This window comes from Capricornis sumatraensis, chromosome 18 (genome assembly GCF_032405125.1).
Source record: "Capricornis sumatraensis isolate serow.1 chromosome 18, serow.2, whole genome shotgun sequence".
NCBI lineage: Eukaryota > Metazoa > Chordata > Mammalia > Artiodactyla > Bovidae > Capricornis > Capricornis sumatraensis.
The window spans coordinates 44,520,678-44,664,856 of record NC_091086.1 but is presented as its reverse complement, the minus strand read 5'-3'; the positions used below and the strand labels follow the sequence as shown (position 1 = coordinate 44,664,856).

General features: G+C 40.0%; 2 protein-coding genes across 8 annotated transcripts in view; both read right to left on the bottom strand.

Moving 5' to 3' along the window:
- NADK2 (NAD kinase 2, mitochondrial) overlaps positions 1-17,109 on the bottom strand; it is a 46,018-nt gene extending 28,909 nt beyond the window's left edge. For 2 of the 4 annotated variants that reach the window (XM_068990404.1, XM_068990406.1), the window contains exons 1-4: positions 16,810-17,109; positions 3,463-3,551; positions 2,491-2,579; positions 1,516-1,597 (exon numbers count right to left, since the gene is read on the bottom strand). In XM_068990404.1, coding sequence (XP_068846505.1) covers positions 1,516-1,597; positions 2,491-2,579; positions 3,463-3,551; positions 16,810-17,109 — 560 coding nt within the window. Of the gene's footprint in view, positions 1-1,515; positions 1,598-2,490; positions 2,580-3,462; positions 3,552-6,075; positions 6,106-16,809 lie in introns of those variants that run through there. The other 2 variants (XM_068990405.1, XM_068990407.1) reach the window with 2 other exon arrangements.
- Positions 17,110-24,321: 7,212 nt separating this feature from the next.
- Positions 24,322-79,106, bottom strand: RANBP3L (RAN binding protein 3 like). 4 transcript variants are annotated; one of them, XM_068990653.1, is made up of 14 exons: positions 79,016-79,106; positions 52,662-52,720; positions 51,918-51,957; positions 51,340-51,417; positions 45,190-45,261; positions 44,307-44,446; positions 39,552-39,655; positions 38,377-38,461; positions 35,596-35,698; positions 35,108-35,238; positions 33,176-33,296; positions 31,214-31,356; positions 27,565-27,754; positions 24,322-24,395 (listed from the first exon to the last, which is right to left on the bottom strand). In XM_068990653.1, exons 1-14 carry the CDS (start codon positions 79,104-79,106, stop codon positions 24,322-24,324), a joined length of 1,431 nt encoding a protein of 476 aa, XP_068846754.1. The 4 variants fall into 4 exon arrangements, with proteins under 4 accessions (XP_068846754.1, XP_068846755.1, XP_068846756.1 ...); XM_068990654.1 differs by lacking the exon at positions 24,322-24,395 and adding an exon at positions 25,338-25,381; XM_068990655.1 differs by lacking the exon at positions 24,322-24,395 and adding an exon at positions 25,338-25,381 and having other exon boundaries at positions 51,340-51,357.
- Positions 79,107-144,179: the final 65,073 nt, after the last annotated feature.

The following is a 144,179-nucleotide window of genomic DNA, read 5'->3' as shown; positions in this document are numbered from 1 at the left end:
TGAAACTAGAAAATCTGATAAGCAACAGGTGGAGAATCATCATATACATTATGCTAAGGAATTTGCAAGGCATCCTGAAGATCAAAAGGAAACCCTGAAAGACTTTAACTAAAGAGTGGATACAATCAAATTTGCACTTTAGAAAAAATACTAAGGCAAAGTATGAAGGATGAGTTGGAAAGAGCAAGAATGGAGATTATTGCAGCAATTTAACTCACACACTACAAAGGCCTCAGCTATGATTAGTAACAGTGAGGAGGGCAAGAGAAGGACTCAAAGGTAGGATCCCTAAAACTTCACACTAAATACCCGACCCTGAAGGGAGGGGGTGAGGATGAGTCGCCACAGCTTTAGCACCCATTACAATTCCATTCATCAAGTATGGCATCGGGGAAAGGAGACAAGTCCATTTGTAAATGCATTACTTTTAACTGCCACCAGATACATTCAAGTGGAAGCCAGTATGGCTACAACAGCATGAAGAAAGAGAAAATACCAGGACATAAGCATACAGAATAGTCAGAGGCCAAATAATGTAGAGTCTTGAATGTCACAGTGAAGGTGATCAACCATCTCCATTTGCCCGAAACAGACAATTTTCCCAGGACGAAGGACTTCCGGTGCTAAAACTGAGAAATTTCCAAGCAAACCAGGATGAAAAGGAACTGGTCATCCTAGTCACTGTAAAATTAATTTTATTCCGAGTTAGATGGAGAGCCACAGTAAGACTTTGAGCAGAGAAGTCTACCTAATATTACCAAACTTTTATAAAACAGTCACTGTGGCTGCAGTGGACAGAAGAGACTTAAATAAGACAAGAGTAGAAGCAAGATCACTGTTGGATATGATCATGGTTGTGAGTGGCTAGAACAGAATAAGGTTATATGTCAGAGAAGCTGAGGAAAGGGGGAAAAAGTGCTAACAGGGTTTAATTTATTTATTAAGTCTATGAAGTCACACAGGAAATCAGTGGAGGCATACTTAGGGATGTAGATAAGAGCCTAAGTAAGGGTAGAAGCTGCAACATCATTAACTCATCCGTCACCAGCAACACCAAAGGTCACCAGTACTCACTTCAGTCAAGGGCTCAGGTATCTTCAGCTACAGACACTACTCCCAACCTACCTGGGATATCAGATGTGAGAACCTGTCCATCCCGTATCATAATTTTCTACCACCAGTGCCAGCGCAATGCATATGTATTTCTCATGCCTAAGCTAAAAAAAGAGAGCTAAGACTTTGAGAATAACTACAAAGAAGAGAAATCTGCTAAAGGTAGAGATCAATTCTACATGCCTAGATTTCATCACCAAAATGGTTCTGGTACATAGTTCTAACATTCATGATAGGCAGGAAGGGTGATGCTTCCACTCACACAGCATGCACCATGGCAGACACCCTGTAGCAAGAGGATAAAGAGCTTCCAAACTTTAAGATTTATCATAAATATATACTATGCAAAGCAAAGGATAAATGTCTGTATGTATAACAGGTAAAAAAATTCTTTTTCCTTACCGTTCTGGGTCGGTGTTTACACCAATAACTGGTTTAAGTCTGTCCAAGACTTTACTTGCTGCCAAAAGCATTGTGCCATCCCCTAAAGGACATAAAGCATTAAACTCTAGCTCTGTAACAAGTCTGATCAACAACACTGTGAACATTAGTTCTTTTAGCAATCACACCCCACCCCATCCTGCTGGCTGCCACAGTCTCCTCCACTTCCTTTCTACCCACTATTCTTTGTATTATCTCTCCAACTCTAACCCAGAATTTCTCAACAGTGGCAAGAGTGACACTTTAGGCCAGGTAATTTTTCTGTTTAGGGGGTTGTCCTGAGCCTGTAGGGTGATGGGCAGTATCCCTGGCCTCTACCCATTAGATGCCGATAGTAGCCCCCAGGTGGGAGCCACTATTCTAACCCTATCACTTCTTTTAACCATTCCTCTTTCCCTCTCTCATACCATCAGTCCAAATTCACAAATTATTTTAATGAGAATACATCCAAAGTGTCCAATTTTGCATTTTTCTCCCCACCAAAAAGAAAACCCATAAAGGTTTATAAAGAATGGTCACTAATGTAATAATACAGCTCAGAGAAAAAAAAAAAAGCATAAGTATACTGGGACCAAAGAGGGATGGAACTTATCTAATCTCATTAAACTCTTAAACTCAACTATTTTTTAAAGCCTGGCATAACTGAACCAAAGGACAATTATAAACAATACTTTGAATCATATTTAAAGTTAAAGGCACACCTTAAATATACACACAGGAATACACACACACAGAACATTACAGTAACGTCATCCACTAAAAAATTAAAATGCTGTATAAAGCACACCTTTTAAAATCTGATTCTAAAAACCTAAAAATTTGTCTTACGGTAGGACTCTGAAAGCTTCATTACAGCTAGCTCACAGGATATTTGGAAATATGACTTTTAAAGAGCATTTCCATATTCCAACACCTTTACCTCCGCAAAACTATTACCTCCTGCAGCTATGACAGCATCTGCCCATCGAACAGTTTCCTCATCATATTCTCTCCTCTTTACGAGACGAACCTCAATTCCCTCATTCCTAAGATAAAAAAAGTAAAAGGTATATAAAATTTCCACTAACATAAAGGAATATGTTTTTTGAGAGGCAGATTATTACAACGGAGCTGTAAAATAAACAACTTTGTTTTACAAACAAATTTATGTTTAGCTTTGGAAGGTCAGCTTCATTTTCATTTAACCACAACAACCAATCAACTACAGGAAGCACATGAATAAACTATCCCAAGTCTCCAATGTGCTTTAAAAACATCTTTTAAAGCCCTTGACGAATAGCAATATTAACTAGAATTTCCTTTTATTTTCTCTACTCTTTCTGACGCTAAAATTCATTAATACAAAATGGTCCAAAAGACTAACACCTTGAGAGACAATTTTTTAAAATAAGAGCGAATAGCTATTATTTTAAATTCAACAAATATTGACTGCCAGATAAAAACAGTGACTAAAACATTTCATAATTTGCATGTCCTCACATTGATTCTCTTGCATACACACACTTATTCACTGACTCATTTAGCCTTTAATTAATGGACGTTTCTATAATCATAATTTTTAGACATTCAAAAACTATTATAATGAACACCTATATAATCTACTATTCTGTTTAAGAAATAAAACATTATCCTACAGTTGAAGCCTGCTGTGTACAAAATTAACTGTTTAGAAAAGGCACTTCTTGGGCAGACCAAATAATAACTGACAATCTGAAAATTTCAGAGTACAGTAAAAATTTCCTTAAAAATACTCTAATACCAACTCCATTAGCCACAGTATAATTTTCTTAAAATGATTCTATAATGGCCATCTCTCCTAAAAATCTAAGTATTAGCTGCTAGTAAAAATTTAAAAATTGAAAGTCCTCAATACAGAAGCCCACTTAACACCTGATCCCACAGACTTACCGTAAACTATCAAGAATGTGCTCTACATTTTTCGTGTGAATATGATGTCGCTCAAGCAATCCACTGTAGCTAGAGCCTTTCAGCGCGAGCTATATCAAAATAAAACAAATTTTGCCTTATTACATAATATGCTTTACATATTATATTTCTTTAAAAAGCCCTATATAAGACAGACTGGGTTGTTTTGGGGGGTTTTTTGAACATACATTTTAATGGTTATCTGTGAAATCCACAAGTATAAACTTAATTAGAAAGTCTGGTTCCAGAAAATCATAATGTGGTTCTAATACCAAATACAGCATTAAGTTTCCTGAATCAGTATATCCTGAATCCTGAATGTAGTCAACAGGATTTCAAAAGTCCATGTTTTACAGCTTGAGTGTCTTTTTTTTTTCCTAAATGGACTTTTTAACATGCCGAATTTGGCTACTGAAGACCAAAGATGAACTATTATTTTAGAAAGCAGTCATCTAAAGGTCATCTAATGACCTCTGTTCTACTTGGACTTGCAGCTCTCTTGTATTCCAATTTCTGAACTCTATCTGAAATTTACACAGTCCAAACAAAGGGCTTGCTGGCTGCTTGAGAGTGGATAACTTCTAGATGTAAGGACATATAGTCTTCAATAACTGTTTTTGCTAGTTGTTTAGAATATTTTATAATGTCACTATCTTATCATTAATATTCTTTTAAAGTATATGTCTTCTAGAATCATCCACAAAGTAAAATGTTGAGGGAAGTTTTGAAACATTCATTTAATCATCAAGTAGGAAATATGTTCACTAGAGTGAATGCTAGAATCAAAAAGCATGTTATTTGGGAGGAACAACAAAATTAAAACTACTTATAGAAAAACTATTAAAGAAAAAGAAACAAAACAGAAGACCAGCAGAAAAGATCTTCTACAACTAAACATACGAGGGAACCACAGCAAGACAGATAAGAGGTATGAGATGCAGTGCAGTCAAGGCCCACACCCCTGGGTGGACAACCCCCAAATGGGGGGAAGGAATAATTTACAACTGCAGAGCTGCTTCCCAAGGAGCAAGGGGCCAGAGCCCCACACTGACTCCCCAGCCCAGAGGCCCTGCACTGGGAAGACAAGTCCCCAAACATATGGCTGTGAAGGCCAGCAGGACTTACTTTTAGGAGAACCAGGGCTGTGGGAAATAAAGAGCACACACAAATCTCCACACACTCCAGGACCCAGGGCAGAAGCAGCCATTTGAAAAAATCCTGGGTCAGACCCATCTGCTGATCTTGGAGAGGTTCCTGAGGAGGCAGGAGGCAACTAGAGCTCACCCTGACGACATGGGACACTGGTGATGGCCACTGTGGGACGCTTGTTCCACCATGAGGACACTGGCACTGGCCAACGCCACTGTGGAATTCCCTCTCCAGCTTATTACTGCTGGGATGTAAACCCCAGGCCTGCCACCTAAAGACCCCGTGAGCCCATAGGTAACCCCGGACCTAGCCCTGTCCACCTGAGAACCCAAGACCCAGCCCACACTCCAGCACGCTCACAGTAGGCCCAGGATCCCCAGTACCCGGCTCCGCATATCAGTGGACCTGTAACAGCCTGGGGGCCGGCTTCACTCATTGGGGAGTGGGGAGGCACCAGTCCAAGGCCCCCTGGGCCCTGGCCACCAGTGGGCTGACCCCAACTCCAGGACCTCCAGGGCCCTGCAACCAGAGACTCCAGGCCTGTCTCCACCCACCAGTGGGATGGTGCTAACCCAGGACCCAGTTCTCCCACCAGAGGGCAGGCACCAGCCTGGGGATCCTGTTGACCCACCAGTGGGCCAACAGCAGCTCTGGAGCAGCTTGTGGTCTCAACCAGCTGCCAGGATCTGGCCCCACCCACCATTAGGCTGACACCAGCTTTGCGACATCCCTGACCCCACAGCCAATCATGTCAAGAGCCAGCCCTGCCCATCAGCAGGCCAATACTAGATGTGGAACCGCTATGTGCAACCACCTATTCCAGAACTCAGCTCCACCCACGAGTGGGCCAGCACCAGGTCAAGGGACCCCAAGGCCACACAGCCCGCAGGCTTGTGACCCAACCCCACCCCACAGCAGCCAGCACACCAGGTGGGGCCTGGCAACCAACCAGACGCCCCACAGTAGTCAGCTGGCACAGGAGGGCCCATGCAGCCCACATAAGAAGCATCCCTAGAGCATGTAAGTCTGGTGACCAGAAAAAGTGTGTTGCTGACATGCAAAGGAGATCTAAAAAAGGCTGCTTCTCCAAGGCTGGAAAACACAACTAGCCTACCAAATATACGGAAACAAAAACAGCAAATCAGGAATAATGGAGCAGGAAGGAATAAGTTCCAAATAAGTGAACAAGATAAAATCACAGACGAATTAACTGAAATGGAGACAGGAAATCTAAACCTGATAAAGAGTTCAAGGTAATCATCAAAGAACTCTGGAGAAGATTAAACGATAAGAGTGAGAAGTTAAAAGGTTTAAAAAAAAAAGAGTTAGAAAATATAAGGGGCTTACCTGGTGGCTCAGACACTAAAGAATTTGCCTGCAATGCAGGAGACCCAGGTTCAATCCTTGGGTCTGGAAGATCCCCTGGAGAACGGAAAGGCTACTCACTCCAGTATTCTTGCCTGGAGAATTCCATGGACAGAGAAGCTTGACGGTCATGGGGTCGCGGAGAGTTGGACATGACTGAGCGACTAAAACTTTCACTTCAAAAATATAAAGATGACCAAGCAGAGATGAAGAACAATAACTGAAATGAAAAATACACTAGAAGGACTCAGCATTACATTAGATGATATAAAGGGATGGATCAGTGAGATGAAAGATATAGTAGTGGAAATCACTGAAGATGAACAGAAAAAGGAAGAAAAGAATAGAAAGAAATAAGGAGTTTAAGAGACCTCTGGGACAACAGCTGCAAAATAAATGAGTCACAGTATGAAATGATTATGTGGTGATCATTCTGAAATGTTAGAAACACCAATCACCATGTTCTATAACAAGAACTAACATAGTGCTGTAGGTCAATTATACTTCAAAAACAAACTCACTCATAGAAAAAGAGATAAGATTTGTGGTTACTAGAAGGAACAGAGAGTTGGATGAAAGTAGTCAAAATGTACAAACTCCCAGTTTTAAGATAAATATTAGAGATGTACAACATGATAATTATAATTAACACTGCAGTATGTTACATATAAAAGCTGTTGAGAGTAAATCCTGAGAGATCTCATCACAAGAAAAAAAAATTTCTATTTCTTTAATTTTATATCTATATGAGATGACAGATGTTTACTAAACTTACTGTGATAATCATTTCATGACGTATAAATGTCAAATCATTATGCTGTACACCTTAAACTTACATGGTGCTGTGTAAAAATTACATCTCAAGAGTAGAATTTCTTCTTGTGAATTACTGTAATTCTTTAATAACTCATGCTTAATACATTTATTTAGGGAATACAAGTTCTTTCATTAATTATTTTCATAAACAATGTAGCTGGTTGGCCTACTAAGTTGTATTAACAGACTAGCTAACTAGGCAACTAAGAGATAAGACATTTTTAAAAATCACTAATAAAAAGCATCAATTAGAAAGTCTTATATCACTATTCAACTTGCTCTTATATTAAAAAACAATTTTATTTAATACTCAAAGGATAGTAAGAATTTCTAGCTACCCGTTTGGAAAATAACAACACTTCAAAGATTTAAAAACATACTTCAATTGGACAAAAACAAGAACCCAGGAATTCTCTGTAAAACATCTTAAAATTAAGAAACTAAAGAAATTACTGAAATTTAGAATACATTCTCAACTCTGCAATGCTACACTTAATGTATCAGTATTAGCGACAAAGTTCTTAGTGTTTTTTCTTTTTTCTCCAAAAGCTTGTTAATTCTCATCAGCATTAACAAAAAGTTTTTTTTCAAAGATTATCCACTAAAATGGAAAAACTGGTGTGAACCTAAAAGTTCTACAGCAGACACACTTAACATAACAGAACTGCCCCTATAAAATCTGCCAAAGCCAACAACACTTCTCCCCACGTGCTTGAGGTTAAGACAAAACACAACACAACATGAAAGGGGGGCAGGGGGAAGGATTCTGAAAGGACAGAAATCAACCACACCCTAAGGCCAGAGGTGATAGTCATGCTATTTTCTAAATGGCCCAAACACTTCTATTAAAGTATCACAGACATCTTTACTTGCCAAAACTGAATTAAAATTTTTAACTTGTTTTACTAGTCAGATGAGTGTTTACTATTTTGTACTCCAGTAAGGGAAGGAAATGTGTCTTTTCAAATTTAACGTGTGAGAAATGCACAAACTTGTGAGACAATGACAGCTGCTATGTAAACTCACTAGGCATAATTTAAGCACTCTTAGAATACACTTAACTAAATGGTACACCAAGCACCACTCAAAACTGCCTTAAAAGGATTAGTGGCACCTAACTAACAGCTAGAGAAAGTAAACTATTTATCCGAGCCAGATCAAGCCAGCCACAGGAAACTCTAACCATTTCTTCAGCTGTATTTAGTATTTATCTTCAATTATTTCTATTCCATTTACTCTTTATCTCAGGCTCTCACCTTTATTTTCCTCATTGTTTTATCCCTGCTTCTGCATTCTCCTTAATTCTGTTACCTACTCCCTTATACAATGGGATGGCACCAGGTTCCATCTTCGGCATGCTTATCTGTTTCCATTTCACTTTCATTATCTCCCCACTCCAGGGACTTGATCTACCCAGTATACACCAGCACCTAAGAAGTTAACTGCTAGTTCAAGCCTGTTTCTTGAGTTACAGGCTCCAATTTTTAAATGTCTACCTTTATATCCACCCAGTAGGTCAAGTACTTCTCCCCAAAACCATCTAAATCTGATTATATATTCCTCCTAATTTGCTTTTCTGAATCCCATATAGTAGTTAATAACACTTCCATTTACCTAGTCAACAGAATAAATCCCGGGTGTCAGCTTTAATTCTCCCTCCACAATGAATCTCCACAGCCAGCCAGTGGTAAAGTCCAGTAATTATACCTGTGAACTATTTCTCCAATCTGTCCTTTACATTCATGCTGCCACTGCTTGAGTTCTGGACAACATCAACTCTTATCTGGTCTCTTGTAATAGCTTGCCTCTTGAGATTCTAAAGGAGTTTCTTCCTTAAAAATCCTTCCCATTCCCCTCATCATCTAACCACTCCCACCAGAAGCCTGCTTTCATACTAGTCCCAGAATAGTAACATCTCAGAAAAACTGAGCCATCCCTCCACTCCTGCGGGGAAGAGAGCAGGGCTGAGCAAGGGTTGTGTTCTGCTGTTAAAAGACGTAAAACCACTACGAGCTAAAACCATGGCATCTAACAACTTTATAAGGCCCTCTTGAGTTTTCCTTGTGGCTCAGCTGGTGAAGAATCCGCCTGCAATGTGGGAGACCTGGGTTCCATCCCTGGGTTGGGAAGATCCCCTGGAGAAGGGAACAGCTACTCACTTCAGTATTCTGGCCTGGAGAATTCCATGGACATGGTCACAAAGAGTCGGACAAGGACTGAGCGACTTTCACTTAAAGCCGACTTATCTGTTTAGAGAAAAGGGAACCCTCTTACACTGTTGGTGGGAATGCAAACTAGTACAGCCATTATGGAGAACAGTGTGGAGATTCCTTAAAAAATTGCAAATAGAACTTCCTTATGACCCAGCAATCCCACTGCTGGGCATACACACCAAGGAAACCAGAACTGAAAGAGACACATGTACCCCAATGTTCATCGCAGCACTGTTTATAATAGCCAGGACATGGAAACAACCTAGATGTCCATCAGCAGACAAATGGATAAAAAAGCTGTGGTACATATACACAATGGAGTATTACTCAGCCATTAAAAAGAATACATTTGAATCAGTTCTAATGAGATGGATGAAACTGGAGCCGATTATACAGAGTGAAGCAAGCCAGAAAGAAAAACACCAATACAGTATACTAACACATATATATGGAATTTAGAAAGATGGTAATGATGACCCTGTATGCAAGACAGCAAGAGACACAGATGTGTAGAGCAGACTTTTGGACTCTGAGGGAGAGGGAGAGGGCGGGATGATTTGGGAGAATGGCATTGAAACATGTATACTACCATGTAAGAAACGAATCGCCAGTCTATGTTTGATGCAGGATACAGGATGCTTGGGGCTGGTGCATGGGGATGATCCAGAGAGATGATATGGGGTGGGAGGTGGGAGGGGGGTTCATGTTTGGGAACTCATGTACACCCGTGGTGGATTCATGTCAATGTATGGCAAAACCAATACAGTATTGTAAAGTAAAATAAAGTAAAAATTAAAATTAAAAAAAATAATAATAATACTCCCTCTTGAGCCATGATTTTCAAATTGCCCTTAGAATGGCTGCCACATTAATCTGGTGGTCACAATCAGAATTAATAGTCAAGAAAAAATAAACTATACTGCATGTGACAAGAGTAAACTGCTTCATGTTATCTTCTGTACCAAATATGAGTACATCATGATATGAGATTTTTCTGATTGTGAATTAGTCACCAAGTTTGAGGTTTTATTACTGGCAAAAAGATGACCTTTCCCACTGCCTTGCTAGTACTGTTCCCTTTCCTTCACATATAAACTCTTCCTCATTCTTTAATATTTAAGTAGCTTAAAATTAAAAGATACAATTTTCACCCTCGTCACACTGGCAAAAATGTTAAAGTCTACCAAGTGCTGATGAGAACATTGGAATCAGGGAGTCATTCGATGCTTATGGAAAAATTACTTGTATTTTTATTTGAAGCATTTTTTTTAATAGTGGAAAAACTGAAAATAACCTAATTATTCAAATAATGGAATACTATACAGCAGTTAAAATAACTTAACGTGTCAACATAAAATATATAACCAATAGTGAATAAAAAAAGCAAATTTCTAAAAAAAGACACATTTTAAAGAATATATTACTGATGTAAATTTTTAAAGACAAAAAAAGGCTAAAACACAGTCAACTTACACTTTATTAGTTGAGAAGTTATTAATGTGCATCAATAAATACCTTTCTATATTCAAAGTTTACGTCATATAAATATATAGAAAAAGTGATCATAGTAAAAAAAAATTAAGTTATTTACAATTTCATGACTGGCTACAGGCTTCTCCAAGTAAGCCTAATACACAGGGCAGGTTGAAAACCAGGGCTCTAAAGCATACTGATCAATAATTCTGATAATGGAATTTTAGCTACTGTGATATTCAATCCTTTTACACCTTTATGAATCTCTTATTTAACTGTAAATACTTGTATACTTATATATCGTATGCCTCTATTTTCCAAGCTGTGTTCCCCAGAATTAAAAAATTTTCTGCCTCCACCCAAAATTTCATGGTCAAATAAAAGCATCGTCTGTTTAGGCTTACGGTTCTCAAACATATTTAACTGTGGAGCCTCTTTCAGGGAACTCACATCAGTAATCTCTACCTTAGTGAAGTGAAGTCGCTTAGTTGTATCTGACTCTTTGTGACCCCACAGACTGCAGCCTGCCAGGCTCCTCTGTCCATGGGATTTTCCAGGCAACAGTATTGGAGTGGATTGCCATTTCCTTCTCCAGGGGATCTTCCCAACCCAGGGCTCAAACCCGGGTCTCCCGCATTGTAGACAGACGCTTTACAGTCTTGAGCCACCAGGGAAGTCCAATCTCTACCTTAGGTTTTCAGCAACTAACATCTCTCCTAAGAGTGACACTGGAAATAAGACTCTGGACTGGCAGCCTCAGGGTAAAAAGAACTAAAAAAGAAAAAAAAAAATTTTTTTTAATTCAGAAACATTTCCCTACCTTTATTTAGTGGAGATGGAAAGGCAAAGAGTATGAGGAGTAAACTAAAGCTCTTGACCTCAACTCCAGAGGAAAAAATAACCACAGATCATATGCTAAAGAGGAAAACTCAAAAAGATATGTATTATGAAAACACAGTGAAGAATACCTAACACAACCTTGATGGCTCGAGATGGGCCCAGCAAGGTTATCAAGGATGGCTTCCTGTGAGAGTAATGTGTAAGCTTCACCCTTCGGCAAGAACAGAACTAGGCTAAAGCAGTGGTCCCCAACCTTTTTGGCATCAGGGATATTTCACGGAAGACAATTTTTCCACAGATGAGGGCAAGGCGTGATGGTTTCAGAATGATGCAAGCACATTACATTTACTGAGTTCCTTGAGCAGGAGGCAGAGACCAGTCAGTAATGAGAGCGATAGGGAGGGCTGTAAATAACAGATCAAGCTTCTCTCCCTCGCCTGCTGCTTACCTCCCACTGTGAGGCCGCGTTTCTAACAGACCACAAGCCAGCAGAGATCCTTGGCCCGGGGGGTTGGATGGGGTGGTGGGGTTAGGGACCCCTGGGCTAAAGGATGAAGGAGGATTCGAAGCAAAAGGGGCTACAAAGGTAAAGACACTGGTGGACACAAATCAAACTACCCTGAAATACCATTTTTCACCTACAGGTTAACAAAGACCCCAAAATGTGCTATACACTGGTAGAGCCTCTAAGGGAAGCAATTCGGCAATACTTATTAAAATTTCAAATTTTTCTCACTTGGCAATTTCACTTTTAAGTATTTAGAGTTTGATTCATTAACACAAATTATTATTTGTGTTATTCATAACACAAATTACTACTATTCCTTACATAGTATATTTTAAAAAACTAAGGCATTTGCATACAAAGTACTATGTACATACTAAAAGGAATAAGGGGCAGAATAACTTAAATAATGTTAGCATTGAGTAAAAGGGGATGGGATAAAGAAAAAGAACATTTCACTCTGTGGGTTTGTATGTATAGATTATTTCTGGAAAGAAACACAAGAAATTAACATTGGTTACTTTCAGGGACAAAAACTAAGTGTCCATTGACAAGAATAAGAGAGTTTTCACTGTATACTCTTCTGTATCTTTTACATTTTGAACCATTTTAATGTGCTGCTGATACATAGAGAAATGAATTAGATAAGCACAGCATCTAATGAAAATTAAAGCAGTTTGAAAGCAATGGAAAGTGAAGTTCTAGACAAGAACTGATTAGAAATGAAGCGTTAAGAGATGGACCTGAGTCAGTTCCTAGAAAACCTTGTTTTTAGCACACAAAGGATAAAAAAGTTTCATCTACAATAACGCTTCTCAAAGTGTGATCTGGGGACCAACTGCAAACCTGGAGAGTTTGTTAAAAATGTGAATCCCTAAAGCATCAGCAGTTTTAAGGGTATGATTCAGAGCCCAAAGTCTGGGAGTTCTCCACAAACTGAATCTTTACATCTGAGGGGGAGAAAGATAAGGTTCAGGTACCTTCATTCTAACAAATTCCCTGGGTGACTCTATAGGTTACAGGGAGCTTTTGAGGCATTCTAAGCAGAGGAGTAAAGTGGACAGATGTTCATTTTGGATAGACTACTCAGGTTCCTGTGTCTAGAAGATGTGAAAGGAGTGAGGTTCCGTTAGAAGGCTCTGGCAGGACTCCAGATCATGTTCGTTCATTTGATAAATACTCATGGTGCATACACTACACTCACTGTACGTATGGCAGAAATGTTATCTGCCCAAGAACTAAAAGTTACACCACTGTTTTCAGAGTAAGGAGAACAAAATCCAAGGTGCTGCATCTCCCAAATCTGCGAAGAAGGCAGAAACTAGGAAGAACTTAAGCCAGTGACAGAGGGACTGCTAAATGAAATAATGCTATCCCATTAGGACACTAATTCTAAAAGAAATTAAAACTGGAAACCATTAAAAGGAGTTGCTTCTGGGGTTGTATGACTTGGGGTGGAGCCAGAGAAAGGTGGAAACGGTTCATTTGTTATTTGGCATATATTAAAATATTCTGAAATAAAACATTCTCTTTGACCGAGAGGTGTGTTTATGATGGCAAAATCCTTTCCAATCAGTTTTGATTCATCCAAAGGTTTAGTTTGTGAGTGGCATCAACCCTGATAATATAAGCTCCACATCCACTGACAGCTACATCACTTATGAGGCAAGTGTAATAAAATAGTTTAATTAGTCCTTGCAAAGTTGTGAGCCAGGAAAGGTAAACTCACTGACGAAAAATTTATTCACAAGAAAAGTCACTGATAGCTAGGGGGAAAGGAAGTGCAAGAATTGAAAATAAACCAAAGGAAAACCAATATGAATGAGCAATTAAAAGTCAAACTTTGACCCAGTCTGTTTATGCTTTATCAACTAAGAAATATATCCTTTAATTGTTTATGTTTCTACAAGGTTACAGAACCATGAAGCTTCAGAGTATGAAATTATACTTGCACTCTATCCCTCGTCTTCCATTTTCATTTTAACAAGTACCCTAATAGAGATCTATTTTGCCACAGAACAATCACCACCACCACCACAAAAGAGAACCATCTCCCCTAAAACTTCAGGTTACCAAGACACCATAGACACAGCCAGCCACAGTGCCAGAACACTCAAGGAAGCACTTGGTGACTGTCTTTTATACCCAATTCACATGATTCATATCCCTCAGTATTTTTTGCCCCAGCAAAATAGCAAACAATATTAACCATATCATTCCTATCACAGAATCCCATTTTAAAACAATTTCACACAGTCCAGTGTTGTTTGGCCTGTCCCTGAACTCTGGTACGGGCTCCACCTAATACTATTCCATTCCAAATTTGTTGTTGTTTAGTCGCTAAGACCTGTCCCATCTTTGTGACCCCAGGGACTGTAGCCTGCCAGGTTCCTCTGTCCATAAGATCTCCCAGGCAAGGATACTTGAGCAGGTTGCCATTTCCTTCTCCAGGACATCTTCTCAACCCAGGGTTCGAGTCCATGTCTCTTGCTTGGCAGCTAGATTCTTTACCACTCAGTCACCCAGGGAAGCCCTTCATTCTGAATACTGGCCTTAACATAAATACCTCAAATCAGTTACAGACAAATCCAATAAAATTTAGTTGAAATGATACCAACAGTAGCTATTTCAAAACTCTGTTCCACAGTCCAAAAGTGTTACTTCAAAAGTTTTCTTATTCCAAACAGCATACTCAAGCAATAGGCAAATATTTACCCATTACAGATTTCTCTTCAGATACTCAGAGTAGGTATGCCAGGTAGTTCAATTTTGAAAGACTTGATTTGTCTTACATTTAAAAAGTTTTGATAAGTGGTAATCCAGTTTAGAGACCCAAGAATTAATCTAATTCAGATGTCACTTATATCATGAGGCCTTATACAAGTTATTCAGAGTTTTAAAGTATCAGAAAGGGCCTTGGAGGCTCTCTAGTCCAATCCTAGTATTTCACACAATGAACTAGATAGATGCACCCTGAAAACTGGCAGCACCACACCAAAAGTACCACTGTCACCAAGGAGCCCCAGAGAAGCTAAAAAGCAGCAGAGGAATTTGACCACACAGGACTTGGGCCTGGCTCCAAGCTCCTGACCCTCAGTCCCACACTCTGATCATGCAAACCAAGTATACTGTTTTTAACTGTTGTGGGAGGCTTTCATAAAATTGTTATGAAGAACATATTTATGCGTATACAGCACTTGACAGCTTCTAAAATGTATAACAGATCTGCAGAATTAGAAGCAGGACCCAAAGAGCATCACCTCTTTCCCAAATCAGAAACAGTTGCTGCTCACCTTTTTATTTCCTGTCTCACTCTCAGCCCTTTAACACAAACTCAACTACTCCAACCTCCTGCTCAAACTGTTTGACTTACTCTTTAAATGATGCAAATGTTTTCTATAAACTGCTACCATCAAACACTTTAGGAAAAGGAGAGAAATGAGCACCTAGCATTGCTATCAGATGAATACAGAGGCCCTCCTCAATTAACTCATTAAACAATGAAGCTAAATGTTGAAAATAGTCAGTACTTCTGGCTGGGGCTACAGTCCATGGGGTGGCAAGGAGTCCACAGGCCTGAGCAACTAACACTTTCACTTTCTGGAGCAGGTTGCCATTTCCTTCTCCAGGGGATCTTCTCCCCCCAGGGAATCAACTTGGGTCTCTGGCATTGCAGGAGGATTCTATACCAGCTGAGCCACCAGGGAAGCCCTTCATTTTGATAACTTTACAAAATATTACCAAAAAATTGCTGATGATTGCCAACCACAAGTTCAGGACCAGAGTGTCTACTCTGGTACAGAATGCTACAGGATTACGGTTATAGGCAATTAATTCCAAAGTCTTTTGGGGTGGTGTCAACAATTAAGAGATTTCCAATGGAGATTTTTCCAGATATACTGTTCATCATAGAAAACATCATTCTCCTTTTCCTGAAGTGGGGGTGGGCATGAGATCAGATGCTTCAAAAATAAGAGTGAAAGTAGGTAATATTCACCACCTTAGTGAAGTCGCTCAGTCGTGTCCGACCCCATGGACTATAGTCCACCAGGCTCCTCCATCCATGGGATTATCCAGGCAAGAATACTGGAGTGGGTTGCCATTTCCTTCTCCAGGGGATCTTCCGGACCCAGGGGTCGAACCCAGGTCTCCCGCATTGCAGGCAAATGCTTTAACCTCTGAGCCACCAAGGAAACTCCCATTCACCACCTTAGGTGTATTTATATACTTTGCAAAGATATTTTAAACACCTATACCAAACATAGTCTGTTATGGAGGCATTACTACATTATAGACATTTACCTGCCTTCGTTTGGACCTTTCTATTTAATAACATACATTCAAAGTCAAATTTCTCCCTTGCTCTTCCTAGCACTGGAGACACGTGAGCTTTTAAAGCAAACTCCTAGAACCTTGTCTGAGGACCACGCTCCAGCAAGGAAAAGGCTCAAGCCGACTGGCTCTCCGGAGTGACCCAGGCCTGGCAGTCGTGCCCCGTAAAAGGGGGTGTGTCCGCGGTACCAGAGCCCTCTTTTCCGCTGCCGGGGGAGAGATTCCCAGAGCATCCAAGCTTCAGACCTACCTCACTCCGGGTTGTTTAAAGGGGGTGTGGGTGGCGAGGGCGCAAATGAATCCCCAAACCTCTCCCACAGTGGGAGTCCTTCTCCCACCCAAGGTTCCTAGAGACGCCCCGGCTTGGGGGCGGGGGTCTTCGCACCAACAGTGAACCTGCCCCCGGCTCTCCCTCTCTAAACACACACACACGCTCGCGCGCGCACGCAGGAGAGGGGAGCCTACAAGCGAAGCCGGAGGGAGTGGAGGATAGCGTGTAGGGCAGGCCTGGCATCTAGGATGCCCTGGGAAGAAGGGTTGTCCCGAGAGGTCTCGCCCGAGGGGGCACGGCCGGCCCCCAAAAGTCGCGGCCCGGGGCCCGGCCGAGACACAAGAGCGGGGGCCGCCGGGACCCACCAGCTGCTTCAGGTCCTCCTCCGAGAGCTCCGCGTAACGGTATCGCTGCTGCTCGAACTCGTACCGGGTGGTTTTGGCCACCACCACCACCCGGGACGGGCGGAAGCCGCCGTCGGGGCGGCTACCACAGCCCGCCAGCTCGCGCGGCTGCCCCTGCCCCAGGTGCCGCCGGCCGCCGCCTTCACCACCAAGCCACGGCCGCGCGGCGGGGCCTCCCGCGCCCGGCCCCCTGAGCGCCGCTGCCCGGCCCCCAGCCACGCGACAACAGCTGCCCAGCAGGAAGCCTCGGTAACAAGTCATCGTCGGCCCGGCAGCGGCTGCAGGCCTCGGCTCCCCGCCGGCAGCACTGCGTGCCGTCCGCGCCGCCCCTGCCTCCGGGTTCCCGCCAGACTGGCAGAGGTTAAGTGCACAGCAGTGCGTGGCCCGCGCCGCGCAGGGGACGTGCCCAGACGTTGACGGGGGCGGGGAAAGCCGGGTGATTGGGAGTCCGGAGAGCCCACGAAAAAGGTGGGCGGGGAAAAGCGGGAGGCCTCCCAGTGGTAAGGGTGTGTTTGTTTGGGTATCCTTCAGCATCCACGCCTGCGCAGTGGCCACTTCCCCGCCCGGGGACCGACCTCCAGCTCCACCCCTTTCCCCCGCGTCTGCACCCGCCCCCCACCAGGCCAACTCTGTGAGGCAATCAGAACCCTCAGCGGTTTTGGAGGCCGAGGAGCTTCGGGGATTGGCTGCGGCCGGGGGAAGGGCTGGAATTCTATTTGGTGTAGGAGCTGCACCCTGCTGGAACTGATCTGAGGTGGCGCTGGGCTTGCGAATGCGGTTTTAAGCGCCTGGCGGGAAAGCCATGTGCAGCCGCAACTCCTTGCTCTGGATTCTGTTTCGTTATTGCAGATAGACCCTTTGTTCCTTCCTGCAGTATTGCGTGGCTAATTTAGTGTCCGGCTCCGGGCTAGGGTTTGAAGAGACCGACTCAGGAATCGCTCCCCTTATTTGCGGGGCCTACTGCAGAATGAAAACGCAGAGTCCCTTGTTCAGAAATTGTTAAGAATTGCAAGGGAGAAAGAGAGCAGTAAGCCGAGTACCAGGCTCGGCTAAGCATGGGACCCTGTGGGGCTGCGCAGGTGGCAGCTACTGCTGCTGCTAAGTCGCTTCAGCCGTGTCCGACTCTGTGCGACCCCATAGACGGCAGCCCACCAGGCTCCCCCGTCCCTAGGATTCTCCAACTGCTGCTGCTGCTGCTAAGTCGCTTCAGTCATGTCCGACTCTGTGCGACCCCATAGACGGCAGCCCACCAGGCTTCCCTGTCCCTGGGATTCTCCAGGCAAGAACACTGGAGTGGGTTGCCATTTCCTTCTCCAGTGCATGAAGGTGAAAAGAAAAAGTGAAGTCGCTCAGTCGTGTCTGACTCTTAGCGACCCCATGGACTATAGCCTACCAGGCTCCTCTGTCCATGGGATTTTCCAGGCAAGAGTACTGGAGTGGGATGCCATTGCCTTCTTCTCTCCAACTGCTAACCAACAAAAAAAAACTATAACCTCTTCCTACCCTCCCCACGCCGCGCTGGGGGCGGGGGCGGGGTTAGCCTTTGAGAAAAAGGTTGATGGATAGACGAGTCTGGCCAAGTGGAACATTTCTAGATGGGGAGATACGGTTTTAAAAGTAGATAGGGAAAGAGTGAAGGGTTAAGAATGTTAATAATTTGGATCTTACTCTGTAAGCTGTGAAGGGAAAGTCGCTCAGTCATGTCCGACTCTTTGAGACCCCATGGAATAGTCCATGGAATTCTCCAGGTTAGAATATTGGAGTGGGTAGTTCCCTTCTCCAGGGTATCTTCCCAACCCAGAGATGGAACCCAGGTCTCCCGCATTGCGGCGGATTCTTTACCAGCTGAGGCACCAGGAAAGCCTAGTAGGCAGTAGTTGACCTTTTGGAGGCTTTTAACTGAAAAGAAGTGAGTTCTGAGAGCAATGTTTGATGATTACTGATCTGGCTTTGGAATGTGGAACAAACTAGGAGGCAAGAGAAGGAAGCGCGACTTGGGCACTGTTGGCATAGTTACACTTAGATCCGAGCCATAGAGTAAAAGCAATGAAAATGGAAGAAAATGCCCCTGTTACAAGAGGGGAATCAAGTGGCAGTGCAGACCCTAGTTTTCGTCCCTCCTGCTCTTCAGATCTATTTGTTTTGGCACCCTCTTTGCTTCTTTATAGTCCTAGCGCTACCGGTAACTAGCTCCTGGACTTTGAGCAGGTTGCTTCATCTTTCTGGGCCTCAGATTCCTCTTAAAATGAGGGAGTTGAGCTCGAGTGATTCCAAGATTCTGCCAAGCACAAATTGATTCCAAATCTGTGACTTTTAGTTTTCAGCTAGCCACTACTGCCAGCATTCATTCATGGGTTCACCGAATACTGAGTCCCTACTATGTGCCACGTAGTATATTAGACTGAAAAATACACAATGGAGTCTGATAGATGTTTGCTTTCAGCAGGTCACTTACCCCTTCTGACCAGAAGCTTTGCCTCACAGCAGCTGCTAATAGTGATTTGCAGGGCACACTTAAGCATATGTCTTAACTTCTGTAGGATGTGTTACTCATTTGTAACTGAACATTCTCAAGGTCCTTTCTAGTCATACTATTTCAATACTTTACCATTCCTTAGCTATCAGGAAGAAAGAAAAGGGAGAGGTCACAGATGACACTGTAGTTTGAAGCTTGGGTGACTAGCAGAAAGTCAGTTGATCCATTTGATAGAAAAAAATGAATCTAGAAAACCTCTTTTGGACCAAAATCTATGAGTTTTGTTATGCATATGCAAAATTTCAGACCCCGTCTCTTCTGATTTCACCATTAAGTACTCAAATTTTTAGATATTCCCCATTTCCAGCTACAAACTTGTCTACACTGACATCTTCTCATTTGATATATCTGTCCTTTTGTCCATTGTTATTTTTGGATCCCATCTTCTTCCACCTGCTCAAAAATAATACCTCATCAAGTTATCACCTTTATTATACCTTTAATTATCCTTCTCTATTGGACTTTCCTCTTCACTATTTAAACATACTCATGTCTCAGACATCTTTAAATTAAAAAAACAAACAAACAACAAAAAACCAGCCATCTAAGCCCTAGCTCTTTATATATTGCTGGTGGCTCAGGTGGTAAAGAACCTGTCTGCAGTGCAGGAAACCTGAGTTTGATCCCCAGGTTGGGAAGATCCCCTGGAGAAGGGAATGGCAACCCACTCCAGTACCCTTGCCTGGACAATCCCCATGGACAGAGGATCCTGGTGTATTACAGTCCATGGAGTCACAAAGAGTCAAACACGATTGAGTGACTTTCACACACATGTCTTCTCTTTATAGCTAAGATTCTTGAACAAGTCACTGGTTCATTATTGGTCAGCATCCCTGCCTCCTACTCATCCATCATTCTGTTGTAATCTGGTTTCTCCCAACCACTTTACTAATTACTGCTATTTCCAAGGTGACCAAATATCTGTTTGTAAACTTGGAAGACATTTATCAGCCCTTAAATGACTTGGTCCTTCTCCATTTGAAATGGTTATCACTTCCTTTAGAAATTTTCACTCTGGTTCACAATGCACCAATCCCTAATGGTGTTCTGCCCGTCCCTCTGTCCTCTTTCTGAGTTCTTCCCAAGCTCATCTTTAGGATCTATCCTTCCCTTTCCTTTCCTTCCATTGTGTCTCTGTCTCTCTCTCCCTCTCCTCTCTTCTGCATGAGCTTATTTACTCTTGTGTAATGAAAAGAGCCTGGGTTTGGGATTTTAAAAGACCTTGGTTCAAATCACAGCTTTACTATTTATTACTTTTGTCAACCTTGAACTATTCCCTTAAGCTTTGTGAGCCTACTTCTTCATTTACAAAATATAACACCTTCCTTGTAAAGTTATAAATAATATGTACAAATGCCTAGCCACATGCCCATTATGAGGTATACACTTGGCAAATATTAGCCCTCTTCACCTTCCATGACTTCAGCTACTGACTTTAGCCCAGCCTATCTCCAGAGCTTTAGATCCTTATTTCTAGCTTCCTGTTGGATAACACCTCTTGAGTCTTATATATACAACACATGTTAATGGCGATCAAATTATATTTGATTACCTGCTATAGGTGAGACACTCTGCTAAGTGCTAATGATAAATAAAAGATAGTCTCTCCCCTTGAAGAACATACAGTCTGTACAATGGTAAAATTATACACAGGGTGTTATAGAAATTTGGAGGAACACATCTTTTCTTAGCCTAAGTGGAGTTAGGGAAAGCTTTCTGGGAATGTCTCAAGCTAAGTCATGAAGAATGAGTTAGGTATTAGGCAGAATCAGCAAGAGTAAGAAAGGAATTCCACAGAGTAAACAGTGTGTGCAAAGGTATGAAGTAATAAAATAACAATTCTGAAAACCTAGAACATTTAGACGGAGGCAGGCAATGGTGGGAGGTGAGACCAGAGATTTAAGACAGAGGAAAGACATGAAATGTTTATATCCGTGCTTAGGAACTTGACATTTATCTTCTGTATGCTAGGAAGCCATTGCAAAGATTATGAACAAATTTATTAGAAGAAATACAAGCAGTGAGTACATATCTAAAGGTCCTCAGCCTTATTAGAAATCAGAAAAATGCAAATTAATAGTGAAATAGTGAAATCGTCTTTTATGTCCATCAGATTAGCAGATAGCAAGAAATTTTGGTGATCCACTGTTTGAAATTATTATATTATCAAGTATTTATTAGGCTAAACATTTGCCAGTTATTTCAGTAACTCCTCCAAGGCTGTAGTTTCCAAATATCATCTTAGAAATTTCAACTACATTCAAGTATTCACATCTCTGAATTCCACATATGATGTCAAAAATTACCATTGTGAATTCCACGTATGATGTAAAAAGTTACCAGTACTGTGGGTATAATCTGGCCATGCAAAACAAACTAAAGTGCTGGCATTTGTGGATTTAATATCAATTTCAGCTACCCTCAAACAACTAAAATAATCTGTTTGAGTTTCGTCCTCAGACCCCATCTATGACAAGGCTGGTGTTCTTTTCTAGTGAATAAACATACCCAGTTAGCCACATCTCAAGCAAGCTTTATTGTTCTCAACATTTTATGGGGAAGAAATTATAATTGTGGTGTTCACAACTTGAAGGTTTACAAAAGTTAAGATTTATCCTTCCCAATCATTACAACCCCTCCAGCTCACTTCATGTACATTCCAATTCTGAAAGATATATACCACCACCCTCTGGCTTTTTGAAACATGACATCCACATACTCTAATATAGGATATTAGTCCCTGACAACTAAGGGTTCCTGGCTTTGGCAGTAATGGATGTAAAATATTTGAGAATATTTTGCTGGTTTATAATTAAGCTGAATAACTTGGTATAAAATTACTCTTGAGGGGCTTCCCTGGTGGCTCAGTGATAAAGAATTCATCTGCCAATGCAGGAGACATGAGTTCTAGCTCTGGTTCAGAAAGATCCCACACACCGTGGCCCATGAGCCTGTCCTCTAGAGCCCGGTAGCCACAACTGCTGAGCCACACACCTACAGCCCATGCTCCCAACAAGAGAAGCCACTGCAATGAGAAGCCCATGCACCTCAGCTAGAGAGTAGCCCCTGCTCACCTCAGCTAGAGAAAACCTAAGACCTAGCACAGCCAAAAAATTAAATAATTAAACAGTACTATTGATAGAAAAGAATGTTTTCTATCAGAATGCTTAGATTAAAAGAAAAGAATTTGGATTTAGAAATCTAAATTTAGAAAATTTAGAAAAGAATGTTTAAATATATAATTAGATTTCATATTACATATATCTAGAATATATTTAGAATAATAATATTCTAAAATATATTTATCTAAGTAACTTTTAATAAAAGCCAGTTCTATGAAAGAAGATGTGTGCTTTGAAGTCTCCTAATAACTTAAAAATAAATATCATTATATGATTGATCTCTTCACATTAAAGAGGAGGACGACAAAGGATACAGAAAAGTCAAAAAGAAGGCTAGATGAAGATATCAGGAAGATCCCCCGGAGAAGGGAATGGCAACCCACTCCAGTATTCTTGTCTGAAGAATTCCATGGACAGAGGAGCCTGATGGGCTACAGTCCATGAGGTGGCAAAGAGTCAGACACCACTGAGTGACTAACACTTTCACAGAGCAGAGATGAAGATCTAGAGCAAGGAGAAACTATAAGATGTTCCTATTTCTATTATCACCCCAAAATATTCCTACATATATGCATAGAGAGTATAAGGAGGAATAGCAGAGTGGAAATGGGAAGATAAAGGAAATCTGTTTCTCTGCTTTACTTTAACAATTTAGTATAATCCTAGTGAATCCATACCAGCTAAGATCTTAGAACCAGTTCTTTAATATCTTCTCAGATGTCTCCCAATTTATGTTACACTTCTAAAGAAAAATTTCGTCTGAATTTGTTCTGCATCAGAGTCACTCTTTTAGAATTAAAAAAAAAAAAAAAACTTAAAATTCCTGATTTTCCATTCTTTTGACTCTTCCTTCAGATTAGAGCTCTTCTTTATTGTTTTTTTCCTTCTCTAGACATTTTCTCTCTTCCTCTCTCACATTAACTTCTCTTCAGTTCCTGAGTCATTGCTTAATTTAGAAGTAAAGGATTTTATTTACTGTATTTCTTCTATAGTCACTGGAAGAATAAATGAAAGTTAGATACTCTTAGTAGTTACAGAGTTACAGGGAAAGAGTAAAACTTGCAACAGTTGTAACATACTACCTAAATTATAGTCTAAAAGAGTAATTCAACTTTCATATGCTAAGCTTTCGAGCCTGAGTTCAGATTTGACAATAAATGCACATACATAATTGCTTTTACTATTATATATGGTACTATAATAAAATAATGTCACTTTTTTTTTGAAAAAAGTATATTCAAATGTATATTTCCAAATGAATATTATTCTCCAACAAAGAAATGAAGCTGTAATGTTATTCCAAATATGTTTGTTTAGAACATTTTAAGAAATAATTTTGTAAGTGTGAATTATTCCTTATTATGGACTAAATGTTTGTGTTCTTTCAAAATTCATCTGTTGAAGGCTACTTACAATGTGGTGATATTTGGAGATAGGGCTTTAGGAGGTAATTAGGGTTAGAAGAGATTATGAGGGTGGGGCCCTGGTCTAACGTGATTGGTGTTCTTATAAAAAGAGACACCAAAGAACTTGCTCTCTTTTTCTCCCCACTCACTCCCTGTACTCCCACAAGAAAGAGGTCATGTGAGGTGGTAGACCCTACAAGCCAAGAGAAGAGGTCTCAGGATGAAACCAACTTGTCAGCATCTTGATTTTGGACTTCCCCAGCCTCTAAAACAGTGAAAAATAAATTTCTGTTGTCTAAGTCACCCAATTTGTGGTATTTTGTTATGGCAGCCTGAGTAGATTAAGATGCCCTTTAAAGAGTATTGTTTAAGTGAGATAATCAGAAGTCATTTTGACGCCATGGGGTGATCATACTGGATTGAAAAGTGACATGTGGCCATAAGTAGTGATACGGATTTTCTTGTGTAACTCCTGAAGTGTCTCTGAAGCACATCTCAAAGGAGAAGCATCAAAATTCTGTTGTGTATAATTATTGAAATTACTGTGGCTTACCTTAATAATGGCATTTAAGAAAAAAAAATTAATTTGGCTACATATGATATATTTGTTTTTTAAAAAGTCTTTGTACAGCCACACCTACTAGAATATTAACAGAAATTCAATTATATAAGTAAAGCAAAGAACACATTAACATATTTCTTTTTTTGTATACTTACTATTTTAATACATAGGTAATGTATTTTGCTCATTCCTTCAACAAAAATTGGATACTGACCTTGAGTCAAGCATATGTTAAAGTGCAATAGACATAAATGCAAGAATAGATATTCTCTTTAAAAGAATTTATACCATGAATATATAATCTTATAGAATTAGGGAATCCAAAGGTTAAATGAAAACATACATTTCCTAGAAGGAAAAACATGATAGAATAACATGTTATCATGCAGTTATAATGTTTTTCAAAGAAATGACTCTGGAACTTTTATAAAATATGTTTTATGGCCAGACAATATATGACCAAAAAATAAATACCTTAGTGAGATATTTATCAAATCCAGCAATTTACAGTATCAACTATTGTATCCATCAATGTGATGCATAGTCCAAATTAGTAATCAAATCTCATTCTAAATTAACTTCTTTTAAAATAATAAATTTTGAACTTTCATAGGCCATGTTTTTCTTAAAGTCTGTCATTTTCTTCACAATAATCAAAATATAAAACCTCAGAATTCTTATACTACATCAGAGAAACACTTTAATTGCAAAAAATTATATTTCTTAAATTTTTCTGTTAAATTGTTCAAGGAATGAATAGGATCTTCTCAATTAGTTATTAGGATGGTTTAGTTTTTTTCAGTAAGGTGATTTTTTTCAATGAGGTGTTTTCTTTGTAGATGTTGTCATGTTCATAGCAGTACTCATGAACAGGCAACCGACTGTCTGTGGGTCCACCTATAAGAATCTGTGATATAAATTTAAGATTGAATACAACTGAACATGAATATTCATAAACATGCATGCTATCAAGGAAATGAAACATATAGAATCTGTATTTTTTAAGTAATATTTGAAAATGGTCCTAATTATAAACATAATATTTTCATATAATTAAACCTTTCCTTGATTCATGGGCAACAAAGTTTAAAAAGTCAGACGTTTTATTGTTTCCGTTACATTTAGCATTTGTGTGCAACACTCCTGGAGAAAGTGCTAGAAAAGTTAGCAAGAAAAGATGGGTTCATATGATTGACATTTACTTTCCCTTATTCCCAGTGTTTCTCATTTTGTTTGAAGATAGTCACATATCACCCCTTTCCTGAAATGAAATATTATAGAATATAGGATCTATTCATAAACATGACCTTTGTTGATGAAATAATTTTGCCACTTAATCTTAATTGCAAGTTAACATTTTTAATGGATCAGTTCAATCGTTCAGCCATGTCCAACTCTTTGCAACCCCATGGACTACAACATGCTGGGCTCTGTCCATCACCAGTCCCCAAATCCTGCCCAAACTCATGTCCATCAAGTTTGTGATGCCATCCAACCATCTCACCCTCTGTCATCCCCTTCTCCTGCCTTCAGTCTTTCCCAGCATCAGGGTCTTTTCATATGTGTCAGTTCTTTGCATCAGGTGGCCAAAGTTTTGGAGTTTAGCTTCAGCATCAGTCCTTCCAGTGAATATTTAGCACTGATTTCCTTTAGGATGGGCTTCCCTGGTAGCTCACCTGGTAAAGAATCTGCCTGCAATGCAGGAGACCCCAGTTCAGTTCCTGAGTCGGGAAGATCCCCTGGAGAAGTAAATAGCTACCCACTCCATTATTCTTGCCTGGAGAATTCCATGGACAGAGGAGCATGGCAGGTTACAATCCATGAGATCACAATCGGATATGACTGAGTGATTTTCACTTTCACTTTTAATGGCTACCAACTCATTTTCTAATAGACCTCATTCTATTGTTGACAATATAAATGTTATAATAATTTTAATTTATAAATTTCATTCAGTTAAAAATAATTAAACCTTTTATTTGATAGTAACCAGAAAAGTCATATTCACTCAGGTTTCTGGCTCACGAAGTCTAGCAGTTTATGATCCTGCTCTGCGTATTTCGTATATTCTTCCTCGTGATTACATTTTTAGTACTAGGCCAAGGAAGCTATTTCATCAAGTTTTGCACATGTTCTTTGATAGATTCTTAAATTATGTATGACTAAAATAGCTTTAAGATTTAAATGATCAAAAATTGGGGAAATGCCTGCTAATACACTATTTTTTTTTTTTGTAAGTCCTTTGTCAGGCCTCCTTAAAGCAAAATTCAGGGCTAAATGAAACTATTACTGAAAATACTTGGATGACTTTATTGGAATAGCTATATCTGTATAATAAAGCTGGGCTTATTGTTTCCTTGACGAGGTTTTTCTCCAAATATAATGATGGATTTTAGTTTTAAATTCGCTCATCAGGACAAGCACTAAAACCTAAAAATCCATTAACCAGTGGTTCCACTGCTTGTTCAATTTACCAAGCCTGATGTAATAAAAGAAACAGCACTTTTTGCTCTAAGTAAAGAAGGTCTTTGAAAATAAAGCAGTCACCCGTGGTGGATTCATGCCAAGTATGGCAAAACCAATACAGTATTGTAAAGTAAAATAAAGTAAAAAAAAAAAATTTTTTTTTTTAAAAAAGAAAAAATAAAGCAGTCAAATTCTGAAAAGGGAATAAACAGGGTTTATCAGTGTTTCAAACCAGATTTGACTGTTGGCTCCATTACCAGTATTTATAATTTCTCTTATTATGGCCAATAATAGGAGAATGAGAACAAGTGAAGAGAATGAATATATAATTGGTTTCAGTGTAGCAATGAATACTTTACATTGTAAATATGGGTTTTTTTAATGAGATGTATATACAGACGATATGCAGGTATTTCGATAAGACTGACTTTTAGTGAAATCCCAATACAGGCCACTGTAGAAGTCTGATTTTCAGACCTGCTTCTCAGATCCAAACATCTAAGGCTCTAACCCCCACCCACTTTGAACAGACAAGTTCCACTGTCTAAAAATCTGTTTCCTATAAAGGGTTGTGAATAAGATCTCCTTCTTAAACCTCAAACCAGCAGAAGAAAAGTCCTTTACCTGATCTAGCTTTAGTAGCTTGGATGAGATCCTCTTCATCCTCATCACAGCTATCATAGTTAAACTGTTGGAGGACTGTCTCTGACTGGCTTTCAGTTTGATTTGCATCTGTCTGCTTGTCAGAGCTTCGAAGTGCAACAAGACGGTGATGGATGGCTGCGTGCATACGTCCTGTGTCTTTGGCACTGGCCTACAAGAGGTAAATTAAATTTGTTGAGAATATAAGTAACTCTGATAGCCACACTTTACAAATTTGTAATCTTTCACTTTTAATAAGGAAAGAATTATATGGCATAAATCTAGAATGTAAATAACCCTAGAAACAAAAGGGTAAAGAGCCAATTCATCTCAAACCAAATTGAATCCTAACATAGATAATTTGATAAGAGGTCCCAATCTGTGCCTTTTAAACTGAGAAAATGAAATTTTGTGATTTGAAGTTTATATTTGAATTTGTTTGTTAAGACCATTCTTCCTCCAAATTATGTTACAGTGTAGAAAATTAGAGAGTTAGAGAGGGAAAAAAAAGACTTTCATTTCCTTTACATCATTTGCTTAGACAGCCCTGAAAGCTGCATTTGGTGGTTTAGTCACTAAGTTGCCCACCAGGCTTTTCTGTCCATGGGATTTTCCAGTCAAGAATACTGGAGTGGGTTGCCATTTTCTTCTCCAGGGATCTTCCTGACCCAGGGTTGGGACCAGAGTCTCCTGCATCGCAGGCAGATTCTTTATTGACTGACCAGGGAAGCAAGCTGCATAGCTCCGCAGAAAGCTCATTCAAATGGTTTATGATGTTGTACCATAAATACATCAGAGGTCGTTGCTTTTATACTTTTCTATTTTTCCTTTTCAATACTTTTTCTATTTTTCTTTTTACTATTAATACAAAAATAACAGTGAGAATAACATTGGTATAACATTTGCTGTTGTTATATTCTTTTATTTTTTTTCAATCCTTATAATAAAACTGTAGGTTAATTATTTAACAATAATTTATTTGCTAATTTTTATATTAATGAAAGCATATAGTACAGATATTAAATAAATACTTGTTTTGCTTTCCCTTTACAGATAAGAAAATTATGGCTCAGAAAAGCACAGCTTGTCTGAGTCTACCCAGCTAGTTGACGGATTGGCTGGGACTTGGTTTTCGTCATCAAAGTCAGCACTCCTTAAGGTAACATGTCAGTGGCTTACACTTTTGGATCTTTACACAGTTTCAAAGAAAATCTGAGAAAAGTTTTCTCTTCGCTAACCCTTCAAAGGGCTACCAAATATTTCAAAGCCAAGAACTGAGGAGTGAACCAACTACATGCCAACTTTTTGGGAGAAGAGTCTTAAATATAGTTTTTTGTTAGTATGTTACTAAGCTGCCTTAATTATTTTTAGGGAAAAAGTACAAATGAAATAAAATATTTTGTGTCTCATATTGTATTAGATATATAGCAGGTGCTGAGTAAATATTTGTTGACTTTTCACTAATTTAATTTTTTATATTATGTGAAGTGAAAGTCACTTAGTCGTGTCCAACTCTTTGCAAGCCCATGGACTATACAGTTCATGGAATTCTTTAGGCCAGAATACTGGAGTGGGTAGCCTTTCCCTTCTCCAGGGCATCTTCCCAACCCAGGGATCAAACCCAGGTCTGCTGCACTGCAGGTGGCTTCTTTACCAGCTGAGCCACAAGGGAAGTCAAAGGTATAATTTTTCTTCAGTAAGTTAATTAACAAAAAATATTGAGAGAGTATTTGTAATTGAAACATAAATACTGTTCTGCTGCCTTGATTTTTTTTTACATTAAAATTTAAATATGTCTTTCACTGGTGTAGAGTGTATATATACATATATATGCATATTGCCAAATTCATTCATGTATTTTCATTCAAGAAATTCAGAACAAGAAGTAAACACACAATGATATATACTTTTTGAACAACAGATTTCCAAAGCCTAAAAAAAATTTCCAGGAAGTACCATAAGAAAATGCTAGTGATTGGTTCAGTCTTATAGAGATAAATTTGTCAAGACAGTCAAAACATTTTCCCAAGAAAAATAACATGTATGTACATAAAGGATTCTTTGCAGAATTTATAATAATGAACACATTGAATTACCTAAGTATTTAACAAAATGGAATTAGTGGAAATAATTATGGCATATAATAGAACAAATTATTTTCACCTATAAAAGAATTCTTGAAGAATGGGCTACAATTTAATAACAGAAAACACTCATTTTCATTGATAAGTGAAAAGGTTACATATGTGTATTTCACAATCAAATGTTAGCTATTTAATCTTCTCCATCAGTTTATTAAGTACATTATTATTGTCTTCCATTGGCAGATGAGTAAAATCAGGTTGAGGAAGGCTAAATTACTTGTCTGAAAGTCATACAGTATGTACAATATGGTACGTACATATATAAACATACCCACACATATATATATTATAATATAAATATATATTATAAAACTAAAATATAAGACCAAAATGTTAATAATGACCATCTCTAGAAGTGGAATTTTGGGTGATTTTTATTGCATTTTGTTTGCTAATATCTAAAAATTACCCCACAGTTTAAAAAGTCAGAATGAGCCAGATATTGAGCAGCAGAATCTAGTCATAGTTTAATCTAATCTACTCATAGTCTCAATATCAGACTTGGTCTCAGGCAGGGTGCTTTACCCACTCAAAGCCAGGGGCGTCTGGTCTAGCAGAGTATCCAGTATTATCTGCCTAAATGGTAAACAGGGTTTAGGCATTTTACTATAATATTTTAATACTCGACATCACTTATGCCTAACAGTGCACTAAAATCTTTGATTTTTCACCAGTGGCCTCTTGCCAACTTTTTTTTACCGTTATTATGTGGAAACCAGTTTACTTATATTATCTTCTTCTACCTGAGTCACTTGGATGCTCGGACTTCTCACATCTCCTGATCCTCAGCATGTGGGGTTATCCAGCCTTTTTTCTCACCTGACTCATGTCAGCTTTGTCTCTTTTGCCTGGATCTTATATTTGAGGTCAAGCATTCCTGCTGCCAGAATAGCTAAAACTGTTGCAAACCTGTTACCTTGGAGATTGACTCAAGTCCGGAATGGGAAATTGCTACTGGACTGGTTCTTTTAACTTGCTAGCCCTGTGTTTTTCCATTTCTCACGGGTTCCTTTCCAGTGATCTCAAAGCTTCAATTTCAGCACACAGTGTAAACATCGGGGTGTGGATTGTGCTGGCCTCCTAGGAGCCAATCCTGACAGTAGTATCTCTGGTAATTTAGTAAGACTGCTGACGTAATTTTAACAGTAAAGAAAAATGGAGACATTTGACAGCATATACCAATACAGCTGTCTTAAGAATAGTACCAATGGACTACTTTAAATTGGTGTTAATCTCTAAACTTCATATCAAATTTAGGTCTGGTATAGACTGGCGTGCTACAGTGCATGGGGTCGCGAAGAGTCGGACACGACTGAGCAACTGAACTGAACTGAATTTAACTGATTGGACTATAAACAACCATGATAAATGGCTGATTTTTTGCCAGCGGTACAGGTTAATACAATAAAATGGAAAAAAAAATTAGTGACTGCAGAAGTCTATAAATATAGTAGGATAATCCTCTATCACTGAAATTTGTCACTTACCTGAATTAAAAACACTTTGACGTTATAGTCTTCTAAATCGGTAGCTGTTATTTGTAAATTTTTGTGATTTGCTCTTTGAATCTCCATCTGAGCCCAGAGTTTGCTGTTGAGAATCAGCCTCAGGCTGCCTTGATTGCGCATAACTAAAATAGGAAGGTGAATTTATCAGGCTTTAGAACAGTTGATTCCTTAGCCTTTCAGAGGAATTTGCCATTATGAAAGCAAATAAATCTGGTAGTTGTTTTTCAGACTCTTTTTTTCACTACTAAATTGCAATGTAATTGACTAGATTATAATTTGGTTTCCAAACTGAGCTTTATTTTGTTGGAGGACTCTTTAGCTTAAGTGCTAAAAATGCTATATTCTTTCACTGTAATATTTTTAAATGGTTAAATTTTAGAATTCCATTGAGGATCTAATGGCGAGAATATTTACCCAAGAATTACTCACAATGGAGAAAACTAAAACAAAAACTTGAAGCATTCAAAAAATGAAATTACTTAAATGATGGTACAGCTACTGAAGATATTATGACCTCATTAAGAATACTGAAAAAAGGTAATTATTAATGTGGAAAGAAGACCATGGCATACTATACAAAAGAAAAAAACAGATTAGGGAGGAATATAAACACCATGTATCACAAATTTTTCAATGCTTTGTATACATTAGTAGTAGTGTTAGTCACTCAGTTGTGTCTAACTCTTTGCGATTCCATGGACTGTAGCCCGCCAGGCTCCTCTGTCCCTGGAATTCTCCAGGAAAAAATACTGGAGTGGATTGCCATGCCCTTCTCCAGAGGATCTTCCCAACCCAGGGATCAAACCCAGGTCCCCTGCATTGCAGGCAGATTTTTTTTACTGTTTGAGCTACCCAGGGAGCCCCACATTCATTGTATACAAAGTCTTTAAGAATATGTTTTTTTAACAGAGGCTAGCTACTACAGGAAGACAGGCCTATGAGTAATTTAATTTTTTTTTTCTTTTTGTCAGTCTATGTTTTCTGACTTCTGTAATGGACATGTATTACCTGTATAGTTTTTTTTTTTTAAGTTGTTTTTGGCAGGTAGTAGAAAGAGAGAAATTAAACCAGAGTAGAAAATAACTAATACCTGCCTTGGGAATTATACTTAGGTCATTTAGAAACCCGTTTCCCCATGATCCTACTCTCTTAGTCTAAATTCTATTCCTTACTCCCTTCTTGAGCTTGATATCTGAAACTCAACAAATATCCATTTACCAGCTTCTACTTGTAGTCTCCCCAACAAGCTTTGACTGTTTAATATTGACCAGTAAACCCTCCCTGCCCAGATCTCTGCCTGTGCTCACTTTCAGTTTGGACCTCTGAACAATGCCCAGTGTGTCTCCTGGATGCCAGAAACCTCCTCAACCTTGCAGTTTGGCTGACCAGATTCTGACCAACACTCTGCCTACAGGATTCGATAACCACACACCTTTATTTACTTGGAAATTGACCTTTCATCCCAATCCACATTCTGCACTTAGAATGCCAAGAATAAATTACAGGACAAATACTCTCTTTAGAAAAACTATTCCACTTCAAAACTAAATCCGTAATATTCCTTTAAATAACAATGAGATCACTATTTAGGTGTGTGCTGGGCTGGTCAAAGGTGCTTTATGTGCATTTTCTCACTGAATTCTCACACTCACTAATTCATGGACTTCTGTTATCTGCATTTGTAACTGATGCAACTAGAGTAGAAGGAGATTAAGTAATTTATCCAAGGTCACTAGTTAGTGATGGAGCCAGACCTGGAACCTGTGTGGTCTGACGTCAGAACCTACTTTAAACAGGAAGCTCCCATAGAACCTTAAAAATAATATTGTGTTCAGCAGTCTACTCTATTGACACATAACACACCTGCAGAAAATGATGTGTATCTATATTGGAAAATCTTCCCTGAAAATTAGTGACTTGCTTTACAAAATGATTCCTTACTTAATCTTGACTGGAATGTTCCGCAATCACTGCTTGCTGTGTCATTCAGTCTCAAAGCTCCTCTGCCCCTTTCAGTCCAGGACTGTGTTGTTTTGTTGAATATAAAAAGCTTGCAGTTGATCTAAAGGAAATTTTTTTTTTTAATGTCAAAATATGAAACATTTTTCAAAGTGATTTTTTTCCTATGCTATAACACTTTTGTCTGATATCTTATCAGAATAGCCTTTGTTAATGATTTCTAAACCAGCTTTAAAATTTTATTTAGTTTCTAAACCAATACAATTTTTGAATAGTTCAAACATTAAAAAGCAAAAAGATGTACAAAGTGAAAAATAGCTCCACCGATACTTGTTCCCATCTACCAATTTTCACCCCCTACAACAGTTGATCACTGTTGCTAAATATTTTGTTTGTCCTTCTAGAGATATGTGTATGTATATACATGTCAATATGTATATATTTTCCTGTTTTTTTCTATAAATGGTAGAATACATAGGTCTGCATCTTGCTTTTTCACTTAACGACTTATCTCCGTATACCAACTTTTAAATAGTGTTATTTGAATCAGGTAATTTATCTGAAAATTAAGAAATCATGGAACTATTTGTGTGCTTTAAAAATTTTAATAAATATAGCATCAGAACTAGGATGTGATACCACAGAGTACCATACTATAATTTAATGCTTACCAGTGGCTCTCAAATACTACTGCGTACAAGAATCCCCTAGATGACTTGTTAAAAATATAACACATCAGGGCCTCACCCCTAGTGACTACTTCAGTGAATCTAGGATTAATCTGATCTGAGAGTTATGCTGTGAGATACACCATACAGTAAATGTATCAGTGGATCAAGGGAGAAGAAAACAGGAATGAAGAAAGTTTGGGGTAAAGCAGATGGAGAAAGCCTAAGGGAAATCTGTGCTTTGTTGAACATGATTGAGGTGTAGTAATTACATTTCATATGCCAAGACTGATAGCTACACCACTCATCGTTCAAATCCTGTGCTGCTGCTACTAAGTCGCTTCAGTCGTGTCCAACTCTGTGCAACCCATAGATGGCTCCAGGCTCCCCCGTCCCTGGGATTCTCCCGGCAAGAACACTGGAGTGGGTTGCCATTTCCTTCTCCAATGCATGAAAGTGAAAAGTGAAAGTGAAGTCACTCAGTTGTGTCTGACTCTTAGCAACCCCCTGGACTGCAGCCTACTAGGCTCCTCCATCAATGGGATTCTCCAGGTAAGAGTACCGGCATGGATTGCCATTGCCATCTCCTGTGTTTGATACTATATACCACATCCTTGAAATTCTTGATTCATGTGCAATTCAAAACTTACTTAAAAGAACTTTTAGGATAAACAAGTTCCTACTATATAGCACAGAAAGAACTATAGTCAATATCCTGAGATAAACCATAATAGAAAAGAATATAAAAAAGAGAGTGCATATATGTATGAGTCACTTTTCTATACAGCAGAAATTACCTCAACATCGTAAATCAACTTTACTTCAATTTAAAAAAAGAGTTTTTAAAGGAGAAAGAAAAATTTTATTATCTTGAACTGAAATCAGTTTATCTCTCTGCATTTTTAACTTTCAGTGTAAATAGAATTTTAAACCATGTGATAATAACTGATAATAAAGCTAACATGAAAAGTATAAAATATAGGTCTGGAGTTACTTTAAGACTGGGTCCTTGGCTGTCTTCTTTCTAAGGGACAAATATGAATGTGAAACCAGTAATCCATTTTCCTGCAAATCACACACACAAATGTAAGAATACAACAACATGTTGGTTTAATATTTGAAAGCCTCAAACATTTTAATTTAAACAGCCAGGTCTTTATGAAAACTATACTTCTGCCTCTATCTTTAAAGATGTCTCTGTTGAGCGTAACTTTATTCCAGAAAGAGCAATACACAATATACAGACCTCTAACACATTGTGTTCTGCCTCCTCCCCTGTTCTCACATCAATTTTCTCCAGCAAACATTTTGGTGATGGTTTAAAAGAGAAAGCAGTAGCTGATTCAATTAGGGATATATTTTCAATAGTGTCTGTTCCTAAGAGAAAATAGAGGGAAAGAACACATAAAATGTCCCATTTTATCCACTGTGAATTTTTTTTTTTTTGCCCCTGTTAACATGCACATCTCCTTAGCTTTTTATATCACTAAGTGTTTCCAAAAAATCAAACTGCTCGTCTTTAGGCATATCTCTTTAATGATCCCCCATATCATGAAGTCCAAAAATTATGAAGGCTTTAATATCATGTAACCAAATGTATATGCTTTAATCTTCACCAAAAATTTTAAACAATGGATTTTGCTTTTTGTATTTTACAGTTATTAAACAAATGACATGGAAAAACAGGAAATATACTAGCTGAATGAGATGTTTTGCAAATGAAATAATTCTTACTTGAGTTTGGAGAGTTGATAGGAATTTTTAGAGTGAATTTGAATGGTTTTTCCTTGATGTATGAATCACTTTCGAGTTGAGGCTGAGTGAGTTTTTGAGTACCCTAGGTAGAAGAAAAAGATGTCTTGCTTAATTTTATCTCCATATATTCGCAGTAACCCAAGAGATACTTTTGTTCTTCTGTCTCAATGTGGCAAACAAACCCAAGAGCTCTGTTTTTGTTTTGGGATCCTCTTGTGCTGAATAGGAATTCCTCCCCATTGTTAGAAAACCTTGGTTCTGATCTAAGGAAACAATCTAGTTACCACCAGCCTACTTCAGGTGGCATCTAGTTCCAGGGACAATGGGAAACCTTTCAGAGACCCACAAAGAGGTGGCAGCTGTTCCAACCTACCACTACAACAACCTGATACCTTGAAGGAAGTGCAACTGATGTCACTTTTTCAAATTATTTCAGTATTCCCAACAGTCCATTCTTTCTATCCATTTAATATAAAAAATTAGAACGTTGTCCAAAGAACCTACTAGCTGTGTCATCAGATCATCATCACAGAATGAATCCTAACTTATCCTCTGACAGCAATCGCTTTTAAGGCTGCACACCTGGGGCTTTTGCACATGTGCTGTAATTGACACCTGTGTGAAAAAAAGACCAAGTAATTGCCAGGACATTCACAACCTCCCACACAGTGCTTGTATAGCTCCCTGCAGAACAGGGAGAATTGAAGGATACTTCAGAGCTTAGTTTTATATCTCTTCCCTTATGAATTCAAGATTCTTTCATTTTATTTAACTGGGCCTCAGGATAATCTGTTAAAATTGGTAGAGATGGGTATAAATTATTTCCATTTTAAGAAAACAGAAACTAAAGCACAGAAAGTCTGATGACTCACTCTAAAAGCACATAACCAGCAAACAAATCAGGAGGCATCATGGCCTTCAAATCATAGGGCCACAGGATTAGGGAATTAACTAAAGGACAAACACAGGTGATCTCTTATAGCTCCTGCCATCCTAGAATGTTATCCATTTAAGAAGACAGGAAGCTCAGGTTCCTTTGTAAGTCAGTCTTGAAGTCCTCGTAGGAAATGCACACAGGTACCTACCTCCTCATGCCTCTCTCTCCATTCTAGACTGTAGACAACTCTAGAGGACAAGGTCTTCTTTAGCTTTGTGTAACCGGGTGGTTTTCAATCCTGGCTGTATGTTCAAATCACCTGACATCTGACCTCACACATAGAGATCCTGATCTAATCAGTTTGGGGAGATGACCAGGCATAAAAAGTCCTCTGAAGGCTCACCAGGTGATTGTAATATGCCACCAAACTTGAGACCAGTGCCAATGTTTATGTATCATAAAAACACAGTCAGTGTGTTAACCATGTGTTAAGTGAGTCAAATATTAAAGTTGATCCCATGAGGTTTGAAGAGTATTGTATTTATGTCTGTGACATCTTACAGAAGCTATGACTAATCTAGAATAAATGTGCTTAAATATACTGCCTGCAACTTCGCTTTGGAAGTTGGTCCATTCTGGCTCAAATCCAAAGATGTGGGTCAACAGCTCTAGGACTGCTGGAGCCAACCTTCATCTTGGGAGCGACAGAAAGGCATTGCTAATTGGGGTTGAGCCTGAGGCAGGTGTAGAATAAGCGAGATCTTAAAAGTGACTGGTTTGATTAAAATCTTAGAATAAACAGACCTCATGAGTTGGTCCTTTTGTTATTCTGAATCATAGCACAGGTTTTAAAATCTGTGCATCTTCCATGGGATTCTTCATGTAGCTAATAGCCCTAAGACAAGATAGCATCCTTGTCTTATCTTAGCTAAGATTCTGGTCTAGATGAAAGTGCAAAGAGTATTAAGATGTGTTGGGCCAAGTAAAACCATGGGCATACTTGCTCCACAGCTTCCATTTGACTATATAATTCCCCACTGTAGATCACGCTCTGTTTTAGAAACATACCCTGTGGAGGACAGAGCAGCAGCTGCCTCACACAGGAGGACTGTTGTTTAGTCACTCAGTCATGTCTGACTCTGCTGTCAGACTGCTGACCCCATGTACTGCACCCTGCCAGGCTCCTCTGTCCTTGGAAATTTCCAGGCAAGAATACTGGAGTAGGTTGCCATTTCCTCCTCCAGGGGATCTTCCTGTCCCAGGGATCAAACTCATGTCTCCTGCATTGGCAAGTGGACTCTTTACCATATGAGATGCCCCATGTAGGAGGATGCTTAAGGAAGATGGCAATAATAGTCAGGTGGTTCCACTTGGCAAGTATATTCCCATAGGTAAGTAAAATACTATGACTCCCTCCTACAGCTAGCAAGAAAAAAATATGTCAGTGTAACAACTTGAAGGGGAATGTTGTGATTAATGAGAAAAAATGCAAATAATTTTAAATTTATCTTGTTATGAAAATGCTATTGAAAAACTATATTAAAATATCATGACCAGTTGAGCTTACTTAACTATTGCAGATAATTCTAGGATTTCCTTGGGTACCTTTGAGTCAATGCAAATCAAATAAATATTTAATATTTCTTATCAGTAATAATGTTATAATTAGACAATTCCTTTCCTCTGTGGGCTCTTGTCTATTATTCTAACAACTAGAACTTGCTTCCCAGGAGAATCTTTCTAGTTAAAGATAGGAAAATGTGCCTTTGAACTCAGTAGTTAAAAAGTATGCTCCAGTTTAACATTGTTTTAATTAATTTGGCTTTAGAAATTAGAAGTGACAGCTCTCTATACAGTAATAGAAACATTTGCCAAAATCTTACCAAAACTCTTTCTACCATGTTTTCTCCAAAAACAAAATCAGAACTGCAGCTTTTCATAGAATATTTATCTTCATTTGGTTGACATCTATGGAAAAGAAATAAGCATTTGCTATTTTAAATGTAGTAGCAATGGATATAGCCATACTAAACCTTCATGAAATAATCAGATGATTTAATAGATTTATGTAAAGCATAAAAACATCTTCTAACTTTTGTTTATCTGAAGTTAAAGAGAAATGAAGGAAAAAACGAGATAGGTGCTTCTGATGATGAAAGTCAAAATATCTGACAGCTGCTACAACACTGGCCAAGACCAGTGCAGAGAGGCTTTGTGATCAGCCAGGGAGCTGCCCAGTCATTATCTTTGTGCTTGGCCAGCACTGACTCTCTGGTCTCCAGTCTCCACTCTCCTCTTCCCCAGCTGGCTGGTGCTTTTAGTGATGCAAGATCTAAGGGCAACAGCAAAGCCAATCTCTCTTCTCAGTTACACTTGAGTGTGCAGTGGTTTAGTTTAATTTTTACCTCTGAGAAACTTGAATGTTTGAAGTGTTTTGCATAACGACAGACCCAAAGACATGCAGCCCTCTGTTGGCCGACATGCTTCAGGATCCCTAGGGCATCCACAGCATGCACAGTAGGTAAGTGCTGAGGTACCTGTATGGGCTCCGATCATGAGACCAGTATGTCCACAGCTAGTTGCATTCCTCTCTCAGATCAAACATGCCCCCATCACTGGCAATGCTAATAAATATTCACTTTCACTTTGCATATTTCTACTGCTTTCTTTGTTGTCTGTCCAATTTATGTTAATACATAATAATGCCAGAAATAATTTGAAAGAGGGAAAGAGAAAATACCAGGGGAAGAGGAGGAAAGGCTAATTGAGTAGCCAGATATTTAATGCCTAATTAAATAAAAAGTTTAGCTCTACCTAATTGAAACATTCTTACCCAAGTCAATGAAACAGTAGGGACAATCCAATACCAGGATGATTATATATAAATATTAGAGACATTTTTAAAAGCATTTTAAACTGGTATTTTATAAAATCTCCTCTCAAGCAGAAATCTTAGCAATTTGTCTGTACAGTGTCAGAAAATTATTTTCCATAAATAATTTTATTGACAAAAGAAAGAAAATGAAAGAACATTTCTGTTTCCTCGTCGTTAACTTACCGTGGTGATGTAGTATCTAAAGCATTCTGATTAGTAGACACCTGGATTGAAATTCTGGCGCTTGGTAAGTTTTCACTTAGCAAATAAGAGTTCCCCTCATAAATCTGAAAGAAAAAAAGTCCATCAAAAAGTTCATTTAAACTGCCTTACTATATATAAGAGCATTAGACAAAGAAACAATAGCTATAGTTAAATGAATAGAAAACTTATTATGTTCAAGCACAGTCCTAAACATTTTCTATACACTATCTCATATACTCCTCAAAACAACTCTCTACACTTTGTACTTCCATTATTCACACTTCAGACTGACCTAATAAGCTTAAATAACGACCAGAACTGGGCAATCAGAAGAGGGCTGACATTCCAACACTGGTCTACCTAAAACCAAGGATTGTGCATTAGCATTCAGAAATCCCACCTTCTTTTGTTACTTTTACCTTTTTAGACAGTGGACTTAAATCTCATTTCTAGACTAGTAAATATGTATTTCAGGACTATTTAGCCCGTGGAAACCCCTAAGAGCTTCACCGTCATTGCCACCCAATGTGAGGGGAAATTCCATCTCTTCCTCTAGAAACTTTTGGTAATTTAATCAGTTTTTCCATCTGCTGTGTATATACATATGCAGCTTATCTGCATTAATGTGTAAATGGAGGAGTGTGCAGCTTTAGAACTGGAAGGAACCCAGTTATCTGCTCTGGTGTCCTCAATGTTTGTGGACATATCCCTTCCTCCACCAGGAATTTTCAAAGATGTTGCAAGGACGTCTAGTCTTTAAATAGGGTTGTTTCCACTTTAATTTTATATCAATCAAAAATAATTTTGAGTAGTTTTCCATATATAACAGAATTTGAGAGCTGAGCAATGTGTGTCAAGAGAGTATGCGTCATCAGTTAACAAAGAGCAAAGTACATGCTTATGACTCCGTCACTCAGATGATTTATCTGTCAACCAAAATGGTAGTTTTAAACTCTTTAGGTTGCTTGGAATAGTTTATTAGGAATTTGTTATCTACAACAAGTAACCACTGATTAATGACAGAATGAAAGAAAATTGCTCTAATTTTGATATACAAATTTAAAAGGAACATAAAAATAAGGATTCTCTAAAATTTACCTGGAGATCATTTTCACTGTATCTATACATTATATCATTGTGTCAGAATTCTGACATAGTGTCTTATACACAGCTTACCTTTAGATCTTCAAAAATCATTATTAAACAGAGAAAATTCAATGATGGGCATATCCAGTTAGACTTTTCACCAATTAGGAATAAATTCTATTCATGCCCTTAATAAGTTATTTGAGAAGAAATTTTTGCAAATGATAGGCTAGAAATTTCTCTTATGTTTTATTACTGAGGAAGAAAACACAGGAAATATATTAATAAATTTTATTTTAAAACCATGTAATGCAAGATCTTAAAAAATCATCCCAAGGAATAAATATTAATCAGCTTTTGATATAATGTGTAAGTAAAAATTTTTGTCTATAATTCATAGAACATGCTATTCCGAAATCAAATGCAATATAACATTTCAGAAATTAGTCAACATATCATAGTTTTTCTTATACACTTTAAAACAAATTAAACAACATGTATCACTTTTAGAATAGGTAAATAATTTATATAATATGGTGATTATTATACTTATATGAAAATAATAATATACTGATTTGAAATTTTTTAATATTTTAACTTAAAATCACATATATAACATAAATGATGAAATGATTTTTATTTTTATTTTTTATTAATTAATTTATTTTAATTGGAGGCTAATTACAGTATTGTAGTGGTTTTTGCCATACATTGACATGAATCAGCCATGGGTTTACGTGTGTTCCCATCCTGAACTCCTCTCCCACCTCCCTCCCCATCCTATCCTCTGGGTCATCCCAGTGCACCAGCCCTGAGCACCCTGTCTCATGCATCGAACCTGGACTGGTGATCTGTTTCACATTTGATAATATACATGTTTCAGATCATCCCACCCTTGCCTTCTCTCACAGAGTCCAAAAGACTATTCTTTACATCTGTGTCTCTTTTGCTGTTTCACATATAGGGTTATCGTTACCATCTTTCTAAATTTCATATATATGTGTTAGTATACTTTATTGGTGTTTTTCTTTCTGGCTTACTTCCCTCTGTATAATAGGCTCCAGTTTCGTCCACCTCATTAGAACTGATTCAAATATATTCTTTTTAATGGCTGAGTAATATTCCATTGTGTGTATGTACCACAGCTTTCTTATCCATCTGTCTGCTGATGGACATCTAGGTTGCTTCCATGTCCTGGCTATTATAAACAGTGCTGTGATGAACATTGGGGTACACGTATCTCTTTCAATTCTGGTTTCCTCAGTGTGTATGCCCAGCAGTGGGATTGCTGGGTCATATGGCAGTTGTATTTCCAGTTTTTTAAGGAATCTCCACACTGTTCTCCATAGTGGCTGTACTAGTTTGCATTCCCACCAACAGTGTAAGAGGATTCCCTTTTCTCCACACCCTCTCCAGCACTTATTGTTTGTAGATTTTTGGATAGCAGCCATTCTGACCCGCGTAAGATGGTACCTCATTGTGGTTTTGATTTGAATTTCTCTGATAATGAGTGATGTTGAGCATCTTTTCATGTGTTTGTTAGTCATCTGTATGTCTTCTTTGAAGAACTGTCTGTTTAGTTCTTTGGCCCACTTTTTTGATTGGGTCATTTATTTTTCTGGAATTGAGCTGTAGGAGCTGCTTGTATATTTTTTAGATTAATTCTTTGTCAGTTGCTTCATTTGTTATCATTTTCTCCCATTCTGAAGGCTGTCTTTTCACTTTGCTTATAGTTTCCTTCATTGTGCAAAAGCTTTTAATTTTAATTAGGTCCCATTTGTTTATTTTTGCTTTTATTTCCAATATTCTGGGAGGTGGGTCATAGAGGATCCTGCTGTGATTTATGTCAGAGAGTGTTTTGCCTGTTTTCCTGTAGGAGTTTTATAGTTTCTGGCCTTATGTTTAGATCTTTAATCCATTTTGAGTTTATTTTTGTGTATGGTGTTAGAAAGTGTTCTAGTTTCATTCTTTTACAAGTGGTTGACCAGTTTTCCCAGCACCACTTGTTAAAGAGATTATCTTTTCTCCATTGTATATTCTTGCCTCCTTTGCCAAAGATAAGGTGTCCATAGGTGAAATGACTTTTAAAATTCACAATGAGTCTCATGAAATCGTAGCTTACAAATAAAAAGAACTGGAAATATAAAAATGTTCACAAATGCTGACCAGATTCAATTCCCTCACTTCACTGATGAAAAACAGAAGGTTGGGAGCTTTGTCTAAGAATGTAAACACAGTAGATAGTGGTAGAAGTAGAATTAGTACTGATCTGATTTTTTTCAATGACTTGACTAAATGATTGGTATTTTAACACTTCCAGGTTAAAATGAGAACACTCTTCTCATGTTCAGTCCAGGAAAACAAAACCAAACTTGATCAACCCTCAATAGTTTAGCTGGAAACAACTGACAGGTGGAATAACTCAAATTCCAATCTATCGATCTGGCATCCCCTTCCTCTTAAGTATCTGCTTCTGGAAGACACAGAACTATAGCAACAGAATATCCCCATACCCTTATCTGTATGATGTTAGTAAAATGAGTATCTCCTTGGAAAGACCCACGAGGAGTGATTCAGTTGGAAAATAAATTGGTTTCTGTCTCCAGGAGCTTCCCAAGATCTCCCAGTTATACTGTGGAGAAAGTTCCTTGCTTCTGTTATCCGTGAAGATGGGCTGGAGTGGGTCCATGGTGTGAGCTAAACTGGCAAGGCCACACCAGCAAGTCTACCAGTTGGGGATACAAAAAAAAAAAATCCTTTTCCCTTTTAATGGTTTCTGACTTCTGGCCCCTGACACCTCAGTTCGGTTCAGGTCAGTCACTCAGTAGTGTCCGACTCTTTGCGACCCCATGAATCATAGCACACCAAGCCTCCCTGTCCATCACCAACTCCCGGAGTTCACTCAAGCTCACATCCATCGAGTCGGTGATGCCATCCAGCCATCTCATCCTCTGTCATCCCCTTCTCCTCCTGCCCCTAATTCCTCCCAGCATCAGAGTCTTTTCCAATGAGTCAACTCTTCGCATGAGGTGGCCAGAGTACTGGAGTTTCAGCTTTAGCATCAGTTCTTCCAGTGAACACCCAGGACTGATCTCCTCTAGAATGGACTGGTTGGACCTCCTTGCAGTCCAAAGGACTCACAGAGTTTTCTCCAACACCACAGTTGAAAAGCATCAATTTTTCACTGCTCAGCTTTCTTCACAGTCCAACTCTCATATCCATACATGACCACTGGAGAAACCATAGCCTTGACTAGATGGACCTTTGTTGGCAAAGTAATGCCTCTGCTTTTGAACATGCTGTCTAGCTAGGTGTAGGTCTAGGTCTAGCCTGACACCTCACTGCCCCCCTATTCTCCTGTGGGGTCAGTGCACCAGATCAAGACCCCAAGGGTCCCTACCACACAGAACTCAGCTTTACAGCTTAGGAGAGACCGCAAGACTTGCTCCTGGGAACAACCCTCCAATTTAGGAGGACAAGTTTAGTACAGTCACTGAGGGCTCTTTGCTATCTTGTCCAGCTTTTTTTCCAGCCTGGTAGCTGCTTCAGCATGAGGTAGCCCCAAATTCTGGATGTGGGGACCCACAACAATCTATCAAAAGAAGGATGGGAAATTGAGATCAGTCCTACGGTAGGAGGTTTTCTTACCTTACTTTTGTTTTTTTCTTTAACCTTACAGGATTCCAATACATTGTGTCCAAATGATTTTCTCACTTTTATATACCCTTGAGCTTGAGGTGGCTGCAAAATAGCAGGTCTTAGTACAAGCTCAGAATGTTTCAGGGGACCTTAAAAGAACAGAATTAAAGGGTCAATATATCTTTAGTGAAATAATTTTCCTCTCAATTTCTTACTAATTTAATGCTTACTTTCTAAAGTCATGATTAAATGAAGGGTTAATGTCAACTGCCACTGCTGCTGCTAAGTTGCTTTAGTTGTGTCCGACTCTTGCAACCCCACAGACAGCAGACCACCGGGCTCCCCTGTCCCTGGGATTCTCCAGGCAAGAATACTGGAGTGGGTTGCCATTTCCTTCTCCAATGCATGGATACATGCTAAGTCACTTCAGTCGTGTCCGACTCTGTGTGACCCTATGGACAGCAGCCCACCAGGCTCCTCTGTCCATGGGATTCTCCAGGCAAGAATACCGGAGTGGGTTGCCATTTCCTTCCCCATGTCAACTAATCAAAGTCAAAATAGCCGGTGAGTTGCTTAATAATGTCTTCCTGCCCAGCTTTTACCCAATAGACCTGCGTTCAATCCCTGGGTTGGGAAGATCCCCTGGAGAAGGGAAAGTCTACCCACTCCAGTATTCTGGCCTGGAGAATTCCATGGACCACAGTCCATAGGGTGGCAAAGAGTCAGACACGACAGAGCAACATTTACGTTCACTTTCAATTTGATCATGGGACTTTGCTTACTAAATATATTCCTTCATGTTTTGTCACTCAACCCTACCACCATGCACGCACATACATGGATGGTAAAACATAAAATTTCTTTGTTTCACGTAATAAAGGAAGCTACAAACCTTGTTCCGCACTGTTCAGATCAGCATTCCTTTGCACAGAGTTTGATGCCATAAAAACATTGTTTTTCTTCACTGTAAAAAATATTTAGAAAATTTTAAACCTATGAACGAACACGTCGGTTTCTACTGTTTTCACAGTATTGTACTGAACTCACCAGTAGATGTCGCTGTTGGCACTAATCATGCAAGCGCTGATTCTACTAAAAAGTGTAAAAGCAAAATGAGTTTTGCTTCAGTCTTTTTACTCTCAGAAAATAAGTTCAAATTAAATCACTAATGAAATAGACAGTTTTCTTCAGAATCATGAAATCTAGTATCGAGAGAAATTCTACAGATAATAAAATCTGAATTGATAGTGAACCATCTATGTGCATTAATATATATTTCTTATAGAATGTTACAAAACTGTTAATAAATTCTGTCCCTTCTCCATTCTTTAATGATACCTGAAGAGAGAAGTAAAGATGACCATTATGCTAGGTTATCAACGTGAACTGATGGGTTAAGACTGTGGTCTTGGCTGCAATAGAATTATAGGCATACCAAAGAGATGTTGCTGATTGTGTTCCAGACCACTGTGATAAAGTGACTGTCACAGTAAATTTAGTCACACACTGACTTCATTGGTTTCCCAGTGCATATAAAAGTTACATTTACACTATACCATAGTCTATTAAGTGTGCAATAGCAATATATGTAATTTAATTTAAATACTTAATTGCTATGAAAAACAATATACCTACATTTAAAAATGCTTTATCACTGAAAAATGCTAAACGTCATCTGAGCCTGCAGCAAGTCATAATGTTTCTGCTGGTGGAGTCTTGCTTCCATGTCAATGGCTGCTGATTGATCTGGGTGGTGATTGCTGAAAGCTGGGGTGGCTGTGACAGCTTCTTAAAATAACAATGAAGTTTTCATCATCAATTGACTTTTCCTTTCATGAATGATTTCACTGTAGCATGCAGTGTTGGTTGATAACATTTTACCCACAGAACTTCTTTCAAAATTAGAGTCAATCCTCTCAAGCCCTCCTGCTTTATGAATATTACATTTATGTAACATTCTAAAGCCCTTGTCATTTCAACAGGCTTTACAGCACGTCCACCAGGAGTAGATTCTGTAACTTTCTTTACTCATCCATAAGAAGCAAATCCTCATCTGTCAGGTTTCCTCCTGAGATAGCAGCAATTCAGTCACATATTCAGGCTCCGCTTCTAATTCTAGTTCTCTTTCCATTTCCACATCTGCAGTTGCTTCCTCCACTAAAGTCCCGAACACCTCAAAGTCATCTGTAAGGACTGTAATCAACTTCTTTTAAATTCCTGTTAATGTTGATATTTTGACCTCTTTCCATGAATTGTAAATGTTCTTAGTGGTGTTGAGAATGGTGAATCCTTTCCAGGTCAAAGCTTTGAAGCTCCAGTACTTTGGCCACCTCATGCGAAGAGTTGACTCATTGGAAAAGACTCTGATGCTGGGAGGGATTGAGGGCAGGAGGCGAAGGGGATGACCGAGGATGAGATGGCTGGATGGCATCACGGACTCGATGGACATGAGTCTGAGTGAACTCCGGGAGTTGGTGATGGACAGGGAGGCCTGGCGTGCTGCGATTCATGGGGTCGCAAAGAGTTGGACACGACTGAGCAACTGAACTGAACTGAACTGAACTTGTCCAGGTCCATCAGAGGAATCACTCTCTATGGCAGCTAAAAGCTTACAAAATGTACTTATTAAATAATTAGACTTGAAAGTCGAAATGAATCCTTGATCCATGGGCTGCAGAATAAATGTGTTCTGTCTCTGTCTGTGCTCAGTAGATCAGACAGGTCCACTCTTAGGGACCCCATGGACTATAGCTTGCCAGGTTTCTCTGTCCGTGGGATTTCCCAGGCAAGAATACTGGGGTGGGTTGCCATTTCCTCCTCCAGGAGATCTTCCAATCCAGGGACTGAACCTGCATCTCCTATGTCTCCTGTATTGGCAGGTAGATTCTTTACTGACCACTGAGCTACCTGGGAAAGTCAAATGTTGTGTTAGCAGGCATGAAAACCACATTAATCTCACTGTACATCTCCATCAGAACTCTTGGGTGACCAGATACATTGTCAATGAACAGTAATATTTTGAAAGGAATCTTTTTCTGAGCAGTGGGTTGCAACGGTGGGCTTAAAGTACACATCAAATCATGTTGTAAACAAATGTGCTAACATCCATGCTTTGTAGTTCCATTTATAGAGCACACAGTGTAGATTTATCATAATTCTTAGAGGCCCTAGATTTTCAGAATGGTAAATAAGCACTGGCTTCTATTCAGTCTCCAGCCACATTAGTCCCTAACAGGAGAGTCAGTGTATCCTTTGAAACTTTGAAGTCAGGCATTGACTTCTCCTCTCTAGCTATGAAAGTGCTAGATAGCATCTTCTTCCAGTATAAGGTCGTTCCATTTACATTGAAAATCTGTGGTTTAGCTTAGCCACCTTCTTTGGTGATCTTAGCTAGATCACCTGGATAACTTGCTGCAGCTTCTACATCAGCACTTGCTGCTTCACCTTGTGCTATGATGTCATAGAGACAGCTTCTTCCCTTAAACTGCATGAACCAGCTGCTGCTAGCTTCAGACTTTTCTTCTGCAGCTTCATCACCTCTCTCAGCCTATATGGACCTGAAAAGAGTCAAGGCTTTGCTCTGGATTAGGCTTTGGCTTGAGGAAATATTGTGGCTGGTTTGATCTTCTGTCCAGACCACTAGATCTTCCTTCATATCAGCAATAAGCCTGTTTCACCTTCTTATCATTCATGTGTTCAGTGGAGTAGCATTTTCAATTTCCTTCGGGGAGTTTTCCTTGGCATTTACATGTTTGCTAACCATTTGCTGCAGGAGCCCTGGCTTTTGACCTATCTTGGCTTTAGACATTCTTTCCTCACTAAACTTAATCATTTCTAACTTTTGATTTAAGTGCTGCTGCTGCTGCTAAGGCACTTCAGTCCTGTCCGACTCTATGACCCCATAGACGGCAGCCCACCAGGCTCCCCCGTCCCTGGGATTCTCCAGGCAAGAACACTGGAGTGGGTTGCCAGTTCCTTCTCCAATGCATGAAAGTGAAAAGTGAAAGTGAAGTCGCTCGGTCATGTCCGACCCTCAGCAACCCCATGGACTGCAGCCTTCCAGGCTCCTCCGTCCATGGGATTCTCCAGGCAAGAGTACTGGAGTGAGAGACATGCAACTCTTTCTTTCACTTGAATACTTAGAGGCCACTGTAAGGCTATTGATTGGCCTAATTTCAATATTGTTTTATCTCATAGAATAGAGAGGCCTGAAGACAGTGAGAGAGATGGGGGAAGGGGCTAGCTGGCAGAGCAGTCAGAACACACACATTTATTAAATTTACCATCTTACATGAGAGTAGTTTAAAGTGCCCCCCCCTGCCAAATTACTATTACAATAGTAACATCTAAGATCACTAATCACAGATCACCATAAAAAGTATAATAATACTGAAAATTTTGAAATATTGCAAGAATTACCAAAATGTGACAGAGACACAAGGTGAGCAAATGCTTTTAGAAAACGAAGCCTATAGACTTGCTTGAGGTGTGGTTGCCACAAACTTTCAATTTGTAAAAAATGTAATATCTGTGAAGCTCAATAAAATGAGGTACGCCTGTACTACAAATCTCAAAGAGATCACCTCTTGATGGCAAATTGCAAAGAGAGCAGCCTTTGAGAATTGGATTAATAAAAGAATAAGAATTGCTTTTTTTGACGTGTTATAACATTATATATGTTGGGGTGCAATTGCCTCTCTAATTCAAAGTTCAGTTACATGGTTTTTATGATCTTTATTGCTTCCCAGATGGCTCAGTAGTAAAGAATCCGCCTACCAGTGCAGGAGATCCAGGAGACATGAGTTTAATCTCTGGGTCAGAAAGATCCCCTGGAGAACGAAATGGCAACCCACTCCAGCATTCTTCCCTGAAAAATCCCAATGAACAGAGGAGCCTGGGGGGCTACAGTCTATGGGGTCACAAAGAATTGGACATAACTGAGCGACTGAGTGCACACACACACATGCATGATCTTTATAATTGAAAAATAACACTGGATGAACCATTTAATTGTACTATTTGTCTCCTTCCAACACCACCAACATTCTGCACAACATAGAATATGATGGTGCTTGGTAATATTTTATTCCTTTTCATATGTGCGTCTGATCTTTAGAAAATGAATTGAAGCAATTATCTAGATAATTTAAAGGCATCTCTTTGCTTTATGCACAAATAACACCAAAACAAATCCTCTGATATTAGAACCCCTATTCCTCTTAATGTCTATAACTTGTCAGGCAGGTATAGATGGGGCTTATTGAACTAGAACCTATCTCTTCTGTATCTGAAAGGTGTCTGACATTGATGCCCAGTCACACTTGGCATTGTTAATACGAATATAAATTCATTAGTTTCATGCGATTCCTGGGTAGAATCCATTAAAAGAAAGTGAATAGTTTGTATTTTCTATTTCTTGTGGGTAAGCTTAACTTGGAAAAAGCAGTTTGTTGTTGAGTAAAAACAAAAATATACAAGACTACAAATCATATTTCTTTTGGAACTAATGACAAAGAGACTTTAATTTTTCATTTTATACCTTCAGGTGCTACTTGAATTTGTTACTAAGGGTGGTTTTTTTTAAATGTAAAGATTAAACAGGTTTTACAACAATGTAAATATACTTAATGCTTCTGAACTGCATACTTTCAAAAAAAGATTTAAAAAAATCATAATCTTGACATAGAACATGTTTCAATCATTTCAAATATTTTATTATGATAAAATAGTTTTACTTAGCAAAGCATTACAAATTTAAATAAAAAGAAGTAATATTTTAATTAATGAAAAATTCAAAAGGAATGATATCCTAAACTTTAGAATATAAATTTAAAGCATAAAATTTAGAATGAGAATCTAAGCATCATTATATATTTGAGTACTACAAATATTATAAACCATATAGATGGACAATAATAAGAAAAATAAAGCAAGTTATTTTACAGAGCTGCATTATATAAAAGAAAGCTATCATAAACATGAAATCCTAAAGAACATTATCAAGTTTAAATTTTCTACCAAAAATAAAGAGATATACTGTGTGGGTTTGTGGGACTAGAATTCAGATGGTATTCATCCATGCATACTTTGCTAAGACCCCTATTTTATTTGCCATTAAAATGTCAGTGTTTAACAGTAGCTGAAAAAGAAAGCCTATTATGAATGAGAATGGATCTTGAAAAGTCAGTGTCAGATTTGAGGTTCTAAGAAGTTCTTTATTATCTGGCCCAGAAAGAGGGAAGGCTGGGAGGTCCATGAAGGATGACAATGTTAGTCACTTCTGGGACAAGGATAATGCTGAAAACAGATTGCAACCTGAAGTCAATAGGGTTTTGTTTATCTTTTCATTTGGATTTTTGCTGTTTTGGAAAATTTTCTTTGTCACCAGTTTAGAAAAATCTTTGCATTTTTATTGATTAAAAATAGTGTGCCTCTGGTGAGAATGATATCAATTCAGTAAATATTTGCATGCTCATCATGTATGAGACCCTCTGTCAGGCATGAAGATGACCTCAAGGAGCTCTCAGTGGAGGAGACAGACATGCATATAAACAGGTGCATGGCAAGAAGAGGATAAACGGAGTCACCAGAATGCTTGGAGTGTGGAAGAGAGGCAAACTATGTTACTAATTTATTCAAAACACAGCATATGATAAAGCTCTTAGAAAGAAGGAAATAGCAGTTTGGCCTAATTGTAAAGCTAAAGCTAATTCTGTAGCTAGTTTCTGTAATGCAGAAACTTTGGGAACACAGCAAAACAGAAAGGGAGGGGGTGTTCAAATAACTTGTAATCCCATTTTATCTAAGATAACCATTGTTAACATTGTGGCTTATGTCCTTTTGGTCTTTTTTCCGACGTTGATAAGTTAAATTTTAAATAATAACTCACTGTATTCTATAGACTGCTGTTTTCACATAACAATATATTAGAGACACCATCCAATGGGTATATTTTAAACATTACCTGTCTGAAAATTTCCTAGTAGTATCACACTCAGAGTACATATAGCAGTGAACACTCAAGAGCCCGGGCTATACCTACCTCCTTGGTTCTGAGAATCTGTAGTATGCCAAGTAAAAGATGAAGCCCTGGCACGCTTTCTTGAAAACTCATTGCATTCTGTAAGAAATTCAATGTGAAGGGTAAAATTGATTGCAATAACAAATTAGTTCCAATCCATGATATGAGAGGAAAAATATAATTTCCTTTTCTCCAGATATATCATTGTTTGACAACATGTTAATTCCTGAAACTCAGTTTTAAATATTAGGGTTAATAGCTTGGTCGTTATAAACTGACAGGCATATCATCCTACTGTGAAACAGAAACAGGTGGCTTTGACAAAAAATTATATACAAATTCTGAAATTGTACAGAGAATGTTTTTGGAAGGTTGGAGGACAAGCAGTGGAGAGTCATAGGCAATATGTTAGTATTGCTAACATAATATTCTCAGGGACCTATATGTCATCTTTCAAAACAAAGGCCAGTCTATCTGTGTGCTTAAAAACAAGAAAGAATGATTAGATTTTATATATTCTGTGCCACATGCCAAATGTTTTTGCCTACTTGTTTCTTGATAAAAAGATTGCTTTTGAAACATAGGATACAAATCATTACCACGTTCTGCTGCTTCACATAGGATGTCTTCTGCAGGTCTCTGGAAGGAAACAAAGCTGCCAATGAGAGCTGAGTGTTTGCTATTTTCAAATCACATTTCCACCCTGTCACTTCATAAGAAAGTTCTCAGAAGCCAGGTCTTTTCAGCTCGGCTAGGAAAAGCGGCTCACTAGGGGTTGGGTTTTTCTTTAGTTTTGGGGGTAGCAGGGTAAATTGTCTCCATAAGCAATAATGAGTAACAACAAAATACTAGTTAAGCTGAAGTTAGAATGCTACTAATACACTTATGTCTTTCAAAGCAAGTGCTTTTAGTATGAGGCTGAAAAAAGCAAATGGAGTCCTTAAGATTTCTTTTGAATCATACATTGCAGTTTAGAACTTATATCCATTTTAAGCTAGGTCAGTGGTCAGGACCCATCATGAGCCTTAACTCTTTCTAAGCTCTTTCAGTCCCTCCCCCTTCCCAGTCACTCCGAAAAAAAAACAACAACAACAAAAAAAACCCAGATAATTTTGGTAAAAATTATGTTATCCATAGTTTCAGGATAAGGTCTCTGGCTTCCCATTTCAGCCAAATTGCTATCAGTAAATCCCTACTATGTAAATATTCTGAGTTACAACTCTTGCTATGTGAAAAAGAATAAGTTTATGCAGCAGTGATATAATTTAGTACAGCTAGCTTCTCAAAATACAGTCTCTTTTGTCAGAGTAAAAATCAAACAAAGAAAAGTAACTTGACCTTACCTTAAAAGTTTGTTCTCTCTTTTCAAAAACAAATATTGGTTGAGCAATGATAGATTTTTCTGTAAAAGAAAAAGAACATGCAAGAAATCAAACAACACACTTACATTTCTAACACCAACTAAAAATACTTGAAGATATTTTGGTTTTGTATTTTTCCCTGCCTTTGGGTAAACTCCAAACTGTTTTATATGAATGGTTTAATTGGCATATTTACAAATGATTTTAACAGCTAATTATGGAAAGAAATACTTGGGGAAAGTAATATGTTTCCACAAATAGAGAGATTACTCCATTAAAAGAACATCCTTTAAGTGTTTAAGGAAAACAAAATATAATTACCTGCATTTAGAAACTCATGACACAGTGACTAACACTTTTAAAATAAAAAATAAAATAAAAAATTATTTAAACTTTTTAAATAAAAAATTTCAAAGGATGAAAAATCACATCTGAAAATAGTACTTCCACTTGGGTTGGATCTCAAATATAAATGGTGTAGATATACTTAAATGATCCAGAATTAATATTCATATTTCCTCAACTAGAATAGATATATACTAAGTCATGTTTTCAATATTTAGACTAAGAATCAGTTTTAAACAGTGTTGTAAAGTAAGTAATTTGTCTTCAGCCCTTCCAACCTTATTAATCTTTCATATTTTCCTATCTTAGGTAATGCTAGAAAGGAACTCATTCACTCTAGGGCATAAATGAGTGATGACAGCATTAAATATCAGTACTGTAAAATTCATAGGGAAGATTATATAGTTGTAAAAAGCTTGGGCTCTGGAGTTAGGGAGGCGTGTGTTCAAATATAAGTTCCACCTGTAACTGACAATACACTTTTGGAAACAATATGCCTGTACCTTTAGTTTTTTCCTCCCCCCACCCCTCCCAAAAAAGATTATAACAGTACTTACTTATGAGCTTATGTGAAAATCAAATGGATTTTTAGATATAATTACTTAGATTTTGACAAGACCCAAAAAAAGCCTGAAAGAGAGGATATTCAATATGTGGTGTGACATCAATCCTGATTCCAAAACTCACAGCTGAGAGGCTAACTTATGACTGGACTTTCTGGATAAGCCCAAATATGACCTCAGAACTTTTCTCATTTTAGACTTCCCGCAGCCATTACTGATGTGTTATCCTGGTATAGAAGCTGAGGTAATTTTCCATCACTGGCTGAATAAATAGAAGTCTAGCTGAAGAATTTTGAGGAACTACCAGATAATTATATCTTTTAGATGCCAGAAAGGGACTCTCTAGTTACCCACAATCTTATCCCATAATAGTGTGTCAAAACTCTGCCAGACCACCCACTGCCGGCTCCTGGGCCCCTGTGAACTTGGGCACCTTCTTTCAGTCCAGCGAGATAAGCTTCACCTTTTTTACACAAGTGCTTCCTGTGCAGTCTGCCCTTGGAGCCAAGTGAACCACAGCAGAAAATGCTCAACAACATACTGGCCTTGCCATCTAGATTAAACTGTAGCTCAACTCTTCCTTCTTTCTTAGAACAGGCTCCTTTTTCAGCCATTACATTGGGTTTAAGAAGTGAGATCTCTAATGACTTTGAAAGAAAATAGTTTTTGTGAATGTGTAGTGGAATACTTATAAACTGGAATGCTAAGTGGGCCTCTTCTAAACTGGACTTAGGATAGTCATCCTTAAAGTAGTATGACTTGACCTAACTCTAAACAAATAACAAGTTGACTTTTCCTCTATCAAAAAGAAAAAAAAAAAAAAAGAACTAAAAACAGGCAGAAGTGATCTTCAGTGGCAGCATTAAGTAGGAAATTATACAGGGTTACTTGTAGTTTGGAGGGCATATGGTAAAGTAGGAAGGCAATTTTTATTCATTAGATCAACAAATATTTATTGATTTTATATATATATATATATTTAAAACTAGATACACATTGTCTGGCTGAAGGGTTATTAGCCTCACTGTAGCCATCTACTCTCCCTAACACTGTCCAGCTCATTAGTTAGAAAGCAGGTTAGTTACCTGTTAGAAAGTTACCTGTTAGTTATCTACTAGTTAGAAAGGAGGTTAGTTATCTCCTCTCACATCTAGGTTCTCTTCCCCTCTCCCAAGGCAGGCCTTTGACTCCAAAGACAAAGTTAAAAGTAAACACTTATCAAGCTGTTAGGTTCACAGCAATTTTCTAACCTGATCCAATAGGAAAACTTGAAAATAAGATCATGGTCCTTAAAGTGGTATATTTTAAATTTTATCCTTTTTTCTTTCTAATATGTTCATTGATCACTTGTTCATTAATCCACTTATTCAACAAATATATGTTGAGGAGTGACTATATCCAAGACACTTTGCAAGGCAAGAGAGAGAGGACAATGGTATAAGATGAGGCTGAAGATGAAAATGGAGTTTTGAAAAGCCTTGCAATTTATGCCAAGGAGTTTTGTTTTTATTCCAAGAAAGACAGAAAGCCAATAAGAGATTTTAAGTGGGGGAGTGATTCACTCTGATATGTATTTTGTTTTTGAAGATCACTCTTCCTGCTGTGTGGAAAATGGCTCAGAGGGGGAAGGGAGTGAGGGAGAAGAAATAAGGAATCTAGGAGGCTAGTCTAAATTCTAGAGAACTGACAAGATTGCTCTTTATCTCTTTCTTATTCTCACATCCATGATTTTTTCAGGAAAATGGAATAATTAAAAGTTTAAAATACCGTCTTCTGTTAAAGAGAATGAAAATGAGATGGGGAAGAAAAATTTTAGAGACTTAAAAAAATTTTGTTTTGCCTGTTTTAAGGTTCAGGTAGCATTTAAAGAATGCCTATATTCATTGTTGTTTTCTAAAATGCTTCATTAAGAGAAGACATTTATTCATCCCACAAATGTTGTATTAAGTACTTGTAATGTAGAAGTGTGATGGTGTCCCAAAGTTGTCTCCAACCCTTTGCGATCCCATGAACTGTGTAGCCTGCCAGGCCCCTCTGTCCATGAAATTCTCCAGGCAAGAATACTGGAGTGGGTTGCCACTTCCTACTCCAAGGAATCTTCCTGACTCAGGGATCGAACCCACATCTCCTGCTTGGCAGGCAGATTCTTTACCACTGAGCCCCCTGGGAAGCCTGTTACATACAGGAGGGGCACAAAAAATACCATCTATGTAACTCAGTTGATCTCAGTTCACTTGTATTTCTGCTCCACAATGGAGGAATACTGTGGCCAAGCACTTTTATCTGTCACCTTGTCTAAATTAATTCTTTAGATTTATTTATGGATTAAATGTGATTTCTGCCATGTTTCCAGATACTTTCAGATGAGGAAACTGAGGCTCTGTTAAGCAACTTGCTCAAAGTTACACTAGTAGTAAGGGAGAAAAGCCTTTAAACCCAGAGCGCCCTCTTATAAGGCCATTTTCTTAGCTCTCACAGGTCATACTAACATACCTACAACTCTACCAGCACAATGTTCTGTTCTCAGCGTATAATACATACCATCCAGTACCACACCAGGGAAAAATCAGTATAAAATCATAGCACTTACATTATTTTAACCTTGTCAGTGTTGATTGATCATGCATATGTATCTCTACTATGTCAGAAATCACAATGAAACCATAATAAAGGCTTGGGTAATATTTTTGGTTGGGGAACCAGAGAGCAGGGAGGAGAGGTACCACAAAGACAAGGAAAACTGAAGGCTAATAAAAGTGACAGAATTTTGGAAGCTATAAAGTAGAAGAATAAGTGATACCCTTAAGCCAGCTGTGGGGCTACTAAAGAGGCAAGCTGGCTGACTCCCTGCAGAGCCACCAAAAGTCCAAGGACAGGTATCACTGAGTATTTCTGGAAGCAGAAGTGAAGACTGGCTCAAAATAGGAAGTAGTTTTGTCTGTCTGAGAACCAAGCAACTGTCCCCCTCTCACTCAAGCAGAAGACTTAGGGGTTCCTCCCTAGAAAAGATGAAACAGCAGACAAAGCTTAAGGTGGAGGTTCTATAATGAAATGATGGGCATTAGGTAAAAGTTTACATACTCTGTTAGTTTCCTGCTGTTGCTATAGCAAATTAGGACAAGCCTAGTTCTTTAAAACAATACAGATTTATAATCTTAAAGTTCTGGAAGCCCAAAGTCTACACTGGGCCAGCAGGTCTGTGTTCCTCCTGGAGGTTCAGGAAAGACTCCATGTCCTTTCCTCTTCTAGCTTCTAGAGGCTGCCTCATATCTTGACCTGTGGCCCCACATCACTCCAGCGTCTGCTTCTACTGTCATATCTCTCTGTGACTCTGACAGTCGCCTCCTTCTTCATCCTATGATGACCTTTGTGACAGCAGTGTGCCTATGCAAATCATCTAAGATAATCCCCCCATCTCAGATCCTTAACATCTACTGGGTTTCCTTTGCCATATAAGGTACACATTTATAGGTTCTGGGCATTAGGATATTGACATCTTTAGGGGGCTGTTATTCTGCCTATCATGCATACAAAATATTAAAGTTCTGAGCACTCTCTACTCAGCTCACAGAACGGTGGCAGCCAGGTTTACTTCCTTTAGGCAGAAAATTATAAGATTTTTCTCTGGAGAGTCTGACTAATCCCAAAGCAGAGGAACAAAAGATACTGACAAAGGGATTTATTGGTGAAAGATCAAACCAGATGATGAGTCCCCAATTCAAGTGTACATAGCCGCCAATGAGCTTTTTAGTGAGTGCCCTTTTCTTAAATACAAGCAGATAATCAAGGGTCACCAGACACAAAAATTCAGTGACTGAGTGAGTGAACAGGAGGAAAGGAAATTGGAGGGAAAAGACTATACAGAGAGCTTAAGGTATATTTTATAAAATTATATGTATATAATTTAATTTCATACATAACATATATTTTAAAGTTATATGTTTAATATGCAAACAACTAATATCTTCACAAATATGAAATGTCCATGAAGCAAAATCAGAATACTGCTTTTTTAGAAAAAGCAACACAGAGCAAGAGTAAGCTTTTAGAAATTTAGACTTTAAAATATGTATCAAAAGAATCAATAGTGACTTTAAAAATCAATAGATTTGGAGAATATAATTGTGTAAATAGCCCAGATAGCAGAGCAAAAGAACAGAAATTAAAAATATGAGAATATATAAGAAAACTCAGATGATCAATCCAAGAACCACTTCAATACCTAAGAGAAGCTCTAGAGAAAGAGAATAGAGGAAAAAGATGGGATGAAATCATCAACAAATAAATCATTAAAATTCCCCCAAGTCAAAAGACCTAAGTTTCCAGTTTGAAAGAGCCAACACAATACTTAGAACAATACATGAAGACAGAATAATACCTATGAAATCTCAGAACACTACAAAGAAAAGGCCCTATTGGCACAGAGAAGAGAGTAAAGTCACATACAAAGAGTCAGGTGTCAGAATGACTTTCAGAGTCACAACGATCCTTTAAAAGCATAGATGATTTTATTTACAAAGCAGAAATAGAGACACAGATGTAGGAATGTGTATGGATACCAAGGGGAAAAAGCAGGAGGATGGGATGAACTGGTAGATTGGGATTGACATATAAACATTTGATAGTAGTGTTAGTCGCTAGTCATGTCCGACTCTTTGTGACCCCATGGACTATAGCCCCCATGCTCCTCTGTCCATGGGATTCTCCAGGCAAGAATACTGGAGTGGGTTGCCATTCTCTACTCCAGAGAAACGCTTGATACTATGTGTAAAATAGGTAACTAATGAGAACCTACTGTGCTGCACAGGGAATCTACTCATTGCTCCGTGGTGACCTAAATGGGAAGGAAATTAAAAAAAGAGGGGATATATGTAGATGCATAGCTGATTCACTTTGCTGTACAGCAGAAACTAAAACAACATTGTAAAGCAACTATATTCCAATAAAAAATTTTAAAATGAGAAATCAAAGGAGCAATGCTTTTAACACTCTGAAAAGATTTCCAATCCAAAACTATGTGCTAATATAAAGCATTGATTAAGTCTAGTGACATGATAAAAACATTTCCAGCTGTAAACTCTCAAAATATGTATCCCATATACACCCAGTCTCGGGATGCCTCTAAAGGAGGTACTTTACCAAAAAGAGCTGGTAAACTAAGGAACCAACAAACAGGGGCACCAACTCAAAAAGAGATGAAGGCAACCTCTAGGAAAATGGTGAGAGGATAGCCCAGAATGACCACAGCACACCAATGGCAGAGAAAAATCAGTCCACAATGGGGGAGGTCCCTGAAGAAATGCTAGAAAAGAAGTCTCCAAAATGATGGAACTAAAAGCAATCGAATATCTCAAGTAACTGAAAATTTTGAAATGATATTTAGATCATTTGAAGAAAGTTTGGGGATTGACTGGCAACTAACACGTGGAGAACTAAGAAAACAAAACAAAACGATGACACAATTATTAAATCCAGAGAAAACAAAAAGTTGAGCAGTAAAAGAAAAGTGATCAAAATATATTACATGGTTACAGTGATGTGAGTACTGAGTATTGATGTAATCAAGCTTCTAATATAATGATTTTGGGAAGATGGGGGAATGAAAAATGTACATGTGTTGGTGGTAGTAGTTGAAGGGGTCAGAGAAATCTATGAAAGGAACCTAAATTTTTCCATAGTTTCAAACCACTAGCACCTAAACATAAATATAAAGAGGTATTAAAATTTTAAAAAGAGGTATTAAAAATAGACGTATAAATATAAAGAGGTAGAACTAAACGCCTGGTACTTGGTTATAGGTCAGAACACTGGAGTGGGTAGCCTTTCCCTTCTCCAAGGGATCTTCCCAGCCCAGGGATCAAACCCATGTCTCCTACATTGCGGGCAGATTCTTTACCAGCTGAGCCACAAGGGAAGCCCAAGAATACTAGAATGGGTAGCCTATGCCTTCTCCAGGGTATCTTCCCAACCCAGAAATTGAACTGGGGTCTCCTGCATTGCAGGCAGATTCTCTATCAACTGAGTTATCAGAAAAGCCCTGGTTATATGGAGGTTAACACAAAAGATGGCTGTGAGTTGGATGCTGTTACTTCTGGGGACCCAGAAAAAACACAGAGAAAGGAGCAAGGAGGAGATTGCAATTTTTTTTTCTAGAAAAGTCTTATAGGACTATTTGGTTCCTTAAACCACATGAAGATATATCTATATAACTTTGAAAAAGGAAAAACTAAATTTAAAAATAATTTTTTTCTACCATCGTGTCAAACACCCATGATTGAAGGATAATTCTCATGCTCCTGACCAATGATAGACTTCTTATTGAGTTATATTGCTTAACAAGCATCCAGTATCTTATTTCTTGGATCTAACTGTTCTTTGCATAGAAATATATGGAAATAAAGGTGTGAACAAGACAGATTCACTGGGTTCAGAGTGCAATAAAAACCTCTGAACGACTAAAGATCTGCTCTTCATAAAGCTGTCTAATCTATTGAAAGGCCTTTTATGTTTTTGTCCTTCACCTTCGTTCAAAACACTCCTGCACATCTCCAAACAAGAATGCAATCTTGTGCATGATGCCTAATGATGGAACTTTGTTCTTCAGGATTCTAAGGTAATGTATGGTCAGTGTTAACAGTAAATATACTCTCCTTTTCTCCCTGTTCTTATGTGTACCATCATTTTCCCCAAAATTTTGGGTGAGCTGTAAGGTCTTATTCCTACCTTTTTTCCCCCAGTATATTTAATTAGCACTCAGTCTCTGACAAAAGGGCTTCCCTGGTGGCTCAGAGGTTAAAGCGTCTGCCTGCAATGCGGGAGACCTGGCTTCGATCCCTGGGTCAAGAAGATCCCCTGGAGAAGGAAATGGCAACCCACTCCAGTATTCTTGCCTGGAGAATCCCATGGATGGAGTAGCCTGGTGGGTTACAGTCCATGGGGTTGCAAAGAGTCGGAGACAAGTGAGTGACTCTGACAAAGCTATTTCACGTAGAAAAGTAAGTGGAGGATTTTCAGTCATCTCAAAGGAGGAGGTTTGAAAGTATCCACTGAGCCAAAAGCAGATCTGGAAGAGAAGGAAGAGACAGACCTGAGTGCCTTTGGCTGAGAGTTCCAGTGGGCACGGGGGCAGGCAGCTCCAGGGGCCCCAGGTTTCTGCTATATAGCTTCTCCTGCCTAGAATCTGGCAGACTGCTTCATCTTGCTTGGTAGTTTAGAATAGTTAAGGTGAAAATTCAGTTCTCCAGATTGGATAGAACCAGGCTAATGCAACTAGGGCCGAAAAGGTTGTGGAAACAATCTTGGAAGGAAAGACAGTGGCAACAATACCTCTGGGAGAACTGGGCATTGCCAAATGGGTCACCTCTAATTGCTACTAGGGGAATTATCCACTTGGACTAGGCCCCTGCATTTTCCTCTCCCTTTTTTCCTGGATCTTCCCATGTGTCTCTGCCACATCCTCTTTTCTCATTTCTTCTCCTGTGTGCAGTCTCACCCCAAGCTCCAGTACTATCCTTTATGTCACTGTCCTCTTCTCCTCTTTCACTCGTGTCTGGATCTCTCAACTGCTCAAAGCATGGATTTTGGAGTTATGAAGTCAGATAATCCTAGAGATGTGCTTTAAAAAGAGGGACTTCCCTGGGGGCTCAGATGGTAAAAGTGTCTGCCTACAGTGCGGAAGACCAGGGTTTGATCCCTGGGTCAGGAAGGTCTGGAGAAGAAAATGGCAACCCACTCCAGTACTCTTGCCTTGAAAATCCTGTGGATGGAGGAGCCTGGTAAGCTATAGTCCATGGGGTCGCAGAGAGTCGGACATGACTGAACGACTTCACTTTCACAAGGCTTAGCTCTCTCATCTCTCTTGGTATATATTTTCAAAGGGTTGTTATGAATGAAGAGTGAAGCAATGTGTGCATGTGTGACTACCTGGAACAGCTTCTTCAGAACTTTTTGGAGCAAGGCAGAATTTCTGTCCATCCATTTGCCATATACACACACATCTCTACACATATCTGCTTCCCTGGTGGCTAAGTCAGTACAGAATCTGCCTACAAAGCAGGAGACTTGGGTTAGATCCCTAGGGTGGGAGGATCCCTGGGAGAAGGAAATGGCAACCCACTCCAGTACTTTTGCCTGGGAAATCTCATGAACAGAAGAGCCTGGCGGACTACAGTCTGTGAAGTTGCAAGAGTCGGACATGACTGAGCGACTAAACCACCTACACATACCCAGGTATATACATCCATATGTATACATGCATGCCTAAACCTATGGCAATATGTCAAAGCACAGATTGCACAGAAGACACTCAAAGTTAGCTTCCCTGCCCTCCTCCCCTCCAGTCCTATGATACTGCCGTCACCTAGCTACCCTGTGAGCTCTGGGGAAATTTTCTCATTGTTCCTCAAAGTTCTTTCCTTTTCCTTTCACTCATTATCTTATTCTTATCCCTGGTTTTCTTCTGACTCCTCCTTGTTGCACTCCAATTTTTATCTTTTAATATCAGAAAGTTTCAGAATTTAGGCCATGGTCATGGCCCATTGATAGTTTTAGAGGTCCGTGCTCCTCACAGTGTGGTCCATACAGAACAGCACCATTGACTTGGGACTTGTTAGAAATGCAGGCTCTTGGGCCCCATTCCAGACCTACTGCCTCAAAATCTGCATGTTTACAAAATCCACAGTTGGTTTGTGCTCATGTTTAAGGAAAAGTCTTCTAGAGCAACTCTAGGTGTCTGCCCACTGAGACCAAATCTAGGAAGATGGAAGTGAAGACTCTTGGAATCTACAAGTCCTACAAAGGTTTAGTGACTAAACCTCCAGACATTTTGAATAACCTGATAATGAATGAGAAAATAATTACTACTCAAACCACGTACTATGATTATTTTGATTCAGTGTAAGATGAAGTCAAGGGCTACTCTGAAGACCTAAAAAGAAATGTCTGTAGTTAGGATACTGAAATCACTCATTCAGATATTCTGCTTGAAACAATGAATGATTTCCTCTCTGATGCATTTTCTCTCTTCTGTTTTAATAATATGTCTGAAATCTGAGTAAAGGAAATTTTTGTTTAGAAAATATTTTGGCTTGGGTTTATTATATGTCCCACATGTTAAAATGCTTATTTCTGCAAAGCAAAAATTTAGCCTGAAAGCATAAACTACATCAAAATCATTTTGTCAGAGTTCAAAGATTTTTCAACAAGAATTTAAAACATCTAAATTCTCAACTATGAAAATATCTTGTAGAAAAAAGAGAAATTATGGCAGGTGATCTTAATCTCTGCATGGAACCTCAGGAATCTCACAATCCTGATTTTAAATAAAGCTTCAAATCTATAAATATTAAATAAATTATTATAAGATAGTTTGAACAAATGACAACTTCCAGCCGCAAAAGAAAAAGGAATCTGTGCCAATTCACAATGAAACTATAGACATAAGACATTCTGTACTCATCTCTAGCTATCTATGGAGGAACTCTGTAAAAATGCAAAAGCTATGAACTGAATAACAAATTACCCACCAAAATATTTTTAAAAAATATGTCTTTATAAAAGGAGATGGTAAAGCCACAGTCATTTTAACTATGATGGGACACTCTTGATTCTTCTTTATCAGATACTTTGTACTGACTGACTTGAAGGTAAAATAATCAGGACCCCAGAGGGAAATAGGCAGTTCATACCAGAAATTGGCAAGCTGAACCTCACAAAGCACCAGCTCAACTTGAGGCACAGGAGAAATGGATGCTACTGGAACAATCCCAGCCTGGTCGTCCCTGCTTAAGTTATACTCAATCGTGTGCTATGAATGCAAGCATGTTGTAATAAATACAGTATATGAAGTAAAAGGGAGCTTCCCTGGTGGCTCAGTTGGTAAAGAATCCACCCGCAATGCAGGAAACCCAGGTTTGATCCCTGGGTGGGGAAGATCCTCTGAGAAGGAAATGGCTACCTATTTCAATAATCTTGCCTGGAGAACCCATCAACAGAGGAGCCTGGTGGGCTACAGTCCGTGGGGTCACAAAGAGTCAGACATGACTTAACATCTGAGTATATTATTATATCAAGTAAAAGGAGAAAATACTGGCTCTTTTCAACACAGTTGTGAATTTTTTGAACTAGTCTAGATTTTTGTTGGAAATGGAGTTATAAACTGCCTACTCTAAGAAATCTAGCACTTTTTGATTCATTGTGAGACACACTTGAGAAAAAAGAATAAAACAAAGGAAGCTATTCTTTTTCTCATCAATACCACGCTGATAAATGACTCATTTTCAGAATGGGGCATTTTAAAAAGGACATTGGAGAAGAAGATGAGAAAACTCTCTCTCAACCCACTGAAAACAACCATTACCACCAAGAACTTTGTCTAATCCATCCCACTTTCTGAATTCATCTGCTTCTTATGCTGCTAATCTTCAAGAGATCCATTCACTGTAAATTCCAAAGACTTTAGACTCTTTTCCCCACTGGTTTGTTTTGTTGCTGTTGTTCAGTCACTAAGTCATGTTTGACTTTTTGCGACCCCATCGACTGCAGCACGCTAGGCTTTCCTGTCCTTCACTATCTCCCAGAGTTTGTTCAAACTCATGTCCATTGAGTTGGTGGTGCTGTCTAACCATCTCATCCTCTGCCGCGCCCTTCTCCTTTTGCCTGGTTTGTATGTTCAAAACTGAACAGATCAGTTTTGAAAAACCAAGACATAAAAATAAAGTATCTGATGTGAGCCAGAACCAAAAAGAACCAGAGGTTGTATCACACAGAGACCTTACTACCCTTCTGGAGGTAGGACCAAGGCCCTGAAACACCTCACCCCAACCTCAACACCAAATCATTCTGCTTAGTTTATAATCCAGTTATATGGGACAGCGGGCTATGGCCAGTGACTTGGTTTCAATTGCATTTTAGAATATGGAGATTTGCAGCAGAAACAATTCAATTGAAGGCAAATTCTCATTTCTTAAAATCATTTACTTCACTAATGTCATTATAGGGCTTCCCTGGTAAAGGACTCATCTGCAGTGCAGAAGATGCAGGAAACACAAGACCCATCCCTGGGTTGGGAAGATCCCCTGGAGAAGGAAATGGCAAACCACTCCAGAATTCTTGCCTGGACAGAGGAGATTGGCAGGCTACAGTCCATTGGGTCACAAAGAGTTGGACACGACTGAGCATGCATGCATAATATATGGGAGTTCACAGATTTTAAAAAACAGAGAACATTCATTAAGTCTTTTGATACAGAGCATCTGGCACTGTCACTGTTGATCAAAATACAGTGATGATGGAGGAAGCTGGTTTTATATTTTTGAGAGTTCTGTAACGGATCCCAAAAGACATGGTCATCACGGGCAGTGTGCTTTATCCTGGGGAATGATCAGTGAGTTGAACAGTTTCACGAAGACCTTCTTGTTTTCCAACAGATGTTTTCAACAGCCTACACAGCATACTCCATTAAATTTTACTATTGTTTCACTGTCAAAACATGACTCTTTGAATTATTTCTTTTTCTTTCTTCTTAAAACAGTACCATATGGCATGCCTATGAGTATCATGACTATTTTTTAACCTTTTGCCTTTTGAAATATTTAGCTTTACATGACCTAAAAGTTAGACCTTGCTGATCTCCCATAGTGCTTCTTTTATGCATATGTGTAATGTGAAAATGTATGTTTGCATCACACATCACCTGTTATAAAACATCTTTAAATATATTAATCTTTGGTGACTAAGTAAATGACTAATGGTGGCAGAAAGTGTGTTTTAAAAACCTAAACTTTGCCAAAAACCAGATAGAATTAAAATTCTATCTCCTCAACTAACTGTGTGAGCTAAGGCAGGTCATTTGACCCTCTGAGCCCAAATTTACTCATCTGTAATTAAATAGGGATAGTAAGACATGACAAAGTTGTAAGGATTAAATGAGGTAATATAGGTAAAATGCTAAGCCCAGTACCTGGCATGTGAGAAATGCTCAGTAAACTGCAGCTCTTACATGATATAATCCTCAAGAGGTAAGCTATTAGATCCTTGGATCATGAGAAAACTAAGGTTTCAGAATTACAAAGTGTATACAAGGTCACACAGCTAGTACTCAGAAATCTTGGACTAAAACACATGAGTGTGTGTGCGTGCTAAGCCACTTCAGTCGTGTCCGACTCTATGCAACTCTGTGGACCGTAGCCCACCAGGCTCCTCTGTCCACGGCAGGAATCCTGCTCCAGGCAGGAATACTGGAGTGGGTTGCCATGCCCTCCTCCAGGGAATCTTTCTGACCCAGGGATTGAACTTGAGTCTCTTATGTCTCCTGCATCGGCAGGCAAGTTCTTTACTACTAGCATCACCCAGGAAACCCCAAAATACATGAGAGCCGACTCCAGAGCTCACGGGTTTTCCTCTAAGGAAGGCTCCCTCTTGGTCTAGTGAAATGTCCACTTCACGGTTTTTCTCTGATGCTGTGATGCCCCTGTGCTGCAGTGGCCCTCCTGCTTCTGTAGTCTACGTGAGACGGGTCGATCTGTCAGCCTAGACTATGTGTATCTTCCTGAACTTCTGTTTTGCCGTCTGTAAACATGCAAGATGCTTCACTTACTCTTACCATTTTCTGTTTGTATTCTGACTTTTAAAAGGTTTGTTCGAGAATATGGGCAGGCAAATGGCATGGTGAGCCGAGCAATTTAAAACCTCCAAGTCAATACTTTATTTTCAGCCCCTGGCAAAAATGACTCAGAAGAATGCATTACTTTTGGCAAAACATACCCAATTTCTCCACAATTTGAAGGTGTTATTTTATCTATAAATATCACATAGAGAATATAGACTAAGTATGCTTTTGTGATCAGGTTACCTGTCATCTTCAATGACGTGAATATGTTTGTCCGCAGCAAATGTGCGCCCTCTGGATTGACAAAGCCGGAGAGGGCTGTTGGCTCTTCCTCTCCACCCTTCCTTCCTTTTTGCCCGTGGGGTAATAAAGATGCAGAACGTGTCCTGCGATGTTCCTAGTCCACTCAGTGCCATTTGGAAATACATATTGCATTTGACAGCATTTATAAATCACATATTTTCCCCTCAGAATAACTTGCAGTGTGAAAATGCTTCCATATGTTAGAAGTGGGTCTCTCCGTTTTACTGAGGGAGGAGGGAATGGAAATATAGTCTGGGTCTCATGCCATGGTGAAGTATTGTGCAGGTTTAAAATGACGTCTGTTAATTTTAAGTAATTCTCTAGTGTTCTCAGCACTGCTAAAATTGAATAGGTGATTTTGACACAAAATACCATATTAGTAGTAATTAAATCACTCTTCACAAAGACTATTAATAAGTCAACATGGCTGAAATGCCACTGCATAGATTGAATCCAGATAAACTGAAGCTGTTCCTCTTCAGTACAGAAGCATCCTATTTTTAAATTCCCCCATGGACTCCAAGACTGGATAGAGAGGCTTGACTGCTACTTCTTACAAAAATTCCCAAACTCTCTTCCTTAAACGTGCGTCTCTTTGCCCTGAGCCTTTGAGCTAGCAGGAGAAAAGGCTCATTGTTTTCCCATTTCACAGGAATAAATGGATCTTATTCCACTGAGAACAAGACCTCGAGGCCTAACAAGAAGAAAGGAGCAGAGCTGCCACCCAGCCTTCTCACAAACCTGGACGTCTCCAACCCCATTCTCCTCCTGGGAACTGGCAGAAGCACCCCCCGAGGTCAGCATTCACCTTCACCTTCCGCTGGTGAGAACTGAAGTGCCCTGTGAGCCCTCAGGCACAGAAATGGAGCAGGGATACTAGGCTGCCTGCGGATGGCTCAGTACTCAACGTCTCACTGCGCTGTATCAGAACTAGTTTGAGAGAAGTGAAAGCCAGGTAGCAATTTGTAAACCTTCCCAGAAACATTTGATCATCGTGCTAAAGAAGATCACAGGAGAAAAATCTCCCACTTTTCAAATGCATATGACTTGCAAAAGTCTTTATAAAAAACTGAGAACAATCCTTTACATGTATTCATTTTCTTTCCTTCAAGCTTTTATGATCATTGAGCTATTACGACAAGTCAAGATAAAATGATCAGATGAAATATTATAATTATGTGACATCTTTTTTTAAAGCATTTTTATGGTGGAAAAATATACATAGCATAAATTTTACCATCTTAGTCATGTTAAATACAGTTCAGTGGCATTAGGTATTTTCAAAATATATTATTATCACCACCATACATCTCAAGAAATTTTTCAGCACCCCAAATTGAGATTCCATATCTATTAAACACAAAGTCCCCATTCCACTGCCCCCACCAGCCCTTGGTAGCCATTGTTCTACTTTCTGATTCTGTGGACCTGACTACACTAGGTACCTCATATAAGTGGAGTCACACAAGCAAGGTAACAAACTTTATCTTGAGCTTCAGCCTTAAAACGTGAGAAATGTTCACAATTATAGAAAGAAGTTTGCTGCATCTATTATGGTCTTTTTTTGGTAAAATTTGTTTTCTCTTTTTCTTTCCTTATCTTTAAGTTTGTTTTCCACAAATCCCTCTAAACCCACTTTGCTTCACCCCACTATCAAAACAATCACTTCTACTAATTAATTTTAGCTTACTCAATTTTCAAAAAGAAAAATAGCACATAATGCCAAAGATTGAGAATAAAGGTCCCTATAACAAAGTTGGTCTTGTGGAACAAACAGAACCTTATAGTCTGTGGCACTGGCATATGTCTTTTCTACTCTTGGCTTATAAAAACACACGTGCACAAATTTTTATCTGCAATTTCATCTCTCTGCAGACAACTAAAGTTTAGCCAATTATTCCTTTTTTAGGCAATTATTCTTGGCTAATATATAGAAATACTGACTTTAATCCTGTAATCCTGTTATCCTGTGACCTCGTGAACTCATTTATTCTAGTATTTTGGGGGGTAGAGGTAGATTCCCAAGTATTTTTCTACATGGACTATCACTTGTCTGTGAATAAAAAGTGTTTTATCTCTTTCTTTCCAATATGTAAGCCTTTGTTTTCTTTTTAGCTTAGTACACTCTCTAAGACCTTCAGTATGATGCTGAGTAGAAGGGATTACAACGGGTATCTTTGCTTTCTTCTGGTCTTAGCAAGAGGGTGTTCAGCCTTTCTCTCAAAACTATGATGTTAGCTGTTGGTTTCTGTAAAGTTCTTTATTTGGTTGAGGAAGTTCCTTTTCATTCCAAATCCTTTTAAAATTTTTACATGGGTTAATGTTGAATTTTGATTATGTTTTTTCTGCATCTTTTTGGCACAGTGTTGTTTATAATATCCCCTTATTATCCTTCTAATATCTGAAGGACCTATAAGGACACTCCATGTCATTCCCAATATGTTTTTGTCTCTTTTTTATTGATAAATCTAGTTAGGATTTTATTAGCTATATTAATATTTTCAAAGAAATAACTTTTGGGAAATGGAATATTTCCCCCTAACTTTGGTTTCAGAAGTAGAAAAATGAGGTTTTTTTGTTTGCTTATTTTTACTTACTTTTTTTATAAGTCTAACTTCAGAAATGTAATTAGGGATGGCTTTGAAAAGTCACAGTTTTTAAAAAAAATTGTGGTAAAATACACATACCATAAAATGTACCATCTTAGCTGGTTTTAAGTATACAGTACAGTAGTTTTAACTTTTTTCACATTGTTGTATAATCAACCTCCATAATTCTTTCACCTTGAAAAGCTGAGACTGTCCTTAATAATGATGATTTCGGTTGAGTTCAGTGACTTCCCACTAACCCGTCCTCCTGCCACTGCCCAAGCCTCTGGCAATTCCTGTTCTACTTTATGTCTTTATGAATTTAAACAACTCTACAAATCTCATAATAGTGGAATCATACAGTATTTGTCTTTTTGTGACTAGCTTATTTCATTTAGCATAATATCCTCAAGAATCATCTGTGTTGTAGCAAGTATCAGAATTTGCTTCCTTTTCAGTCTAATAGTCCACAACATTATATAATAATCCACAATAATAATAATACACAATAACAATAATAATCCACAATAATCCAACAACACAAGAGAAGACTCTACACATGGACATCACCAGATAGCCAATACCAAAATCAGATTGATTATATTCTTTGCAGCCAAAGATGGAGAAGCTCTATACAGTCAGCAAAAACAAGACCGGGAGCTGCCTGTGGCTCAGATCATGAGCTCCTTATTGCCAAATTCAGACTTAAATTGAAGAAAGTAGGGAAAACCACTAGACCACTCAGGTATGGCCTAAATCAAATCCCTTATGATTATACAGTGGAAATGACAAACAGATTCAAGGGATTAGATCTGACAAACAGAATGCCTGAAGAACTAAGAACAGAGGTTCATGACATTGTACAAGAGGCAGTGATTAAGACCATCCCCCCAAAAAAGAAATGCAAAAAGGCAAAATGGTTTTCTGAGGAGGCCTTACAAATAGCCGAGAAAAGAAGAGAAGTGAAAAGCAAAGGAGAAAAGGAAAGATATGCCCATTTGAATGCAGAGCTCCAAAAAATAGCAAGGAGAGATAAGAAAGCCTTCCTCAGTGATCAGTGCAAAGAAATAGAGGAAAACAATAGAATGGGAAAGACTAGAGATCTCTTCAAGAAAATTAGAGAAACCAAGGGAACATTTCATGCAAAGATGGGCACAATAAAGGACAGAAACGGTATGGACTGAACAGAAGCAGAAGATATTAGGAAGAGGTGGCAACAATACACAGAAGAATGATAGAAAAAAGATCTTCATGACCCAGATAATCATGATGTTGTGATCACTGGACTAGAGCCAGACATCCTGGAATGTGAAGTCAAATGGGCTTTAGGAAGCCTCACTATGAACAAAGCTAGGGGAGGTGATGGAATTCCAGTTGAGCTATTTCAAATCCTAAAAGATGATGCTGTGAAAGTGCTGCGCTCAATATGCCAAAAAATTTGGAGAACTCAGCAGTGGCCACAGGACTGGAAAAGGTCAGTTTTCATTCCAATCCCAAAGAAAGGCAATGCCAAAGAATGCTCAAACTACCGCACAGGTGCACTCATCTCACACGCTAGTAAAGTAATGCTCAAAATTCTCCAAGCCAGGCTTCTACAGTATGTGAACCATGAACTTCCAGATGTTCAAGCTGGTTTTAGATAATGCAGAGGAACCATAGATCAAATTGCCAACATCAGTTGGATCATTGAAAAAGCAAGAGAGCTCCAGAAAAACATCTACTTCTGCTTTATTGACTATGCCAAAACCTTTGACTGTATGGATCACAATAAGTTGTGGAAAATTCTTCAAGAGATGGGAATACCAGACCACCTGACCTGCTTTCTGAGAAATCTGTATACAGGTCAAGAAGCAACAGTTAGAACTGGACATGGAACAACAGACTGGTTCCAAATCAGAAAAGGAGTATGTCAAGGCTGTATGTTGTCACCCTGCTTATTTAACTTATTTAGAGTACATCATGTGAAATGCTGGACTGGAAAAAGCACAAGCTGGAATCAAGATTGCCAGGAGAAATATCAATAACCTCAGATACACAGATGACACCATCCTTATGGCAGAAAGTGAAGAAGAACTAAAGAGCCTCTTTGTTTTTTTTTTTTGTAAATAAATAGCATCCTGGGTTTTCTAGTTCTTGTGAAGAGTCTGAGCAGAATTTGTGATGAGAACATGAAAAAAAAGCAAGTAAAAAGGAATCAAATGTCAAATCTAAGGGAAATAGAAAATTTCATAAAAAAGAAGATATAGTTGTAGAATAAGATTTTGCTCAGGTGTGAATGATATTTTCATGGTGACAAAAATATAACACTGATTATTGATTTTATTTAAAAGTTATACAAGATGGAAGAAGCTGAGAGGTAGAGTGGTCTCATAAGAGTTCCAATGCTCATGTTTCATACCAAGAAATCAGCGATCAATGCCTAAAACTGAAAAATCGAAGTGAGAACAGCATTTAAAATTATATAAGTAATTGTCAGAAGAAATAGCTAAAAAAGAAAAAAAGTGAAGAGGGTGTTTCTGAGAAACCCAATGCAGGTATTAGAGCAAGGAAGTACTGTTTTTATTAGATGTGTTCAGTTTTTTTAAGTTCCATGTGTGTTTTACTTTTATAAAAATAGAATTTAAACATTTTTAACTGAAATTGCTGTTGTGAGAATGCCAAGTCAGTGTGGAAGGCTGCAGGGTAATATTTTTGGAGAAAAGGGAAAGAGCCTCCTGATGAAAGTGAAAGAGGAGAGTGAAAAAGTTGGCTTGAAACTCAACATTCAGAAAACTAAGATCATGGCAACCAATCCCATCACTTCATGGCAAATAGATAGGGAAACAGTGGAAATAGTGGATGACTGTTTTTTTGGACTCCAAAACCACTGCAGATGGTGACTGCAGCCATGAAATTAAAAGATGCTTCCTCCTTGGAAGAAAAGCTATGGCCAACCTGGACAACATATTAAAAAAACAGAGATATTACTTTGCCAACAAAGGTCCATCTAGTCAAAGCTATGGTTTTTCCAGTAATCACGTATGGATGTGAGTTGGACCATAAAGAAAGCTAAGCACCAAATCTTTGATGGTTTTGAGTTGTGGTGTTGGAGAAGACTCTTAAGAGTCCCTTGGACTGCAAGGAGATCCAACCAGTCCATCCTAAAGGAAATCAGTCATGAATATTCATAGGAAGGACTGATGCTGAAGCTGAAACTCCAATACTTTGGCCACCTGATGTGAAGAACTGACTCATTGGGAAAGACCCTGATGCTGGGAAAGATTGAAGGTGGGAGGAGAAGGGGATGACAGAGGATGAGATGGTTGGATGCTATCACTGTCTGGATGGACATGAATTTGAGTAAGCTCCAGGAGTCAGTGATGGACAGGAAAGCCTGGCATGCTACCGTCCATGGGGTTGCAAAGAGTTGGATATGATTGAGGAACTGAACTGAACTGAATAATCCACTGTATGTATTTTGTTTATCTGTTCACATGTTGATGAACACATGGGCTGCCTATACCTTTTGGCTATTGTGTGAGCAAGTATCTGTTTGAGTCCCTGCTTTCCCATCTTTGACATATATACCCAGAAGTAGAATTTCTGATTCATAGGGTAATTCTATTTTAAAATTTCAAGGAACTACCATACTATTTTCCACAGCAGATGCATGATTTTACTTTCCCACCAACAGAGCATAAGGGTTCTAATTTCTCCACTCTTAACCACACTATTGTTTTCTGTTTTTTCTTTTTTTTAAGAATAGCCATCCTAATGTGTATTAGGTGGGAAAAAACGAAGTTTAAGTCACTACATTTATTTTCTAAATCCTGACATATGTGCCATCTATTAGGAAGGCTTATTATGGAAAAGATTTCTGTCCTGGGTGTGAGTTTGAACATGATAAATGAATAGAATATGAGTTTTCCCCTTCCTGATAATTTTTAAATGGTCTATATTTGTTTCTGTCAATACCAGCCTGTGACTTTAAAGGCTTTGCAGATAGAACAAAATTGTCTCTTTGACATTCCTTTTTGATGAAAAAAAAATAGAAATGTATGTAGGTCTTCTGGAGACTGAGTTTAATAATGATCGATAATGTAATCAACCACGCCCACATTATGAAATCCTATATAAAAACTCGAGACACCAAGCTCAGTGGAGCTTCCTGGTCATTGAACTTACTGATGTCCTGGGAGAGTGGTCACCCATTCCTGTGCCCTGTATTTTGAACTGTGATGTTGGAGATGACTCTTGAGAGTCTGGACTCTTGGGAGTCCAGATTTCTGTGCTCTGGACTTTCCTAATCTTGCCTTATGTATCTCTTCATTTGGCCATTTATTTGTATCCTTTATAATAACAGGGCAATCATGAGTGTAGTGCTCTCCTGAGTTCTTAGAATTGTTCTAGCAAACTTTAAAACCTGAGAGCGTTGTGAGAAACCTTGACTGTGTAGTGAGCCAGGCAGAAATGTAAGTATCTTGGAGATACCTGAAAGTTGTAACCAGTATTTGAAGGGGGGCAGTCTTGTGAGACTGAGCCCGTAACTTTGGATATTTTTGCTAACTCTGAGTAGTGTTAGAATTGAACTAAATTGTAGGACACCCTGCTGGTGTCAAAAAATTGATATCAGAACATACAAAGAAAATCAGGAGGTATCCCAATGCCTCTTGGATCTGCAGAAGTTTTCTAATATGGACCAATGAAAAAAATTAAATATTGTAACACGAGGAATTGTGGATTTTATAAGACAGCTACATAGAGCAAATACTACATTGAATGTAGCTTTTATAACCAGGTGACCTTGGAGAAATCACTTGACTTTAAAGATTCTCAGTTTCCACATCTTTAAAAATGAGGATAATGATGTTTTCTTGTAGCAGTTAATTTTGTGTCTACTTGGCTGCACCACAATGCCAGATAGTTGGTCGGACGTTATTCGCAATGTTTCTGTGAGAGTGTTTTGAATGAGACTTACTTTTAAACTGGTGAACTATGAGTAAAGCAGATTGCCCTCCATGATTTTGGTGGGCCTCATCCAATCAGCTGAAAGCCTGACTAAAACAAAAGATTGACCTCTCCTGGGGAAGAGGGAATTCTGCCAGCAGACAACCTTTGGACTTCAACTGAAACACTGGCTGAATCCTCACAATGGTCTCCAACCTGCTGACCCTCACAACAAACTTTTGACTTGCCAGCCTCCATAATCACGTGAGTCAGTCCCTTAAAAATAACCTCTCTCCCTCTCTCTATATCTGTGCCTTTATCTATATCTACATCTACAAAAGTACAAAGTGGAAGTTGCTCAGTCATGTCCAGTTCTTTGCGACCCCATGGACTATACAGTCCATAGAATTCTCCAGGCCAAAATACTGGAGTGGGTAGCCTTTCCCTTCTCCAGGGTATCTTCCCAACCCAGGGATCAAACTCAGGTCTTCCGCATTGCAGGCAGATTCTTCACCAAGGAAGCCCATCTGCGTCTACATCTATACACAAATTTATTGATGGGGCTTCCCTGATGGCTCAGTTAGTAAAGAACCTGCCTGCTGTGCTGGAGACCCTGCAATGCAGCAATCCTTGGGTCAGGAAGACCCCCTGGAGAAGGAAAGGCTACCCACCCCAGTGTTCTGGTCTGGAGAATTCCACTGACAGATGAGCACTGTGGGCTACAGTCTATGATGTCTCAGAGTTGGACACAACTGAGCAGATAACACACACACACAAAAATATACAAATATACACACACATATATACACATAGGGGCTTCCCCAGTGGCTGAGACAGTAAAGAATCTGCCTGCAATGTGGGAGACTTGGGTTCGATCCCTGGGTTGGGAAGATCCTCTGGAAGAGGGCAGCAACCCAGTCCAGTATTCTTGCCTGGAAAATCCCCATGGACAGAGGAGCTTGGCAGGCTATAGTCCATGGAGTCGCAAAGAGTCGGACATGACTAAGCGACTAAGCCCAGCACAGCATGTACACATAGAATATGTATATATGTGCATGGTTTGAGGTTAGCAAAGTAGTTTCACAGACATTATCTTATTTAATTCTCATAATAATCAGGTGAGGTAGTGTATTAGTCAAGGTTCTTCAGAGAAACAGTACAATAAGATGTATATGTACATTTGTACACACACATAGGCATACATGCCTGCATGTATGCCTGCATGCCTGCATGAACAGACACATTATATACATGTATACACATATGTTTATATATATACATGTGTGTATAATTAAATAATGTCTGTGATGCTACTCTGTGAACTTCAAAGCATTGTAAAACTTATTCCCTCTAGGACATGTAATGTGTACTGAACGTTGTTGCTGCTGCTGCTGCTAAGTCGCGTCAGTCGTGTCCGACTCTGCGACCCCATAGACAGAAGCCCACGAGGCTTCTCTGTCCCTGGGATTCTCCAGGCAAGAACACTGGAGTGGGTTGCCATTTCCTCCTCCAAACTGAACGTTGTGTTGAGTCTTTTTTTTTTTTTTCTCACTTTTAAAACATTTTATTTTTTAGAGTAGTTTTAAGTTTACAATAAATGAGAAGGTCCAGAAATTACCCATATATCTCCAGGTTCACATATATATCAACATCACACATCAGATTGGTAAATTTTTTACCAGGGACAAACCTACATTGGAACGTCATAATCACAAAAAGTCCATAGTTTACCTTAGGATTCTCCCCTTATGTTGTGCATTCTGTGTGTTTGGAGAAATGTATAATAATACATATCTAACATTATGAAATCATACAAAGGATTTTCATTGTCCTGAAAGTCTTCTGTGCTCCACCTACTCATCTCCCCAACTGCCCACCAATTCCTGCCAGTCCTAATTTTTTTTCATTCTCTCTGTGCATGCGTGCTTAGTTGCTTCAGTCATGTCTGACTCTCTGTGCCCCTGTGGATTATGGCCTGCCAGGCTCCTCTGTCCATGGGATTCTCCAGGCAAGAATACTGGAGTGGGTTGCCATTTTCTTCTCTGTCCATGGGATTCTTTTTTTTTTTATTTTACTTTACAGTACTGTATTAGTTTTGCCATACATTGACAAGAATCCACCACGGGTTTTTTATATACATTTAAATTAATGTCTACAAATGTGGTCTCAGATGGACGTTACAGACAGATGGATCTGAGCTATCACAGAAGAAGCGACAGCAGAAAGAGTAGTTTTCTGGACTTCCATTCTGGACTAGTATAGCCCCTGTTTCCATACAGTGGAAATAAAGTCTATGTGGACAGGAAAGCACGTGGCTTAGGTAGCTTAGTTCAGCATACTTACCCAGCATCTGGCACAGCGTTTTGCATAGTCATTGTCCAGATAACTGCTGAAGAATAGGTGGCTTTATTTATGTGATCACCAAAAAAAGCATATTTTGTGAGTGACTAGGTGGAAAGCGTTAGATACCTCAGACTTAACATAAAGAACTATAGCCTCTAGCATGGAGGATTGGAAAGTGCATATGTGTTGAATCCGCTCATGCTGCAGGAGAGTTAAAGGTCCATTAATCCTAATCTGTATGCTGGAATCTTAGTCTGGCTGGGATAGGCCCAAGCCACTCACTCAGAATACCTCAGCGAATAAATCCACAGCCAGCCCTCACTCTGAAACAAATGGCTTTGCTTCCTTGGGACTTTGCTGAACTTTGCTTGAGAACAAGGTACAAATATAGCTTGATGGAAAAGTCAGAACCATTACACTGAATAAATGCTTATAAACTCCAGAACTATAACTGGAAGGCAAACTCTGCCCAGTGTCATTTGTCAACTCAGATCTCTAGATGACATTTCTTGTAGCAGTCAATAGCCAGTCTGAATTGAGCTAGCATGCTTCACAACTTTATGGATTGCGGTTTATGTGGGCAGATATTTTGAGACTCAGTTGTGGAAGAATATGGTTGCTTTCAAAATATTCTAGGCAAAAGCTTTGGTCTGAGAAATGAGACCAGACTTCTAATCTTGTTGATATTTTGGGAAGTATGTCATCACAGTGATATTTCCAGGCTGCTCTGGATATGGCCAGTAGGGGAAAGACCATCAAGACAGTCTGCCTTAAATTAAGACAACAGTGGGATACTATTTTCCACTTACAAAATTGGAAAAAACCACTTGAAAATAATACCCAGTATTACTGAGATTATATCTCTACACTGCTGAATAGAAGGCCATTTATCCCCCTCCAAAAAAAAATCTTTAAAAACATGCATATCATTTGACTCCAAAATTCCACTTCTGAGAATGTTTTCCAAGAGAATAATCTCATCTTAGCAACAATTTACCCACTGGTGTATGTTAAACAAGTGTTTCTTGTAATAGGGAAAAATTAGAAATCACTGAACTATCCAGCAGTAGTGAATTACCTGAAAGAATTTAACTGTATTCATGTGAAGGAATAGTATGCAACTGTTAAAAATAAGGTTGTAAAAGAATATATAATGACATGGGAATTTGTTCATACTCAATTGTTGAGTTAAAAAATAGTTTGCAAACTCTATGTATAAAATAAGTCTATATTTGCTTTTAAAAATTAAGTAAAAGAATAATCTATACATGTGCATAGAAGAGAGGCTAGAAGACATACATTAAAATGTTAATAGCATCTGTTTAGGTGGTAATTTTTGTAGGTGATTTTTACCATCTCCTTTATGCTCCCCCTAGCAAGATTTCTGTAGTAAATATTACATCAACAATTGTGAGAGGTGGAAGATAGCTTTCACCAATTCAAATAAAATGAATAGCAAACAAAAAAACCTAAAATGAATTAGAATTGTCCATTAATAGAGGAGCAAGTACATTTTATAGTGCTATGATTAAACCCTGGCACATCCTAAGACTTTACATTCTAAGGCAGTTAGTTCAAAATGATTGATATGAGTCATGATGGTTCATAAGGGTCTTAAAATTTTTTGCTATTTTCACTTAATATGAAGTATTTTCTACCCACACTGTGCTAAGCCTTGGACAGCATGAAGTCTAGGGACTGAAGCAGGGAGGTAGCTTGACACATTCACATGAATGCCAGGACACAGATGCCATCTTACAGATGGGAAGTTTCAGCCCTTCAGACAACACACTCCATGCTACTGAAATCTGAAACTGCGTCTGTAGAAAAAGAGCGAGCTTGTAGCCAGATCCGTATTGAGAAGTTAGAAATATCTGGGGTAAATCCTTAACATCTGGATGGTGATGTCACCCACGACACCCAGCCTTTTCTACAACTGTCCTTGGTGTCCCCGACAGAATGGACTGAGGGATCATCCTGTCTATTCATGTCAACCATCTGCTGCTAATTGATGCAGCTGGCTGAGCAGTAGATCTGAAGTTTTAAGACTGATGGTGAAAATGGCTGCAAGGTAGATAGTTCAGTCTGAATGAGTGCCCATCTTGTGAAATGTGACACTTTCCCCTGTCTGTCTCCATTTGTTCCAGAGCCATAAGAGGGAAAGACCCAAGAATGTATCTATTTCACCCATAAATGAACGAGCCAGAGATTTACACAAGATTGGGCTCTAAATCCAAAAGGGTACCGTTAGTGGTCGGACAAGGGAAAATGTCCAGACTAATTTTAAGCCATTCTTAGCAGATTCCCCCTGTAGCTGATTCAGCCTTGCCTAGACAGGTGTTTTGAATTACACAAAATCCAAAATACTCTAGAAAAATGACGGTGGCTAGAAATGTAACCACATAAGTTTCAGAATGACAACTCCAAGGACTAGGCATTTGCTACGGTCTTCTGTAGCCCTTTAAAAACCAACAGTGAATCCAAGTAAACTCACCCTTAGGCATCACTGTTATGTCTATTCTCAGAGTTTAAAAATGAAAGATTGCAAAACATTTCACAACAGAGATTCACAACAGGTATTTCCCCAGCCCACCATCCTTCCAAGAATGCAAATGGACAGGAGGTCACAAAGCACACCACCCATTAGCTTGACTGACTCACCTTGATGTTGCTGTTCCTCAGGAAGCTTCAGTCTACAGGTGTGCAAACTGTTGAATAGGTGGCTACTGCCTTTTCTTTGTATGGTAGACATGATACTGGCAGTATGGCTGTGGCTCCAGAATAGCAGGGTATCCCTTCCCTCAGCCTGTCACCTAGAAGGGTGTTCACACGATACCCAGAACTACAGAGGTACAAGCAGGTCCTGTCCTTGCCTGGAAAAACATTTACTTCTCTAATACATTTCCAAGTGCTTCCTAGTCATGACTCTTGAAATAAATATTTACCAACTTGTAGCTTCTCCTACACATGAAGATTAAAAGCACAATTAATTCTTCTTTTATTTCAAAGCACATTGAAACTTCCCCTCTTACAGTATAAAATCCTGCAAAGTAACCCTTTTTCTAACAGATTATAGTTTTCCGATTATTGACTCCTTCTGCTGATGTGAATCTAATGTCCTGAGTATTTAGAGATGACTGCAGAGTAACACATACACAAAGGAAAGAAAAAGTGCTACTGAGTTAAATCAAGTGATTTCTAAGCCTGGTCTGAGTTACCCTCCGTGACAGCTGAAAGTGAACAGTTCTTAAGGGAGGCTGGAAGAAGGAGGAGCCGAGTGGGCTAGGCTGATTAGCATAAAGAGGCAGGCGAAAAATGGTATTAGAGTTGCTTTGAATGATAGTGACCAAAGCAGGATTCTAAAAAGATACCCTGTATTGCAGTAATCACGTATCTGACTTCTGCTGCTTTGTTTGTAATTAAAAGGAAAGCTCAAAGCAGTTTTTTACCGCATGGCTATTCACTTGTGTACGTGAAATCTAAGGGAACTGCTAATGAGCTCATGGAAATGTACTGCTAGAACTTTTAACTTCTGTAAACACCTCCGAGTCTTCAGAAGGGGGCAGCTTTAGAGCCGCCTGCTGCCAAAGCAATTATTTGGAATTCGGGAAGAAAAATAAACACAGAAAACATTATCTTTCCACAGATCTATCTCTGTTTCCCCTTAGATACTATTTTCAGGTCATAAGACAAAGCTATTTCCAGTGCTTTCTTGTGCTGAAATAGCACACTTTACTGAAATGTTGAAAATCATTTATATTATAGCATATAGTAGCATATTTCATTACAGCTTGAAAACAAATCCTGAACACCCTTCATGGAACTTGGGAACTGCCACCCCTAAAGTTTTAATGAATGCTGGTAGATCCTACCCTTCAAGACTCACAGGTCTTATATATTCAGAAATGAGGTTGTGGGCCAGGACAAAGGGAAAGGCAGAGATGTTTAGCCAGAGTCTGGAACCTGCATCTTCCAGGGCACATTTGGAAACTGGTACTAACAGCTAGGGTATCTAGTTGACACCGTAACTGGAAGTTTACCTCATAGTCAGGTCTTGGTGGGAATCCTCATTTTACTTTGAGGTACCTAAGAGCTCCCCAAGAGTACTCTGAGCTATGAAAGCTCTTATGGAATGCATGATTGCTCTTTCATAATTCTTATGATTTTTATCAAACTGCTTTTACTCTACACATATATAATTTCAACATATAATTCCTCTATTGCAGTTTTTTAAGTAACTCAGAGTGTAACAGCTTATAGAAGTGTTTAGCTACACTGAAAGAAAGGATTCCTGTTACTAGAGAACCATAGTTTCTGCTTTAAATGGCTGGTATTTATTTCCTGTTTCACAATGGTCATGGTAGGGGATTGAGGTATTATTTTGCTGAGTTACATAAAGCTCTTGATATTCTATCAGATTGTGAGTCTCACTAAACATATTATTATATAAGTAAATCAAATACCCCGCAAAACTACAAGCAAGCCCTTGGGAAAAATTGATATTTTTAAAACTGTTTTATAATGAGAAATATTTTATCTACTTATCTATCTGAATAAGGAAAAAGAATATAGCATAATAAGTCCTATGCACTCATTGGTTAGAATTAGTCATTAGTAGCTTATGCATCGGAGAAGGCAATGGCACCCCACCCCAGTACTCTTGCCTAGAAAATCCCATGGACGGAGGAGCCTGGTGGGCTGCAGTCCATGGGGTCCCGAAGAGTCGGACATGACTGACTTCACTTTCACTTTTCACTTTCATGCATTGAAGGAAATGGCAACCCACTCCAGTGTTTTTGCCTGGAGAATCCCAGGGACGGGGGAGCCTGGTGGGCTGCCGTCTATGGGGTCACACAGAGTCGGCCACGACTGAAGCGACTTAGCAGCAGCAGCAGCAGCTTATACATAATCTTGTTGCAAATCTGTGTTTCATCACAACCCCTTTCCGCCTCACTCCACCACTTGCAGCATCCCAGACATCACTGCATTCATACATATTTCAATATGTCTTCCTAAAATGCTAGGACTTTGAAAAATGGAACCATGATAAAAGTGTCACCCCTTTAATAATTAAGCATGATTCCTTCAGTTCAGTTCAGTTCAGTCACTCAGTCGTGTCCAACTCTTTGCGACCCCATGAATTGCAGCACACCAGTCTCCCCTGTCCATCACCAACTCCCGGAGTACACTCAGACTCACATCCATTGAGTCAGTGATGCCATCCAGCCATCTCATCCTCTGTCGTTCCCTTCTTCTCCTGCCCTCAATCCCTCCCAGCATCAGAATCTTTTCCAATGAGTCAACTCTTCGCATGAGGTGGCCAAAGTACTGGAGTTTCAGCTTTAGCATCATTCCTTCCAAAGAACGTCTAGGGCTGATCTTTAGAATGGACTGGTTGGATCTCCTTGCAGTCCAAGGGACTCTCAAGAGTCTTCTCCAACACCACACTTCAAAAGCATCAATTCTTCGGTGCTCAGTTTTCTTCACAGTCCAACTCTCACGTCCATACATGACCACTGGAAAAACCATAGCCTTGACTAGACAGACCTTTGTTGCCAAAGTAATGTCTCTGCTTTTCAATATGCTATCAAAGTTGGTCATAACTTTTCTTCCAAGGAGTAAGCATCTTTTAATTTCATGGCTGCAGTCACCATCTGCAGTGATTTTGGAGCCCCACAAAATAAAGTCTGACACTATTTCCACTGTTTCCCCATCTATTTCCCATGAAGTGATGGGACCAGATGCCATAATCTTCGTTTTCTGAATGTTGAGCTTTAAGCCAACTTTTTCACTCTCCACTTTCACTTTCATCAAGAGGCTTTTTAGTTCCTCTTCACTTTCTGCTATAAGGGTGGTGTCATCTGCATATCTGAAGTTATTGAGATTCCTTAGTGTAATTAAATATCCAGGTATTATTTTGTTCAAATTGGGACCCAAAAGTCCACACATTGTATTTGGTTGCTATGTCTCTTAAATGTTTTTCATTCTGTAGGTTTCTCACTGGGAAATGTTGCTTAGAGACTAGGATTTACATTTATCCTAATGTAAGGTCTAGAGTTTCAACGAAGTCCCCTTGATGCCTCCATCATTCTTACTCATGAATGGATGTAAAGCTGGAAAAAAGACAAGAAAAGGAATGCTCAGCTGACCATAAAGGCTATCAGCCAGCTTTCTAGCCCTAGAGCTTGTACTGTGTAACCTTGAACCTGGTTTCTCTGTGTCCAATTGTTGTGCATCATTGAGTGAGTCCTGGGCAGTGGCCCTGCAATTGAGTCAAGAGCATGCTCTTACACTGCATGTTTAGTTACACTTCTGCTCTCAGAGGACTGTGTTTTGACTCTCCAGTTTCCATTGGAAATTAGCCACTGTAGCTGAAAGGGGCATGTCATAGGAGTACATGAAATAACACCAGCTGTGTCAGCCATATGCCCAGACACACCACAAAGTTATTAATTCATAATGGGCATGTTGTACTTTGCTTTTTGCTTATAAAAAAAGCAAGAAGTCAGAATGCAAAAGGTGAAGTCTGGTTGGGCCAAGAAACAGGTGAATAATATTTGGCATTTTTGCGTGCAGATTGTTTAAAAATGAATTAGAATCCTCTGAAAGCCAAGCTTCTTCATTTATCAGCTCTCTCTGATGCCACAATGGTGCCACCAGCTTTCTTGGTTTAGGTTCTTCTTTCTCATATCCTTTCTGCCTATCCTGTGGCTTTGTACTCCCAGAAGAATAGAGTAGAATGGCATGTCACACTTAGACAGTTGATCTTGTCAGTCTTATCAGACAGTTGATCTTATTGCTTTGGGGTGATACTGGAAAAATTGATATTTTATCATTAGAATTCTCAGAAAGCTATGAATTCTAATCATAAAATATCAGTTGTATAATCTAAGTGGTTCTCAGTTTACAGGAGAAATTTCCTTATTCTTCTTTCAATTGAACCATGTTTAAAAAGCATCATACATTATACATTAGCTCATAAGTGAGTTACTTGTTTAATAATAATCTGCCTTGTTTCAAAATATGTGTGATATCTAGTTGACAGGTTTACCTACTCTTTGAGGGTCTTTAGACTGTTCTGAAGCACAAGTATTATATAAATACAAAGCCGTAGTATTCATCACTGTCATTGCCAGAGCGTAAGACTCAAGGCCCTTGATATTATAGAATGCAGACACAGAAAGCTATGAGACAGAGAAAGCTTAGTGCAATTCAATCTGAACTAGTGTTAAGACTTTAGATTTTCTATGCTTTTAAATAACAGATCCTTGCGCCTTTATATCAGCCAGCGGTAGGTTGTTTTTTTTTTTTTCCAAATAACTCTTCCTTCCACCAAAGATATTGTGTAGATGAGAATGTTGAGTTTCAGAATATCACAATGGCTTATTTAACCTGTGTATCCAAGAATCTGCCTGCAATGCAGGAGACCAGAGTTTGGTCCCTGGGTCAGGAAGATCCTCTGGAAGGGAATGGCAATCTACTCCAGTATTCTTGCCTAGAAAATCCATGGACAGAGACGCCTGGTGGGCTACAGTCTGTGGGGTCGCAAAGAGTCGGACATGACTGAGCGACTGACACATACATCCTAATGTACCATCAAGCAGTATTTTGAAGCAGTTCAAAGTCGTGTTACTCTAAGTTACTGCACGTCTTTAGCGCAAAGAATTTCCCAAGTAATACAGTTGGCTGGACCCTGTGATTGCTACTTGGAAAAACAAAAGAGAGGCAAATGGTTGTATTAGAGATTGTTATGCTTGAATACTTGCTCCTGTCAACAGGTTCATGAGGCTACACTGGCATGGCACCAGATTGCTTATTTAAGTTGCTTGCTATTCTAAAATTGCTACTACTGAATACCAGCATGTGAGTTTAGGTTATCAGAAACGTTGCCACACTCCATAAACATTGCTTTGGTAATTCAAACTAATTTTGACCTTTCATGGATGATTCTCAGATTTGACTGCCATAGGGCTCCCTCTGGAGGTCAGCAGAGTCCAAGGTCAATTAGTAAAACCCGCCTTTGCCTCAGGATAAACCCATGTGTTTTTACCCAGTGACCACAAGAATGGGGTCTTTTATTTGTGAGCTGAGGGAATGATTACCTGTATCTGAGACTATAAGAAGGTTACCTGATTATGGATGTGATTTGGTCATTGCTGCATGTCGATATTTAATCTCTGTAACTTTATGTTTTTCTATCTTTATTGAAGGCTTTTAGCCAAAATGAAACACAACAAAATAAAGCCAGAGGTAGAAAAATACTGAGTTTTATTTTGTTTGTTTATTTTAAGTGGCAAGGAAACTCAGAGTACAGTGGTTCTGGCTCCATGTTGTCCACCATTCTAGGTGACAGCACATACTCCTACAGAGTCTGAATTCCATCTAAAAGTATTTGAAGAACACAGGCATCAGGGTCAGTGGGTTCTCAGCAGAACTGAACTCTTTGAAGGTAAATACTCATTAACTGGGATCATTTCCAAATTAAAGCAAACTAACTTGCACCAGATCAAACTCTTATTCTTTTGAATTTACATTTGCAAGAATAAAATAATAAACAAACTATGCTTCTCATCCTCTCCCTCCCTCCTTTTTTTCTTCATTCATTTTCTCTCTTTTTCTTTCTCAATTTCCCTTTCACTCATATTTCTATGTTATGTGGAGTATAATATAATTTAATTAAAAATTTTTATATGTGGGATTTGTCTCAAAATAATTTAGATGAGAGATATGGGTGTAGAGATGAAATAAAACACATCATAAATTGATAATCATTAAAACTCAGTGATGGGTACATGGGATTTATTGCACTTTCATGCCTATTATTTTTTTTTTTACATTTCCACTATAAAAAGTTTTAAAGTATAATTACTGAATGACTCTAATTGAAAAGGTACAATAAATAGGCAATGTGCTAAATTTATTAAGATGTAGAAAGAAACTCTTCAAATTTTCCATTCAATCTTTTACTCCACATTTTATAAAACATACACAAATATAGGAAATGTTAATATTCATAATGTATTTATATGGCAGTACATGATACAATTTATAAACAATGGTAACCATACTGGGGTCCAGTCTCAAGTATCTGGGCCATAATCATCAAGAGACCTCTATGGCAGAGAAAGAAGGCGGCTGCTGCTGCTGCTAAGTTGCGTCAGTCGTGTCCGACTCTGTGGGACCCCTTAGACAGCAGCCCACCAGGCTCTGCCATCCCTGGGATTCTCCAGGCAAGAACACTGGAGTGGGTTGCCATTTCCTTCTCCAATGCATGAAAGTGAAAAGTGAAAGTGAAGTTGCTCAGTTGTGTCCAACTCAGCGACCCCGTGGACTACAGCCTACCAGGTTCCTCCGTCCATGGGATTTTCCAGGCAAGAGTACTGGAGTGGGGTGCCATTGCCTTCTGAAAGAAGGCTAGATTTATGTAAAAATGACACTCTCATTTAAAGAGAACCAAAGAGTCATTTTACTCATGACTTCTCAACTGTATGCTTTCCTTCTATACCAGTTTTTTATTTCTATTTCTAAAAATTCAGGTAGGTTGTGTCTTAGCTTTGGCTGCTAAAATAAAGCATAATAGACCAGTGGCTTAAACACAACAGAAATCTCTTGTCACAATTCTGGGAGCTAGATTGCCAAGATCACAGTGTTAGGATGTTTAGGGTCTGGTGAGTGTCCTCTTCCAGGTTACAGACAACTGACCTCCCACTGTGTCCTCACATGGTGGGAAGAGGGTAAGAGGGCTCTCAGGGGTCTCTTTTATGAGGTCACTAGTCCCATTCATCCTGGAGGAGGCAGCCCACTCCAGAATTCTTGCCTGAAAAATCTCATAGACAGAGGATCCTCTCGGGCTACAGTCCATGGGAGTCACATGGACTCCCAGAAGAGTCCAAAAGAGCTGGACACAACTTAGCAACTGAGCACACACAAAATCCCATGTATAAGGGCTCCTTCCTCATGACCTAATTGCTCCCCACAGGCCCTACTTCTATCACCGTCATACTGAGGGGATTACAGACTATGAACTTGGGAAAACACAAATATTCCTTCCATAACAGGTTGTATTTGCAACAATGGAAGAGAGTATTCATCCAAATTCAGCTCCTCAGTGAGGCACTGAGGAAAAATGTCTATGAGCTCTTTGTATTCCTACGTGCATGACTCCAGAGGCCTGGCCACAGAATTCAGTGGATATTAACTAACTTCTTACTGTAGAACCCCAACCACTTCCTGCCTCCCACCAGAGAGAACCAGGAATGTGGAGCACAAAGACTGGCACACCAGAGACGGCCATGAATTTCATTGGAAGGATAACGAATTCATGCAATCACACTAGGGTCCCATCTGAGCCTAACTGCTGAGACTGACATCAACAGCCGAACCCAGGAGTCCTTGCCAAGTTTTTCTCTGATGACATCTTTTTAAAACCTGCATAATATCACATTGGAAAGAAGTAGGGCTTCGTTCTTCTTGACTTTCCTCAGTGCAAGGAAATCTTTGTCAGCTCGGTGGCTGAGACAGCCAGCTTTTCGGCTGTGGGAATTTTCCAATTGCATGAGAGAGCTTCATTAGAAATCATCTTCACTCTCACCCTCCAGAGGAAAATAAAAAGAAATGATGACTCCAAACAACAGATATTTTTTTCTTTTTATTTTCCTGACTCTATTTTCATGGGTTATTAACTTGTACGTTTAAAATTATGTCACTTTTTATGATTTATAAAAAATACTGTTTACAGTTACACAAAGCACAAAAGATGCTAACTAAATATGATGGAAAGATGGAGATAGCTGCCCAGTCTGAACGCAAGAGGAGAAACCCTGCTGGGAGCTGACTAATGATTTGTTTAGTCAGCATTTGGCAGCCCAGTGAAAGACAAACATAGCAGATACGAAGAGGAAATATCTGTACTACATGTCAGAGACAGCCAGGCTTCCTATGACAGACAGCTTTATTTGAGGGAATTATCAATAGAATTATGAAATGAAGTGAAGTATGTATATGTAAGAACTCTCTAGAAGCAATAAAGTAAATATATATGGCTTCCCCTTCTAAGTATTGTCATTTCCCCAATAACTCAGTGGTAAAGAATCTGCCCGCAGTGCAGGAGATGCAGGAGACATGGGTTTGATCTCCCCGTCAGGAAGATCCCCTGGAGAAAGGCATGGCAACCTACTCCAGTATTCTTGCCTGAAGAATTCCATGGACAGAGGAACCTGGGGGGCTACAGTCCATGCAGATGCAAAGAGGTAGACAGGAATGAGCACAAGCACACCCCTTCTAAAATTCCTTTGAAACAAACTATAAACCTTTGAGTTTCTAAGTAGGCAACCATTTAGTAGTTTAAAAAGGCCTGAACAATAAATTCCAAAAGGCTGACAGATAATTAAGATATCTGAATTGTCTAGCAGAATATGGCAGAGATTTGGTTTCATAATTGATTCAAAGGAAATATTACATTTTGAAAAAGTCTGTGTGTGGTTTGAGAAGCTGCTTTATAGGCTTTGGCGAGCACCTGGTATTATATTCTAGGCAAACACAAAGCATGGAAGTCATGAAGGAAGTGATCTTCCCCACTGCCCAGTGTGATACAAAGCCTGGTCCACCACAGTCAGCTGGTGAACAACCCTTGGATGGATTCATGATGGCATAGGAGGGCCCTCATAGACCTCCAGTGGCTGAAAGAACTCACCAAGCAAACAGCCCTGTAACAGAGCCTGTCCACATTTTTAAAGGAATTCAGTCTGCTGGCTTAGAGCACGGGCCATGGAGAACAGTAGCGGGAGGTATGCATTCATTCCGAATCATTTTTTATCTTCTATGTCAGTAGTTCTCAATTCTGACTGCACCTTAGAATCCCCTGGGGAATTATAAAGCATTCTGGTGCTTGAGCCCTGCCCCCTGAAAATGTGAATAGATTGGTTTGGAGTGGAACTTGGGAGCAAATATTTTTCAAGAGCTCTCCAAAATGATTCTAATTAATAGCTAGGATTTTAAAACACGGTGCCAGACAGTAAACTCCTTGAGGGCATGTTTACTACCAACCCTCATCATCTATAGTAATGCCTGGTCCATGGCTCATGATAAATATTGTTGGGAAAAGTTAAACAGAATAAAAACAAAGGATTCTCTTCTAACCTAAGATCAGTAGTGTTGCTGCCAGTTCTCCTTTAAGTTTATGTCTACACCTTGATGAATACCTGTGGGTCCCATAGCAGTCGTTAGTACAGTACCTTACCTAGACCTGGCAATGTGGGGCCCATACTGTGGAGGGACTTCCTCAAATTTTCTAAGTCTTTTCTAGTGCCTGTTATTGACTGGGAATGGCAGTGCCCTCTTGGTGTGGTGCCCTGTGCCCAGAGCCGAACCTTGGTTTTCGCACTCTCTATTTTGCCTGTGTGGTCAACCAGATACCTCCAGGAGCTTCTAATCAGGAGAGAGGGGTTTGACAGACAGAAATTTCTACAATCCTGGTGTCCCCACAGATATTGAAGCAGATGAAAAGTACAATTTCTCAACCTTGTGTTTCAAAAGTGAGCATTAATATAATGCCACAGGGATAAAAAATTATATTCAGTTATTTTTGTCTTCAATCCTACAAAATAGATGCTTGGGAAAAGCAAAGATTCTCAACTTCTGATTTTTCAGAACAGAATTTGTATTTAAATGATACATGCTTTGTTATTAGGGTTTCTCTTCCAGTCCTTTTGGTTTCTGAATGGCTTCATTTGTGGTAAATACAGGGAAGATTCCTGCAAGATTGCATTACAGAGAACAGATTTTCCTAGGGAGTGTTAAGGGATCCTTTCACTTAAACAAATAGAAATAAAGTATCATGTTTAAAAGTATCCTTCCAGGAGTTTTATGGGAGGGTGGGTTTTTATAACATCAGAGGTGGTGATTGATTCAGAGCAGTCAACCAGTTGGATTGACTTTTCAAAGTTATTTTGGGGCGCTAAAACCATCCATTTTTACCTCCCCTCTTATTACCACCAAAGAGAGGTAGTGGAGAAATTGATAATCTGTTAATTGTGATGATAGCTTGAGAAGTCAATTCACAAAAGTAAGACATCAGTCTTACTTTTTTCCCTTTGCTACAACAAAACTCTCCCTGGGTCAGGGAACAGACATAAATACAGATGTATAGATAGACTGAATAAGGACCAATCACGTGTGAGACAAAAACATCGGCGGCAGGCAGGGAGTATCAGAAGTCAATTAGATACCCTACTCCACCTAGAACAGTGGTCCCCACCCGTTTTGGCACCAGGGACCTGTTTTGTAGGAGACAATTTTTCGGTGGATGGGGATGGGGTGGGGTGGGAGTGGGTGGAGTGTATCGTTCAGGCAGTAAGGAGATAGATGGGGAGTGGCAGATGAAGCTACATTCTCCCACCTCTCCCAGCACTCACCTCTTCCTCCTGTGCGGCTGGGTTCCTAACAGGCTGCAGACTAGTCCGCAGCTCAGGGATTGGGGACCCTGACCTAGAAGATGATCTGTGGAGCTACTGGAGGGAAAGGCCGGGGTGACTTCTTGAAGAAACCTTGGAGTCTTAGAGTTGAAACACTTATTCTTTTCATACTCTCTCTTCAGAAAGGAGATCACTTGTCATGATTCCTGATAAAGAGGATCTGCAAAGAAGATCCTGTGAAGTTCAGTGGGACACCTGAATGTAGGGAGTGGCTGAGTGGCAGAACCCCCTGGCATGTCTGGGGCTGGCAGGGCACAGGCTGAAGACATCAGATGGCTTTGGACAGAGGGAGAGGGCATCAGCAAGGGGTGGAACAAGTCAGGAGAGGCTATAAATCACCTCCCAGTTTTCCCACAGAGCCAAGGTGGTTGTAACGGTAAGTGTAAGCTTTCCAGGGCCCCAGCAGTCACATAAGATGATTAGAAGCATAAGTCAGCTTGCTAAGCTATACCCCATTCCCCAGATACACATGCAGCCAAGGCTCAGACAGTAAAGAATCCGCCTACAATGCAGGAGACCCAGGTTCGATTCCTGGATGAGGAAGATCCCCTGAAGAAGGGAATGGCAATCCACTCCAGTATTTTTGCCTGGAGAATTCCACGGACAGAGGAGCCTGGCAGAATACAGTCCACGGGGTCACCAAGAGTTGAACATGACTGAGTGACTAACTGTTTCTACGTTCAAGCGATCAGTACCAGCCTTACTTTGTCCCTGGCAAGAGAGGCCCCTGTCCTGGACCCCATGCTTGAGGGAGCTCCGCATACCGCCAACAAATGCATTTGCCAAAAAACACATGGTGATGCCGCCACCAGGGATCTGGGATCAGAGCTGGCACAGACCAACCTACAACCCTAAACACTTTTGCTCTGACTGACACTGTTTAGGCTGCAGGGAAAGCTTCTCCACTGGTTTAGACTCTGAACAAAAGGCAGTTGTGTCCAAAGCCCTAAAGGTTTGTGGGCGGTGCTTTTGCAGTGTCTGCCTGAGAGTGTGAGGAGGGTTTTAGCAGTGGATTCAGTGAAAATGCTTCAGAGAGAAAAAAGACTAATTATTTTATAAACCCTTTCTCTCAAATAGTGTGAATACAGAAGATTCCTTTATGATGAAATATTCATTCCCTCATGGTGCTGACTGTACATTTTCCTCTTCCTCTTTCTGTTCTAGTTTGTACTTCCAGAGGTGCTGGTGAATTTGCCCCCTATTTTCGATGATTAATCTGATAGGTGAAAAACAATTAGGGCTTCCTAAATGGTGCTAGCAGTGAAGAACCCACCTGTCAGTACGGGAGACATAAGAGACCTGAGTTCGATCCCTGGGTTGGGAAGATTCCCCTGGAGAAGGGCAACTTGCTCCAGTATTGTTGCTTGGAGAATCCCATGGACAGAGGAGCGTGGCGGGCTACAGTACATGAGATTGCAAAGAGTCGGACACAACTGAAACAACTTATGGCACACAAGAAACATTTGCCTTATTGTTCATGTAATCGTTAAACGTGTACAAATGCAGGCCTAGTTGCAATGTGCATGAAACATGATTCCTTTGCTTTATACTGGCAATTTCATGGGCATTAAATTCCAGAATTACAGATAATTTGGCTTTTTAAAAATATTTCATAAGATTTAATTCAAATGTTTAAAAAATTTTAATTTTCATCTTTAGTGAAATCATTTTGACTTAAAATTGGGTGAAAAATTGAATTGATACATTATATTTTGTAGTTTGCCTTTTAATAAATAATTTTAAATATTTTAAAAGAAATCTTGCTTTTTTAAAATTAAAAAAATAAGGATTTCCCTGGTGGTCCAGTGGTTAAGACTCCATGCTTCCACTACCGGAAGCACAGGTTTGATCCCTGGTCAAGTACCCACACACTGTGCTGTGCTGCCAATTTTTTTTTAATAGATAAAATTGGAAAAAAAATAGTTTTATTTGCTAACATCTACTTGAAATTTTCTTAGAATTAATCCAAATTTTATGTATAAATATAATTATATTTTCAATTGATTTGATCATTACAGACACAAGAATACAAGTTATGTGTGAAAATTTTGATTATATCAACATAATTAGTGATTTTACTTGAAATCAGGGCCAAAAATTTAGATTCTAGGGAACAAACATGTACCAATTTCTAAATGATCACTCACCCAAACATCAGTTCAGTTCAGCCACTCAGTCATATCCAACTCTTTGTGACCCCAGGGACTGCAGCATGCCAGGCTTCCCTGTCCATCACCGACTCCTGGAGCTTGCTCAAATTCATGTCCATCGAGTTGGTGATACCATCCAACCATCTCATCCTCTGTCATTCCCTTCTCCTCCTGCCTTCAATCATTCCCAGCATCAGGGTCTTTTCCAAGGAGTTTTTCACATCAGGTGGTCAAAGTATTGGAGTTTCAGCTTCAGCATCAGTCCTTCCAATGAATATTCAGAATTGATTTCCTTTAGGATTGACTGGTTGGATCTCCTTGCAGTCCAAGGGACTCTCAAGAGTCTTCTCCAGCATCCCAATACAAAATCATCAATTCTTCAGTGCTCAGCTTTCTTCATAGTCCAACTCTCACATCCACACACGACTACTGAAAAAACCATAGCTTTGACTAGACGAACCTTTGTTAGCAAAGTAATGTCTCTGTTTTTTAATATGCTGTCTAGGTTTGTCTTAGCTTTTCTTCCAAAGAGCAAGCATCTTTTAATTTTATGGCTGCAGTCACCACCTGCAGTGATTTTGGAGCCCCCCCTCCAAAAAACAATCTGTCACTGTTTCCATTGTTTCCCCATCTATTTGCCCTGAAGTGATGGGACCAGATGCCATGATCTTAGTTTTCTGAATGTTGAGTTTTAAGCCAGATTTTTCACTGTCCTCTTTCACTTTCAAGAGGCTCTTTAGTTCTTCCCTTTCTGCCATAAGGGTGGTGTCATCTGCGTATCTGAGGTTATTGATATTTCTCCCAGCAATCTTGATTCCAGCTTGTGCGTCATCAAGCCCGGCATTTTGCATGACGTACTCTGCATATAAGTTAAATAAACATATTTAACTTTATGCAAACCCAAACATAGCCAGCCCATTGAAAGAATGCCCAGGCATATATAATGCAAATTAAATTTAATTGATATTTTGCTAACTCTAGGCTTTATATATATTTTTCTGACTTGTTCTTACAAAGTATATTTTTAGCTTAGGACAATAGAATCTATTTCATTTAGCACTTAGTTAACTTGATTTATGATTCTTAACTATATAGACTTAAGGTATGTGGGCCTCCATTTGCCTCAGGACTTGTAAAGATTGGGTATGTGCATGCTCTGTGGCTAAGTCATGTCTGACTCTTTGCGACCCAGTGGACTGTAGCCCGCCAGCCTCCTCTGTCCATGGAGTTTACCAGGCAAGAATACTGGAGTGGATTGCTATTTCCTCCTCCAGGGGATCTTCCTGACCCAGGGATGGAACCCACATTTCCTGCATTGGGAGGAAGATTCTTTACTGCTGAACCACTTGGGAACCAGTAAAGGTTAGATAGGTGGGAGGAAATTCCACCAAGAGGTCATGGCAGACCCCCTCTCTGGGGATGAAGCAGAAGTGAACCTCAGGACTGCTGGGAGCATACAAGGATTCCTCTACCAATAGCAACATACCTGCTACCAGACTGGGTGCTGACAGTGGCAGCTAGAATCAGCAGAGCAGTGACTGTACCCAGATATTCAGTTTCCTGCCCACTGACCTGTGCCAGCTAGCTCACTCATTCTGATCTTCACATCTTCCTAAAGCCTTCACAAAAGTCAAGCATGAGATCCCTTCTCTGGAATTTGAGTAAGCATAGGGAGGGAAGGCAGTTTGGAGAAAGAATTCTGAACTGGATAGTGATTGAAATAATAGTAGATATATCTGTAAATAATACAGATATGCAGGAGATGCAAGAGATATGGATTTGATCCTGGTTCAGGAAGATCCCTTAGAGGAGAAGGTAGCAACCCACTCCAGTATTCTTGCCTGAAAGTCCCATGGATGTAGGAGCCTGACGGATTACAGTTTATAGAGTCACAAAGAGTTGGACATGACTGAGCAACTGAGCACAGCTCATACTAAATCAGGTAGAACTTACCTGATTGTGCTATATTTTATTTTCCTGCTGTAGAACAGAAATCTGCTGTGAACCTGTGAAAGTCACGCAGTCATGTCTGAATCTTTGTGACCCCACGGACTATAGCCTGTGAGGCTCCCCTGTCCATGGAATTCTCCAGGCCAGAATACTGAAGTGGGTAGCCATTCTCTTCTCCAGGGGATCTTCCCAACCCAGGGGTCAAACCCAGATCTTCTGAATTGCAGGTGAATTCTTTACCGTCTGAGTCACGAGGGAAGATAGACAAGGGAGCCCATATGTGGGAAAGGGGCACCAAAACAAAAATAAAGTGAGTTTCATATTTGCCAACATCTGATTTTCACTTTTACAGTGCATACCTCTTACTAGTAGCACCGTACTGGAAACTAGAACACTTTTAAATGGTAGAGATCAGCAAACGTTGAAAGATGGGAGATTATTGATTTCTTGGCTTGTCACAGTAATTTGTAACCCTAGGTGTACAAAAAAATTACCTACAGACTTCAAAAATATGCCAATTTCCTCACTCCATCTCGGATTAATTAAATCTTAATCTCTGGATTTAGGACTTAGTATGTGTATGTTATAAAAGCAACTCAAGTGACTCTATTCATCATAAGTGGCCAGTGTTATAACTCACAGAACAGGTGTCTGCCTGGTCAACACTTTGCCAGTTTTATATCTGTCCTCAAATCACATCAGGTTCACCAGTTAATGCTGCACTCTTTCTTTTCTTCCTATCTGTGTTGTCATGGTGAAAAATCCTGCCAATTGATTAGGTCCTTTGCCTCAGGTGCCTTTCACAACAGCTTGTTTACTGAGGAGTGTGTGACAATCACAGCAGTGACCTGGGAAATAAGCCTGTGTCAAAGCCAATTAGTTTTCCTGTTTCTATTTTAATGAAGCAAATCAATTAAGAGGGCTGCAACTGGAAAATTCCTGGCTCTGCCAGATCAGCAGTGCTTGGGTAATATGTGATTAGGCACCAAATTCATTTGTTCATTCATTCATTCATTCAACAAGCATATATTGAGCACCAACTATATGCTAGACACTGGAAATAAAATGATGAATAAAGATATAATCTTAACCTTCAAAGAACTGTTTTTCCATTTGTCAACTCAGAAAGCAATTATTCCTCAGCCACCTAGAGCTGAGCTGTTCTTACTCCCCCAATTTATCTCTCCTTTCTAGACTATGGGATTTGATAGGCCTGTACTTTATTTGGAAAAGTCACCAATTTTTAATTTTATAAGAAAAAAAAAGCAAATGGAAGTAATGCTTAGCAAGTAATTCATCTTAGCATAAGGAACTGCCATTTAAATTAAACAAATTTAGCTTCATGAAAAAACTCTACACTATTTTTTTTTTCTAATTTTGCTGCCTCCCAACAACCTTTATCCACAACATTTGGTTAAAACTAAATAACTGACTTTCTTTTTCCTTTCTTTCCTGATAGTGAATAGTACTCATTAAACTTCTCTAAATAAATATTCTAGGAACTAAATTATACTTCTGACCAAGATGGAATAACAGGATGAGATTTATTCCCCTACCTTAAGCAATCAATAAATAAAGTGAAAGTGAAAGTCACTCAGTAGTGTCTGACTCTTTGCAAACCCATGGACTATACAGTCCATGGAATTCTCCAGGCCAGAATACTGGAGTGGGAGCCTTTCCCTTCTCCAGGGGATCTTCCCAATCCAGGGATTGAACCCAGGTCTCCCACATTGTAGGCAGATTCTTTACCAGCTGAGCCACAAGGAAGTCCAATCAATAAATAAAGAAAATATTATATGAAACAATAGTTTTCAAGATACTTGATATCATATATTCCTAAAAGAAAGGAGACAAATGAGGTGTGCCCTCTATTTATCTTTGTTTGCTGTCTTAAGAGAGATTCCAGTCTGTAATGCAGAAAAGGGATTTGATTTAAGTCATACCTGAACGGTCTAGTGGTTTTCCCCACTTTCTTCAATTTAAGTCTGAATTTGGCAATAAGGAGTTCATGATCTGAGCCACAGTCAGCTCCTGGTCTTGTTTTTGCTCACTGTATAGAGCTTCTCCATCTTTGGCTGCAAAGAATATAATCAATCTGATTTCGGTGTTGATCATCTGGTGATGTCCATGTGTAGAGTCTTCTCTTGTGTTGTTGGAAGAGGGTGTTTGCTATGACCAGTGCGTTCTCTTGGCAAAACTCTATTAGCCTTTGCCCTGCTTCACTCTGTATTCCAAGGCCAAATTTGCCTGTTACTCCAGGTGTTTCTTGACTTCCTCCTTTTGCATTCCAGTCCCCTATAATGAAAAGGATATCTTTTTTGGGTGTTAGTTCTAAAAGGTCTTGTAGGTCTTCATAGAACCGTTCAACTTCAGCTTCTTCAGCATTACTGGTTGGGGCATAGGCTTGGATTACTATGATATTGAATGGTTTGCCTTGGAAATGAACAGAGATCATTCTGTCGTTTTCGAGATTGCATCCAAGTACTGCATTTTGGACTCTTTTGTTGACCATGATGGCTACTCCATTTCTTCTAAGGGATTCCTGCCCACAGTAGTAGATATAATGGTCATCTGAGTTAAATTCACCCATTCCAGTCCATTCTAGTTCGCTGATTCCTACAATGTCGGCGTTCACTCTTGCCATCTCCTGTTTGACCACTTCCAATTTGCCTTGATTCATGGACCTAACATTCCAGGTTCCTATGCAATATTGCTCTTTACAGCATTGGACCTTGCTTCTATCACCAATCACATCCAAAACTGGGTGTTGTTTTTACTTTGGCTCCATCGCTTCATTCTTTCTGGAGCTATTTCTCAACTGATCTCCAGTAGCATATGGGGCACCTACCGACCTGGGGAGTTCATCTCTCAGTGTCATATCTTTTTGCCTTTTTATACTGCTCATGGGGTTCTCAAGGCAAGAATACTGAAGTGGTTTGCCATTCCCTTCTCCAGTGGACCACATTCTGTCAGACCTCTCCACCATGACCCGCCCATCTTGGGTGGTCCCACACGGCATGGCTTAGTTTCATTGTGAAAAAGTTGGCTTAAAGCTCAACATTCAGAAAACGAAGATCATGGCATCTGGTCCCATCACTTCATGGGAAATAGATGGGGAAACAGGAGAAATAGTGTCAGACTTTATTTTGGGGGGCTCCAAAATCACTGCAGATGGTGACTGCAGCCATGAAATTAAAAGATGCTTACTCCTTGGAAGGAAAGTTATGACCAACCTAGATAGCATATTCAAAAGCAAAGACATTACCTTGCCAACAAAAGTCCATCTAGTCAAGGCTATGGTTTTACCAGTAGTCGTGTATGGATGTGAGGGTTGGACTGTGAAAAAAGCTGAGCACTGAAGAATTGATGCTTTTGAACTGTGGTGTTGCAGAAGACTCTTGAAAGTCCCTTGGACTGCAAGGAGAGCCAACCAGCCCATTCTAAAAGAGATCAGTCCTGGGTGTTCTTCGGAAGGAATGATGCTAAAGCTGAAACTGCAATACTTTGGCCACCTCATGCGAAGAGTTGACTTTTTGGAAAAGATTCTGATGCTGGGAGGGATTGGGGGCAGGAGGAGAAGGGGACGACAGAGGATGAGATGGCTAGATGGTATCACTGGCTGGATGGCATCACTGACTCAATGAACATGAGTTTGAGTGAACTCTGGGAGTTGGTGATGGACAGGGAAGCCTGGCATGCTGCGATTCATGGGGTCACAAAAGTCGGACACGACTGAGCGACTGAACTGAACTGAACTGAACTGAACTGAATGCAGAAAAGGGCAAACCCAGGTGGAGCCTGGACTTTTCTCTGACTTGAGATGGAGTTGAAAGCCTGGGGTGAACAAGGTTACTAGAGTTCACAGGAAAGAACTCTGAGAAAGAAAGAGCTGTACAAAGATATCTGAAATCTGAAGCGTCTCCCTTGACTCTTCAGTTGAGCACTGATGTATATGCCTGTGAGGTAACTACCTTAGACCAGGGACACAATCACTTGGAATGGGTAGAGAAAGAGTGCCTGGCACTCATACAGGGTCATAATCATTCTTATAGTCAGAAATCACACTGGAAAACCTCCTGATTCATGGCACAGTGGGGGAAGTACTCAAAAGGGTGCTATCTTAGTAATGGGAAATAATTATTAATAGCTCTATACAGAGGACTGTTCTGATCCCATCTAATAAATCATAGAGCAAGACCTGAAAAAACAAAATTCTTTCCACATAACATAACTGTATCCCAGAACAAGGTGCAGGAATATTTATATAAACATTATAAAACATGCAACAAGGTAAAATTGACAATGACTGGAACTCAATCAAAAATTACCAGGCATACAAATAATTACTAGGGATCAGGAAATAATCAATCAATCAAAATAAACTCAGAATTAGGTAAATGTTAGGATTAGCAGACAAGAATATCAAAATGGGCTTCCCTGGTGGCTCAGTGGTAAAGAATCTGCTTGCCAATGCAGGAGATTTGAGTTTTTCCCTGTGTTGGGAAGATCCCCAGAGGAGGAAATGGCAACCCACTCCAGTATTCTTACCAGGAAAATCCCATGGACAGAGAAACATGGTGGGCTATAGCCCATGGGGTCACAAAGGAATCAGACATGACTTAGTGACTAAACAATGACAAATATCAAAATAGTGATTAAAACTATATTCCATATGTTCAAAAAGTTAAATTGAGACTTTTATGAAAGATACAAAAATAGACCCAAATAAATAGAAATAAAATGTCTAAAACAAAAAAATACACTGGGTGTAATTAGCAGAAGATTGAACGCTGGAGGTAAAAAAATTAGTGAATTTTCAAGTAGACTAACAGATATTATTGAAAATATAATGTGTAGAAAAAAGATTTAAAAATAAATGAACAGATTATCTGTGAGCTGTTGGACTAACTTCAAGTGAACTAATAAATATGTATTAATAATTTGAGCTAGCAAGAGGTGTGAGAGGTGAAGCCAGGAAAAAAATTTGAAAAAGTAATAACAAAAACTTTTCCAAGTTTGATGAAAATTATAAACCCACAAATTCAAGCACAAGAAGAATAAAACTACACCAAAGCACATCATAATCAAAACCAATGGTAAAGGGAACATTTTTTTTAAGCAGTCAGCAAACATGGGTATATATCACATGATATATGCAGAATGCAGAATAGCAAAGATAATAATAGAAGATTCTACATTGGAAACAATACAACAAATTAGACAATGAAGCAATGTCTTTAAAATACTAAAAAAAAAAACCCACTTTCAATCTAAAATTCTACTACAGGCAAAAATATTGTTCAAACTAAAGGCAAAGCAAATAATATTTTAAACACAAAAGCCTGAAAGAGAACTAATTATCAGCATACTTTTACTATAAGAAATGCTAAAGGAAGTCCATTAGGCATTGGAAAATTATATTAATTATATTGGAAATATGGCTCTATACAAAGGAATGATTACCACTGAAAATGATAATTATATGGGTAAATATATAAGATTTTTTTTGTTATTTGAATACATTTAAAGGACAGTTGTTTTAAAAGAATAGTAATAGTTTGTGTGAGATTTATAATATTTTCAAAAATGAAATCTGTGACAATGGCACAAATATTAAGAGGGAAGAAATAAGAGCATATTATCATAAGGTTCTCATAGTATAAGTGATAAAATATACTTAAAGGTTTCAAGCTGTGATAAGTGAAAGGTGTGGCTTATAAACCTTAAAGCAACTATTGAAATAAAACAAAAATTTATAGCAAATAAACCAAAAAAGGAGGTAAAATATAATAATAATAAAATGCTTCAAGAGAATGAGAAGACAAGCCAGATTGGGAGAAGATATTTCAAAAATATATCTGTTAAAAGACTGGTATCCAAAAGATACAAAGAGTGCTTAAAACTCAATAATAAATGACCTACATGTAAAACCCCCAAACTGTAAAACTTCTGGTGGAAAATACAGGAAAAATATCTTTGTGACCTTGGATTAGGCAAAGATTTCATAGATAGGATATGAGAGGCTCACAGGTATGAGTCATAAAATAAATGATATGATGTTATGACCCATAAGCATGAGTCATAAAAGGAAATTTGATATATTCAACTGTCAAAATTTAAAACTTCTGCTCCTCAAAGGACACTGTTAGGAAACTAAAAAGGCAAACTACAAACTGGAAGAAAAATTTAAAATAATGTATCAATAAAGGACTCATATCCAGAGCAGAACAAACTCTCAAAAGTTAATAAAAAGAAAACTCAATTTTTATTGCTTTAGAATCAATTTCAATTTTGAAAACAAACTTTTTTAATGTCATTAGGAAAAGACATAATTTACAAATTTATAAATTATAAAAACAAAATGTATAACCAGAATTTCTATGAGATAAATTCTACCTTGGTTTCCAAACCACTGTGGCTATAAAAGACAGATATATACATATATATATATATAAAACTAGAATTGGGACTAAAACTAAGTAAACAAATAGATAATTACTCACTAAAATAAAACTCAGCCAAGTCAGTGGCAAAGAGGTACACAGAATACTGATAGAATGAGTTGGATCTTAAGATATACCCAATGGTGTCTTATACTCTTGGCTAATTAATAAGCTGATGCAAAAAAATTTTTTAAGAGTAGAGGAAGGCAGATGGACTGCACATCATGCTTTTTTTTCTTTAATTGGAGTGTAATTGTTTTACAGTTTTGTGTTGGTTTTTGCCACACAGCCATAACTTATATACACATCCCTTCCTTCTGGAGCCTCCCTCCCACCTCCATTCCCTCCCACCTCCATTTCCTCCCCACACCCTAGGTCATCACAGAGCACCAGACTGGGCTCCCAGTGTTTTCACAATGCTCCTACTACCTATTCATGAAAACGTAAAGGTCATCTCCCAAGAGCTGGGGAAGGAAAGATGTCAGTCATCCATGGGGAAGTGGAAAACATAGGGCAGGCTGGAATCATCATATGGTATACATAGAAATACATTTCCAAACATTCCAGCACGTACTGCATTCTAAGTTGCCTTGGCATAGACTCAAGTCTTTACATACACCAGCAACCTGCAGCCAAGTTTTTAATCTCACAGACCTTGAAATGAAAAGAGAGATTTGAAATGAAAAATTTTTCACTCTCTTCCGGTTCCCCAGACCATTAGATTATTAGAAGTTGGAGCACTAAAACAAAAGTTAAGCAAAAGACTATAATTAAAAATCTATTTCAGCAATTGCTGCCTAGTTTTTGTTCCATTTCCTTACTTTTAAATTGTGATTAAGAAATGAGATTAGAGAGAGACAGTATGCAAGACTGTGAACTAGTCAATATTTAGATGCAGGAATCCAGCAGCTGAAACACTGAAATCTATACAGTTAATTGAAAAAAAAAAAAAAACATTTAGAAATCACCCTGGTGATTCAGACGGTTAAGAATCTACCTGCAATGTAGGAGACCCAGGTTTGACACCTGGGTTAGGAAGATTCCCCTGGAGAAGGGAATGGCAACCTACTCCAGTATTATTGTCTGAAAAATCCCATGGACAGAGGAGCCTGGTGGGCTACAGTCCATGGGGTTGCAAAGAGTCAGAGACAACTGAGCAACTAACACTTGTAGAGATCACTGCTGCTGCTGCTGCTAAGTCACTTCAGTCATGTCTGACACTGTGTGACCCCATAGCTGGCAGCCCACCAGGCTCCCTTGTCCCTGGGATTTTCCAGGCAAGAACACTGGAGTGGGTTGCCATTTCCTTCTCCAATGCATGAAAGTGAAAAGTGAAAGTGAAGTTGCTCAGTCGAGTCCGACCCTCAGCGACCCCATGGACTGCAGCCTTCCAGGCTCCTCCATCCATGGGATTTTCCAGGCAAAAGTACTAGAGTGGGGTGCCATTGCCTTCTCTGTGTAGAGATCACTAGCCTTGTAGAAAATCCAAATTAAAAATATTTTAATCTTATCTTCTTAAGCCAATGAGAAACAGCTTAAAATTGCACATTTTTGACATTTAACTTCAGTCTTCCAAATTGCCTCCTGAGTCTAGAATTGAGACAAACGTCCTTGTTGAGCTGGTCTTCTCTCTCTGTTACTCTCTTATGTTCTCGTGACAGGGGTGAAGATGTGTTCAATATATAGCTAAGAAATCCTCAAGATAGTGAAACATAGTCCAAAAGCCAAAAACCAACAACTTTAAGGGTAGATCTTTACTGAGGATGTTTGGCCTAATCACCCATTCTTTGCATTTTTTGTATTATTTTATGATGATAAAAACCCTGCTGCTGCTGCTGCTGCTGCTAAGTCGCTTCAGTCGTGTCCAACTTTGTGCGACCCCGTAGATGGCAGCCCACCAGGCTCCCCTTTCCGTGGGATTCTCCAGGCAAGAACACTGGAGTGGTTGCCATTTCCTTCTCCAATGCATGAAAGTGAAAAGTGAAAGTAAAGTCACTCAGTCGTGTCCAACTCCTAGCAACCCCATGGACTACAGCCTATCAGGCTCCTCCATCCATGGGAGTTTCCAGGCAAGAGTACTGGAGTGGGGTGCCCTCAGGCAATCTAAATATGTGTATCAAGTATCCATACAGTATGAACAAGGAAGCCAAGAATCTAATTGTCTAGCCAGAACTGATGACTGCTTAGGGCATCCATGATAAACTGTAATCTTCAATTAATGGACTAAGTGGTCTAGAGGGTCTTTTTCTCTTGTGCTTTTCAGTGACACAAAGACTTTTTAAGACTTCCATCAACTGTTTTATTGATGAAGCTTCTAGAGTTTCACACAGATTATGCTTGTGTATCTCAGAAGCAGCTATGTAGGAATAGCAAGCTATTGGACTCAGAATTGAATCATTATTGGGTAAAGAAGTGAAGTGAAGTGAAAGTTGCTCAGTTGTGTCTGACTTTGCAACCCCATAGACTATACAGTCCGTGGAACTCTCCAGGCCAGAATACTGGAGTGGGTAGGCATTCTTTTCTCCAAGGGATCGTCCCAACCCAGGGATCAAATCCAGGTCTCCATCTTCCCAACCCAGGGACAGAACCCAGATGTCCCACATTGCAGGCAGTTTCTTTACCAGCTGAGCTACCAATGCTCCCAAAAGAAGATATGGAAATGTAAAGAGTTCTGAAAGCAGAATATAGGACAACTTTTAACTTTTGGCTAATTCGTATGACAAGACAATCACAAACCCATGAAGGACTCTACACTCTCAATCTACTGGAAAAAAATATGTTTTAAAATATTAAGTCCTTTGTGCCATCCTAAAAAGCACCCTATGTACTATTCAGAGGGCTTCCCTGATGGCTCAGTCGGTAAAGAATCTGCCTGCAACGCAGGAGACACAGGAGTCATGGATTTGATCCCAGGGTTGGGAAGATCCCATGGAGAAGGGCATGACATCCCACTCCAGTATTCTTGTCTGGAGAATCCCCATGGACAGAGAGGCCTGGCGGGCTGCAGTCCATAGGATTGCAAAGAGTCGGACGTGACTGAGCAACTAAGCATACACACATGTACCTATTCAGACCTGAATGCTACCAGTTTTAGTTATTACTAAATAGTTAAAATTTGATAACCAAACAATTTTAATTAATACTTTTTTCATTACGCCTTTAAGTATACTTTCTCCAGATGTTTTCTTCTCCTGGAAAAATCAGCATAATTTTTGCTCTTCGTCTTATTTTATTAGGATTAAGCACCAGCCTGTATAATATGCCAGTTTTGCTGCTGTTTGCATTATCTGCAAACACAATGAATTGGATCCTGAGTAACAAACTAAGAAATAATGCAAGAATATAAACTTTACATAGCATCCTCTGCTTGGGAAGTGACCACATCTTTTTTTGCTGCTGACCAGAACTGAGAAATACAGATGTACATAAAAATTGTTTTAATTTAAAAATTAACTAACTTTTAATGCCTAAGGAAGGGGACTACACAAATGGTTTGGAGGCCTTATTAATATTTTTGACCAAATAAATCCTCATTTTATTTAAGAAAGTTTCTCTCACACCTTCTCAAAGAAGTCTCTAAAAACACCATTCTAGGAGAAGTAATATCAACATCAGTTCAGTTCAGTTCAGTTGCTCAGTCGAGTCCAACTCTTTGCGACCCCATGAATCGCAAATAATCTCTGAAGATGAAGAATTTGGATGAATCATGACTTTATGGTTTTTTGTTTTATGAAGTTTATATTATTAGTTTGTTGTTTCCTTTGTCCAGAATCAGAGACATGACAGCATTCTAATGAGCCATTTGCAAGTTTCCTTTGCTCTTAACATATATCACAACCTCTGTTCCTTTAAACTTATACAGAAATTTATCAGTGGTTACCAGAATTCAATTTTTATCAAATTAAGAGTGTTTATACCAGAAATAAAAATAATAAAGCTAATCAGAAGACCATGATCTTTGTACTATTTTTCCAGCTGTCCCTGTTAGAACTTATTGCCTGGTGCTTGGAACAACATTTTTCTTCCTGCCTGTGAGACCCTGGGATGTTGGACTTGGTGTTTGTTCTTCCTTTCAAAATATCAAGAACTACATCTCTGGGCAATTTAAAAACTGAGGACAGCAGTGAGCAAACAAAGTCCCTGTTCTTTAGCGCTGTGCTGGATGCAGACTGTGAGTGGAAGTAGAAGTAAGGAACTGGAGGTTAGAAAGTGATCCTTGACCATTCGTTTCCTATCTTGGGGAGCGTGGTAAAGTGGAAAGATCCAGGGCTCTTGGGAATTTGGCAGGCAAACTCTTGATGAATTGGACTTAGGCTGGTGTCTCACCGTCCTCAGTGCTGTTTCTGTTCCTGAGGTTTGACTGTGACATGGACCATCTGGGCTCCTTCTCTCAGACTCTTCTAAAAAGAGTCTAATGTGTTTTAGCTTCATTTCTTTCTACCAGCCCTTGCCTACTTAACTGAAGTACAACTTCTCTCTCTTTTTTTATTCTTCATTTCCCTATTCATTTCATTTTATTAAGCCTACTGATGACTTTTGGACATAATAAGAATAACACATTTTATTAAGCCCAAATAAAAACTGTGGTTTGAAATAAAATGAGCTAAAATTAATAAAGGGCTCCTCTTGCTGGCTCAGCAGTAAAGAATCTGCCTGCAATGCAGGAGACACATGTTTAATCCCTGGGACAGGATGATTTCATGGAGAAGGAATGGCAACCCACTCCAGTATTCTTGCCTGGAAAATTCCATGGACTGGGGATCCTGGTGGGCTACAATCCATGGGGTTGCAAAGAGGTGGACATGACTGAGTGTGCACATGATATTAATAAACAGTGACAGCAACCTAGCTACAAAGCCCTCACAATTCAGTCGCTCTGTCATATCCAACTCTTTGTGACCCCATGGACTGCAGAACACCAGGCCTCCCTGTCCATCACCAACTCCCAGAGTTTGCAAAAACTCATGTTAATTGAGTCAGTGATGCCATCCAACCATCCCGTCCTCTGTCGTCCCCGTCTCCTGCTCCCAACCCCTGCCAGCGTCAGGGTCTTTTCAAATTAGTCAGTTCTTCACATCAGGTGGCCAAAGTATTGGAGTTTCAGCTTCAGCATCAGTCCTTCCAATGAATATTCAGAACTGATTCCCTTTATGATTGATTGGTTTGATCTTCTTGCAGTCCAAAGGTCTCTCAAGAATCTTCTCCAACACCACAGTTCAAAAGCATCAATTCTTCAGTGCTCAGCTTTCTTCATGGTCCAACTCTCATATCCATACATGATTACTGGAAAAACCATAGTTTTGACTACACAGATCTTTGCTGGCAATGTAATGTCTCTGCTTTTTAATATGCTGTCTATATTGGTCATTGAGTTAGACAAGGCTGTGGTCCGTGTGATCAGACTGGCTAGTTTTCTGTGATTATGGTTTCAGTGTGTCGGCCCTCTGACGCCCTCTTGCAACACCTACCAGCTTACTTGGGTTTCGCTTACCTTGGATGTGGAGTATCTCTTCATGGCTGCTCCAGCAAAGCGCAGCCACTGCTCCTTACCTTGGATGAGGGGTATCTCCTCACTGCCGCCCCTCCTGACATTGAATGTGGAGTAGCTCCTCTCGGCCCTCCTGCACCCACACAGCCACTGCTCCTTGGATGTGGGGTAGCTCCTCTAGGCTGTTGCCCATGGCCTTGGACGTCGGGTAGCTCCTCTCAGCCATGCTTCTGTGTGGTCCAAAGCAAGCCATGCCATGTGGGGCCACTCAAGACGGACGGGTCATGGTGGAAAGGTCTGACAGAATGTGGTCCACTGGAGAAGGGAATGGCAAACCACTTCAGTATTCTCACCTTGAGAACCTCATGAACATTATGAAAAGGCAAAACAATAGGATACTGAAAGAGGAACTCCCCAGGTTGGTAAGTGCCCAATATGCTACTGGAGATCAGTGGAGAAATAACTCCAGAAAGAATGAAGGGATGGAGCTAAAGCAAAAACAATACCCAGTTGTGGATGTGATTGGTGATAGAAGCAAGGTCTGATGCTGTAAAGAGCAATATTGCATAGGAACCTGGAATGTTAGGTCCACGAATCAAGGCAAATTGGAAGTGGTCAAACAGGAGATGGCAAGAGTGAACGTCGACATTCTAGGAATCAGTGAACTAAAATGGACTGGAATGGGTGAATTTAACTCAGATGACCATTATATCTACTACTGTGGGCAGGAATCCCTTAGGAGAAATGGAATAGCCATTATAGTCAACAAAAGAGTCCGAAATGCAGTACTTGGATGCAATCTCAAAAATGGCAGCATGATCTCTGTTCATTTCTAAGGCAAACCATTCAATATCACAGTAATCCAAGCCTATGCCCCAACCAGTAATGCTGAAGAAGCTGAAGATGAACAGTTCTATGAAGACCTACAAGACCTTTTAGAACTAACACCCCAAAAAGATGTCCTTTTCATTATAGGGGACTGGAATGCAAAAGGAGGAAGTCAAGAAACACCTGGAGTAACAGGCAAATTTGGCCTTGGAGTACAGAATAAAGCAGAGCAAAACCTAATAGAGTTTTGCCAAGAGAACACACTGGTCATAGCAAACACCCTCTTCCAACAACACAAGAGAAGACTCTACACATGTACATCACCAGATGGTCAACACCAAAATCAGATTGATTATATTCTTTGCAGTCAAAGATGGAGAAGCTCTATACAGTCAGCAAAAACAAGACTGAGAGCTGACTGTGGCTCAGATCATGAACTCCTTATTGCCAAATTCAGACCCAAATTGAAGAAAGTAGGGAAAACCACTACACCATTCAGGTATGACCTAAATCAAATCCCTTATGATTATACAGTGGAAGTGAGAAATAGATTTAAGGGACTAGAGCTGATAGACAGAGTGCCTGATGAACTATGGACGGACTTTTGTGACATTGTACAGGAGACAGGGATCAAGACCATCCCCATGGAAAAGAAATGCAAAAAAGCAAAATGGCTGTCTGAGGAGGACTTACAAATAGCTGTGAAAAGAAGAGAAGCAAAAAGCAAAGGAGAAAAGGAAAGATATAAGTATCTGAATGCAGAGTTTCAAAGAATAGCAAGGAGAGATAAGAAAGCCTTTCTCAGCGATCAATGCAAAGAAATAGAGGAAAGCAACAGATTGAGGAAGGCTAGAGATCTCTTCAAGAAAATTAGAGATACCACGGGAACATTTCATGCAAAGATGGGCTCAATAAAGGACAGAAATGATAAGGACCTAACAGAAGCAGAAGATATTAAGAAGAGATGGCAAGAATACACAGAAGAACTATACAAAAGAGATCTTTACAACTGAGATAATCACAATGGTGTGATCACTCACCTAGACCCAGACATCCTGGAATGTGAAGTCAAGTGGGCCTTAGAAAGCATCACTATGAACAAAGCTAGTGGAGGTGATGGAATTCCAGTTGAGCTATTTCAAATCCTGAAAGATGATGCTGTGAAAGTGCTGCACTCAATATGCCAGCAAATTTGGAGAACTCAGCAGTGGCCACAGGACTGGAAAAGGTCAGTTTTCATTCCAATCCCAAAGAAAGGCAATGCCAAAGAATGCCCAAACTACCACACAATTGCGCTCATCTCACACGCTAGTAAAGTAATGCTCAAAATTCTCCAAGCCAGGCTTCAGCAATACATGAACCATGAACTTCCAGATGTTCAATCTGGTTTTAGAAAAGGCAGAGGAACCAGAGGTAATTTGCCAACAACTACTGGATCATGGGAAAAGCAAGAGAGCTCCAGAAAAACATCTATTTCTGCTTTATTGACTATGCCAAAGCCTTTGACTTTGTGGATCACAATAAACTGTGGAAAATTCTTCAGGAGATGGGAATACCAGACCACCTGACCTGCCTCTTGGGAAACCTATATACAGGTGAGGAAGCAACAGTTAGAACTGGACATGGAACAACAGACTGGTTCCAAATAGGAAAAGGAGTACGTCAAGTCTGTGTATTGTCACCCTGCTTGTTTAACTTAAATGCAGAGTACATCATGAGAAATGCTGGGCTGGAAGAAGCACAAGCTGTAATCAAGATTGCCAGGAGAAATATCAATAATCTCAGATATGCAGATGACACCACTCTTGTGGCAGAAAGTGAAGAGGAACTCAAAAGCCTCTTGTTGAAAGTGAAAGAAGAGAGTGAAAAAGTTGGCTTAAAGCTCAACATTCAGAAAACGAAGATCATGGCATCCGGTCCCATCACTTCATGAGAAATAGATGGGGAAACAGTGGAAAGAGTGTCAGACTTTATTTTTGGGTGCTCCAAATCTCTGCAGATGGTGATTGCAGCCATGAAATTAAAAGACGTTTACTCCTTGGAAGGAAAGTTATGACCAATCTAGAGAGCATATTCAAAAGCAGAGACATTACTTTGCCAACAAAGGTCCATCTAGTCAAGGCTATGGTTTTTCCTGTGGTCATGTATGGATGTGAGAGTTGGACTGTGAAGAAAGCTGAGCACCGAAGAATTGATGCTTTTGAACTGTGGTGTTGGAGAAGACTCTTGAGAGTCCCTTGGACTGCAAGGAGATCCAACCAGTCCATTCTAAAGGAGATCAGTCCTGGGTGTTCATTGGAAGAACTGATGCTAAAGCTGAAACTCCAGTACTTTGGCCACCTCATGCAAAGAGTTGACTCATTGGAAAAGACCCTGATGCTGGGAGCGATTGGGGCAGGAGGAGAAGAGGATGACAGAGGACGAGATGGCTGGATGGCATCACTGACTCTATGGGCTGAGTAAACTCCAGGAGTTGGTGTTGGACGGGGAGGCCTGGCATGCTGCGATTCATGGGGCCGCAAAGAGTCAGACCCAACTGAGCAACTGAACTGAACTGATGTTGGTCATAACTTTTCTTCCAAGGAGCAAGTGTCTTTTAATCTCTACGTCCTCACAGGCACTTAGAATTCTCTTTTAGGAAGTCTGCATCTGTCTTTGCATCATAATTTAATGAACTCTACCTCTCAGTGTTCCCCTGTTCTTTGAGCTGGACCACTTAAATTAACTGTGGTTCGAGTTATGTCTTCTCCAGTTCAGAACATGACCAGTTGACCAATGTGAGCATAGATGGACAAGATGTAAAGATTCCAGCCATGCTTCTCCTGAAAGCCAGTTTTATGGTAAATGAGAGTAAACGGCACTAGGCTGAGGTCTGAGAACATAGTTCCAAGGCATACCTCAGTTTACGAGCTATTGTTACCAAGAATGTCTCTCAGGATGAGACTCCAAACGAACTAAACCAGAATCACAAGCTGTATTTCTTTAAAAAGCCGGTTTCCTGGGCCTCATATCATATTGTTCAAACTCTCTAGAGTTGGGATCTCTCTATTCATTTCAGATACATACTCCAGTTTTAGATCTTTACAGGTCCCAGAAAACAGTTTAAATACATTTGTATGTTTACATACGTTATTTTTTAGGCTTGCCATTTTGTTTCTCTGAGTAAATGGGACCAGAGGAAGTAGATTTAAAGAAATTGCTTTTAAAAAGTCACTCTAAAAGAATTAGTATTGTGAAAGTTTGCGTTCATGTGATTGGAACTTTAAGGATGTATCTTTTCCATGTCTTCATTATCCAATGCACATTAATTATGTGCATAATTAATGCAAGTCCTTCTTCATACCTAAACTTCTTCTTATTGCTTGGTCACTAAATTGTGAGCTCTTTTGTGACTCCAAGGACTGTAGGCCAACAGGCTCCTCTGTCCATGGGATTTCCCAGACAAGAATACTGGAGTGAGTAGCCATTCCCTTCTACAGGGGATCATCCCAACCTAGGGATTGAACCTGTGTCTCCTGCATTGACAGGTGGATTGTTTACCATTGAGGCACCTGGGAAGCCCTCATACCTAAACTTAGACTTTGTTATTTCATTTCTACCTGATTCTACTGAGCAATTACTCATGTATTTATTCAGCAAACAATTGTTGAGGGGCTTCTATGGGCCCAGCACTGTACTGGGATTGAAGATGCCTTTAAAGACTTACCAGCTGAGAAGTGTGGTGATGGAATATTGAAATCAAATAGGTAACTAGGAAATTATGATACAATAGGGCAAGTGTCATGATGAGATGTGCACAATACCCAAGTGAAATAAAAATAAGCAATTTTAAACACAGTACTAATTTCCTGACTTCTGCACCTGAGGAGCCACCCAGCCATGTGCAGCGGCTGTGGGTTTCTGCAACCAACAGATGCTCAATTCAGCATTTCTTTTAATAAGGCTTCAAAAAGAGGAGTGTTGATACTTACTCAAAAGAAAAGCAGTTTAGACACAGTTGTAACTGGAATAAAATATCCCCAACCTTAAAGAACTTTTTTTGAACAGGAAAAGTAAAAATATTCCTACTGATCTTTTACTTAAAAAAATTTCATGGGTATTATAACTGCTCAAAAACCAAGTAAAGATAGCTTTAAAATGTTTGTAGATTCTTTATATTGCTAGGGGTGAAGTCTTGATGTAATTGGCCCATTGCTTGGCAGAACAGCTTAATCAGAATCTGGTTTTGCAGATTCCCTGATCCTGGTTTGGTTGGCTTGGTTTGGAGTTAGATCAGGGTTTCTCAGCGTCCACAGTGCTGACATTTTAGGCTGGGTAGTTCTTCATTACGGGAACTTGTCCAGTACAATGTAAGATATTTAGCAGCCTCCATGGTTACCTGGGAAGGCTTCCCAGGTAGTGCTAGTGGTAAAGAACCTGCCTGCCAACGCAGGAGGCGTAAGAGAGGCAGGTTCAGTCCCTGGGTCGGGAAGATCCCCTGGAGAAGGGAATGGCAACCCACTCCAGTATTCTTGCCTGGAGAATCCCATGAACAGAGGAACCTGTCAGGCTAACAGTCCATAGGTTCGTGAAGAGTTGGACATGACAGAAGCGACTTAGCCCAGCACATGACCTCTACCCATTAGATGCCAGGAGAATTATTCGCTGCTAAGTCATGACAATCAATGGTCTCCCAATATTGACAAATGTCCCCTGAGGCAAGGGAGGCAAAACTGCCCCCAGTGAAGAACCCTTGGGTTGTTAGATGCATAAATTGCTTTGAACTAGAAAGTAGAAGCAACTTGGGATGTTAAGTCGACATCTAGGAAGAGAAAAAGAAAGGAGAAGCAGCTCCTAGCAGCATAGCAGCAGGACTGGCTTGGGAAACTACCAGGGATAATGAAGACATTCAACTTATAAGAAGAGTAATGTCTAATATTGTTTCCTGTTTGGGGCTGAACTGAAATTTCTCTTCTTTTTCTTTTTTTCTTAAACCCATGAACATCCAGTAAAATTCTACTGTATAATCATAAGGGAATTGTAGCCTCCTCCACCTGACATCCCACCCCCTAGTAAAGTCAGTTGGCATTGCATCCCAGAATTCTTGGCCATCACCAATAGTGGAGTGAATAGAGCCCAAAATGACCCTAGGAGCGATGGAGAAAGCTGCACAGGCTTACTTAGATGTAGACCTGAAACATACTTCCCTGTCCCCAAATATGGCAGGAAAGAAGGCAACCATTGTCAGGGAAGAGATAGGCAGACACAGAAGGCATAACTGATAGCAGTAAATCATGTCTTTCCCTTTCTTGGAAATAACTAAATACAGTAGCAGGTGAACATATTTCAGATGGATTAAGTACCATATTTTCTGTATGTGTGGGAAAGATTAGATAACCACATGGAAGATACTTCTAAACTGATGATTTTGAAGAAGACACGAATATCAAAACAATGGAAACTAGATAATTTTTATTTTAATTATTTTTTAAAATGAATGACTCAGGTAAAATTTTAAAAATTTTATTTACTGAGAAGAAACTCAAAGCATACAAAAGAAATCCTTAGGTTTCTTGCTCATTGTTGAATTAGGATGGTGAGGATATGAATGATCCTTTCTTTTTGTGCTGTGTGTGCTAAGTTGCTTCAGTCGTGTCCAACTCTGTGCAACCCTATGGACTGTAGTCCACCAGGCTTCTCTGTGCATGGGATTCTCCAGGCGAGAATACTGGAGTGGGTTGCCATGCCCTCCTCCAAGGGGGATCTTCCCGAACCAGGGATTGAACCCTTTTCTTTTATGTCTCCTGCATTGGCAGACAGGTTCTTTACCACTAATACCATTATTTTTCAGATGTGGTTACTATCATTTTAGAAAAAATACATATATATGTGTATATATATTTGTTATATGAATATATCAGCAGGTTATGCATGAGTGCTAAGTTGCTTCAGCTGTGTCCAACTCTTTGTGACCCTATGGACTATAAGTTGTCAGGCTCCACTGTCCGTGGGATTCTCCAGGCAAGTGTACTGGAGTGGGTTGCCATGCCCTTCTCCAGGGGATCTTCCCAACCCAGGGAGCATACCCAAGTCTCCTGGAATTCTTACATCGCAGGTAGGTTCTTTACCACTGAGCAACCAGGGAAGCTTATAATGAAAATATAATGAAATACAATTTACATACCTGAGAGTGTGTGTGTGTGTGTGTGTGTGTGTGTGTGTGTACAGACACACACACTAGTAGAGGATATAAAAAATATTTTTCACTCTGTCATAGTCAATACCACAAAGCCACTGCCTGTATCATGCTTTTTGAAATAAATGAAGAAATGAAATTTTAAAAATGATTCAGATTCTACCATCTTAAAATAAAATAAATTATTTTTCCAGTTCATGCTGGAATACATACCTCATTTTAACTTAGTTGTAGTCATAGCAGAAACATAATTTATGTTCTGGGGAGGTTGTATGTTTTTAGGTTGCTACTTAATTTTTGCCATCATCACTTTTAATGACTGCATCATGACACTGGTGATTTCTCATGCATAATTTACCTTACTACCTGTTAGGTTGCTTTCCATTTTTCATAGTTCTATAATGAATACCTTTAGACTCTAGCCTGTTCTTTCCTTGGAATTTTGATTATTATGTCAAATGGTACAAATGTTTCATGATTCTTTAGATGTATTGCCAAATAGTTTATTTTTAAACTTTTTTTAATTGAAGTATAGCTGGTTTACAATGTTGTGTTAGTTTCTGGTATACAGCAAAGTAATTTCATTATACATATATGTGTATGTATATGTATATTCTTTTTTATAGCCTTTCTTTATGGCTTATTACAGGATATTGAATATAGTTTCCTATGCTATATAGTAGGGCCTTGTTGTTTATCTGTTTTATATATAGTAGTTTGTGTCTATTAATCCCAAACTCCTAATTTATCCCTCTCCCACCCTCTTTCCCTTTTGGTAACCATAGGTTGTTTTCTATGTCTGTGAGTCTGTTTCTGTTTTGTAAATAAGTTTATTTGTATCATATTTTAGGTCCTACATATAAGTGATATCACATGATATTTGTCTTTCTCTGTCTGACTTACTTCATTTGTATTGTAATCTCTAGATCCTTCCATGTTACTGCAAACAGCATTATTTCATTCCTTTTTATGGCTGAGTAGTATTCCATTGTATATATACAATGAATATATACTCTCTGTGTGTGTATATATATATATATGATATACAAGCAGCAGAACCCAACTAAGGAGGGACCACAACCGGATGCAGAGCCACCTCCCATCACCAACATTCAGCCAGATGCCCTGAGGTCTCACCCTTACCTCTCTGAGGCCAAGGCTGCCAGGAACTGTCAGAAGGAGGACTATGGAAGTTAAAAGTTCAGACATAAGGAAGTGGTGAGTAAAAGACTTGAGACAGAATGGCACTAGATGAAAATCAATAGCAGTACTAATAATCCTTGGATTTGACTGAATCCAAATCCCTGGAGAGAGAATATTTTTCAGTTAAAAGAAACTAAAAAAGTTACAGGATTGATCTGAACTATTGTGAATTTAATTTTCTTGTTGCAGGAAAATATGGGGGCTGGTCAAAGGAATACACACAGAGATGTGAAAATAGAAAATAGAATTAGATTCATGTTTGCACATACTGTTTTGTGAATTTCCAATTCATACACACCACATAGAAAACTCTAGAATGAATATGCTTTTAAATCTAGCATTCTCTTTCAAAGGTGATATTTAGACATGGCAAGTGTTTGCCATGTCTGTTAATGCCACACAATTTTATATAGGTTGATTGAATCCTGCCTGAATTCTGACCTGTTCTATTGATTTTGAAACCTTCCCAGCAGAGAAATGGTTGGAGGGCAGTTAGGAAAAAGAGAAGAGGATGGAGTGATCATTAGTAATTCTGTGTTAAGATTCCTAACTTCTGCTCTTTAGAGGGACAATTTAACAAAAGCAGTATGGGATATGTTATTTTTATAATATTATATACATAGTGCCCAGAATGCTGGTAGAACCAGGAAATAGTATTAATACTTACATCTGTTCTTTACAGATGCATCATCTTTCATTGTATCATCACTGCTTAAGAGACTATCTTTTAAACTGGCTCAATAGGCTTCACATCTGAGTTTCTGAAAGGCATCAGGGACAGCTGCCTTCCACATGTGCAGGGCACTGCTCTGGGCGTCTGGGTTGATGCCTCATGCTTCTGGCCCACCGTCTGTGTTTGAGCATGGCCAGTCGTGCTGCCTGCATTTTTCTCCTACGAAATTCCTAGCATGTGCTAGGAATAGGGCAGTTTGCTTTCCAGCATTTTGACACTATGAGACTTTTTCTTTTCCATTAATTTTTGGCTCCTTGTTTCAGAACTCTTGCACCAAGTAACCAGTACTCATGGACACTTACTGGTTGGCTTTATGTGTTTCTCATAACAGATAATCTACTTGGGACAGGTGGTTTGATTTTCCTTTCCTTAAGGTCAGCCAGTGCATGAAGAGCCCAGGAGAAAGAGTTCAGGGCCTTTTAAAATATAAATTAGCTTTTCTCTTAGGACTGTGTACTGTGAGCCTTTTTAGCAGAAGAGCTGGAGTATAGATTAAAGATAAGGTACTCTCTAGGTTAAAAAATATTCCAGCAACTACCATTTATTAAACATATGTGTGTAGTCTCTAATGGCCCCAGTGGTCCTCCAGGATGAAGTCATTTTTCTCATTTTGCCTCACAGGTTGAGAGGATGAAGTGGCTTGCTTAGGGCCACCCAGCTAATAAATGGCTTTGAACCCAGTTCCTCTGACTTCAGAGCCCACATTCTTGTGTCTGTGCCAGACTGCCTCAGAGATGTCCTTGGACGAAGAAATAACATTCATTTGTTGAAAGAAGGATTTCCTCTAACCTCAGCAATCTACCTTCTCTTATCAAACAAAAACAAAAAAAAAACAGGATAATGTGCCTTAGTTGAAGTGGAGAGAAGGGGGTCTTTGAGAGGAATAGGAGTTAACTAGGTGAAGAAGTTAATAGCCATATATGAGGAATAAATGTTCACCATGATTTTTACTGATAAGGATAAGTAATGAAAAATGTTTAGAAAGCAGTGGTCTAGAGAAAAACTTCAAAACTCTCCAGAAAGAACAGACAATTGAAAGAAAGAAGATAAAAGAATGACTGTCATGGCAGAGGGGTGGGAAAGGGGTTTATGTTATGCCAAAGAATGGAAGTGTAATCACAGGGTAAAGCCAAAGGGAGGCAAATTTCAACTCAACCACAAGACTTTCTAACCATTGGTGGTGGGGGAAAAAATTGCATGAGCCGCTTTGGAAGCCACTGATCTCCTTGACTGGAGGGATCCATTCACAGCCTGGACACGCAGGGATCAGGGCCACCATACTGAATATTCCTGCTGTGGCTGGGAAGTTGGACTGAACAATTTTTCAAGCCCTCCAAACTCTAGCACCTATAGCTCTTTAATTATTAGAGGCTGGGTTGCAGATAGTGTAATAGATGACTCTCAAATATGACCAGTATATCTCAGAAATGGTTCTAGGCCCTGCCTTAAGGTCTTTGCACTGGCTCTCCACTCTGCAGAAATGCTCTCCCCCACACAGTTATGCTTGTGCCTAACTTCTTGCCTCCTTCGTGTCTTTTCAATGAAGCGTGCCCTAACCACACTGTTTAGAATTGAACTGTCATCACCCCATGGGCACTGCCAATTACCCTTGCTCTGCTCCACTTTCTTTTTTTATAGCACTTATCACCACCTAACATACTTGGTGATTCACTTTGTTAATTCATTAACTATTTATTATCTCTCTCTCCCTCTGCCAGCTTTATGGGGTCAAGGATTTTTGCCTTTTATACCTAAGCACCTACAACAGTTCCTGAGCTATTGTAGGCCATCGATAAATACTTGTTGATGAATTAGTGGAGCAGAGTTGAGCTGTCTGAGCTCAGGCTCTGCTAAGGAAGTGTCTGAGTGACTTTGGGAAAATCACTTAATCTCTCTGGGCCCCTGTTTTCTCTTAAGGTTTGTTCAGTTCAGTTCAGTCCCTCAGTCATGTCTGACTCTTTGCGACCCTATGGACTGCAGCACGCCAGGCTTCCCTGTCCATCACCAGCTCCTGGAGCTTGCTCAAACTCATGTCCATTGAGTCAATGATGCCATCCAACCATTTCATCATCTGTCATCCCCTTCTCCTCCCACCTTCAATCTCTCCCAGCATCGGTATTTTCAAATGAGTCAGTTCTTCACATCAGGTGGCCAGAGTATTGGAGTCTCACCTTCAGCTTCAGTCCTTCCAATGAATATTCAGGACAGATTTCCTTTAGGATGGACTGGTTGGATCTCCTTGCAGTCCAAGGGACTCTCAAGAGTCTTCTCCAATACCACAGTTCAAAAGCATCAATTCTTCAGTGGTCAGCTTTCTTTATAGTCCAACTCTCACATCCACACATGACCACTGGGAAAACCATAGCCTTGACTAGATGGACCTTTGTTGGCATCTAGATGGACCTTTGTTGGTATCTAAGGTTGGTATCTAAGGTCTGTACCTCTCTAAAAATAATTGTAGGATTTTAAAATTCAGTTGAGCAGTTTGTTGTTTCTCTCAAAAGTATACCAAATAATTTCAAATGAACACCAGTACAAATAAAAGAAAAATACACCAAGCATCCCTTTTGAACCATATTTTGTTCTTTCTGTAGCTTGGCTGCTAACCTGAGCCCTTACACACTTAGATTCTTTTGTGTTCTGAGGACTCTATTGATGGAAACACACCATTGAAGGATAAATCAAGTGACTAGCCCCTATTTACCTCACTTCCTCTGTGAACCTTCATGCTGGGGATTTTCCACTGCTAGGTTTTTGTAGGGGAAAATTTTAGAGCAACAGGAAAAAACTGGTAGTCTGCTTCTGTTCCCAGTATAATTCATCTTGATTGGCCTAAGAACACTAGGGATATACTGTATCAGCTGGTACTAATGGTTTGATGACTTTTTTAAAAAAATATGCACACATTTTGAGAGTTTTGCCACTGTTTTCAGATATACTCTGACGCTTCACATGAACATGGGGAAAGCATATTTATGAGTTACATGAAAGTATATAATGATTAGCTCATCATATCTAATATATATACTATACTTAGTGAAACACAAACACATAAGATAACCTCAAGTAGCATTTTCCTATAGAATAAAAAGCATCAAGAAACTAGAAAAATAAGGGCAAAATTATACCAAATCAAACAGAAGGAAGGATGCAACAAAGAATAATAATCAATAAAATGGAAAACAGAAAAAAAATAGAGAAAATTCAATAAATCAAGAAGTTGGTTCTTCTAAAAGATCAATAAAATTGGCAAGCTCAAGACTAACGAAGAGAAAGAGGAGGCAAATCACTGACACAAAAATGAGGTAGGAGATATACTACAGATCCTGCAGATTTCAAAAGGATGAGGGGCTACAAACAATTCTACACACAAATGTGACACCATAGATAAAATTCACCAGCTCTTTGAAAAGCGCAAATTACCACAACTTATGCAACATGAAAGATATAACTTGAATAGCCCTTTAACAACTAAGGAAATGAAATTAATAATTTTAAAACTCCAACAACAATATAAAAAATTTCCAGATCCACACAGTTTCACTGGAGAACAGTACCAAATATTTAATAAAGAATTAACATCAATCCTACTTAATCTCTTCCAGAAAATAGAGGAGGAGGTAACACCTACATAATGTTCAGAAAGAGATGTGAAACTGGCAAATATTAGGTGTTTAAATCCCCGTCATTCCTTAGAAACTGGGGATAAGTTTTTTCTCCTTAGGTTACCTTGACACTCATAGTAGGTACTTGATAAATATCTATTGGGTAAATTTCTCTAGCACTTTTCCCATTTAGACATAACTACAAAAAAAAGTGGAATTGAGGTATTTTTTTAGGCTGCATTACTCTCTAATTTATTTATTCTCAAGCATCCTGGAATATTTTTGTTGATGTCATTCTGAAATGCAGTTTTTTAAAAAATCTGCTAATACAAAACACCTTGTTTAACTAAACTTCCAGATGGGACTCTAAAGATATTTCTGCATATCTATTATGCACTGTTCACTTTCATGCATTGGAGAAGGAAATGGCAACCCACTCCAGTATTCTTGCCTGGAGAATCCCAGGGACACAGGAGTCTGTTGGGATGCCATCTATGGGGTCACACAGAGTCGAACACGACTGATGTGACTTAGCAGCAGCAGCAGCAGGAGCAGAATGCTCCAATTATAGCTCACAATGGTGTCAATTATTCATTTCTAGAAAACAAACTTCCCCAAGACTTGATGGTTTAAAACAGCAATGATTTATTATTTTTTATGATTTCTGTAGGTTGAATAAACAGTTCTTCTATCCTTGTCTTGGGTGTATTCAGTTGGCAGCTAGGCTGGGGCTGTCAGCTGTGATGCCTTTATTCTCCCCAATGTGGCCTCTCCATAGGATAACTTGGGCTTCCTCACAGCCTGGTGGTCTTAAGGCAGCATTCCAAGATGGCTCCATCAGATCTGGCACTTTGGTTGAGATGGTTGGAGTTGCTAGGATCTGGCCACATGGTCTCTCCAGCAAGGTAGCTGGACTGCTTGATATGGTGACTCAAGACTGAGGGAGCAAAGTATGACAATTCTTAAAGAAATGTTCAGTTCAGTTCAGTTCAGTCACTCAGTCGTGTCCGACTCTTTGCGACCCCATGAATCATGGCACACCAGGCCTCCCTGTCCATCACCAACTCCCAGAGTTCACTCAGACTCACGTCCATCGAACCTAGACTGAACTAGACTATGGAGAAGGCACTGGCACCCCACTCCAGTACTCTTGCCTGGAGAATCCCAGGAATGGGGGAGCCTGGTGGGCTGCCATCTATGGGGTCACACAGAGTCGGACACAACTGAAGTGACTTAGCAGCAGCAGCAGCAAACTAGACTAGCATCACTTCTGCCACATTATGTTGAACAAAGCAAGTCACAATGCCAACCCAGATTCAAGAGGAGGGATGATAAATTCCACCTTGTGATGGAAGGAGAGCATAGAATTAGTGGTTATCTTAATAACCTATGCATGCTAAGTCACTTCAGTCACTTATGACTATTTGTGACACTAGGGACTGTAGCCCTCCAGGCTCCTCTGTCCAAGGGTTTCTACAGGCAAGGATACTGGAGTGGGTTGCCATGCACTCCTTCAGGGGATCTTCCAGACCCAGGGATTGAACCCACATCACTTTACATCTCCTGCATTGGTAGGCGGGTCCTTTACACTAGCATCACCTGGGAAGTCCTTAATAACCTATGGCTCTAACTTATTTATAATCCTTCCATATGCAAAATACACTCATCCTTTCCAAAGATCTACAAATATCTCATCTCATTAAGGCATCAGGCATAGGACTAAGATCCAGGATTTTGTCAATTCAGATATGAACGAAACTCCTAAGGCATTTCCCTGAATACATGCAGTGTGGCTCCTCTCTTCCTGAAAGATCTGTAAATTAAAAAGATAAATTTTATGCCTCCCCATACACCCAGCATTCAGTTATGTCCAACTATTTGTGATGCTATGGACTGTAGCCCTCCAGGCTCCTCTGTCCAAAGGTTCAATCCCTGGGTTGGGAAGATTCCCTGGAGAAGGGAGAGGCTACCCGTTCCAGTATTCTGGCCTTCAGAATTCTGTGAACTGTATAGTCCACGGGATCGCAAAGAGTTGGACACAACGGAGTGATTTTCAATTCACTCACACAATAGAACCATCTGGGGTGCTATTAAAAACTACCATGCTAGAGTTCTTCTCTCTAGACTAATTAAATCAGGATCCGAAAATGCATTAGGATTTGTCCATAAATGATTCTCACATGCAACCAAGGTGTATTACTCTTATCTAGGGATAAGTCTTTTAAACTGTTTTGCATTCCAAGGAGGTAACTTTGGACAAATCTCACACAACTTCAGTCACAGTAGTCCAGCTTTTTAAATCTGATACAGATAGATAGATAGATAGAGAACAATTTAGTTCACCAAATGAATATTATGAAAAGATAAAGTTTGAAAACACTAAGCTGTTGTGATAGCCTAGGACTCTTGGCTTCATGAAATAGAACATATAATCATTAAGATATTTTTCTTGGGACTTTTATGGCTGGTCTACAGGAATAATTTTGAAGTCATAATTGTTTAGTAAGAGGCAGGATCTGCCTTTCAGCACCTCCAAAGTATTGCTCTATTTGCACAAAGCCTTCTGACCACATTGCAGATTTAATCATCTTCTCAATTTACTCAAAGGTCATACAGGACCTAGTCTCTGTGTACAGCAGATCAAGAGAAGCTTTCCATGGATCCATGTTAGGTGCTTTGCAAGGCTCAATGCCTGACAAGTTCCCAGAGCTTGTTTTTCAAAAGAAGAGCTGCCAATTCATTTCCCTTGAACTATACGGATCTAGGGCTTCCCACGTGGCTTTAGTGGTAAAGAACCCCCTGGCCAGTGAAGGAGACATGAGAGACCTGGGTTTGATCCCTGGGTTGAGAAGATCCCCCCCGGAGGAGGGCATGGCAACCCACTCCAGTATTCCTGCCTGGGGAACCCCATGGACAGATGAGCCTGGCGGGCTCCAGTCCATAAGCTTGCAAAGAGTCAGACACAACTGAAGCGATTCAGAACACACGCACATACAGACCTAATTCTTGTGGGGAAATTTTACCCTACAGAGAAAGGTAAGAATTGCTATGGAGGACGTCTTCAAAAGCCTTATTTCTCTAAAAGCCAAACAATGTTTGCATTTATTTTTATTCATTTATATGGCTGTGCTGGGTATTGTTGCAGCACACAAACTCTTGTGGCATTTGGGATCTAGTTCTTCGACCAGGGATCAAACCCAGGTCCCTTGCAGAGTTGTAGCCACTGGACCACTAGGGAAGTCCCAACGATGTTTTTAATCATCAAAGCAGAATAAAGGCTAGAACAATTTGTTATTTGGATACTTCCTGAGATCAGGCAAGATAAACCTCTACAATTTAGCAGACAAGGTTCCTCAAGAATAAAAACTTATTAGCAACGTCCACACGGGTCTTCATTTTAAGGATCCTATAAAACTGGTCCCAACCACATTTTCTCTCATCCCTGTCACTCCTCAACCCTTGAAATATGATTTTGCTCACACCGTTCTATTCAAACTTCTCTGATCAGTCAGTTCAGTTCAGTCCCTCAGTCCTGTCCAATCAATCATGTCTTTGCAATCCCATGGACTGCAGCACGCCAGGCTTCCCTGGCCATCACTGACTCCCAGAGCTTACTCAAACTCATGTCCATTGAATCGGTGATGCGATCCAACCATCTCATCCTCTGTCGTCCCCTTTTCCTCCCACCATCAATCTGTCTGAGCATCAGGGTCTTTTCCAATGAGTCAGTTCTTTGCACTGGTGGCCAAATTATTGGAGTTTCAGCTTCAGCATCAGGCCTTCCAGTGAACATTCAGGACTGATTTCCTTTAGGATTGGCTGATAAAACTTCTCTGATAAATGTTGCCAAATCAGTGGACAGTTGATGGTCATTAGGTGGCTGCACATCTGTGTTTAATCAGGTCTCTCTTCTCTAAGTTCTCTAAATTTACTTCCTTGTCTCCTCCAACAACACACTCCTGGTTCTCTTTGACCATTCATCGGGTACCCTTTCGTGAATTTCTTGTTTTCTCTTCCCAGCCTTAAACACTGGGATCATTCAAGTGGTCATGGTTGGCCCCTACTCTTCTCATTCACGTGTTCCAATGTTTTCATTTATGCTCTTTGTTTTAATTATTAACAATGACCGATGATTCCTAAATCTCTTTGGGCTCATAGTCTGGTACTCCACAAACATTTTCCAGCACACAGTCACAGTCTAGATTGCTCTGGAGGGCCTTCTAGCGGCATCCGCACATTGTGCTATAGCCTTCCACCACAGTTCCTTACGTGGAGTTCTGAGCATTACCCTGTATATTTTGTTCCTTCTCCTCTCCACATGGCCCTCCTCTTCCTGCCCCAGACTTCAACCAGACATTATTTGAACACCTTGGTGTGATATCTAGAAGTTTGCACTGTGAAAGAAGAGAGATTTACAGTAAGATTCCCTAGCTTACTCTTTCATGCCAGTGACATGCTCTGCACGACATCATCTAAGTGTCTCTTTTTTAGAATTAACATTCAATTTTTTATTTCTTTTTTTTAATAGGTAAAATGATGCTTCAAGAGGACATCTTTTCCTTTTGCTCTGTCCTTCTGTTCTTATATTGTCACACATTCTGCATGGTGTTTCCAGCAACTGTGATCTTACTTATTGATGGGAACTCGCCTTTCATCATGAACTGGAATCAACATTTCAGTAGATCTTCCCTGTTCCACGGTAACCTAGGGTGCTTGGAGAAGGCAGTGAAGTGCTACAGGGCTTGGCAGTTTACTACTCAGCCTTGTTTTATATGGTGATTAATATCCCCTACAGGACCCGATTACAGAAACATTTTGTCTCTTTCCTCTTGCACAGATCTAAATGACATTTAAGGGCTCTCTTGAGATGCTCAAATTGATATAAAATACATTCATATGCTCTGTATCTTTCCTGCTTATGACATGTAGCTAGAATCTTATCTTTACTGCTCGTTGGAGACACTTCCAACTCTTGCCTATAACAGACCCTTGAGTATCAGCTAATTTCTGGTTATTTAAGATTGTCCTTGACCTTGATAAGGTTGCTATTATAATAATTCAAGGTGCTACTTTATAAGGCAGTATCAAGGTTTGTCTTATTCCATAATAAGTACAAAGCTGTATAATGTAATAAGTACAAAGCTGTATAATGTCACCATGCTTATTTAGCTAACTTGCAGAGTAGAGCGTGTGAAATGCCAGGCTGGGTGAAACACCAGCTGGAATCAAAATTGCTGGGAGAAATATCAACAACCTCAGATATGCAGATGATACCACTCTAATGGCAGAAAACTAAGAGAAACTAAAGAGCCTCTTGATGAAGATGAAAGAGGAGAGTGAAAAAGCTGGCTTAAAACTCAACATTCATAAAACCAAGATCATATCATCTGGTCCCATCACTTCATGGCAAATAGATGGGGAAAAAGTGGAAATTGTGACAGATTTTAGTTTCTTGGGCTCCAAAATCACTGCGAATGGTGACTACAACCATGAAATTAAAAGATGCTTACTCCTTGAAAGAAAAGCTATGACAAACCTAGACAGTGTATTAAAACCTAGACAGAGAATTTGCCAACAAGAGTTGATATAGTCAAAGCAGTGATTTTTCCAGTTGTCACGTATGGATGTGAGCTGGACCATAAAGAAGGCCGAACACCAAAGAACTGAAGCTTTCAAACTGTAGTGCTGGATAAGATTTTTGAGAGTCCCTTGGACAGCAAGAAGATCAAATCAGTTGATTCTAGAGGAAATCAACTGTGAGTATTCATTGGAAGGACTGAAGCTGAAGCTCCAATACTTTGGCCACCTGATGCAAACAGCTGACTCATTGGAAAAGAACATGATGCTGGGAAAGATTGAAGGAGGAGGAGAAGCAGGCGGCACAGAGGATGAGGTGATTGGATAGCATCACCAAGTCAATGGACGTGAGTTTGAGCAAGCTCCAGTAGATAGTGAAGGACAGGGAAGCCTGGCATGTTGCAGTCCATGGGGCTGCAAAGAGTTGGACACTTCTTAGCGACTGAACAAAAACAACAAAGATCTGGTGAAAAACATCTATGAATGACTACATCCTTGTCCCTTTCAGTAATAATGTAGCTCCCTCATGCTCATCATGTCTGAGGCAGGTGTGACACATTTCTTAGGCCTCCAAGAGTGTGGGTTTGGGAACTCACTTCCAACCAGGCAAATTTGACAGCAGAGCCAGTTTAGCTACTCACATCTTGTGCTGCTGTCTTAAAGGACACTTAGTCTCTAAATCTTTCAAGAAAGCCTGGTCCGGTTGCTGAACTCAACTTGCTGGGCTGGTTGCATAATAACTTTACGTTAGCATTAGGTTATCCTGCAGTTCATCAGAGGGGATTAGTTCAAGAACAGATCCTAAAAGCCTTTTAATGGGAATAAGAATCAGGGAAAGAAGAAATCTGATTTCAAGAAAGCTTATGGAAATTTCCCATAAGAAGCTAGGTCCCCAGAGTGGCCCCAGAGTGGCCCCAGAGACCGGCACACCATGGCAGGCATCCTTCCAGTCTTTTCAGAGTACTTTGTAAAAATCCTCAGATGGCTAAACTGAAGGATCAGCTTCCACAGCTATAAAATATCAAGGACACGTTTCTCCCATCAGCCTCCCTAATACAGCATCTCTTGTCGGAGAGGAACGACTACCGCTGCATTTGGATCACAAGGAAACCAAACAGTTGCTCTCTTCAAACCTTTGTTTGCATCAGCAGTACTCTTCAACACCCATAAGTCTCTGCTTTTGTATTCAAATGTTGAAAACCTACACACTCTACACCACTATTTTCCTGTGAAACTTTTTGTAGTAGTAGAAATGTTCCAAATCTGGGCTGTCCAAAATGGTATGTGACTATACCAGCTATATGTGACTACTGAGCACTTGAAATATGGCTAGTGCAACTGAGGCACTGAGTTTTTAATTGAATTCAATTTTGACTAATTTAAATATGAATACTCACTTGATGTTAGTGACTGTGGTGTTGTATTGCATAGCTCTATACAACTGAAACATAGATAAACACCAAAAAGGAGCACATGAAATAATTTTTAATTATTCTAAAATTATAAAAGCAACATACCATCAGACAAATGTGGGGGAAACCACTAAGAACACTCATTTCTCATCTAGATGTAGGTATTACTAATATAATGGTATATGATACCCTTTCTATTATTTCTCTTCATTTTTTTTTTAGTTTTAAGTTTTTTTATTGGAAGTAGAATTGCTTTTATTATTCACATGCTTCTACATTTATTTTATTTATCACCAACAAATAAAGTATTTTTCAAGTAAGCAATTATTGAGAGTTTGTAAAAATTCAGTAGTTATTTTAAAAAGAGATGAGATCATAAAATGCAACTGGATAATATATAAGAAATATTAACTGGTAATTCCTACATGACTTCACACATGGATGACTTCTTACATGGAATGGTAAGAAGTATTACATGGAATGGTAAATGGTAAATCCAATTTACTAACATTTCCCAGAGATAAGACAGAGTAAATATAAAAATGATGATTTAAGGGTTTATACCCCCAAATGTCCTGGCATCATTCCAGATAAGATATTTTATAATATAATTTTTTAATATATGTTTGTGAAGATCTAAAGATATCTATCATTATATATTTCATAGCTTCTATCTATAAATAAATCGAAGTATATCATCATTGTCTAAGAGTATAGACACTGCATATATTTGACAATCACTTCTATAAAATAGTTTGGGTTTCAGAATTTAACAACTTAATTGAAAATACCTGATCATTTTAAATTTTTCTATAAACATACTAGCAGTATACCCTTTGATTATACTATCTTTTTAAAAATTAATTTTAATTGGCGTATAGTTGCATTACAATTCAGTTTTTTTTGTTGTTGTTTTTGACCTTGCTTCATGGCTTGCGGGATCTTAATTCCTTGACAAAGGATTGAATCCAAGTCTTTGGCATTAAAGGCAGTGAGTCCTAACAACTGGACAGCCAGGGAATTCCCTCTCTTCAGTTTAAAATGGGAAAACAGTGCAACCTGGCCAGTATATAGTTGGAATGGTCAACAGAATAGCATAAAAATCCTGGATGAGCCTGGATTAACTGGTTATAACTATGCCAGGATCTGTCTCCTGCATAGCCAGCAGGTCGGTGGCTGCCTCTGAGGGGTCAAAGCCCACTGTTTCCCTTACACAAATCTCTTCCCCATAAGCTGTCTATCACACCCTAAATTCCCACTGTATTTAGGTTAACAGCTAAATATTAGGCACAGCACTTCAGCTATTAGCATCTCAGGAGAGCATGGTCTGGATGGTCAGGCTGAGACAGGGGCATCTGAAAGGCATGAGCATCCAAGAGGCAGTGTTTAGCCCCTGGGACAAGGAAGGAGAGTGCCTAGAGGGAAGAGACCTGACTGAAAGGTTGAGAGTGCCATTCTCATCCCTCAATCTAGGATGGGTATACCAAAGGCACTCATTCATTCCTTCATTCCTGTGTCCATTCAACAAGTAATTTGTTAAGTACCTATATGATGTCAAGGTGCTTCAGAGAAGTATGCGTATATTAGGATAAACCAAGTTATATTCACTCCTTTGTGGATTTGGGGGTCTAATACAAAGACAGACAACAAACAAGGGAACAACGAAAACTCAGTTACAAGTTGAGAAAAGTGCTCTGAAAGAAACGTAAGCATAATGACCAGAGGAAAGAAGGAGAGCGTCTCTGTGGATAAGAATAGATGAGGAAATCTGCTTTGAAGAAAGGACCTTTTCACTAAGACACAAAAGTTGAGAAGGAGCTAATCCAATGAAGTGTGTAGGGTGGTTGTGTGGGGGTGTGTGTTGTGTGTTCCATGCACTGGACAAAGCGTTAGCGAAGCCTGGTCAGGCAGAGCTTGGAGCAGTGAATGAAAAAAGGGCAGCGGGGCCTAGAGTTGGAGAAGTAAGCAGGGGGCAGATCAGGCAGGCCCCTAGGCCTCATAAGGGCTTCCTGTTTATTCTATAGGAAACAGGAGATGTTGGCAATGGAGTCAGGAGGGTGACATGGTTGTTAGCACTTATTTTAGGTGAATCTCCATTCTAATTGCTGAGGGTGTAGCATGGAGCTGAACCAGCAAAAAAATCCTTGTCCTTATAGAGCGTACGTTCTAGTGGGAATTGAAATCACAGGAAAGTCAAGTTTAGAGAAACTGTTGAGAATTCAGTCATGACCTTCGAGGTGACTGGAGACACTCCCTGAGACAGATAAAGTCAGACAGGCAGGATGCCACCTGCAAAGCGCAGGTATTGCCCCCCATCTCAGGGAGGACTTTTCACTAGGATCCTGGGCTCCACCTTATCAGAATGTTCCTTTTGCAAACCGTCCACTTGTTTCCTGACCTGATAAACTCAGCTCTTCTTCCAGGCAAATTGGTTATCTTTCTGTCTAAGGGTGTCTAAGGGCCTGGTTCTGGGATTGTTACTCATTTATTTCCTAATTCAGATTAGTATGGGTTGAAAATTTCTAGCCAGCCAAAGTCGAAAGTTTAACTGCAAGCCAATGGTAGGTTAAGTGAAGAATATTCCTTTCAGGAAGTGTTTCATCTGCCACTTAAGCTGCTAAAGAGACTCAGCCAGAATCTAAGCGGTCTTAAATTTACTCTCAACTGATTTCTTATAGTGAAGCCACAGAAATTCACCGGGCCAGCCTCCAGCTCTGCACAAACCAGCAGCTCATCTTTGTCATTGTGACTGGCTAACACTGCTCCTACACACACAGCGCCAAAGTGTAGTGAGGCATAGCGTGACCCTCAGAGCAAAAGGACAAGCTGTCCAGTCCTTTTCTCTTTCTAGATGCCATCCCCATACAGGTGAAATGGGCTGAAGGTTTTTTGGGTTTTTTGTTTGTTTGTTTTTTACACACTCTGCATCATTTGGCTGTGGCCTTGAGTGGAAAATAGAAGAGAATGCCAAAGAAACTTGGCAACTGAGATAAATAATATTTTAATGAAATGTTTTAAATTAAAAACTGATACAAAAAGTCCTATTTAATATATAATTGACATGTAATGTATAATGAACAAAGTATCATAATTTTAACAGAAGATGATATCCACTGGGGTGAACGGGGCCTTCTTCAGCTGTGCAACATGTAGTAAGTTACTCAGCCTTTCTGTTCCCAGTTTATAGAGGAACAAACTAAAGCCCAGTGAGGTACTCATTCTTTCAAGGAGCTATTGATTCATCAGATTCTCTTGAGGGAGGGGATACACACTAGCCATCGGTAACTTCTTCCAGTCTTCCCAATAATACTAAGTGCACTAGGGTTGAGAAATGACTTGACTGGCCTGATACACTAATTGCAAAGCAAATATTAGTTGCTACTTCTGGTTTTCTGTATTTCTCCTGCCATGTGTTGCCAACACTTTGACAATAAAACTTCTCCAGTTTAGGACAGTATGACACCAGGGCAAGATCGGAGGGAAGGATGGAGAAATGTTTACTGAGCTCCTACTTCTTCCCAATCATCATGCTAGATGCTGGTGTTTTGGTTTAATTCCACCCCCATCTCCACTGAAGAGATGAGGAAACCAGTGTCTGTAGGGAGGCCTTTTATGAAAACCCTCAACTGGCCTCACAAAGCACATTCATTCAGTGGGGCATTGGAACTGCTCACTTCACAGACCCTCTAGAATGCCCACTTGTCTGCACTCAGCAATGAACTCAGCAACACAGAAATTCAGCATTCCATGTAAATAACTGGAGAGCCCTACATTTTCCATCAGCTTGAAGTGATTGGGACAGAATTCAGGAGAACACAGACTGGCTCTGGAGTCGGTTGAGGATGGGCTGCATCTAGACAGGTGGCAGGAGGAAGTCTGTTTGGGGACAAACGCTCCAGCCCAGATTATCCTTTGAGGAGAGAGTTCCCAGACCCTCTCGTCCCTTCACTGTCTCATTTCCCCCACAATTGACATGTCATGAGCTCTAACTCTGTGCCAAGCACTGTCTATCTTTTGTATAATATCTTGTTTTTACTCTTCATAACAATCTTGCATGCGCACAGGCTCAATCGATTCAGTCTGTCCGACTCTTTGCAACCCTATGGACTGTAGCCCTCCAGGCTCCTCTGTCTAAGGGATTCTGCCGGGGTCCAGCCCAGTGGATCCAGGGTAATTCAAAGGGGAGATGGAGTAGGTGAGGAAAAATTTATTTTTTTAGAAATATAAAAGAAATTAAGAAGAAATAGTATAGTAGGAAAATTTAGTGGAGAAAAGATGCCGAATAACTTGGTTTACATGGAAAGCCAATAAAACTTCAGGACAAGACATTTGCACCATCTATGTTAGGCCACCAGTGTCCGTTTGAATAGCGGAGAGTGCCCTGCCTTGGACTCCCTCTCTCATGGATCTTAGAAGCCAGGGCAAGTAAGTAGACATGGCGAGCCTCCACGCCCCAGATGGGAATTCAGCCAGAAAATAGAGTAAGAAAAGAAGACATGGGGGAAACCAGTCTTTCCAATGACTGGCCCCTCCTTTATTGTCCTGAAAGGCCTTTTATACCTTTTTTTGTACATAGACATCAATGGATAATATAAAATTATGCAGCGTCAGCAGCCCTGACTCTTATCGAGACCAGGCTTTTCTCTCTGCATACCTAGTTGTATACACAAGGCTTAGGTGATTTACATCATCTTCTGGCCAGAAGGCCAATTAACATTTTAAGGCCCTTTTCTGATAAGGATTTGTCAACCAGAAGACTTATTTGTGTTGTTCTTCCCAAAGTCTGGTGCCACTCTCAGAAAGCACTAAATAAAGTTACATTGTTACATAGCAAGGACACAAGAGGAGTGCAGTGATATATAACAAAGAAAAGTAATTAACTCAAAAGTCTAGTGTTGCTAACATCAAAACAACTATATTCCTATTCCTATATCCCAATTACATTGATTAATATCTTTCAGGTGCCTAAAAGATAAATAATATGGAGGCCTGGCAGCAGTCGTTGACTCAACAGTGAAACCCATCACCAGTATAATTTTTAGCTCTTTAGAAAAGGCTCTGTATCTTTAAGATGCTTTAAGCTTCGTGCCTCTTGTTGTTAGGGGGCTGTAAACAATTCACAAGTTGTAAAAGTCCCCAACTGTTAGGCAAGTTAGAGAGCCATCAAAGGGGTTTGAGCTGAAACATTCTTTTTGTATGCAGAAGACTGTTAACTGAAGCCCTGAGTTAACTTTTTCCAGAGAAAAGGTGGTAATGTCAGAAGAGTATAGTATAGCAGAGAGTAAACAGACAGATTTTGGTTTCGGGGTAGATGCTCAGACAGAGGACCCCTCGAGACCTGACTCGCCTTGCCCATCAGGCCTCTCCGCATGACCTTGTCATGGGTGGGATCTCCCGCGCTGGCTCCCGGCAGGATTCTCCAGGCAAGAATAGTGAGGTGGGTTCTCATGCCCTAGTCCAGGAGATCTTCCCGACCCAGGGACTGAACCCCTGTCTCTTATGTCTCTAGCATTGGCAAGCGAGTTCCTTACCACAAGCACCACTTGGGAACCTTCATAACAACTGTATGTGGTAGGAATTCTTAAATCCTCTTTATTGGTGAAGAATCTGAGAATCAGTTATGTCAAGTAATTACCAGGCTTCCTGCAGGGAGTAAGCAGCAGAGTTAGGATTCAAAGCCAGGTGTTCCTACACCAGAGCCTGCACTGTGAAGCATGGTCTGTACTGCAGACCCCAAGACCTTTCCAGTTAGCAGCAACTATTTGAAAGTTGGTGGGCTGGTGCCTTCTTAGTCGCTGTCCAGAGACTGGCCCAGTGGGTATCACTGAAGACCCAACAGCTTCCCATTGAGAAATAACATAAACTTTCCATCGTCTGCATGTTTTCCATTTAAAGAGAGCATATTTTAGCTGGGTCAAGTGGCAGTTTCCTCACAGCTTCAGGAAATGCTAGACATTATGTGCTCTCTGCAGTTTCTCTGACCTCAGCCCATAATTATGGAAGCTTACTTCTGAGCATACCAGTAACTTTCCACATCAGTCCAGGTTGGAAATAACCTCCACCTCCCCAAACCTGGGTGCATTGTTCTTGCAGCATCAATCAGAAGATGCAAAACGACAGCAATTTCAGTACTTAGAGCCTTTTCTTCCCTCATATTTAACCCAAATATATTCTTTGTCTTTTGGCCCCTTTCCTAAAAAGAAAAAAAATTGGTACATGGAGCAGATGTTTGAGGTCAAGGACTGTGTTTTATCCAACGTGTGTCTCCAGCACATATTACAGTACCTTACACAATGCAGACTCCCTGGAAGTATTTGGTGCGTGAATGAATGATGTGCTCTGCATGTGAGGAAGGGGCTCCTGAACCCTCCTCCCCCACAGACAAGACATAAGCAGAGACATGTTTTCTAGAAGTGCAGAAGCCACTGTGTATGTCACACTTCACCTGGCTTCTGCTGTTTATTCTAAACTGCTTCCCCACAGCTGGACTTACTGACATACCTCCACTGTGGTCCCAGGTTCACTCTCGCCCCACTAAGTCTGGAGTTAAACAAGTTGGGAACAGGAAGTGTAGCTGGTGGCTTAAGTCTCCACCACCAACAGGGGTTGAAGGTGAGGACAAGGTCCAAAAGCAGGATTCTGGGTGATCAGCTTTATCTGTGGGTTTATCTTAACCCTCGTGACTCCTAAGGTGTCTCATCTAATCCTCACAACAGTCCAGCAAGGCAGGGACTGTGCCTGTTAGAACCAGGTTTGTCTGCACGAAACAGAAGCCCGTGTAGACAAGAGTTCCTTCTTCTCTCACAACGGGAGGCTGCAGGTCCACTCAGGGCCGGTCCTGTGGCTCCCAGCGCCATCAGGGTCTTGGGCTTCTTTTGGCTCTCAGCCCCACCAGGGCTTAGTTTGTGGCTTTGTCCTCCACGCTCACTAGAGTCTGCTTCCCTTTCAGCTTCCTGAGTTTCAGGCAGAAGAAAAGAGGGAAGGATGAAGGGCAGAGGCATACGCCAGTGGAATTTGCCCCTTTCGCAAGTTTTCCCACAGATCCTCCAGGGATTTCTGCTCACAAGTCACTGAATACACCAGGGACTCTGGGGGTATTGGTGTTATTGGTCTATAACAACATTTCTGGAATAGTGGGGTCCTTTGCTTAATGAAAAAAGGGAGACAAGGCTGGCATTTAGTAGGGTCCCACCAGAGCATGGCAGCTTTGGAGCTGCAGGGAGAAGCCTGGGGGCCCACAGATTTGAGGGCCAGGGTGCTTCCTCCCACCTTTAGGTGACCCAGTCCATGGCACCAGGCTTCCATCTTGCCTCCTCTCTCCTCACTCGTCCTCTCTCACACTGTAGTCCTTATCCTGAGCCAGAGCCCTGCACTGAGCCCTTTCCACTCCCCGAAGTCCCTCTCTTGCTTCATCATCAGCCCCCCTCACCACTAGCAGGATCTGTCTGTCTACTGAGCAGATTTCCAATGCTGATCTCTATGACACCTGGCCCCTGCCTTTAATCAATGGGTGGCATCCTTGCCTTCAGACCCCCAGTACAGGCTGGACCTCCTTCAACGTGAGATTGTCCAGTTCATCTCTGAACTTGCCCAGGGATGACCCAGAGTCTGTTCCTATAATCCGGTCAGTGTCAGTGTGCAGAAAGTTGCCGGGGCGGGGGGGGGGGGGTCCTTTCCTGTGGTCACAAGGTTCCCACAGCCTTGCACCCACCTTGAGGCTGATATTTGGAGCAGGAATAAAACTTTCACTCTCCCCTTCACATGCTCTGGCTACTGAAGGGGCACCACAGATGTGTTTTCCGGCACTCAAAGATAACAGCGGGTAGGACTTAAGGGAGCTGAAAGGCATGTAGCCATCATTTAGCTTTATCCAAGAGAAACAGAGGTCCAGAAGGGTGGACGTAACCTCTCTAAAGGGGCAGAGCTGCACTCACACACGTTGGGTCCCAGCCACACAGCCCATGGTAAGCATGTCGGGGTGAGCTAGGTGTCTGACGCCAGCTGATGGATACTTCCCAGAGGTCTCGCCCAGCCTCCTTTCACCTATAGTTAAACCATCCAACTAACTATGGAGAAGGCTGAGGGAGGGGATGTGAGGTAGCTACAAGGAGCAATTCTGTGTTCTAAACCAGGAGAGCATTTTGGCAGAGAGCTGGGAAAGCAATGGTTTCAGGAAAGTCGAATGCTGAGTGATTGAAATGGAATAATTTTACACATTAATAGTTCTAGGTACGAAACAGGGAAACAGATTGGGAGAAGTGACAGATATCATCCAAGAATGCTTCTGGCTGCAATAACAGAGGGAAGAATACTGGCAGCTAACACCGATTACTATGTTAGAGCATTTATTATGGACCAGGCACTGTGCTTAGAACTTTACCTGAATCAATTCACTTATTCATCACAGCAGCCCCATGGGTTCCCTACCAATGGCTGCAATTCTGTACCCACATTTCTTGAGACTAAATGGGTTTTTGCTTAAGAATTTTTCATATCTTAGAAAAATAGTTTGATGCATATACTGCAATATTATGTAATATTATGGGACTTGGGCTAGCACCCAGTAAACAAGTAGATTGACATTTCTGCAGCAAGTGGACTAGACAAAGACCATAAAAACCATCATGTTAATCTTGCCAGCAAATCATGAGAAAATTCTGGGTATAGAGAGGTGTGATGGGGAGGGAGGCGGGAGGGAGGTTCAAAAGAGAGGGGACATTACCTATGGCTGATTCATGTTGATGTTTGGTGGAAACCAACACAATACTGGTGATGGACAGGGAAACCTGGCATGCTGCAGCCCATGGGGTCTCAAAGAGTCGGACATGACTGAGCAACTGAACTGAATTGAGCACAATACTGTAAAGCAATTATCCTTCAGTTAAAAATAAATTAAGAAAAACTGTAGGTTTTTGAGCATTTGGGATTTCAGAGCTTTTGAACTGCACCATTATCCTCAGTTTCCAGAGAAGAAAAGGGGCAGACCGGCTCCAGAGTCTGTGCTGTTAGCTGTATTGTCCTGCTGCCCAGTGACAACGCACCTCCATCACATGGTATACATTCAATATTACTGGAATGCATGGAACCTGATCTAGTTTTCCTAGAGATGATGCTAAGGAAGAGGAAACACACTCTGCTGCACCTCATTAACAAGTGGGGAAACTGAGGCTCAGAGAAGGGGTGTCTTGTGTGAAGGCACAGATTGGGTGAATAGAGACAGGATCTACACCAAAAGTCAGGTCTGCAGACCCCCAGACCTGACTCCTACTCCTGTCCCACTTGGGCACATTTCTTACAAATTACTTGAAGAAAGAGTACTATGAAGGGAATGGTATCACTTGTGATGCTTTGAAGAATAGGTTTGAAGTGGCAGCAGAGTTAGTAGAAATGTGAAAACATTTGCCAACTTTCTGAAAAGATCGTAAAAGAAGAGGGCGTGACAGCCTCCTTATCAGCCATGGATGCCATAGAACAAGGTGCTGACCAGCTGAGTAAGGGGACTGCATCCAGCCCTCCCCTTCTGCAACCCCCCCTGACATTAGGGTTATCTGAAGTCTCCTGTTTTTCTCCAAGGTTGGGGAGGAGAACAAGCAAGCAAACAAACAGTAATCCTGAGCACCGGAACATTTGGGCAAGAGGTTTCTGCTGTTGTGTCCGAAGGACTCCAGATCAAATATCAGAAAGCCACAGCCACCAAGAGTCATGGGAAGCACAGCCTGCAATATTCAGGAAGCGGGGCAGAGGAGGAGACTGCACGGTCAGCCTCAAGAGCAAATATTAATAGATGAGGGATGTAGAGGATGCTGCCCAGATCTTTAGATCTTTATGCTCAGAATATATGTTGTCCCTCTCGTGGACAGAACAGGCAGGGGTGGGGCTGGTAGGGGAGTCAGGTGGCCCTGGAGGATCCTGGGAAGGGTGGAGAGATGAAGAAAGTGGGAAGGACTTCAGCACTTCTCCACCTTCTCTCTTCATCACATCATAGATCATTATTTCCAGCAGGAGTCTCTGGAGATGTCCCCACTTCTGACTATGCTATAATTTTTCTAAAATTGCTAATTGGCAAGTTATGGCATGCTATTACTTAAGGATATCAAAAAGCCCCCCTACCTTGGCCTGCAAATATCTTACCACTTAGAGGAACTCCTTTGTACTGAAGAATTCTCTGGAAGACACCATATGCAAAGATTTTGCCAAAGAAGTACCTAAGCCCGTGCCATCCACCTATCTGGAGTATTGACCCTTCATTTTCCTATCTTTTAAAATTCCACTCATTTTTCAAGACCTTCTTTGGACCTGTGCCTCTTTCCTGGGGACCCCAGTAGTTTCTTGGATACACCTGTATTAGAAACATGTGCTTGCTCAGTTGCTCTAGTCATGTCCAACTCTGTGTGACCTTATGGACTGTAGCCTGTCAGGCTCCCCTGTCCATGGTATTTTCCAGGAGAGAATACTGCAGTGGGTTGCTATGCTCTCCTCCAGGGGATTTTTCCAACCCAGGGATCAAACTCTCATCTCTTACATCTCTTGCATTGGCAGATAGGTTTTTTACCACTAAGACAACCATTAGTCAGTTCAGTTCAGTTCAGTTCAGTCACTCAGTTGCGTCCGACTCTGCGACCCAATGAATCGCAGCACACCAAGCCTCCCTGTCCATCACCATCTCCCGGAGTTCACTCAGACTCATGTCCATAGTGTCGGTGATGCCATCCAGCCATCTCATCCTCTCTTGTCCCTTTCTCCTCCTGCCCCCAATTCCTCCCAGCATCAGAGTCTTTTCCAATGAGTCAACTCTTCGCGTGAGGTGGCCAAAGTAATGGAGTTTCAGCTTTAGCATCAGTCCTTCCAAAGAAATCCCAGGGCTGATCTCCTTTAGAATGGACTGGTTGGATCTCCTTGTAGTCCAAGGGACTCTCAAGAGTCTTCTCCAACACCACAGTTCAAAAGCATCAATTCTTCAGTGCTCAGCTTTCTTCACAGTCCAACTCTCACATCCATACATGACCTCTGGAAAAACCATAGCCTTGACTAGATGGACCTTTGTTGCCAAAGAAATGTCTCTGCTTTTCAATATGCTATCAAGGTTGGTCATAACTTTTCTTCCAAGGAGTAAGTGTCTTTTAATTTCATGGCTGCAGTCACCATCTGCAGTGATTTTGGAGCCCCCCAAAATAAAGTCTAACACTGTTTCCACTGTTTCCCCATCTATTTCCCATGAAGTGATGGGACCAGATGCCATGATCTTCGTCTTCTGAATGTTGAGCTTTAAGCCAACTTTTCACTCTCCTCTTTCACTTTCATCAAGAGGTGTTTTAGTTCCTCTTCACTTTCTGCCATAAGGGTGGTGTCATCTGCATATCTGAGGTTATTGATATTTCTCCCAGCAATCTTGATTCCAGCTTGTGCTTTTCCAGCCCAGCATTTCTCATGATGTACTCTGCATATAAGTTAATAAGCAGGGTGACAATATACAGCCTTGACATACTCCTTTTCCTATTTGGAACCAGTCTGTTGTTCCATGTCCAGTTCTAACTGTTGCTACCTGACCTGCATATAGGTTTCTCAAGAGGCAGGTTAGGTGGTCTGGTATTCCCATCTCTTTCAGAATTTTCCACAGTTTATTGTGATCCACACAGTCAAAGACTTTGGCATAGTCAATAAAGCAAAAATAGGACAACCATAGTCACTCTTTAATATCACTACATGTTACAGGTTGGTCTCCCCCCATCGGATGGTGAATATAATAATATAATTCACAAAGACCAAACAAATATCTCAAATTTGTGATGAATTTTCAAAATTGCTGATTATTTTTATTGTGTAGTGAAGTGAAGTCGCTCAGTAGTGAAAATCCCACGGACAGAGGAGCTTGGTAGGCTACAGTCCATGGGGTCGCAAAGAGTCGGACACGACTGAGTGACTTCATTTCACTATACAATAAAAATAATCACCAATTTTGAAAATTCATCACAAATTTGAGATATTTGTTTAGTCTTTGTGAATTATATTATTATACTCACCATCCGATGGGGGGGAGACCAACCTGTAACATGTAGTGATATTAAAGAGTGACTATGGTTGTCCTATTTTTGCTTTATTGTATAGACAACATAAATTAAGTTTAATAGGCTTGAATTTAAAGCAGTCCCCCCACCCCCAAAATAAAAGACTAAATGGGGAAGTGTGTGTTAAGTACGTGGTACAGATTAGGCATTTCTCTTTCTTTCTGTCAGTTCTTCAATTGAACTACTTTTAGGATTCACCATTTCCCCCCTGATTCCTTACCACCACTATAATCCACTCCTTAATCACTTTAAAAGCTTCCTAACAACAGACTGGTCCCAAATAGGAAAAGGAGTACATCAAGGCTATATATTGTCACCCTGCTTATTTAATTTCTATCCAGAGTACATCATGAGAAACTCTGGGCTGGAAGAAGCACAAGCTAGAATAAAGATTGCCGGGAGAAATATCAATAACCTCAGATATGCAGATGACACCACTCTTACAGCAGAAAGTAAAGAGGAACCAAAAAGTCTCGTGATGAAAGTGAAAGTGGAGAGTGAAAAGTTGGCTCAACATTCATAAAAGGAAGATCATGGCATCTGGTCCCATCACTTCATGGGAAATAGATGGGGAAACAGTAGAAACATTGTCAGACTTTATTTTTCTGGGCTCCAAAATCACTGGAGATGGTGATTGCAGCCATGAAATTAAAAGACGCTTACTCCTTGGAAGGAAAGTTATGACCAACCTAGAAAGCATATTGAAAAGCAGAGACATTACTTTGGCAACAAAGGTCCGTCTAGTCAAGGCTATGGTTTTTCCAGAGGTCATGTATGGATGTGAGAGTTGGACTGTGAAGAAAGCTGAGCACTGAAGAATTGATGCTTTTGAACTGTGGTGTTGGAGAAGACTCTTGAGAGTCCCTTGGACGGCTAGGAGATCCAACCAGTCCATTCTGAAGGAGATTATCCCTGGGATTTCTTTGGAAGGACTGATGCTAAAGCTGAAACTCCATTACTTTGGCCACCTCATGCAAAGTGTTGACTCATTGGAAAAGACTCTGATGATGGGAAGGATTGGGGGCAGGAGGAGAAGGGGACGACAGAGGATGAGATGGCTGGATGTCATCACCGACTTGATGGACGTGAGTCTGAGTGAACTCCGGAGATGGTGATGGACAGGGAGGCCTGGTGTGCTGCAATTCATGGGATCACAAAGAGTCAGATACGACTGAGTGACTGGACTGAACTGAACTGAACTGGCTCTTGAAGGAAGGAACGAGTGGGTCAGAAGCAAAAAGAGGCTGCAGGTGGGAGACAGAAAAAGTGTGCTTTCAGGAGACTGGGCAGACCAAGACTGAAGCAGGAGTTTCATTCTGTGGCGCCATGGAAAGAAGGTGTGGTAAATTCAGGACAATGTTATAGAAGACACCACAAACAAGGAAGGGCAGCTCTCTTGATTTAGTAGAAAACAAAAGACCTTCAGAGCTTCTTGATCATGTTGAGTGACCAGGTGACAGCTGCATTTTCATATTTGCTGATTGATTCAGCCATACAAGGAGAAATCACAAGACCACGCGTATGCACAAAAGTGAAGTTGGAAACTGTTTTACAGCCATAAGACTGTTCAGTCCATACTTTTCAGGAAATAATTCAGATCACTTAACCTAGACTTGTTTTTCCATTTCCGCTCATCATTCCCTGGTGTAAAATCAAGTCGTTTAAAGAGAAGCCCAGCACATTTTGTTGAAGGTATGCACTCCTCTGACAGTTAAGAAGTCTGAACCTTTAGAAGAATTCAGTCTTTCTAATTAAATTCGTTAGCTCCTGGTCTTATAAATAAGGCCTTCTGGTAGTTGAGAAAAACATATATTGTATTATTAGATATTGAAGTTTATGTCAACTTCATCTTGGGCATGAAGGATATTCCAGGGCAACTTTGATCATCACTAATTCTCTGGCAGCCACTTCCTTCCTCCTGGGCCCGGGAGCTTGTGTACAGGAGATGTGCTCTGGTATGTACCATTCCTCCACACTCTATCCCACCTGCTAATATAACAGCTTTCCTTCACCCAATTTCCTGCCCACCCCCTGCACACTCAGGCTCTCCCTGCATTACTGCCCAAAGAAGTGGGTGTGCCCTGTTCTCCCTTTTCTCAGAACAGTACATTGATCCGGCCCAAGGTACATCCTTCCCCGTTTTGTACTTTATCTCTCCAGGTGGTTCCTTATTCACCCAGGGGCCTGGAGGGTTTCTGTTCTGTCCATCCCGCCTGAAACCCTATCCTGCAGAGGATCTGGTAAACTATTCCACATGACGCTTGGATGTATTCTTGTGGGAGTGGAGGGAAATATGGAAAATTGAGAGGCAAGAGAATACAATGCAGTCCAAAGACATCTTCTTTTCTTCTTCTAAAACAAACAGCACACACACACACACCCCTCAGTTGGGGGTCGAGGGTCCTTGCTGTTACTTCTGTTTCTCCTTGGAATTTCCCATGGTGACATTGACATGTGTGCAGCGGTAGATGTGGTCACCAAAAGCTTAATATGCAATCCTTCTTAGAAAAACAGGAAGGAAACTATTTCTAAAATAACTGGAAGCTCAAATCATGGAGATTTGGGCATCAGCCTTCAGAGGAGGCATCAACTCTCTAGACCAGGGGAGTATGTTTCAGAGTGAGGAATAGAAGGTTCACATTGCTCCCTGCTTGGTCTTTCTACCCCAAACCTTTCACTGGAGTCATCAGAAGGGTCATTCTAGTTCAAACTTATGTTACTTTTCCATTTATTTATTTATGAACAAATAACTCAGGCACATAGCACAGCACAGTATTAAAAGTATTCAATAGATGATAAAGTGAAAAATGAGCATCCTTCCTTTTCCTTCCCTGGCCACTATGTCCTCCCCGGAGATTATTTCTATGATAAGTTTCTTCAGAGTCCTCTTTCTGGAGATTGTCTATACATTTTTAAAAATATAGTTATTTGAAATAATTTTATCAGCTTATTTGCTAATTTTTCTCAGAGCTATGGGTCAAAAAACAACAACATAAACAAATATGAAAGATCCATAAAACATCACACACTGCCATCTCCATGGTTTCCACTCTACACCAACCTGTCCCTACGCCCCATCGGATAACAGCTTTTAAGTTCCTGCAAATTATTCCAGACTTCTTAAAGGAACATACAAACAAATACAATTCCTATTTTTCCCTACAAGGGACTCTCTAAAGATGATAAAAAGGATTATTTGTAAAAGCAAAATACCCATTAATGGAATTAACAATATGCCGTTTATAAAGCAGTCAACTTAAGCACAAATATATATATATATATATATAACAAGCTACTACTAATAAACAAATGTAACCATACAGAGTTTCCTTGCTTCAAGATATTGTGATCATCTTAAAAGGGGATCCCCTTTTTCAAAAGTATTTAAAAATCCCTATGTCCTGGGCTTCACATTCCAAGATGTCTGGCTCTAGGTGAGTGATCACACCGTTGTGGTTATCCAGGTTATTAAAACCTTGTTTGTATAGCTCTGTGTATTCTTGCCACCTCTTCCTAATATCTGTGCTTCTGTTAGGTCCATACTATTTCTGTCTTTTATTGTGCCCATCTTTGCATGAAATGTTCCCTTGTTATCTCTAATTTTCTTAAAGAACTCTCTAGCCTTTCCCATTCTATTATATTCTATTCTATAGAAGGAGAAAAAATGGAAACAGTGACAGACTTTATTTTTGGGGACTCCAAAATCACTGTGGAGGACAGCTGCAGCCATGGAATTAAAAGACATTTTATCATTGCAAGGAAAGGTATGACAAACCTAGACAGTGTATTAACAGACAGAGAGATTGCTTTGTTGACAAAGGTTCATATAGTCAGAGCTATGTTTTTTCCTGATGGCTCAGACAGTAAAGAATCTGCCTGCAATATGGGAGACCTGGGTTCAATCCCTGGGTTGGGAAGATCCCTTGGAGGAGGGCATGGCAACCCACTCCAGTATTCTTGCCTGGAGAATTCCCATGGACAGCAGAGCCTGGCAGGCTACAGTCCACGGGGTCACAAAGAATTGGACACCATTGAGCCACTAAACACAGCACACATGGTTTTTCTAGTAGTCATGTATGGATGTGAGAGCTGGACTGTAAAGAAGACGGAGTGCCCAAGAATTGATATTTTCAAACTGTGGTGTTGGAGAAGACTCTTGAGAGTCCCTTGGACTCCAAGGATATCCAACCAGTCAATCCTAAAGGAAATACACTCCAGTACTCTTGCCTAGGAAAGCCCATGGACGGAGGAGCCTGAAAGGCTGCAGTCCATGGGGTCACTGAGGGTCGGACACGATTGAGCCACTTCACTTTCACTCTTCACTTTCATGCATTGGAGAAGGAAATGGCAACCCACTCCAGTGTCCTTGCCTGGAGAATCCCAGGGACGGGGGAGCCTGGTGGGCTGCCATCTGTGGGGTCGCACAGAGTTGGACACAACTGAAGCGACCTAGCAGAAACATTCATTGGAAGGACTGATGCTGAAGCTGAAGCTCCAATACTTTGGTCAACTGATGCAAAGAGCCTCATTGGAAAAGACCCTGATACTGGGAAAGATTGAAGGCAGGAAGAGAAGGGGGCAACAGAGGATGAGATGGTCGGATGGCATCACCAGCTCAATGGACATGAATTTGAGCAAACTCCTGGAGATAGTGAAGGACAGGGAGGCCTGGTGTGCTGCAGTCCATTGGTTGCAAAGAGTCAGACACGACTGAGTGACTGAACAACAAATGTCCTGGCCTGTACCAATCAGAATAACCGCCAACATAACATCATACCAGCTGTACCTGGTACAGCATATAGGTGTGTCTTGATGACTCTCAGCTTGTTTGCCCTGGGTCAGTCTATGCGTTGCTGGGGACCAAGGTGATGGCTCAGATGGTAAAGAATCTGCCTGCAATGCGGGAGACCTGGGCTCTATCCCTGGGTTGGGAAGATCCCTTGGAGAAGGCCACTCCAGCGTTCTTGCCCAGTAAATTCCATGCACAGCAGAGCCTGGAAGGCTACTGTCCATGGGGTCATGTGGTTCTTGCCTGCCTCACACAGGGCCGGTGTCCATGGCGGCTCTTGATGAGAAGTGGAAAGTTCTGTCTTGCTCCATCATACTAATGACACCTTTATTTGAGAAGTTCATAGTTCTTTTACAACAGCCTGGAATTTTACTGTGTAATCACCGCTCTTTCTCTTGTGGATGGGGAATCCCAGCCCCCACAATAGCTCTGTAGGTTCCTGCCTCATTTATCTACCTGGGAGATTCATAGAGAGGGATGTCCCAGCTGTAGGCCGGGAACCTAGCTGTGTCCTAGCTTCACTTCCTCCTATTGTTTCTTCTCCCTGCAATACCCTATCCCTGCAGCTCCTAATTTGTAAAGTCCCCCCACCCTTTAAAATCCAGTTCAAGTATCCCCTGAAAACAACCCAAATTCCCTATTTTAAAGTATTTCTTCCTTTCCTCCAAGCCTTATTGCTTTCTCTATAATACTATCACATTCTGCTTATCACTGTAATTCCAGCTATGAGGTGAGGTGAAGTCTCTCAGTCATGTCCGACTCTTTGCGACCCCATGGACTGTAGCCCACCAAGCTCTTTTGTCCATGGGATTCTCCAGGCAAGAGTACTGGAGTGGGTTGCCATTTCCTTCTCCAGGGGATCTTCCCGACCCAGGGATCGAACCCAGGTCTCCCACATTGCGGGCAGACGCTTTAACCTCTGAGCCACCAGGAAGCCCATTCCAGCTATAATTATACATAATTTTTCCCTATTATGTTGTTGTTTAGTCACTAAGTCATGTCCAAATCTTTTGTGACCCCATGGACTACAGCCTGCCAGGCTCCTCTGTCCATGGGATTTCCCAGGCAAGAATACTGCTATTCCCTTCTCCAGGGGATCGTCCTAACCCAGGGATCGAACCCACATATCCTGCATTAGAAGGCGGATACTTCACCACTGAACCTCCAGGCAAGCCGAGTTTCCCCACCATAGGACTATAAATTTTGTGACCTTGGCCATTTATCTGCATAATCTCTGTGGGATAACTTAGTATGGTACATATAAAATAGTAGAATCTCAATAAATATTTATGAAACAGCATTGAATTGTTTGGTTAAATCCTCACCCAAAGATTAATTGGGTGGTACAGGGTATTGGGGAAAAGGTTAGCGCTGCAGATAGGTCCAGAAAAAAAGCTTTCCACATGAACAGTGAAACAGGATGGTTAAAAATTCAATCTCTGGCCATAACATGACCTGCATTCAATCCAGATTCTGCACTTATTAGCTATGTGACCTCAGGCAAGCTACTCGACCTATTTATTTCTTTATTTCCTATTGGGTTACAGTTGCTTTACAATGTTGTGTTAGTTTCTGCTGTTAAGTAAAGTGATCAGCTATATTAATACCTATTTCCTCTCCCTCGTATACCTACCCCCACGATCCCACCCCACTAGGTCACCACAGAGCACTGAGCTGAGCTCCCTGTGCAGCACAGCAGCCTCCCATTAGCTACCTGCCTGACACATGGTAGTGTGTATCTGCCAATCCCAGTTTCCCAACTGATCCCACTCCCCTGTGCCATGTCCATGCATTCATTGTCTACATCTGCCCTGCAAATAAGTTCATCTCTACCATTTTTCTAGATTCCACATATATGCTTTAATATGCAATATTTGTTTTTACAAAAAGACTTACTTCACTCTGTGTGACTGACACTAGGTCCATCCATGCCTC

What these genes read in the sequence shown, in the direction of transcription:
- RANBP3L (XM_068990653.1), bottom strand. Translation starts at nt 79,106, where the DNA reads ATGTCTACCATACAAAGAAAAGGCAGTAGCCACCTATTCAACAGTTTG. An exon ending in ATGTGAAGCAGCAGAACGTG is followed by an intron (nt 51,418 to 51,917) that starts GTAATGATTTGT and finishes AATTTCTTACAG; the next exon opens with AATGCAATGAGTTTTCAAGA. An exon ending in TCAAAGTGTTTTTAATTCAG is followed by an intron (nt 27,755 to 31,213) that starts GTAAGTGACAAA and finishes TACCTCTTGTAG; the next exon opens with GCCAGTGCCAAAGACACAGG.